General features: G+C 32.0%; 9 protein-coding genes, 3 long non-coding RNA genes, 2 other non-coding genes and 1 pseudogene across 16 annotated transcripts; 7 read left to right on the top strand and 8 right to left on the bottom strand.

The window, feature by feature from the left end:
• Positions 1 to 3947: 3947 nt before the first annotated feature.
• Positions 3948 to 6070, bottom strand: LOC112736694 (cysteine proteinase inhibitor-like; annotated as a pseudogene).
• Positions 6071 to 19762: 13692 nt separating this feature from the next.
• Positions 19763 to 22024, bottom strand: LOC112736693 (pentatricopeptide repeat-containing protein At1g71210, mitochondrial). Its single transcript, XM_072210509.1, has one exon. It carries the CDS (start codon positions 22022 to 22024, stop codon positions 19763 to 19765), a length of 2262 nt encoding a protein of 753 aa, XP_072066610.1.
• Positions 22025 to 36689: 14665 nt separating this feature from the next.
• Positions 36690 to 37402, top strand: LOC140178057 (uncharacterized). Its single transcript, XR_011870165.1, has 2 exons — positions 36690 to 36729; positions 36966 to 37402. It is a non-coding gene; the product is annotated as an uncharacterized lncRNA (long non-coding RNA).
• Positions 37403 to 40026: 2624 nt separating this feature from the next.
• LOC112735714 (uncharacterized) lies at positions 40027 to 41488 on the bottom strand. The gene is made up of 4 exons (XM_025785229.2): positions 41353 to 41488; positions 41132 to 41250; positions 40389 to 40670; positions 40027 to 40200 (listed from the first exon to the last, which is right to left on the bottom strand). Exons 1-3 carry the CDS (start codon positions 41365 to 41367, stop codon positions 40430 to 40432), a joined length of 375 nt encoding a protein of 124 aa, XP_025641014.1. The 5' UTR covers positions 41368 to 41488; the 3' UTR covers positions 40027 to 40200; positions 40389 to 40429.
• Positions 41489 to 48095: 6607 nt separating this feature from the next.
• Positions 48096 to 53183, top strand: LOC112736688 (protein CLT1, chloroplastic). Its single transcript, XM_025786247.3, has 10 exons — positions 48096 to 48991; positions 49502 to 49647; positions 49872 to 49909; positions 50212 to 50327; positions 50564 to 50663; positions 50755 to 50790; positions 51037 to 51087; positions 51203 to 51326; positions 51907 to 52032; positions 52501 to 53183. Exons 1-10 carry the CDS (start codon positions 48417 to 48419, stop codon positions 52665 to 52667), a joined length of 1479 nt encoding a protein of 492 aa, XP_025642032.1. The 5' UTR covers positions 48096 to 48416; the 3' UTR covers positions 52668 to 53183.
• A 569-nt stretch (positions 53184 to 53752) lies between these two features.
• LOC112736689 (rhodanese-like/PpiC domain-containing protein 12, chloroplastic) lies at positions 53753 to 56803 on the top strand. 2 transcript variants are annotated; one of them, XM_025786248.2, is made up of 8 exons: positions 53753 to 54443; positions 54541 to 54657; positions 54793 to 54884; positions 55391 to 55491; positions 55611 to 55721; positions 55889 to 55997; positions 56412 to 56462; positions 56584 to 56803. In XM_025786248.2, exons 1-8 carry the CDS (start codon positions 54179 to 54181, stop codon positions 56662 to 56664), a joined length of 927 nt encoding a protein of 308 aa, XP_025642033.1. In that variant the 5' UTR covers positions 53753 to 54178; the 3' UTR covers positions 56665 to 56803. The 2 variants fall into 2 exon arrangements, with proteins under 2 accessions (XP_025642033.1, XP_072069164.1); XM_072213063.1 differs by lacking the exon at positions 56412 to 56462 and having other exon boundaries at positions 53758 to 54443.
• Positions 56804 to 56898: 95 nt separating this feature from the next.
• On the bottom strand, positions 56899 to 56970 carry TRNAP-AGG (transfer RNA proline (anticodon AGG)). Its single transcript has one exon. It is a non-coding gene; the product is annotated as a tRNA-Pro (tRNA).
• Positions 56971 to 58089: 1119 nt separating this feature from the next.
• LOC112736687 (calcium-dependent protein kinase 34-like) lies at positions 58090 to 61065 on the top strand. The gene is made up of 8 exons (XM_025786246.3): positions 58090 to 59102; positions 59279 to 59422; positions 59516 to 59668; positions 59740 to 59855; positions 59962 to 60129; positions 60227 to 60354; positions 60444 to 60543; positions 60650 to 61065. The coding sequence occupies exons 1-8, from the start codon at positions 58409 to 58411 to the stop codon at positions 60749 to 60751; spliced, it is 1605 nt and encodes a 534-aa protein (XP_025642031.1). The 5' UTR covers positions 58090 to 58408; the 3' UTR covers positions 60752 to 61065.
• Positions 61066 to 61709: 644 nt separating this feature from the next.
• On the bottom strand, positions 61710 to 62616 carry LOC112736690 (splicing factor 3B subunit 6-like protein). The gene has a single exon (XM_025786249.3). The coding sequence runs from the start codon at positions 62333 to 62335 to the stop codon at positions 61961 to 61963; it is 375 nt and encodes a 124-aa protein (XP_025642034.1). The 5' UTR covers positions 62336 to 62616; the 3' UTR covers positions 61710 to 61960.
• A 3194-nt stretch (positions 62617 to 65810) lies between these two features.
• LOC112736691 (uncharacterized) lies at positions 65811 to 67425 on the top strand. The gene is made up of 3 exons (XM_025786250.3): positions 65811 to 65921; positions 66275 to 66547; positions 67124 to 67425. The coding sequence occupies exons 1-3, from the start codon at positions 65907 to 65909 to the stop codon at positions 67184 to 67186; spliced, it is 351 nt and encodes a 116-aa protein (XP_025642035.1). The 5' UTR covers positions 65811 to 65906; the 3' UTR covers positions 67187 to 67425.
• On the bottom strand, positions 67302 to 71874 carry LOC112736686 (dihydropyrimidinase). The gene is made up of 13 exons (XM_025786245.3): positions 71647 to 71874; positions 71379 to 71552; positions 70596 to 70647; positions 69873 to 70142; positions 69536 to 69747; positions 69242 to 69362; positions 69030 to 69117; positions 68871 to 68949; positions 68617 to 68704; positions 68481 to 68521; positions 68322 to 68374; positions 67909 to 68065; positions 67302 to 67680 (listed from the first exon to the last, which is right to left on the bottom strand). The coding sequence occupies exons 1-13, from the start codon at positions 71728 to 71730 to the stop codon at positions 67489 to 67491; spliced, it is 1611 nt and encodes a 536-aa protein (XP_025642030.1). The 5' UTR covers positions 71731 to 71874; the 3' UTR covers positions 67302 to 67488.
• A 28722-nt stretch (positions 71875 to 100596) lies between these two features.
• LOC112735713 (uncharacterized) lies at positions 100597 to 101503 on the bottom strand. Its single transcript, XR_003168517.3, has 2 exons — positions 101188 to 101503; positions 100597 to 101115 (listed from the first exon to the last, which is right to left on the bottom strand). It is a non-coding gene; the product is annotated as an uncharacterized lncRNA (long non-coding RNA).
• Positions 101504 to 101614: 111 nt separating this feature from the next.
• LOC112736685 (uncharacterized) lies at positions 101615 to 106461 on the top strand. The gene is made up of 9 exons (XR_003812921.2): positions 101615 to 102335; positions 102429 to 102520; positions 102636 to 102707; positions 102988 to 103094; positions 103269 to 103324; positions 103753 to 103921; positions 104753 to 104836; positions 105062 to 105352; positions 105589 to 106461. It is a non-coding gene; the product is annotated as an uncharacterized protein (transcript).
• On the bottom strand, positions 105841 to 107094 carry LOC114925052 (uncharacterized). 2 transcript variants are annotated; one of them, XR_003812923.2, is made up of 3 exons: positions 106947 to 107094; positions 106546 to 106649; positions 105841 to 106079 (listed from the first exon to the last, which is right to left on the bottom strand). It is a non-coding gene; the product is annotated as an uncharacterized lncRNA (long non-coding RNA). The 2 variants fall into 2 exon arrangements; XR_003812922.2 differs by having other exon boundaries at positions 105841 to 106074.
• Positions 107095 to 118122: 11028 nt separating this feature from the next.
• LOC112736684 (heat stress transcription factor B-4d) lies at positions 118123 to 119677 on the top strand. The gene is made up of 2 exons (XM_025786240.3): positions 118123 to 118572; positions 118891 to 119677. Exons 1-2 carry the CDS (start codon positions 118237 to 118239, stop codon positions 119530 to 119532), a joined length of 978 nt encoding a protein of 325 aa, XP_025642025.1. The 5' UTR covers positions 118123 to 118236; the 3' UTR covers positions 119533 to 119677.
• Positions 119678 to 135020: the final 15343 nt, after the last annotated feature.

Genomic DNA, 135020 nt, shown 5'->3' with positions numbered 1-135020 from the left:
AAGTTACTTCTATTATTATAGTGAGATAATTATATTAGTAAATACTAATACTAGAGTCTTCTATTTACACTTCTTTATTTTATCTTCTTTATTTATTTATTTCACAACACGTTATCAGCACGAGACTCTGATCAAATTTTAGGAAGACTCAGGTAACAAATTTTCATTATGTCGAAATTCTCTCATCTTGAATTTAATGCTCTTGATATATCTGGGAATAATTATTTATCATGGATACTAGATACTAAAATCCATCTTGATTCAATGGATCTTGGAGATACCGTTAAGACTGAAAATAATACATCTAAGAAGGATAAAGCCAAAGTCATGATTTTCCTTTGTCGTCATTTTGACGTAAGATTGAAAAATGAATATCTCACATTAAAAGATCCTGCAGATCTGTGGAAAGACCTTGAAAAAATGTACAATCATATGATACTTCCTCAAGCCTGATATGTTAGAGAAAACTTTCTCGACCTTCCATGTCTCAAATGTGCTCCTGCAGCAGCAGTATCGAGAAAAAAGATTTAAAAATATTTTGAGCTAATTTTTTACCTTCTTGTTGTTGAGCGCAACAATGAGTTACTCTTAAAAAATCATGAAGCGCGCCTAGCTGACACTGCCCCATTTTCTGAAACAAATGCGGCAAATCATAACCCCAGAAGAGGTAAATGGCAAGACTTTGGTAGCAAGAAAAATTATGGAAGGAAAATGAATTATGTTCACAAGAAAGGATCTCACTAGAAGTGGGATAAAGAAAGAAACAATGGCAAAAATAAATCAACTGAAGATAAATATTTTCGTTGTGGTGGAAAGGGCCATTGGTTGCGTACCTGTCGTACTCCAAGGCACCTAGTCGATCTTTATCAAGCATCTTTGAAAAAAGATGACAAAGGAAAGGAAACAAATTTTGTTTCAAATGATGCTGAAAATTCCACCACTCATTATGATGTATCTGATTTCTTTGAGGATCTTGAAGGAAATATTGGTCATTTGATCAATGATGAAATAGCTTAATATGTATGTTTGTTAAGTATTCATATGAATAAATAATGTAAGAAACTACTTGTTAAGTTTTATGCATTTAAATTTCAAAATTACTGAATGTGCCAAGATAATAATAATGAAATTTTTAGTATATACTATACTTCTTAGAAAAATATTTTCAACCAAGGAAATAATTTTACTGCGTAAATATTTCTACTCATTTATTATTATTTGTCTTTGAAGAGAATGACAAAGATATATAGTGAAGATGTTTGCCTTGCGGATAGTGCAAGTTCGCACATCATTCTCAAAAGTGATATATATTTTACCAATCTTGTGTCAAAAGAAGAATATGTTAATACTATTATTGGCTCGGACAATGTGATAGAAGGCTCCGGAAGAGCTATAATTTTGTTTCCTGAAGGAACAAAATTCATAATAAATAATGCACTATTATCTACCAAGTCTCTGAGAAACTTGTTGAGTTTCAAAGATATTCGCCGAAATGGATATCATATTGAAACAATGAATGAGAAAAATCATGAGTACTTGTATATCACAACCCATGATTTAAATAAAAAGGTTATATTAGAAAAGTTACCCTCACTTTCAGGTGAGTTGTATTATACTAGAATAGTGCAATTGAATCACATGCCATTGTAAACCAGAAGTTTACTAACCCAAATTAATTCATAACTTGACACGATCGATTGAGTCATCCGGGAACAACCATGATGCCGAAAATTATTGAAAACTTCCATAGACATTTACTAAAGAACCAGAAGATTCTTAAATCTAGTGAATTTTGTTGTGCTGCATGTTCTCAAGGGAAGTTAATTTTAAGGCCATCACCAGTAAAGATTAGATTTGAATCCCTGAATTCCTAGAAAGGATTCAAAGCGATATATGTGGACCTATTCATCCACCATGTGGGTCTTTTAGATATTTTATGATTCTAATAGACGCATCTTCGAGATGGTCACATGTGTGCTTATTGTCTTCTCGCAACCTGGCGTTTGCGAGGTTTTTGGCTCAAATTATTCGATTAAAAGCACAATTTTCAGAAAATCCAATCAAAGTAATTTGTCTTAATAATGCTGGTGAATTTACTTTCCAAGCATTTGATGCTTATTGTATGGCTAATGGAATAAGTGTTGAACATCCAGTAGCTTATGTTCACACACAAAATGAGTTAGCAGAATCACTTATTAAATGCCTCCAATTAATTGCTAGACCCTTACTTATGAGAACAAATCTCCCAACGTCGGCTTGGGGCATGCTATTTTACATGCCGCAGCACTTATTCGTTTGAGACCAACGAGTTATCATCAGTTCTCTCCTATGCAATTAGCTTTTGGCCAGCAGCCAAATGTTTCCCATTTAAGAATATTCGGGTGTGCGATATATGTTCCCATTGCACCACCTAATCGCACCAAAATGGGACCGCAAAGAAAATTTATGATATATGTTGGATATGATTCTCCCTCTATAGTGAAGTATCTCGAGATACAAACTGGAGATGTATTTAAAGTCCGGTTTGCGAATTGTCATTTTGATGAATCAAAATTTTCAACATTAGGGGGAGAGAATAAACTTCCTGAAAAGGAACTTAATTGGAAAGCATCATCTTTGATGCATTTAGATCATCGATCAAGGTAATGTGAACTAAAAGTTCAAAAGATTATACATTTGCAAAGAATAACAAATGAATTGCCTGATACATTTTTCGATACAAAGAGGATAACCAAATCTTATATACTAGCAGAAAATACCCCAATTCGAATTGATGTCCCAATAGAATAAGTAGCTATTGAAGCAAATTTATGCCAAAAGCGTGGCAGGCCTGTCGGTTCCAAAGACAAAAATTCTCAAAAAAGAAAAGAGATAAATACGATTTCTGTTGAAAAAGACATAGTAGAGATAGACACTTGCAGTTGTCCAAAATTCTGATATAATTTTAATGCCAGAAGACATTCAGGTACCTGAAAATTGCGAAAATGACTTTCGTAAATCTGTTTCTTAGATATGGCATAATGGTGACTTTCACGTAAAAATTCCAAATTCTGATTATTAAATCTACAATTTCTTATCTAAACACATAACTGAACTCATAAAAAATTAGAAAGATAAAATGATGATTCTAATAATTTATTAAAAAAATAATAAAAAGAATGAAGAAAAGTTTTAATTGACTACCTACCTCCATCAAGATACAGCCTCAAAAAAGATGAAGAAGAGCTTTAATTAACTACTTAACATGGAGCAGTGAAACTTGTAGCTGTCATTCACCGAATAAATAAAATACAGATCCAAAATAAAATTCACTGTTAAAAAAGAAAAAAAGACATTAAACCAAACTTTTCTATCACCACAGTTATTGCAAAATGTAAAAATATTTATAGCTTAATCCAATTATGATGATATCTTATGCACTCTATGAGCCATCTTCAAATTTGATTAAATCTGTGGCACTATTCAAAAACACAGGAGCAAGGAAGAGATCATAGGTAATGGGATATGTACTAAATAATTCACACCAATCATAATATATACCAAATAGACCTCGTTCTGCATTATATTGCAGGTATATCCTTATCTTGACTGTAGAACTATATATTATAGACAATATAATGCAGAACTAACAATATCTCCCTGCCTATGCAACAATTATTATCAGCTTATGTGCATGCATTTTTCCTTATGAGTGTCATTTCTTCTTTTTTGTTATTTTTTATTGAAACACAGTAAATAAACAATTATAATTAAACTAACATATGAAATCTGCAAAAAATAACAACTTCTATTGGAAGGATAGTTTTATTTTCTTTACACTATAGTACTTTAGTTAGCATGTTTTAAGGTCATAAAGAAACTCAAACAGAAAAATTTTCTGTTGTAAAGCATGCAATGATGCAAGTCAGCAAGTAAATGTCACCCTACTCTCAATTATAACTTCCATGTTCCATCAATAAGTAATTTTTAACTTTTTATACATTCTATTGATGATATATTAATATTACACCCATTTATAGTATTTCAGAGCATAGCTACATTTATTCCATACATATATTAGTGAAAATTAAATACATAGCTAGATAAGTGCTCTAGACACTGAAGCAGCATTATCATTTTCATTATCATCATCATCAGTAACAAGCTTGAACTCTTGCAGCTCCTTGAAGTTCAACCATGGCTTCATAAACTTGTTTCTTCTCATCACCATCTTTTGCCTCCATAGTTATTTCATATATGCTTCCAGCAACTACTTGCTCCTTTGCACTTATCACCCTCACAAGCTCCAAGCTTGAATTCTGCAGCAGAAATTAGAAATTATAAACATATTATTCAAATACAAAAATATTAATCACTTGTATTTTCTCAATTCATTCGAACTAAAAATAATACTTCAAATCATACAAGTATTAATTCTTAAATAAGAATCTCCCTTATTATTACACATAGAAAATAACCCAATTTTGAATAATAACCCCACTAACATACTAACATAAAGCACAAGACTTTAATAAAGTGACAAAAATAACCCAAATTAAAATGAATTATATATTTTATCTGAAAAAAAATTAGAAATATAGAAGTAGAAGACGAAGAAGAAGAACTGATTTTTTGTTATGTTCTTCAAGAGCAAAGTGAGCAAGGTTCTGGATCTCAATGCTGTTCTGGCTTCCTTCAACCACACGATTGCCACCTAGTGTAGCCATTTTCTCTTATCTCTGATTTCTTTTCTTTTTTCTTCACCACTTTATAATTTGTTACATGAATTGTGATCTTGGTTTGTTAAATATCTATGTCCCTTTATATATAGTTTGACACTTTGACTTGCAGGTTCAACGTTTTGAGTGGTTAATAATGGCACCCTCCAAGCATATCTAAATACTAATATCTAAATCTCATGTAATTACCCGCACGTGTTTTTATTGGTGCATAGTCTTACAATGATTTGATAGAAAGGATTAATACTTGTAATTTACAATTCCATTAACAAAAGTACTTGAAGTTAAGAGTTAACGATAATTAGAAAATCTCACGTTTATCGTTAGATAACACCAAATTTGTCCCACATCAGGTAATAAAAAAGTTTTATAAATATTTTTAATGTCTAAGAGAGTTGGTTTAGTCCGCCGAGTTGAGTAACGCCAACTTGTGACCGCGTCAGGCTGGTTTAACAGAGCAGCGAATACCTCTGGCTCCCAACAGTGGAGGGATCACAAGCTGCTGCACCACTAATCCACAATGCTGGGTGTGCCTAACCATTGAACCATCAACTTTTGTTTTATTCAATTTAACACAATTTTTTGTTATACACTGCAATCACACATTACTATATAATTTACACATACTATTCTATATCAATACTGTTACTTGTATTTTTTGTTTAATCGAGCTTTGTGATTTGTTGATTACTTTATCAGCATTTACATATGCAATTAATCCTAGGAAATAGCGCCATTATAAAAGTTGGTAATAAATTTCAGTTTTTACCTCCAGATGAATTGTACATAGCAAATGATCAATCAGGACAAAATAAAAGCAACGTATTTAACTCACTTGAAGTAAGACTGAATAAATGAATCGATTTGCTGTTTAGCTGGGAGCGTGATGATAACATAAAAAGGTGCAAATTGTGTTCTCAATTCCTGAACTCTGTATGAGAAGAATTGAATCTAACATTAAGACTCGAAAATCTCTTAATGAAATAGATAACAAAGTCCCAACTAAAGACTTGAAAACCAACAGCTCAGTTACCTGCTGAAGATCAGAGACAAGTTGTTGCAATCCCAGTAAGTCACAAAAACAAATGCTACAGACAAACCCCCACAATTGAAAATGAAGTCCTGCAAATAAGCTTCTCAAAATTAGTGGAGAGTCAGTATTTGAAATAAACGTTACTGGAGCAATAGGGACAAAATTAAGGCGAAAAGAATTTGCAGAGAAGAAAGTCGAGATGAAGTTGATAACAGAGAGGAAAATATAGAATCAAGTTAATTATTGACTTTTTTGTTTTTTCCTTTTCAATTACTAGAGAGACCTATAAACCAATATAACAGAGAATCAACAAAATGACATAGAGTGAAAGTGTTGGGAGTGATAAGAACGCCAATGTGAGTGGATGACGATGCAGTGCGATAGAAAATAATTTCAACAATGGTGAAATAAAAAATTGAAAGCAATTCTGAATTAAGCAATTCTGAAAATAATTTCAACAATGCTTAACATGGTACTAGAACGCACTATGTTAAGCATACTTAGTTCTAAAACTTAAACTCATGAATGAGAAAATAAAATACTATAATAACATTCACAAAATATAAAAAAGAATCATGATAATTTTTAAAAGAATATAAGATAAAAAAAATTAAAATTATTGATCCACGAAAATGTAAGAAAGAATAATGATAATTATTAAAAAGATACGAAATAGAATATTAAAATTATTAATGAATCTCAACATGATTAATTATTAAATATTAATCTGTGTATGATTAATTACATAATGCTTTCTTAAAATATGATTGAGAAAAAAAATGTATGCAAACTGTCACCATAATGCATTATGTTAGCATGTTTGGTCAAATGAATTCATAATTTGGCATGATTAATTGGGTCATACGGGAACAACCATGATGCGGAGAATTATTGAAAACTCCCATAAACATTCACTAAAGAACCAAAAGATTCTTAAATATAGTGAATTTCGTTGTGCTGCATGTTTTTAAGGAAAGCTAATTTTAAGGTCATCACTAGTAAAGATTGGATTTGAGTCTCCTAAATTTCTAGAAAGGATTCAAGGCGATATATGTAGACCTATTCATCCACCATGTGGATCTTTTAGATATTTTATGGTCTTAATAGACGCATCTTCAAGATGGTCACATGTGTGCTTATTGTCTTCTCGCAACCTGACGTTTGCGAGATAACTTGCTCAAATTATTCAATTAAAAGCACAATTTCCAGAAAATCCAATCAAAGCAATTCGTCTTGATAATGCTGGTGAATTTACTTCCCAAACTTTTGATGCTTATTGCATGGCTAACGGAATAAGCGTTGAACATCCAGTAGCTCATGTTCACACACAAAATGGGTTAGCAGAATCACTTATTAAACGCCTCCAATTAATTGCTAGACCATTGCTTATGAGAACAAATCTCCCAACCTTAGCTTGAGGGCATGCTATTTTACATGCCACAACACTTATTCGTTTGAGGCCAACAAGTTACCATCAGTTCTCTCCTATGCAATTAGCTTTTGGTCAGCAGCCAAATGCTTCCCATTTAAGAATATTCAGGTGTGTGATATATGTTCCCATTGCACCACCTTCTCGCACCAAAGTAGGACCCAAAAAAAAAAAAATTGGAGATATATGTTGGATATGATTCTCCCTCTATAGTGAGGTATTTTGAGATACAAACTGAAGATGTATTTAAAACCCAATTTGTGGATTGTCATTTTAATGAATCAAAATTTCTAACATTAGGGGGAGAGAATAAGCTTTCTGAAAAGGAACTTAATTGGTATGTATCATCCTTGATGCATTTAGATTCTCGATCAGGGCAATGTGAATTAGAAGTTCAAAAGATTATACATTTGCAAAGAATAGCAAATGAATTGCCTGATGCATTTTCTGATACAAAGAGGACAACCAAATCCTTACCAACTAAAAATGCTCCAATTCAAATTCATGTCCCAGTCGGACAAATAACCACCAAAACAAATTCACGCCAGAAGCGTGGCAGGCCTGTCGGTTCCAAAGACAAAAATTTTTGAAAAAGAAAAGAGGTAAATACTATTCCTGTTGAAAAAGACATAGTAAAGACACCTGCAGTTGTCCAAAATTCTGATATAATTTTAATGCCAGAAGACGTTCAGGTACCTGAAAATTGTGAAAATGACGAGATCTCTATAAATTATGTCTTTACAAGAAAGAAATGGGACCGAAATAAAATAATTGTCAATGAAATATTTACATATAATGTGGTATTAGATATCATGCATGAAAGTAAGGATCTTGAGCCAAGATCAGTTGAAGAATGTCAACAAAGAAATGATTGGCCAAAATGAGAAGAAGCTATGAAGGCTGAGTTAGACTCACTTGCAAAACATGAAGTCTTTTGACCTATAGTCCGTACACCAGAAGATGTATAACCTGTTGGATACAGATGGGTATTTGTGAGAAAATGAAATGCGAAAAATGAAGTTGTACACTACAAACCTCGACTTGTGGCACAAGATTTTTCACAAAGGCCCGGTATAGATTATGAAAAAACATATTCCCTGTAGTGGATGCAATAACATTGCGTTATTTGGTCAGTTTATCCGCATATCATAAATTACATATGCATTTAATGGATGTGGTAACAGCCTACTTATACGGCTCATTAGATCGTGATATCTATACGAAAGTCCTTGAAGGATTAAAGATATCTAAACCATCTAATGAATATTCTCAAGGATTATACTCAGTCAAATTGCAAAGATCTTTATATGGTCTAAAGCAATCTAGACGAATGTGATATAATCGTCTGACTGAGTATCTGTTCAAAAATGGATTTAAGAATGATGATATCTGCCCATGTGTTTTCATAGAGAAATCTGCATTTGGATTCATTATAATTGCTGTGCACGTTGATGATTTAAATATCATTGAAACTCCTGAAAAGATTCCAACAATTATAAAAAATTTAAAAGAAGAGTTTGAAATGAAAGATCTTGGAAAGACTAAATTTTGTCTCGGCCTGCAGATCGAGCATACAAAAAATAGGATTTTTATTCATCAAACAACATACACAAAAAAAAATCTTGAAGAGGTTTTATATGGATAAATTACATCCATTAAGTACCCCAATGATCGTAAGATCTTTGGATGTGGAAAATGATCAATTCCGTCCTTAAAGAAGAAAATGAAGATATCCTTGGTCTTGAAGTATCATATCTTAGTGCTATTGGAGCGCTAATGTATCTTGCTAATATTACACGACCTGACATATCATTTGCTGTAAATTTACTAGTAAGGTATAGTTCCTCTCCAATCAGAAGACATTGGAATAGAATCAAACAAATCTTTTGATATCTTTATGGAACGGTTGATATGGGATTGTTTTATCCCTATGAATCCAAGTCACAATTAGTTGGCTATGTAGATGCAGGATACTTATCTGATTCACACAAAGGGAGATCTCAAACAGGATACCTGTTCACATATGGTGGTACAGTTATATCATGGAGGTCCATGAAACAGACGATAGTAGCAACCTCCTCTAATCATGCTGAAATAATAGCGATACATGAAGCAAGTCGCGAGTGTTTTTAGCTCAAGAGTCTGATCCAATATATTCTATCATCATGTGGACTGATTGATCAAAAGATAACTCCAACTGTTCTGTTTGATGATAATACAACATGCATTGCTCAACTTAAAGGCAGATATATCAAAGGCGATAGAACAAAGCATATTTCTCCTAAATTCTTCTTCACTCATGATCTTCAAAATCAAGGGACAATTGATGTCCAACAGATCCGCTCAAGTGACAATATGGTAGATTTATTTACAAAGTCACTCCCAAAATCCTCCTTCGAAAGATTGGTACATGAGATTGGGATGCACCGATTTCAAGACATTAAATGATGTCAACAAGAGGGGGAGACTGTACTCTTTTTTCCTTGGTCAGATTTTTCCCATTGGATTTTTCTTGACAAGGTTTTTAACGAGGCAGTCTCCATCGCAAAGGATATTATACTCTTTTTTCTTCACTAAATTTTTTTTTCATTGGATTTTTCTTTAGTAAGATTTTAACGAGGCAATAATCCTAAATTGGCATCTAAGGAGGAATATTGTGATAAGAATGGAATAAATGCCCATTTATAAATTGGGCGGCTAATCTTTTCCATATCAAAGGAATCACTTTTCAAGACAAATTTAAAATTAATGAAAGGTTAAAAACAAAGGCTTGTTACCTATATAAATAGGAGAAGCCATGCTTGAAATAACACACAGCAATAAAATAATTCTCTCTCTCTTTATGTTACAAGTCTAAATATTCTTCTCTCTCACTCTTTATATATAATATTAGTAAATATATTAATCATCTTTATTATATTGAGATAGTAATTATGGTGAATATTGTTATCTAATTATATTTCTTTATTTATTACCTTTTCCTTGTTTATTTATTTATTTATTTATTTTACAACATATCGAAATATGTTGGTGAAGAAAATTCAAAAGCCATAATTCCACGACATTGTTATTGTAATTTTATTAACAATGTCAAAGTAGATAATTATAAAACTCGACCTAATTAATTAATTTTAAAAATTTTAAGGATTAAATTGATTAGCTAGATAATTTATTAATGTTAAGTTTAATTTTTGTTTGATTCTAAAGTATTTTTCAAAAAAATTACGGATGAAAAATATTATTTAATAGTTGTTAAAAAAAGTATTTCATCATTTAATAGTTGTGCAAAAGAAAATATACGGACGAAAAATATTTTTTAATTGTTAAAAAAAATTCAATTATCATCTGCCTCTAAAGTTTTTGTTAAAAAGAAAATTAGTTAAAAAAAAAGTGATGGTTTATGAGCAAGACATACCAGGCCATGTGGATCGAGGGTGCAACAGCCTGTTATCCCTTTGCCCTCCAGCCTACGCCCAAGTTCCGAGGCCTAACTCTCAACTTGGAGAGGACTGGACAACATATTGCAAACCTATTTAGCCCAACCAAGAATATCCAAGTACATGTTTCATCACAATAATTCCCCCACTCAGGTCACAAGCTCACGTTATCAAGTTCGGAAAACATTACACATTCTCATAAGTTTTATAAACTTGTGTGCTCTAATATATACGACCGATGGAACTTATCAAGCATAAGAAATCTGGACAGATCTGCAAGTTGGCCATTCAACTATTGGACTTCTTTTATGCAGGTCGGACTCCTCATTTCTAGGATTGCTCTACATTTGTCGGGGTTAGCCTCAACTCCCCTATCTGTGAGCATAAATCCTAAAAAATTTTTCGCCTCTACTGCAAATGTGCATTTTGCGGGATTTAGTCTCATCCCATGCCTTCTTATAGTACTGAAGACTTGTGAGAGGTCGGTCAAGAGATTTGTCTCTTCTTTGGTCTTTACCAACATGTTGTCTACGTACAATTCCATTAGGCTTCCAAGATGGGGTGCAAACATCTTGTTCATCAGCCTTTGATATGTGGTGCCTGCATTTTTTAATCCAAATGGTATGACCACATAACAGTAATTCGCTCTAGGTGTAATGAAGGATGTCTTTTCTTGATCCGACTTATACATCGGGATTTGATTGTATCCCGAGTAGGCATCCATGAATGATAGGTACTGGTATCCCGAGCTGGAGTCCACTAAAGCATCTATATTGGGAAGTGGGTAGGGGTCCTTTGGACAGGCTTTATTGAGGTCGGTGTAGTCAACACACTTTCTCCACTTTCCATTTTGCTTTTTTACTAACACTACGTTCACCAGCCATGTCGGATATTTGACTTCCCTGATGAATCTGGCCTCTAACAAAGCTTGAACTTGCTCTTCGACTACCTGAGCTCGTTCTGGTGCGAGCTTTTGCATTCTTTGTTGGACAGGTCGGAACCCGGGATAGACTGCCAGCTTATGCGTCATGAGTTCGGGGTCTATTCCAGGCGTTCCGCAGCCTTCCAAGCAAAGAGATCGGAATTCTCTTTTAGGAGTCTTATGAGTTCATTTTTTAACTTCATTCTCATATTGGCTCCTATGTTGGTATCCTTTCCGACCTCTTCTGTGATCTGGACTACCTCCGTTCTTCCTTCAGGCTGTGGCCGTAGTTCTTCTTTTACTCTGACTCCTCCGACCTCAATTGTATTGACTTCTTTGTCCTTTTCTCGTAAATTCAGGCTTTCATTGTAACATTTTCTCGCCAGCTTTTGGTCTCCCTTAATGGTGGCAACTCCATCCTTTGTTGAAAACTTCATACAGAGGTGAGGAGTAGAGACTATGACTCCCAACCAATTTAGAGTTGTCCTGCCAATTAGGGCATTGTGGGCTGAAGCTACATCCACAACAATGTAGTCCACGCTTAGGGTTCTTGACCTCAGTCCTTTCCCAAAGGTGGTATGCAGGGAAATGAACCCCAAGGATTTGATTAGAGTATCTTCTAACCCAAAAAGAGTATCCGGGTAGAATTCCAGCTCTTTTTCTTCTAGCCCCCAATTTGTCGAATGCCGGCTTGAAAAGTATGTCGGCTGAACTACCTTGGTCTACCAAGGTTCTGTGCAAGTGAGCATTGGCAAGGATCATGGTGATTACTACCAGGTCGTCGTGCTCGGGTACAATGCCCTGTCCATCTTCTTTGGTGAAAGAGATTGTCGGGAGGTCGGGTCCTTCATTCCCGACTTGGTAGACTTCTTTTAAATGTCTCTTCCGAGACGACTTAGTCAGCCCCCTCCCGCAAATCCTCCCGATATCATGTGAATGTGTCGTTCTAGAGTCTGCGGGGGCAGGCCTCTTCGGTCGACATACTCGTCGTCTCTTTTTCTTTTTCCCTGATTGTTCGACCTTTCCATGAGATATCTATCTAACCGACCTTCCCTGGCCAGTTTTTCTATCACATTTTTTTAGGTCATAACAATCATTTGTTGAGTGACCATATAGCTTGTCGTACTCACAATACTCGTTATGGCTTCCTCCCTTTTATTTTTTATTGGGCACGGTGGAGGGAGCTTCTCGGTGTGACAAATTTTCCTGTAGACGTCCACTAGAAAAACTCGTAATGGAGTATAGTTGTGGTACCTTCTTGGCTTCTCGGATTTGACTTCTTCTTTTTTTTGGGCTCCCCCTCTTTTTCTTTTAACTGATGAGGGTGCCCAAGTCGCCAATTCAGCTCTCGTAACCTGGCGTTTTCTTCCATGGTGGTGTACTTTTCAACTCGCTCTTGAACATCATTTAAAGAAGTCGGATGTCTTTTTGAGATAGATTTGGAGAAAGGTCTTTCTCGGAGGCCATTGAATAGTCCCATTATCACCGTATCAGTGGATAGGTCCTAAATTTTCAAACATGCCCTGTTAAATCTTTCTATATAGTCTCAGAGGGGTTCTTTGATCTCTTGTTTGACTCCGAGTAGGCTGGGCGCATGCTTGACCTTATCCTTTTGAATAGAAAATCGGGTAAGAAATTTGCGCGCTAGGTCATCGAAACTCATAACCGACCTAGGGGGCACGCTGTCGAACCACTTCATGGCCACTTTTGTCAAAGTCGTCGAGAAAGCTTTGCAGCGGGTAGCGTCCGAAGCATCAGCCAAATACATCCGGCTTTTGAAATTGCTAAGGAGTGCTTCGGGTTAGTTGTTCCGTCGTATAGGTTCATGTCGGGACTTTTAAAATTTCTAAGAACTCTAGCCCGCATGATATCTTTTGTGAAAGGATCTTCTCCTCCTAACGGGGTATCTTCCCTAGCTATTCGGGAGTCCCTGTTTTAAAGGTTAGATTCCAGCTTTGAGAGCTTCTTCTCTAGCTCTCGTCGCCGTTTGATCTCCTTCCTCAAGCTTCTTGTAACATCCGAAATTTTTGAAAATTAAATAATTAGTTATTTATGAGTTATTATATTATATTGAGATTTTATTTTTAAAAAAACTATTTTTAACAAAAATAATTAAATAAAATTTTATAATTATTGAAGTTTAATTTAATTATAATTTATTCTATTAGTTTGAATTATTTATTAGAAACTATTTTAACAAGTAAAATTAAATTAATTTTATTTATTTATTTATATTTATTTTATTATTATTATTATTATTATTATTATTATTATTATAATGAAAAAGTTTTCAACAAGCCATTTGAAAACAAGGGAAAAGAAATTGGCTTTTATATATCATCTGGACACTTAGTAACATATATATATACCTCTTTTTTTAATTAATCATCATCATTTGGCCGCAGCTCCGAGGGAGCAAAAGAAAGAAAATTAGAAACGTGGCTTGATGCTATATATATATATATATATATATATATATATATATATATATATACCAGATGTTCCGGAGAGGATCAAGGAGGGAAAGGGGAAGAAGGCGTGAAAATGAAAATAAAAGTCAGTATGGATGTAGCATGATATGCAAGAACAAGAAAGTAAATATGGAGTTAGATGCGGCGGTAGTCCGCACGCATATGCAGATTAGTATGGAGAGTTAGATGCGGCGGTAGTCCGCACGCATATGCAAATGCAGATGTAGGAAAAGTAAAAATGAAGAACAATAAATTGAGGAATTGGATAAAAAATTTTATTAAATGATTGAGATTGAAAAGGAAAGAAGAGGGAAGAAGAAGAGCTGAAGAGCTTACAAGGGAACTCTCAGAGCTTCTCTCTCTAACTTCTCTCTATCTTATGTAAAACTCAAGGGTGCCTCACAATGAGAACGAGGCCTCCTTTTATAGATGAAGATTCAACTGTGTCTACAGTATATATGAAGGTAACCGGTACTATTTCTACAGTACAGGTTGATAATTTTGATTTTTCTGATTACATGTATTTGGTGATTAGAGACTAATCCTCTCCAAGATCAATTCCAAAGCAGTCATCTTCATTTTGATTATAACCGCTTGAGGATTCTGCTGACGAAGTAGGATCTTCTTTGTGTTTTTCATCTTCTTCAATCATCTGCATGATATGCTGAAGATGTTTTGTCAAGGTTTCCTTTGATTGAGCTCCTGCAAGAGCTGCAGCTATTTGAGCTTTCTGATTGAGAAATGAAGCCGTTTCGGGATCTGAAATCTTTTGACTATGTGGATTGGTTTTGAACCATTCTCTGACCTTGTCTGGATAGGCCAGTGATGAATCAAATTGTGACCACCATTTTACGTAACCATGCCTTTGTAAGATTGGAAGTGATTTGCGTGGTCTGATTTTGCATATTTGTATTGCCAGAAAAATACCCATGCCAGTGAAAATATTGAGAAAAATTTTAATATTACAGGAACACATATTTTCTGACTGTTAAATTTTGATTGGAAAAGTTTATACCCTTCATCTGTTGGTGAGGGTAGAATTTCTGGGATTGGCCCAAAGAAGTCCCACCATTGGTAGAACCAATTTCGAAAAACATAATTGGTTTTTCTTTTAAAATAGATTAACCATGAATGTCTGTACTGAGTATTTTGAAACCAAAATACTTTAGTCCAGGCTTCCATGTAGTCCCAATAATTAAAACCTATTGGGTCATAATTTTGAGAAAATTTTTGGATTTTGTTTAAATTGTTCCCAAATTGCTTTGGGGACAAAATTCGGAGGATTTGGATAGTTGAATGGGTTATAAATTCAGGATTGGTTTTGTCCTTGTAATGTTTAATAGATACTGAGTCAGTATCTATTAAGATGAATTCATAAAATTGGTGGGTTTTGTTGGGTGCCAAAGGCCTAAAGTGGAATCCAGTAGGAAAAATCTTTGGGATGACTTTGTTTGACGAGCTATCCCAGAATTCAGGCTCCATATGGATAATGTTTGAGATTTTGTTTGTGGACATGTAATTGGTTTGGACTTTTTGTGTTTTGGTAGTGGTTGAGGATGTTTGGGGTGTTTGGACAATAGCCTTTTCTTTTTCTATATGTATGACTGTTTTATGATTGGCCATTTGGGATATCAGTTGAGCTAAGTCGATTTCCTCATCTGATTCACTGCAAATGTCAGCCCAAGATTTTTTGTTGAGTTTAGTGAGACCCTGGTCTTGTAAGGCTAAGAGGGTTTCGATTGGGAAGGCATAGTCTGCCTTAGTTTGTTTGGCTTGGTTGTGTGTTGGTTCAATGGATTGTTGGGTGGGTTGTTGGGTAGATGACCCAGATTGTTGAGTAGGTTGTTGGATAGATGACCCTGTTGGGGTGCTGGACCCAGATCTTCTGATTGGCCCGGGTAGGGCTAGGCGAACGCCTCTGCCTCTTACTGAGGTTAAAGTTGCCTTTTTAGGCATCGTCTCTTTGCTTGTCTCCCTGCAAATATTCACGTGTGAGAAAGTCAGGGAGAGAGTTTGAGTTGTCCTTGATGTGCTCAATATCAAAATCAAAAACGCTTAATATAGTTTGCCACCTGGCAAATACTTGTTTTCATGCAAGATTTTTAACATCATTTTGTAAAACATCTTTAGCCGATTTACAGTTAACTCGGACTAAAAATTTTTTATTGAGTAAGTCAGATTGAAATTTTGTGATGCATAAAATAATGGCTAAAATTTCTTTTTTGATGGTGGAATATTTTTGTTGAGTACTATTCCAATGTTTGGATGTAAATGCAATGATACATTCTTTATCATGCAATTTTTGTTTTAGGATACCCCCGTATCCTAAAACTGATGTATCTGTTTCCACTATTTTGAATGCATGAGGAACAGGTAAGTAAAGACAAGGAAGATTGCGGATTTTAGTTTTAAGAAATCTGATAATATCAGAATGTTTGTCTGTCCATGGTGGAGGATTTTTCTTAAGCCTATCATGGAGAGGCTTAATGAGATTGTTAAGATTTGGGATGAAATCCGAGACATAATTGAGACATCCTAGGAACCTCTGGAGTTGAGGTTTATCAAGGATATAATCCGGAAACTTTTCTACAAACAAAATTGATCTTTCAATCGGGGTTATAGTTCCTTGAAAAATCATATGACCAAGAAAACGGATTTTTGTTTGGAAGAGAACAATTTTTTATTTAGAGACAACAAGACCGTTTTTTTGAATGATGTACATAAAAGTTTTAACATGTTTGAAATGTTCATGTAAAGTTTGGGAAAATATTAAAACATCATCAATATAAACGATTGCAAAGTTTGAGTATGGGTTGAAAATATCGTTCATAATTTTTTGAAATTCAGATGGGGCATTTTTCAGACCAAAAGGCATTACATTCCATTCATATTGTCCAAATGGAACTGTAAATGCTGTTTTATATCGGTCTGATTCTGTGATTTGGATCTGCCAAAAACCGGATTTCATATCAAATTTTGAAAAAATATTTGCTGAGTTTAATCTATTAAGCAAATCCTTTTTGTTTGGGATAAGATAACGAATCCATTGCAAAGCTTGGTTCAGAGGTTTGTAATTGATGACAAGTCTAGGAGTTCCTCGTTCTATTTCAGCTTGTTTATTAACATAAAACGCAGAACAGGACCATGGACTCTTGCTAGAACGAATCAATCCCTTATCCAAAAGATCTTTAATTTTTTTTGACAATGCTGCAAAAGCTGCTCATTCATCTGAATAGGGCGGGCTTTTGTAGAAATTTTTGATTCCTTGAAATCTTTTTCATAGGGGAGATCAACAATGTGTTCTTTCCTATTTCAGAAGGCATGAGGCAAATCAGAACAGATAGAATTTTCAATTTGATTTGAAAGATTTTTGATCTTATCTTAAATCTTTGGTTGAGAAAGCTGTGATTCAAGGGTTTTAAAAGAGATTTCTTCTTTTAAAAAGCAGATCTGTTTGGTTTTGGATTCAATTAGATTTAGGGATCTCTGCTTTGGCGAGTCTAGGAACTCAAAGAAAGTTACTTGTCCTCCCACAAAAGAGGTTAGTTCAGGAAAATCTGCCAGATAAGGAAACAAAAGGATTATGAAAGGTGTCCCCAAGACTACATCATTTTTTATATCCTTTACTATAACAAATTCGGTGGGAATTCGAAGATTACCCTTTTCTACAAAAACATTAGTTAGTTTGAAATTGATACTTAGCCTTTCACCCGTTATTGAGCTAAGGCGTTCAGTAGACTTTTCGATATATTTTGTGGGGATAAGACCTTCCTTAATACAGTTTGAATCTGCACCAGAGTCAAAGAGTGCAATGGTGTCGAAAACAAAATCTTTAACGACAATTCGGATATGAACACGATGCTTCATAAAAGAGAATACATTTATTATTCTCAGGATTTCTTTTCCCTCGTTGTCGTTAGAAATCTTATTTTCTTGTTCCTTAAAACACTCAGTTTGGTTTAAAAGAGAATCAAGTTCTTCATCACCAAATTCTTCTACCAGAGTCAAAGAGTGCAATGGTGTCGAAAACAAAATCTTTAACGACAATTCGGATATGAACACGATGCTTCATAAAAGAGAATACATTTATTATTCTCAGGATTTCTTTTCCCTCGTTGTCGTTAGAAATCTTATTTTCTTGTTCCTTAAAACACTCAGTTTGGTTTAAAAGAGAATCAAGTTCTTCATCACCAAATTTTTCTTCTTGCATTAATTGCGAGAGAATGAGCTGATGATTGTCTTGATTTCTTTTGATTTTCTGGATTTCCCTTTTAAGATTGTTAACCTCAGTCTGGAGGTCCTGAATGGTTATGGGGCGAATAACTTGTTTTTCTAATTTTTTGAAAATAGGTTTGACATCATATTTATTGCTGAGGACCAAATTTTTGGGTTTTTTCTCTTTTTGTAAAGATCTTTTTAATTTCAAAAGAAAATTTTTCTTTCGTTCTGGATCACCAATAGCCTCTATAGCATCAAACAAGAGATCTTGATCTTTGGATAAGACACTAATCTGCTTGACATCGGAATCTGAGGATGATTCAACATCATCTATTTGGATATTGTTGATATCATCCGAGGATTCTCGTCCAGAGTCATCATCAGAACTTTCAATTAAAAGATTGTTAATCTGATCTTCAATCTGAGGATCAAGGTTCAGATTATTAATCTTTCTTTTTAACCTACAATATTTGCTAATATGTCCTGGTTTTTTACATGTATAGCAAATAATGGGATTTTTCTGTGGGTATTTTTGAAAATTGTTTTGAAAACTTTTCTCATTTTTGAGGTTTTGGAAACCTTTTCTGTTTTTTCTGAAATTCTTTTCAGGATTAGGTTTAAAAACTTTTCGATTGGATGGTCTTTTAGATTTCCGTGGATGACAAGCAGGAAGACCAAATTGTTCACAAAAAGTTCCCAGATCAATACGATTTTGGGTTTTCTCACGAGCAAGTTGTCTTTGGATTTTATCATCTTGATAAATCTTCAGAGCAACCTTTTGGATGAAAGAAATGAGTTGACCATAACTTAACTCATCATAGGGTATTATCCCGTCTGGGGTTAAGCTACGAATTTTGTCCCTCACTTTATCTCCCAGAGATTTGGGGAGTCCAGCAAGAAATTTTTCTTTCCAGAAAGGTTGTTGACTGTCTTCTCTGGTATAGACTCTAGTAAGAAAGGTGTCCTTATACCATCGAAAGTCAGACAAAATTTTGCACCAAAGATTGGAAAGCAGTTCAGCAGATCGGTCTTTCCAAAGAGATGAATCACCTATGAAGTGGCTTGCTATGGTAAAGATTAAGGTGTTGACAGCATCATGGATTGGTTCCCCGTCATCACCAATAATGGGTGGGTTCGTTTTGGTCATTGAGCTTTATGGCTGAAAAGATAGACTGTTTTTGGCCATCAGAAAGGTAGTTATCCCACCATCCTTTGAGTTGGCCGGAGAAACCAGAAACAATAACATTGAGGTTAAGATGCAATACATCAAACTTGCAAAAAAAAAAACAGTATCAGATAAAAATGAAGTTAAATCAAATATCACAGCTTATGTAAATCTAATGTGATAAATACAATGTGGAAACTATTTTATTTCCTATTGCTTCCACACATAAAAAGAAGTTTTTTTTTTTTTTGGGGGGGGGGGGGAATAGTCAACATAAAAGGATTGCACAGGATGAAATATTAATAAATGATAGAGAGGAAAAAAAAACTAAATCCAATGCATATCTAACGCATACTGATCAATTGTTCCTTAAATGAGCATTCTGGTTTCTCTGTTGGATAATATCCTTTTACTTTCTTGAAACCACCTCTCAGCCTCGTCTCTCATCTCATGCCTTTTGAAACCATAAACCAGGATGGTATAAGTCCACCGGTTGGGCTCAAAGCCCCTTCGACGCATCCTTTCAAACAACTCATAAGCCTGCCCCATATCACTCTTACATGCTTTTCTCAACAACAAATTGTAAGTGTAAATGTCAAGTGGAAAGCACTTTGCTATTAGTTCCTCCAAGTCCTCAACATGGCTAACTCTACGATGATCATAAAATGCACCAACAACAAAGCTAAGCATTGACCAATCAGTTTTTCCCTCCTCTTTCACTCCTCTTAAACGAACACAGGCATTGTAAACTTCCGGTGAAAACATAGATTGATAAAGAAGTACGTTACCGAGAAAAGAGGTTAATTGACGTCCCATTTTCTCATACACATTAACAAGATTCACTGCCTCATGATATCTTTTCGATGAACAAAGCTCCAGTACAAGATTCTCATAGCATTCAATGCTTGGATGAAAACCGTCTCTTAACATTTGTTGTAAGAGCAGATACGCAGGTTCAGGATTCTTGCTTTTGCAAAGAGAAACAACCAAGCAATTATATAACTTTCTAGAAGCCAATCCACGGGACCAAACATTATTAAAGAAGTTAAGAGCATCATAAGTCCTTCCACTTTCCAAATAAGCTTTCAACATAAGAATTAGAGAAGATGAAGTAGGCTGAATGCCATTCCTCTGCATCAACTCAAACACTTTCCAAGCCAACTCAGCCTGCCTGGCATGCCCAGCCGCATCAATGAAACAATCATAAATATAATGTTGACGATCATTATGGGACAGCATCTCAAACAAACTGAAAAACCGAGACCTTGAATTGTCCATCTGAAGTAAACAACAAACAACAACTCTACATAGAGCCGGTGTCACTTTATGACCCTTCTCCTTCATTTCAACGAGAAGACGAGCAGCAATATCTCCCCTATTCAACTCTTTAAAACCCTTTATCATATTTGCATAGGCCCTGCTAGAAGACGCACCTTTAAGTTCCCCATGTATCAAATAACTATCTTCCACTCTTCCCGCCCGGCACAATGCCATTATAAAGTTGTCATACGTGGAAGCATTAGGCATAATTTTCCATTCCAAGGCAAAATGGAGCAACTCTTTCATCTCATCAATCATGCACTCTCTACACAGAACATTAGCAAGCCTAGTAAAGGTCCCTGTATCTGGAATAAAACGGTGATGGATCGAGCTCTTCAACACATTGAATGCTTCCTTGGCGTTTCCGTCCCAACACAAAGCAAGTATCAAGTGCTTATAAGCCATATGATTTGGGGACAGCATAAACTCTGACCTCGACTTGAATAGATCAAGAGCGACATCCGCCATTCCCGCCTTACAAAAGAAGCACAGCACAGCATTCATGGTAGCCGTATTCGGTGGAACATCAGTCTCAGACATGTCTGTAAACAAATCATACACCTCGATGAGTCTGTTCTCCCTCAAGAGCTTGTAAATCAACACGTTGTAACTCCCCAAACCAGGTATGTATCCTTCATCTTCCTTCTTTTGTCTGTAAAACTCCAAGGCCTCATCCAACCGGCCACCCTGCACAAGGTCCATTATACAAACCTCATAAGTATGATCCAACTGCACCAGTCCCAAATTCCCAAATTCCCTAACCAACCTAACAGCATGATCTAACCTATTACTCCCACACAAAGCGGGACCACGGCGGCGGAAAGATTGGAGGAATTCGTCGAGGTCTTCCACTGATGGGGCGCGAGCGAGGATTCGGAAGATGGCGGAGAAGGTGCCGCGAGTGTGGTGGAAGTCGGGCTGGCGGCCGGCCCAATGGAAGAAGCGGAGACAGGGGTAGACGTGTGCGGCGGCGGTGCCATGGTGGAGTACGGTGAGGACGAAGGACTCATCGAGACGGGGGAGTGTTAGGGTGGAGAGAGAGGCATTGACGGCGGCGTCGTCGTTATAGGAGGAGGAGTCCGTCGAAGACAGAATCTGAAAGATTCGGGTGATGAGTGGGTCAAGCGTGTTGAACCAGTCCTTGATGGAAGATGCGACGTCGCTTTGGTTTATTTTTCTTAAGACGGTGTGGGAGTTATGAGAAGAAGAAGATGATGAAGAAGAAGGAAAGGAAGAAGGGTGGTTGTTGTGAACGAGGAAAGAAGAGAGGAGAGATCTGCGTTTGGTTATATGTTTTAGTGGCTGTAGCATTGTCGATGTTCCTTCTTCAAACCTAATCTACGCTCTTTTTTTAATTTGAAAAAGTATAAGAAGACAATGAAAATATTAAACAATGTGAATAATGAATAGTTAGATATTTAATTTAATAAGTATGTAGATGATTATATTAATTATTCTTAATTAGATTATTATTTTTTTATTTAATTTATTTATGCACAATTAATAATAGTTAGATGTTCAATTCATTAAGAGTGCAAATGGTTAAGATTTAAGAGGTAATTTAGAATGGAATATTTTTTTACTTTATTGAATTAATTTTAGAGTTTATTGGTCACCTTGTTTAGAAGAGTTATTGATTACCTAACAAAATCGCTCTAATTTTACACAAACCTAACTTAGTTCTCAATATTAAGCGTGTGTTTAGCTTAGCGTTTCGAGTATCAAATTTATGTTTAGTTTTTTATTTGAAAGTTTTACTTTTTAGTTTAATTATTTTTTCTTCTTCTAAAAGCAAACGTGATTTTACTCTCAAACCCAGGTTTATCTAGGGGTGGCAAGCAGAGGAATCCGCCCCACTCTGCCGAAAGCCTGTCCCGCTCCACTTAGTAAATTGGTCCTAAAATTCCATCCCACCCGATCTGTCACGGCCCAAAATGAGCCATGATCGGCGCTCAGGAAATAATCCCCAAGCAAGCCTAACCGACTCAAATATAAGTTGAATAAGAAAATTACAAATATTTTAAATAAATTTACAATGTCTAAAATAAATAATTACATATTTTTAACAAACAAAAAAATAAAATAAATATGGGTGGATCCTGCCTGTGACATATGGAGCAGATGACGTCTAAGAACTCAACAACGAATAGATATCCATTGCAGATCATTACTCTTGAATAGAAAGACTCACATAATCAAATATTTATTCCTGAAAAATATTTTTAGAAAAACGGAGTGAGTTTTGCAACCCAGTGACTAGACAGTACATCTATAATTCACATGAGATCATATAAATATAATTTTAGTTAGAAGATAATAATTTATATAAATAAGTGAATCAATAAGGGAGTTCTCATACAGAAATCAAATCAAAAGTCCACACTTGGGCGGCTCCACCTCTATGGGTAGCCCTTTCCTCTTATGTGTCCTAACGGAATATCAGATCTAACGTGTGGCCTACACGTTAGGCTAGCAACACCCCTGCTAGCTGGAGTCTGAGTCAGATGCATCTAAGTTAACGTCATAACTGCCGTTAACTACGGTTTTCTAATACGAGCCTCCCAAACCAATTCAAAACATATAGTTTCAAATACAATAATTCTTTAATCTCTCAAATATATAAGGTATCGAATCAAATCAATCAGATAATACTTTTTTATCAAAAATATTTTCAAATCATACTTTTTCAATCATAGAAACATATTTCATAATTTCAAAGTCAATAAGTACTAACAAATACTTCAATGCTTCAAAAGTATATATTCGAGTAAAATCAAATGTTCTAAAATAATATAAAACTTCATCAAATATATATATAGTCTCATGTAAAATTTTTAAGATATGAACTTCATAAAAATATTTTTTTCAATTATAATAAATTAATTATTTTAATCAAATCAAAGTTCTTCAACAATAGTTTTATAAATGTAATTAGAAACTCAGAATAGCATAAACCAACAAAATTAACGGTTATAAATATAAAGCCTACTCACAAATTGGTCCCAAGGGACCGAAGAAACCAAATCAGAGTGCCAAGGAAGGTTGAAGTAGAACGGAATGAAAGAGCACGAAATTTGGACCGAGGTAGTAGCAACAACTTCGATTTCTCACTGTAGCAACCTCAACAACAGCCCTAGTATCAATAACATAGAGCAACCCCAATAACAATGGTAGCGAATCTAATAGCCTACGGTGGTTTAAAACTAAGCAAAGATAAAAGGGACAACAAACATGATAGGATAGAGTCAATAATAGAGCTTTATGGCAAGACAAGGTAGAACAAGTTTAGTCTTACCAAAGGAAATAAGAGGATGGAGCATCAGCAGCTCCGGTGACCCCCCACCGGCAAGGACAGAACAGGCAGAAGCAAAGCTGAGCTAGGGCAAACTTGCAGAGGTTCCAACAGCGGCTTCCGGTGACGTCAGCGCGATCCCCGGTGACCAGAGGCACGGTGGCGCAGCTTGCGACAACGGCGGAGGCGTACTAGCTCCCCCTCCTCGCGAGACTCTCCTCTCTCTAGCCATTGTGTTTCTCTCTCTCTTCGAAGCCCCATACCTGCAGCCGCGACAGCAACAACGAAGCTCCCCTTCCAGCGGTAGGGACGGTCTCCAGGGACAGCACCTCCTCTCTCGCGCATCTTCCTTTCTCCTTCCCCCATTCCCTGTTTCGAACTCCTTCTCCCTCTCCCTACCTGATCCGCAGCAACGACGGCGACGTCCAGCCTCACCGGTGTCACCCCCTTCTCCCCCTCTTCTTCCTTTCTTCTCCCTCTCTGTTTTCTCTCGCTATTTTTCTTTCTTTCATTCTCAGCAGGGTATGTGTGTGTGTTAGGAGAGGGTTAGGGTTTAGAAAAGGGGTAAAGGGTAGTTTAGGTATTTTGATAAAATTAAAGGGTATATGTAAAATGTTTCAAAATATCTTGAGATGTTACATTCTACCCCCCTTAAAAAAAATTTTCGCCCTCGAAAATTGATACTGTATGAAAAATGTTAAATGGTTTTAGCCCTTTTTCCAAACATGAGAAAGAAGTATAATCAGGTGCAAAAATTACAGCATAGGTGTGTGTTAAAATGATGCGGTTGACATTTACGCCCTCTTGTTCTCTTGATAAGTCAAACACACATGGCGCTTTTCACTTTGTCCATCACTCCCAAAGTACATTCTAAAGTCAAACGTCAACACTAACTTTTCAACTTGTACCAAAATCTCCTTAACTTCCTCCTCGAAATACTCTTAATTCATAATCTTCTTGACGTCGCCATGTCCTAAAACTAACGTATTGCTCGCTGTATCTAGAGATTACACGTTAACCAATAGAATCTCGAGTTTACTCAAAGGAATACAAAACTTAGGAAGAGAAGAACAAGCATCTCAGATGCTGTTCGCAGGAATTCGAAAGGATGTGTAAGATCGCAATAATTAAACAAGGATGTACAGAAACAATGAAATGTGTCAAAAGAGAGTTAAGCCACATATTAACAAGGAAATTTGAATCGAGGGACTTCGATGGAAGCAATAAAAGGGAAGATGGAGTATTAGGTCGGAACAAGTTCAAAATGAATAAAAGAAGTACAAAGCTCACAAGAGATGGCCACTAAAGTCGATGACAATGTTCACAAGGATTTAAAAGAAAGATTAGAAACACAATCAAATAAGACATCCATCAACAATGAATAAAACTAAGAGAATTATTTCACATCCTCAAGGAAAAATATGAGACGAACATTTCAAAAGAAATAATAAAAGCATAAAGTTATCACGTCACACAAATTCAAGTTGAAACAAAAAGATTCAAGGTTTATGAATTTAAGATTAATAGCAATCAAGGGCAAGGGTTTTTTTTTTTTTCAAGAACCTTGGGGGATACTAGATGCACAATCAAGCGAGGATATGCATTAGTAAAAAGACAAAATCAACAACAGAGAAAGCAAGCAAAACATAAATTAAAATAAGATAACACATTCTGGAATAGACAACTTAACAGTCATAAAATAAAAAAATAGTAACTATCACAAAGTCGGCATGCTTCTTTTCCCTTTCTATAGAAATCTTCGACTAAGTACCTTTGGGATTATTAGTTTATTACCATGACTTTGGACCTTAAATAATTACATCAATATAAAATTTGATATCTCCTAACTCAAAATAGTAGAAAGTTATGTAATACATGGCAAGAAATGTAATTGATCTCCTTGTTGTTCCTTAAGCAAGAATTTACATATACATTTAGGTATTTAACTCCTTATGATCGCTGTTGGTAAAATACAGTCATGTGATTTCTTATAATCATGCAGCTAGACTTAGTATGAAGTTCTAAATAAATTCACAAATAAAATACTGATAATAATAAAACTAAACTTTGAAGTACTGCCAATTAATATACTAAAATCAGTTAAAATAACTATTTTTTTTTAAAATATAATCCAACACATAGTAAAAGAATTTTAGAAAATTGGTATGAGGTCATATTTTTTATAAAGATAAAACACCAAAAAAAAATTCACCTTCATAAATAGTCAAGTGAACTTAAAGCTCATAAACTTAGGACAAACTCAAATACATATATTAAATCTAAATATTTGAAAATATATCTCCCAAATCCTTGTCGTATCTTGGAAAATATATAAAGAAAAAAAAATTTTTTTTTTGGTATATACGGAGCCTTTCACAAATTTCCAACCCAGAAGTGAGACTAAGAAACCCAAAAATAACCATTACATACAAATCAAGAAACTCAACAGTCCAATCACCAAAGAAATTGACTTGCTTGTTACTTAGAAAATCTCAATGATCTCTATTAATATTAGTCATATAACCACATTTTGGGTTCAATCATAGTAGAAATCCATTTATCACTTTTTTCTTCATATATATTATTGTCTTGAGTGCACATGTATACAAATTGTAAGCTTGTAGCTTTCTAAGAAACATTTAGCTCATGTTATATTTTATTATCTTATTATCAAAATATAAGAAAAATCAATCAAAATTACAAAATTAATATTTAGTATACTATAATAAAATTAATGTAAAATATCAGTTAGATTATCAAAATCAAAGTACAAGATCTGGCAAGACAAACTGGAAAGGATGCAATTTCAGTGTATTAGAAAGTATAAGAGATTTATTGGCAACTCTCTACTTTAGGTCAAACGTTCTTGTATTTTCTGTCACAAGAATAGCATTTAAGTATATACACAAAATACAAAAACCAAAAAGCAACTATATCACATGAATGGCAAGAGAAATGACAAGTGTGGTACGTGTCAATGTCTTTGTTGTAAGAATTAATAAGAAGAAAAGAATTTTTTTTTTTTTTGGAAAAGATTACACCAATTAATTCATGGTGATAAAAAAAATCATAAAAAAAAGTAGCATTGTCCCATGCACTCCATTAATATAACACTTAACAATAAAACTCCCAACATATGCAACAATTCAAGGTTCAAACCAGAACATGATTAACTTGCACAAGGTAAAGTAACTTGAAGCAAAATGCTTTTTTTTTTTTTTGGATTATAAATTTAAAACAAGAAACAACTGAAAATCAGTAAACAGATTAGGAACTTGTAAGTAAAGAGTCTTCAATAAAAATCCAAACAAGCAAAGCATTGCAGAAGTGCGAGAGTAAAACTTGCATTGATTAAAAGTTTAAAACAAAGATCTATAAAGGAAGGAATCTTAAACATTCAAAGCACTTTCCCATAAAATAAATAATGTTACAGTATTCAAAAATCAAACAAATAAAATGCATAAAAAGAGAGAACTAACCAACAAGTATAAGTTCAAAACTTTTGAAAGGTATTGAACACAATGCTCAATTCGGGCGTTGAAAAACAACAAAGAATTTTAGATTTCAGAACATGATTGAAAAACAAATTTAGGAGGAAAGAAAGACCTTCTTCAAAATTCAATACAATATTCAATACACAATAAACTAAACTGGTTTGAGTTATTTTTCACAGCAAGATAAGAGTATTAATCCAAAGCAGCATCAACCAGTAGGAAAACAAAAAGAAAAAGAAAAGAAAGCACGGGTTTTAAAGAAGTAATTACTACACAGAAATTTCTATACACAAAATTCATGCCCCATAATTTGCACGCTATTTTGAGTTTTCTTACCATGAAAAATATGAAGCGTTGTCAGTATACAGAAGCAAAATGAGTCAAAGTTGAAATCCAAAAATTTTAGAATTAAAGGAATCCTAAGATTGAAAAGAGAAGAACTTGAAGGTTCCCAGAAGAAATAGTACCCTCGAAAGAAAAGCCACGTTCAAAAAACAAAACCATAGCAGAACAAATTATCAAACAAAAAGCTCAATCAAACTTTCAGATAGAAAAAGATCTTCAAATCAGCTAATACATAATAAAAAAATTTGCCACACCTAAACAGAGAAAATTATAATTCCAATCTAGCAAACAAGAATAACACTCCATATATATGTTTGTCACATAGTTCTTCTACCAGAGCAACCGAATAACAGTTTTTAAATTTATTGATTCGAAAGAAAGAATCACGAGTGGTTCAAAATTCTGTTAACTTCAAAGATCATCAACATAAGAAGAACAAACTTGTTTTATTGAAATCCAGAACAAAGCATCTAAATCAGCAGCTAAGTAAATCCACAATCCACAAATCTAAATACAATTCTATAACAGGAATAAGATAAAAATTCACAGCAAAAACATATCGAATCTTCTAGATAATGGATGAAATCTTGAAATCAAAAACCATAGAAAGCAACATGAATATGAAGAATATTAAAGCAAATATTCACAAAAACGAGGAAGATTGAAACTAGCTACAAGGCAGGAATCGTGAACCAAAACCGAAACTAAAGTCATTGCAAAAGCTAGTTCAAGAAAAGCTACCAAATAATAACTCAAGGTTGGATACAAAGAAGAGGAAAGAGGTGTCAAGAATCAACAGATGACTCATGATGACAAGAACCAAAAGCCAAGAATGACAGAAAGACAAGGATGACATTCCTATAGGCCTCTGATAGTGCCACAATTTGTACAAATAGGCGCGCTTCTATTTATACAATTGTGATCCTACCATAGGACACTTGCTCCATATTACACAGATTAAACCTAAGCTCTGATACCACTTTGTCACGGCCCAAAATGAGCCATGATCGGCGCTCAGGAAATAATCCCCAAGCAAGCCTAACCGACTCAAATATAAGTTGAATAAGAAAATTACAAATATTTTAAATAAATTTACAATGTCTAAAATAAATAATTACATATTTTTAACAAACAAAAAAATAAAATAAATATGGGTGGATCCTGCCTGTGACATATGGAGCAGATGACGTCTAAGAACTCAACAACGAATAGATACCCATTGCAGATCATTACTCTTGAATAGAAAGACTCACATAATCAAATATTTATTCCTGAAAAATATTTTTAGAAAAACGGAGTGAGTTTTACAACCCAGTGACTAGACAGTACATCTATAATTCACATGAGATCATATAAATATAATTTTAGTTAGAAGATAATAATTTATATAAATAAGTGAATCAATAAGGGAGTTCTCATACAGAAATCAAATCAAAAGTCCACACTTGGGCGGCTCCACCTCTATGGGTAGCCCTTTCCTCTTATGTGTCCTAACGGAATATCAGATCTAACGTGTGGCCTACACGTTAGGCTAGCAACACCCCTGCTAGCTGGAGTCTGAGTCAGATGCATCTAAGTTAACGTCATAACCGCCGTTAACTACGGTTTTCTAATACGAGCCTCCCAAACCAATTCAAAACATATAGTTTCAAATACAATAATTCTTTAATCTCTCAAATATATAAGGTATCGAATCAAATCAATCAGATAATACTTTTTTATCAGAAATATTTTCAAATCATACTTTTTCAATCATAGAAATATATTTCATAATTTCAAAGTCAATAAGTACTAACAAATACTTCAATGCTTCAAAAGTATATATTCGAGTAAAATCAAATGTTCTAAAATAATATAAAACTTCATCAAATATATATATAGTCTCATGTAAAATTTCTAAGATATGAACTTCATAAAAATATTTTTTTCAATTATAATAAATTAATTATTTTAATCAAATCAAAGTTCTTCAACAATAGTTTTATAAATGTAATTAGAAACTCAGAATAGCATAAACCAACAAAATTAACGGTTATAAATATAAAGCCTACTCACAAATTGGTCCCAAGGGACCGAAGAAACCAAACCAGAGTGCCAAGGAAGGTTGAAGTAGAACGGAATGAAAGAGCACGAAATTTGGACCGAGGTAGTAGCAACAACTTCGATTTCTCACTGCAGCAACCTCAACAACAGCCCTAGTATCAATAACATAGAGCAACCCCAATAATAATGGTAGCGAATCTAATAGCCTACGGTGGTTTAAAACTAAGCAAAGATAAAAGGGACAGCAAACATGATAGGATAGAGTCAATAATAGAGCTTTATGGCAAGACAAGGTAGAACAAGTTTAGTCTTACCAAAGGAAATAAGAGGATGGAGCATCAGCAGCTCCGGTGACCCCCCACCGGCAAGGACAGAACAGGCAGAAGCAAAGCTGAGCTAAGGCAAACTTGCAGAGGTTCCAACAGCGGCTTCCGGTGACGTCAGCGCGATCCCCGGTGACCAGAGGCACGGTGGCGCAGCTTGCGACAACGGCGGAGGCGTACCAGCTCCCCCTCCTCGCGAGACTCTCCTCTCTCTAGCCATTGTGTTTCTCTCTCTCTTCGAAGCCCCATACCTGCAGCCGCGACAGCAACAACGAAGCTCCCCTTCCAGCGGTAGGGACGGTCTCCAGGGACAGCACCTCCTCTCTCGCGCATCTTCCTTTCTCCTTCCCCCATTCCCTGTTTCGAACTCCTTCTCCCTCTCCCTACCTGATCCGCAGCAACGACGGCGACGTCCAGCCTCACCAGTGTCACCCCCTTCTCCCCCTCTTCTTCCTTTCTTCTCCCTCTCTGTTTTCTCTCGCTATTTTTCTTTCTTTCATTCTCAGCAGGGTATGTGTGTGTGTTAGGAGAGGGTTAGGGTTTAGAAATGGGGTAAAGGGTAGTTTAGGTATTTTGATAAAATTAAAGGGTATATGTAAAATGTTTCAAAATATCTTGAGATGTTACACGATCTAACTGCGGCCTGGCTAAACCTGCCAAATTCCTTTTTTTTTTTATGTGTTACATATACAAGTCATTTTGGTTTACAAGTCATACAAGTTGAGCGTGTCAACACGCGCTAACGCGCTTCGCGTTCCTCCTCCTTCTCTTCCTTCTTCTTCTTCTTATTCTTTGCGTTTCTCTTCTTATTCATTGTTGCTGCTGCATTTTTTTCCCTCCTTCTCTTTTTATTGATTTTGCAATATTATGTATTTTTTCTTTTTTGTTTGATCATTTCCTCCTAAGAAAAATTATGATAATATGAAATAAGAAGATGAAGAAAAATAAACAACAGAAGATGAAGAGGAGGAAGATGAAGAGTTTTGAATTATGCAGAACTTATTAGAATAAAAATACACCCAAATATCTTCATGTTACATCCAAATTTGCTGCAAATACAGAAAAAATGTTTCCTCTAATACTACATTTTTTTTCTTATTTCTTTCTTTCTTTTAATTAATTGAATATAAGTTCATCCTCTTCCAAATAATTTTGCAGTATTATGTGTTACTTCTTCATGCTTGTTTGGACGCCATTATTTTGATAAAAAAAAGATATTTTTTCAATGAAAAAAGATTTTTTTTAGCGTGTTTGGCAAATTTCTATTAGTAAAAATAAAAGCACTAGAAAAATAAAAAAATATATATCTTTTTTGAGAAGCCCTGATTTACATCTTTTTTTAAAAGATCTTTTTTCCATAAAAAAATGTTTTTCATATAATGAAATACCCAAATATAAAATTACTTTTACTTTTTCATAAGATCTTTTAAAAAAAGATAATTCAAAAAAGATCTTTTTTAGAGCTCACCCAAACAAGTCCTTATTCTTTGTTTGATTTTTTTGTTTTTATTCTTGTTAAGAGTGTAAAATAAGAAGAAACTTGAGAAGGTAAAACAAAAAGAAAAAGATGAATAAGAAAAAAAAGCAGCAAAAGATGAGAAGGATGAAGACGAAGAGTTTTGAATTATGCAGAACTTATCAGAATAAAAATACACATAAATATCTTCGTATTACACTCAAATTTGCTGTAAATACAGAAAAATATTTCCTTTAATGCTATATTTTTTACTTCTAAATTGAGCCACACCTCAGCCACTTGATTGAATTCAAAACAATAATCAATTTCATACTGGTTCAATTGACCATCTGAACCTGAATTATTTATTATCTTCAACAATGTGATAACTAATGATGGAGGAGAAAGAGAAAAAGAAAGGAAGAGAAGAAATTCCAATGAAAAAAGAATGAGAGAGAGGAAGAGAAGGAAGATGTGGTGTTAATAACGACGATAATGAAGAAGAAAAATATCGAAGAAAAATAACGAAGAAGAACGTACAGTAACAATAAGAAGAAGAACGTGTAGTAACGATACGAAGCGTTGGAGAATAATTCTTTTTTTATTAAATATTAAATAATATATATATTTTTACGATTATTTTAATAAATTTATAATTTTTAAAAGTATAAAAAAAATTATAATTTTTATATTCACAAACATTAAAGTCTTTGTAATTATAAATATCTAAGAAACATAATTATAAATCAAATTTTCATCCAAAACATAATTATAAATATTATCTCCAAAGCAAAATAAACATAATTCGAAATATAATTATAAATATTATCTCCAAAACAAAATAAACATAATAAAAAACATTCAATTTAGTAAAAAAAAAATTTAATTTTCATCTTCATTCTTTGTAAGTTGGATTGGGACAAGTTGGATTTTGACCGAAAAATTACAAAAATACCCTTCTCGTCAAAAAAACGCTAAGCCCGGAGAAGCTCGCAATTTAAGCGGTCCAAGTTAGGCAGGCTTTTGCTATTTGGTGGTCTCAATTTTCCAGCTCGTCTTTTTTTGCGGGTTATGCGGCCGAGCCGGCGGATTTATACCCGTTTGTCACCCCTAGATTTACCCAGAGCTAGAAATGATGGCTTTTACGTTCATTTTTTAGGTTAGATTAAAATTTATTTTTTATCTACCAATTTTATCATTCATTATTTATATGATTAATTTTGTTGTTTTTTTTATAATAATTTTTTTTAATACTCTTTCATCCATATTATTATTTTTTATAGAATTTTATTATTTTTTGTTTATATAAATTTTTTACCTTTAATTTTTTTTAATGGGATAATAATAGTAAAATTATAGTATACTAAAAAAGAGTATTAAAAGTACTAAAAATATCTATATAAAAATATTATAAAACTTTTTAGATTTATTTCCATCACTATCAAGGTAAATATTTTGTTTTTATTATTTTTAGTACTCTCTTTTGTAATTGTAATTCTCGTATACTATGTTTTAGTGTAATTTTTTTGTAACATAGATTATGATTCTATTAAAAAAACAAATTAAATAAAAACAAATCATAAGTAGTAATAAAATCATAAATGTTAGATTCCAAAATAATATTAAGAATAAGATTATTAAGAGTACTAGAATAAAAGTACGATTAAAAAGAATACTAAATTAACATTCTAACCTTAATACTTAAAATTTAAGAAAAATGTAATTATATATCTAAAATTTATATTTTTTAATTTTAATTAAAAATATATTTTACTAAATTTTATATGTTATTTTTTTTTGTAAATAAATATTAATTCTATTATAAAATTAATTAATAAGATCGGTTAAAATATCTAAATTAAAATGATAGGATAATATAAAAAAATTATTTAAGTCGATGTCTATTTTAGTACTTTTTTTTATCTAAAAGTGATTTTGAATTGTGTAATTCAAACAATATTTATTTTAGTATCATCCATTTTGATATAAAGATTGCTAAATATAAATCACTTTGACATAAACTTACTTCTAATCAAAATCAAATTTGCAAAATCAATTTTATACTGTAAACTTTAATCCAAACACCCACTATATCATCCCTTGATTCACTATTTAATAGGGTGTTCCATTTGCGGTTTTGGTTCGATTTTTTGGCAAAAACTCATTTGATTTAAAATTATTTTAATTATGTGGTTTGGTTTGGTTCAATTTTTTTTAGGTTTAATTACTCTATTGGTTCCTATAATTTCGCAAAATTTTCAATTATGTCCTTATACTTTTTTCCTTTTAATTGGGTCCCTATACGTTAATTTTTTTTTCAATTTAGTCCCTATTAACATTAAACGTCAAAAAAATGTTAGTGAATTGTGAAATTACTTGTATACCCTTAGGGACCTAATTGAAAAAAAAAATATAGGGACCTAATTGAAAATTCAATAAAACTATAAATATTCAATGAAAGATATTCCTATAATCCCTATTCAATGATTCTACTGCATGAAAAATATTCTCATAATTCTTTTTATTTTGTCACTATCATTCTTTTGCTTATTTATATACAAATTGTAACAAAAATACCTTTTCTTTTTTTTTTTTAAAAAAATACCTTATCTTAAGAACATAAAAAAAAGAATAGATAAAATAAAACGGAAATAGTAATAATAAGTATATATAAAATTCAGTTTCCATTATTCAATTATTCATTATCATCATGTAATATTTTACATTTGGCTTAATATAAAAGAAAGAAATGCAGCTCCAAGACCATCTCTAGCTAAGTTTGGTATAGGCTTGACAATTATATAATCTGGCTCTGACATCAATATATTTTTGTGTACTAGAACATGAAAATTCAACCGAGTCTACCATATAATAAAAGCCTTAGTTCAAAAAGAATTCATATTTATATATTATTCGACCAATTAGCAGCATTCCCAACCCTTGACATGCCAATTAATTCCTTCTTAACCTCGTCCACCTTGAAATTTGCACCACACTAAACTAAGACCATCAATGCAAGAATCAAGAATTTTACATATTTAGTATCCTGTCCTTGATTCAAAATATCAGCACCATTGCTTTGAAGAAACTGTAAAATATGTGCAACGGATCCACTATTAAACTCATACCAGAGAATTGATGCAGGGATACTAATCAGTGCAATAATGAGTTTAAAATAACTATTATGAACTTAACAAAACTAATATATAACTCAAACTAAAATATGCTGCTTCCAGTATTAAGAGTTCTTTTTTATTTGTCTTATTTATTTATTTACTTTTTATGAAAGAAGAATACATTAAATGAAGAGAAAAATAATACAAGCAATAACACACATTGCAGCCTTCCACTCTCTGAACTAGCATAGAAATTAAAAAAAAAAGTAGCCGAAGAATAATTCACATAAATATTGATGTGTTTTGTTGAACAGGCCAAAATTAGTTGAAATTTGGTCAGCTTGCTTCAAACCATTGTTTGAGATTCCTTATGGCTATGTATTTAGTATTTAATGAAAATAAAAATGATTCACAGTCAATATACCTATGTACATTTTCATAAGCTGAATGAAAAGCATCTTTACTATCGACAAAGAACAACCCTAAAATTAACATTAAATACAACCAAATCCACATTACTACATGTAAAAATATACCAGAAGAACTAAATTATGAAATAATTGCAGAGTGGACATAGCATATCAATGATATGTTTTCCAATTGATTAAGAAAATATTTTAATGTAGTTACTATCCAAATAAATTAAGTATAATCAAATTATATATCAATTCATCAAGAAGATTTTACTGTTGGAATCCATGTCTCGGCAATCACACACACATTTGGTATAATATAATCTAATGAGTAATGATAGCATAACAAACTTTACATTAATACTTAAGAGCATATTTACAGTATTTAAAATTAATCACTAAACCTTATTGTATTTGCACACCAATCGAACTTCAGAAGTCATAACTACTACTACAACAACTAGGATTGATCCAATCACTTTAAGTAAAAAATGAATGATAGTATCTAAGCAAGAATTATCCTAAAAAGTGTTACTTCAAAACAATATCTATATGAGTATCAAACACTAAAATTAGAGCAAACCAATTTTAATCATCTTTGAAAAAATTGACATATACATAAACACATTTCATCAACTTCGAAAAAATGAAAAAAAAATCAATTTTAATGTCACCTATTTTGACAGATCGAGTACAGACAGATCGAGACGCAGCGCCGGCGAGGCACGGCACAGTGAGGCGAGGCGCGAGGTGACGCGAGGCGAGGCACAGTGACGGCTTCGACGGGCAAACAACGCAGAAGACCACAGAACAGAGCAACGCAGAACATAGTAGCGCAGGGAGAAGGATGCGACAGACGACCGACCACCAAGCGTCCGCCACGAACGACGACGACTATGGATGAAGACTACGGACTGATGGAGAAGAAGCGCAGGGCACACGACCTTCAGAGAACAAGTTAGGGCTGGATAGGGGTTTTTTTTTTTTCTTTGGGATAAAATATCAGGGGTTCTTTTAGTATTTTAAGAAAATAGATGTATGTTTAACTAGCTGCTCTAATTAATTCATAAGAATATTCATTTTTTAAATAGAATATTCCGTTATCTTAAACGTTATACTCAAAGTAGGAATTTAATTGAAAAAAAATTAACGTATAAAGACCCAATTAAAAGAAAAAAAATATAGAGACCTAATTAAAAATTTTGCGAAACTACATGAACCAATAAAGTAATTAAATCTTTTTTTTATTGAGACCTTTCGAATCAAATCAAATCAATTAGATTGATTTGGTTCAATTTTTTTGGTTTTTCAATTAATGTGTTTGTTTGAGCGTTATTTAATCTATAAAAAAAAGGTTTTTAATAAAAATATATTTTTTAAAATTTTTAATATATTTGACAAATTTCTAATAGTAAAAATAAAATTACTAAAAAAAATAAGAAAGAGTATTTTTTTTAAAAAAAATTAGTATTTACATTTAAAAAAAAAACAACACTCTCTCTCTCTCCTTCAGAGTCACCAACTTTTTCACTTGGTAAAGTTTACATACCCTTTTGATTCTTTTTCGTGAATTTTGTTTGAACCTCAATACTTTTTGTGTCATGGATTGTGGAGTTAATTGCATATTTTCCTTACTTCAATAAGCATTTGTTGCCGGTAGAAAATATTAAGTAGTATGATATTATCCAATAATGTTTCGATTTTGTTTTGGTTTATTTTTTTGGGGCAAATTTATGAATTAATCCTCGAATATTTGATTTTTTCAATCAGCATAATCACAGATGATGCATTAGTTACGTGAGTGTATAGTACAATAGAATAAATGGAGAACCATCGAGTTAAAGGGATGCAATGTTGTTTCAATATACACACTGTTAGGAACAGTAGTCACAATGATGCCCACCAGATGTTTGAGAAAATGTTAAAGTGAGTAAGAAGCTCGTTTGTTTCAGATATCAAGGGTCATGGTGGAGTAAGAAGCTCGTTTGTTTCTAGGCTCTTTTCGTCTTTGAAGGAACAAACATAACACTGGTGTTGTATTTTTCATAACATGAAGCAAATAGACATAGTAGAGTTTTGAATGGAAGAAACAATATTAGGGAGTGTTTGCAATTATTATGCCATAAATTTATATGCTCTGATATATATTTATAACAATATTGTATTATGCCATTGAAAATTGTAATTATTTTTTTCTATGCCCTCAATCCCTTTACCCTATCTTCCATTTTTTTTAAATGGTGACATTTGAAAGAAATGTACACTAGAGGAAAAAAAAATATACAACATTAGAACTTAAAAAAAAATACTAATTGCACATGAAAAAAATCAGTTATCAATATTTATATATATTAATTTACATATTTCTTTTAACTAAATAATCAGCTATTAGAATAATCAAATATATCACAGTAAAATATAAAATTTATCATAGATAAAAAATCAAACTTGCTTATATCTAGTAAATGTCAAATACGTATTTCTATACGTAATAATTAATTAGCAACTGATTTTTGTGTATATTTAATATAATTTTTTTAAGTATAAGATTACAAAAGTGAATATGATGTTAAGATCTTTTAGTTAACCAATTACAGAAATAAATTAAAGAAATGTCGTATGTGTGGTTGTATCTCTTTTGTGCCAAAGAATTTTGTTACATGTGGCCATAAAAAAAAAGACTATGAAAATAGAATTGTTGATTGTATGTTGGCTAAAAATGGTTAGTTATAGGGATGTCAACGGGGAGGGAGGAAGCGCCACCCCCATATTTGCTCTCTGTTTCTGTTTTCGTTTCTCATTGTGGGGGAATATTGCTCTCCATCTCCATTCTTCATCGAGTTCTATCTTTTGTGAGGATCTCATTTCTCATCTATCTGATAGTTTTAACTAATTATTAATTTCCATATGAATAGAGTTGCAAGTATTCATCTTATACAAAAACAGCAAGATTTTGTATAAAAAGTTTAAACCATAAAATGGTGGATTCTTTTGAAATGACACTGTGGGGGGACGCAACGTCGAACCAGAGGACAGAGCAGTAGACTAAGTGAGAGACGCGGGAACAAAGATGAGAATGGACACGATGACACAGTTACAAAAAAGAACACCGCAAATAGAGAGCACGACGCAGTGAGGGTGATGGCACGCTGAGGTGTGACGATGCGGCGAGAAGAGAGAGTGGCGAGGAGGTGGCTGCAGAGGGGTTGGATGAAATATGGACAGCGTCAGGGATATTTGAATTGAAGAAGGGACTAAAGTGTTATGCAAATGAGAATTAGGATAATTCAACTATTAAGGACAATTCAATAAATTTATGAATTTTGGGATTAACGGAGACGGACGGGGATTCCCGCTCGGGTCCCGTGCTTATCTCGGAAAAATTTTGTCCCCCGTCTCCATTCCTGCAGGAAAAATTTCCCACAGTCGGATCCCCATTCGGGGCAGTCCCCGTAGGAATCTTCGGGTCTCAGATAATTTTGCCATCCCTAATTAGTTATTTAAACTTTTTAATTAGAAATTATTTCTTTTTTTTTTAATTGTTTGTTATCACAATACTCTACCTAACATGTTTTTCATTATTACAGATTTTTGAAACATTATTTTTTATGTTGTGTTCTATTGCTTCTGAGAAAATCAATCAGTGAGATAATTGTTTAAGAAATTTGAGAATACTTTATGCTTTAGAAAGAGGTTTATTAACAAGATTCGTGATCATTTGTATCAAAACTGGTTATATAGTAGTTAAGATTAGGAACAATGATCCAGAGCATAACATGTTGAACTTGAATTGAATAGTAAATCACTGAAAGAGCTATAAAAAAATTTTGGAATTAAAATAAAGAGATATGTGTAATCAGAACAAGACTACAAGCTCAATAACTTGCATGCGTTGATGTAGTTTATTTGTTGTTACTTGTTAGCAAATGGGTCAATAATATTTCTAATTTTAAAAAGAAACAATAGGTATCGTTTTAGAATAATTCTCTTTTATTTTTAGTTTTATTAACAATTTAATGTTTGTATCTGATACATTAAATTGGAAGTAAAACGTAGAGTTTAGCAAACATCGGTTAAAGTTATCAATTAAAAAAATTAATAATATAAACTTTAATTTCTAATATATTTATTTTATATTATCAAAATAAAAAATTTAAAAATTTGTATTAGTAATAATCTATATATATATAGCTAAATCCTAACGCCTAAAGTAAAAAGAATAATTATTTTGAAAAAAAAAAGATATGAAAAAGTATTTCTAGTTTTTCTTGTTGCTAATAGAGGTATGCTAATAGAAGTTGATATGAAGTTGATAATAGAGGTATGCTAATAGAGGTGATAATAGAGGTAGGCTTTTATACTACTCAATCCCCTGCTTTGATATGAAGTTTAATTAGGTCGTCTCATGTCAATGGGCCTATTCAGATTCCACTGTCTGCCATTAGCATAACGAGATCGTTGCCCTTTTTTACCATCTTATTATTTGCATGAATTTTCAGCATAAGTGAGTGGTTATTGGGATGAAGCAGCCATCTTTTTTACATAAACTCGAAAACCGCCTCTGCTTCATCAATTTTATTCAATTCGGCAAGAGACTCAATTGCAGTCAGACACGCTTCCCTTTGAGGGCAAACTTGACAAAGTTCCCAAATTCTTCTCACTTTAACTATATCACCCAATTTCGCATACCACAGACAGAAGTAAATACCTACCAACTCGAGGATTCTTTTTTAGGTCTTCCCCTTCTAGTTTCTTCTTTGGCATCTTCTTTCAACCCAACGGTTATAAAGTGTTTTAACTAAAACTGCCTTTCTTTTTGCGTAAGCACCACGAATTGATAATAGAACTTCAGCAAATTTCCATTTAGAAGGTTTTGGATAACCCTCAAAGTACATTTCTAATTCATGTAGCTCATGATTAGACAATTTAGCAATAAAACAACATAGGTAGGATGATATCTCTCCCTAAATTCACGCAGACATTTTGCTTCTACCAATTTCTCAATCTACACAAAACCAACCATAAAAAGATAAATGAGATCACACACGGTAAGACATTATTCATGTGAAAAGGAAAATCAAAAGAAAAGTATTTACAACTAGCTACAAATCAGTGGAATAAACATACAAAAAGCCAAAGTTAACATGTGAACATAGTTACAACAAATAACTGATGAGAAATTAATTTAATTACCAGCACAGCTTTACACTTAGGGTTGTAAAGGTTAAGGTTAATCATGCGCCATGCCCGTAAGATATCTTGTCTGATTTTTTCTTCCCTTTCTTCAGCAAACTTATCCATAGGCACATCAAGACATCCATCTTTCTCTGGAAACTCGAAGTATGATTCTCCCTGAAATTCGCAACCGGATGGTTTGAAGGAATCACACTACGAGATTCCAGAGAAAAAAGGACGTCTGCAATGAAACCTCCAATGAGAAGGGCTTTCTTACGACCATGAGACTCAGCAGTGACACTGCAACACAATCAAGAGCACAACTTTTAAAAGTTAAGTTAATGTTGAACTCAACAGATAAATTCACAAAACTTAAGTCACAATGAAAAAAAAATCCAATAAATTATGACATTTACATCAATTACAACTCTTGCACAGTTTAACACCTCCACATTTGGAACTCCACTATTTAGTCACCCAAAATTACTACTAAGAGTCAATCTATTAACAAAAATTATTTTGCAGCCAAAATTGAAGCAGATCCATAGAAATTGCAAATTATAGTATTAGCATATATAACACTTGCACAGAAGAGAAGCTTAAGAGAATCAAACAACTTCATTATCTATCTCTTTCTCTCTCTGTAAATTGACATGAACTGTTTCACATTAAATAATGAGCCACAGAGTCATTAAAGCAAGTTAGAAAATCATATTGGTATTTCAATCCAAATATAGGATAGACAGACATTTGTATCTAACCTGATTTGGGACATTTGTAACTCAAGTTGTTCTATCTCATCATTATTCCATCCACTTTGGTCTTCCTCAATTGTTCCTTCCTTTCTATCTTCTTCCTCTTCTCCTTGTTCCTTCTCCATCTGCATTACAAAAACAACCTGTCAAGTGTCAATCACAAATAGAAAATAATGCACCACTATACTTGCAAAACATTCTAGAAATCTTGCATCACCAACTCTTACCTCTTCAAGCTCCATATCACAGTAGTCATCCGAAACATTGTCACTTTTTCACATCTTTTTAGATTTCTTTGCTGATAATCCCATTGTCAAGCCTAACTTTCAAAAAAATAAATAGATAAATGTAAATCAAAAATAATATTTGTACACTAAAATCAGCCATTAATGTATTTGTATATAAATATATGTGTGGTTTAATTTATTTATTTATAATGTGTATTTATAATCCAGCATGTATTATACTAATGAGTAGTGACTAACTTTGGTGGCTTATTTTGATATACACGTAATATAACTCATATTAAATAGATATTTATGTTACATGTAAAATTGGATTCCAGGCACAATAACTTCATTCAATATAATTTTTTTAAAATAAATATGAAAATAATTCTTAACAAATTTTGAATTAATTATTTTTATTTTTTATAATTTTTTATTTAGTTTTCAAATTTTATTTCCGTCAAATTTAAGCAATTGAACTTACACCTAAATACTAAGGAATCTTTATGATGAAATGATTTATTAGTTTATTTATTGGTTGTTTAATTTTTTTTTTTTACGGTATCTTTTAATTCGACATGTTAAGAATTAATCTGTTATAAATTTAAGTTTTATTTAAGAATCATTCACTAGTTAATTGATGGTTGCATACACAAAACGAGATTTTTTTTTGGACAAAATAAGACGAGATTCAAACTCTAGACATTTATTTATTATTTTTGGTTTATATTTATTTATTTATTTTGACAGGATTTATTGGTTGCTTATCCTTTTTCTTCTTGATTTTGGGCTTTATTTATAATTTTGGGCTCCTTTGCTCTATTACATTCAACAAAAACTTGCATGATCTTGTTTTCTCTAAGACCCAAAACAAAATTGTCCTTTTCTCTTAAGTTTTATGGGTAAAACCAACATATACTACGTTGTATAAGAGGTTATTGTATGAGCACAATTGCACAAGTTTAATCAAATTAGTGGAACTCATAAGCATATTTTTTTAAATAATTATTTTGAATAAATTCTCCTTAAAATTTTGGTATGATATTTTATTTTCTTATTTATATGTGGTGTGGGCTAAACTATATGAAAAATATTGATATCAGAATAAACACAAATATTCTGAAACTGATTTTTGTATTTTCTTAGGAAATATCTATTTGTATATTTATAGACATAAATTCTTGCTTTTATATTTTCTTTTTAATCTTTTGAATTTTTCTTGATAAACGCATGGAAACTTTAACTTAAAAAAAATGGAAAATTGACATTTTTAAAAATGAAAACTTTGTCCTATGTCAATTATGATGTACATATAATGTATGACTCTTTGCCTTATCCAAACACCATTGAATATAGCAATTTTCTTATATTATGATCACTCAAAATATGGATTTTATATTTAGATATATTGATAAATAAAAGGTTGTCAATATCTTTCAATACTTCAATAATTGCAAATTTGCAATGCAATGCGTACAATATTCTCTTGTCATTAAGGTAAGACTAGAGCATATTTTGGAAATTAATGGATCACGGAGAAAGAAATTTTTTCACAATTTTTTTTTTTTTAATTGAGAAGGATCATCACCACTAATTCGTGAGATATTAGAACTGAATACGAATAAAAATAAACTGATGGTAGACATCAAATTTGGAGGAACAATAAAAATATATATATATATATATATATGTAAAAATTTAATTTTGATACATGAAAGTGTAAAATTCTTTTCATGAATATCCAATTAAATTTATATGTTTATATTAAATAATAAATTTTAATACGGTTATTTATCTATATAAAATTCTTTTACATTAATAAACAATAATAATAAGAAAATTTTATTCTATTAAATAGTTGATTATATAAATTAAATAATATTATTAAATTTTATCATGTATTATATCTAGACGAAAGCAAAATTCATATAATATATATTATATTTATTTTTCATTTTTTACTTTCAAAAATAATTGCGTGTAGAATCGGATGGCACTTGTCAATTTGAAATTTTCCTATATTCTCTTAATATAATTTGTAACAAATCAGTTGTAAGCATAAGAGATATACGGATCAAATATATTCAAAATATTTATCAGAATTTTTATACATAAATTTATTTATTTATTAAAAATAATTTTATATTTATATTAATTAAATATTGGCTAAAATTATTAAAATTACTAAAAATTTTTTGTTAGTCAATAAAATAATAATATTTTAATTTAAATTTAACTATTTTTTATAAATTTATTGATGTATTTTATTATAAAGCATATAAATATTATTTTATAGTAACAAACACTAAAATAAAAGACATCAAATTTGTCTTTGCTAGTTGTGGTCAACAACATCGGTCATCAAATCTGTATCCGTGGTTGGTTGACTATGGCAAGGATAACTTATATTAAGCTAAGATATAATTTGTGTTCACAAAATTTTTAAAAACTATTTTTAGTGTTTAATTTAATTATTCATATTACAAATTAAACTAAATACTAAAAATATTACATAAAAAATATATAAAAAAATTAAAAAAATATATTTTACTCTTACATAAAAATATAAACTAATAACTATTAAATAATATTTAAATTTTTATATATTAGGTAGTAACTATAATTACAAAAAAATTTGACATTACTTAAAAAATATAACAAAATTTAAGATGACTTTTTATTACTGTTTTAACTGATGAATGGCTAAAATACTAGCAAATAATTTTTTTCCTTTTATACATTAAAATGCCTTCTAAAAATAATTAAACCCTACGGTAATTACAATAATTATGATATCTTAAAAATATTATTAAAATTAAAACAATATTTTTATTATTAAATAATACATTTCAAAAAATATTATGAAAATATAAAAAATATCATTTTAATTTTTATAATATTTATATAATCACTGTGACTATTATAGAGATACTAGAACTCACCACATCATATAATTTAAGAGCATACCACAAAGAGGGGTTGTGGTAGTTGATTCCAATTTTTCATTCTCTGTTTGTTTTATTCCCCATTTTTTAAAATATTTTAATGACAGGTTGAACCAATAACGATGCGGATATGTCATGCGTTGTGTATAAAGGAGAATGATATAAACTTTTGGGAGAGCAAAAAATGAAGCTGCTTAAAAGTGCTAAAGCCGAAAGATCATAATCAAGTGTGTGTGGTCCCAGTTGAACAACCACACCATGTGATAAAAAAAAATCAAATTAAAAAAAATTAAAAAAACTATAAATTACATTGTGGTTTCATAGCCCGGCCCCTATGGTATTTTTATAATTATATTAAGTGTATATTAAAATTAGTCATCACTAAAATTAATTATTAGTATAAAATATATATTAAAATATAAAATATATATTGAAAATGAGTTAAATAATAAATATATATTTACGAATCAAAACTTTATTTAAAAATTTGTCACTAACTAATACTTTATTGCATGCATAAAGTGAGACTCAAACTCCTAACACTTATTTAAATAGACTAATAAATTAATTATTACATCAATTCAATTTAGTTCATGATAATGCTTAATTTTAGTAACTAATTTTAGTATATAAATAATATTTTTAGAGTAATTCTCCACATCCACTCAATTTTACATCTAAGTTCATCCAAGTGATTTGAGTTACGCGTTTCTTTTCTCTTTGCCTCCTTCTTCTCCTCCTCCTCCTCCTCCTCTTCCTCCTCCTTTTTTATTATTTTTCAATTTCGTTACCGTCGTCACCAACAACACCTCTTTCTCCTCTTCTTCCTCCTCCTATTGGAATTTCGCTTCCTCTTTCCTTTTCATCATTCTCCTCAATCATCATCATTATAATCATCATCGTTATCGTCATTGTCTTCTTCTAATATGTATAATGAAAAATATTTGATTCATTTAGTATTATACAATGGTTTCGTTTTGATAATATTTTTGGTTCATTTGAGATGCAGGTGTTTTTGAATTTAAATTTATATAATGGACCATTTTCAGTTCATTTGGTATTATACAATAATTTCGTTTTGATAATATTTTCAGTTCATTCGATCACTACAGAGAATCAGAATCAATAAATATGTTAACAAAATGTTGGTGTTATTAGTGATAACGATAATAATGGTGAAGAAGGAAAAATAAAAGGAACGAATGAGAAAATAAAAGAATTTCAAATAAAAAAGAAATAGGATGAAAAGGAGAAGGAGAAAGAGGAGATAGAAGAGGAAGAGATGAATGTGATAGTACGGTAATAGTGACCTTGACAATAATAAAAAAAATGAAGAAAGAAAAAAAAATAACAAAAAAAAAAGAAAAATGAGTAGAAAGAGAAAAAAGACGAAGTCCTGCAACATAAATTAAATGATTTAGTTGTTTGGTTGTATAAATTACTTAGATGTGCAAGCGAAACTCATATTTTTAATAACAATATTAAGCTTATATTTATTAAACTAAATCCAGTGTGATTGAGCTATTTGATGTAATATATACTATATCTTAACTAATATTTAATTTGTGTATAACTATTTTAACTATTAGTGGCATGGCAGCCATTAAAATATTTCAACTCTATGCAAATAATTTGTGAGTTGCATGATGACCATTCCTTTGGAATCATTGCATGTGACTCAAGCTTTATGGATTGGAAATAAATTAAATAAGGGTTTCGTGCACTTTTGGAGAAAAACCTGAGGTGAACCAAGAGGTCAATTTCAATTTGGAATTCTTTTGTTCTTAGAATATTCTCTTAAACTTGATCATATCCTTAATAAAATAATTGGCTGAGTGCCCTTTTTCACAAGAATATATAATAATAAGCAGTGTTATCAAATTAAAACACGACTTGCATTGTTATATATGCAGGTAAGGAATTTGAATTACTACACACCTTACACCGATTTGAATCTTGATATTTCAATTGTATTATTATTGTCTTTTAAATTAAGTTAAAATATATTTTTTATTAAAATTTGTCAAAAATTTTAAAAATAATTTTTAATTTTATTTTTAAAATTTTTTATTTGTATTAAATATATTCTTAGCATCTAAATTAAAAAAAAAAACTAATACAATAATAATATATGACAATTATATCTGATTTATTTATATTAAAAATTATCTTTAAAAATTTATTGCTGAATTGATTCTCAATTTTTTTAAAAAATAGATACCAAAAATATATTTAATACAATTTAAAAATCTCTAAAATTTATTTTTAAAATTTTTAACTAACTTCAAAAATAAAAAAATATACTTTATCCGTTAAACTAATATCCGAGCATTATTATAAGAAGAGTGCTAGGGGCCAACAGAATTTGTAATGTTAGCCATCAATTAGCCATCATCAATATTTTTAATGGTATGAGATAATATCTAATAGTATAGAATTAATCATTTTTTTATAATTAAATACTGGCCAAATTTCAACAAAAGTACTGCCCCTAAACTTTCTCTTATTATAATGGTCTTTCTATCTTTTGCTAACAATGACTTGAAGAAATAGAATAATGAGTTAGCACTCTAATACTATACTATATATTGTAACGATTATATGATATGATAATCTTTAAATTGTCATATTAAATAATTATTGTAGTATTCAACATAGCATTAGAATACATGTTTTTTTATTTTATTTGCTGATTTATTGTAAAAAAAAAAAAAAAAGTCAAAAGACCACTGTAATATTCAAAGTTCAATTTAAAAAATAATAATAATGCAATTAGAATCTCAATTATCAAATTAATGTAAAACGTGAATAAGAAAGACATTTTGAGAATTTAGTGGAATTTGAATACAAAACCTCATTACAATAACTCGTATTAAATCAAGGCATGTAGCACATTAACTGAATCTAAGATTGTTTGTATATGATAAATTTCATGATACATATATATAGAACAAATAAATAAGAAGATTTATTTCCAAAAGAGAATAGACAAGAAGAAATGGAAGTTGATCATTGTGTGTGTGTGGTTGATAATTTAACACAAAAATAATATACAAAGATGTGAACAAATTTGATGTCCAAATCTAAGTGGCTACTTAGTGTATGTATTTATGCAAACAAAATAGCTAATACCAAAATAAATTATGATAATTAAATATGGTAGTTAATTATATATGTCAAATTATTTAATAGTTTATATTAAATTCAATAGAAATTCAAATTTTTAATTAATATTAGTTAGTTAATTTTTTATTATTAATTTTAAATATTAAAATTTTAGATTTAAATCTTAATTTTTTAAAAAATAATTTTATAATAACACTTGACTAATATTAATTTTTGAAAAATTAGTTTTAAAAATTAAATAAATAAGTCCCTGATTTTTTAATTAAAAAATAAATAAGATCTTTGATTAATTAAAAATATAAAAATATAATTTTCTTTTAAAAATACGAAATATCTAAATTTTTCGTTCAAAATATATAAAAACAAATAAGTCTTTCAAAAAAATTTAAATATTTTGAATTTATAAAAATAAAAAATATTTTTATATTTTTAATTAGTCAATAATTTATTTATTTTTAAATTAAAAAATTTAAAAGCTTATGTATTATTTTTTTTGTCATATACTTGTTCTTTTTTATTATCATCTTAGACAATTTTTTAATTTTTAATAAAATATCCAAAATTAATTAATATCTAATTAATGACGAATTTAAATATTATTTAAAAATATGACAAATAAAATTTTGTATAACCCAAATTTGTTATAAGTTTAGAAATCTTAGTCACATACTCACATGGAATATAACCATTTTTTTCCCCACAAAATTAAATTGAAGCCAATGCTTTCACACTCATACATTAACATTACATAGACATGAATAAATCAGCTTCGGTTGTTATAATGATTAATTTACTAATTTATTTGAGTAGGGATAAAAAATTTAAATTTTATTTTGTATATATAATAATTTATTAACCATCCATAAACTCTTAAATTGAAATCTAATTTGCTATGGATTAGTTTCGTAGGCAAACAAAAAAGCATTACGTAGCGCATTCAATCATTGATCATTGATCTCACTACATTAACCTTATTTATATAAATTCATAATAATGCTTCCTTATAATTCATTCATTCATTCATTCATTTCATCATTTTCATTCTCTTTTCTCCTATTTAATTTCTTTAACAAATCCTTCAAAATTAACCGCCAAATTATGGAGCCATTTTGCCGCCGATTGTCTGGCGGCGGCGCCACGACCTCTGCCGCCGGAATTCAGCTTCCGCGACCGAGGCAGGAGCATGGGATTACCGCAGTACGCTACAATTACAATTACGATCCTCTCCGGAAGCGGAGGTCGATCACGTTGAGATTTCCAATGCGGTTGGTGGCGGCGGAGTCGGAGGTGAGGTCCACGCGCGGCGTTGGCGCGTGGGAGAGATCCGAAGAGGTAGCGGGAAGAGAGAAGGCAGCGGGTCCGTGTTCATATGCCGTGGAGGATGATACGGCGGTGGCAGCAGCAGCTGCTACATCAAGGGTGGGCTCAGAGCGGGGAACGGCGGTGGAGGTGGCGGTGGCAGTGGCGGCGACGGTGGTAACCGGAGTGGGGAACAGGGTGCTGTATAAGCTGGCGTTGGTTCCTCTGAAACAGTACCCTTTCTTCTTAGCTCAGCTTGCCACCTTTGGGTAACTTTCACTTTTTCCAAACTCATAACTAACTAATTGCATTAATCATGTAGCTAATTAGTTCTCAACTTCTCATGCATTTGTATATGAGGGAGTTTCAAGGTCATTTTTAATTTTTTTTGGCCAGTATATCTTTAACAAATAAATTTTACTAATTCATAAAATTCTAAAAAATATGAATATAAATTATATTGATTTATATATACAAATTTTGGTAAATACATGTGTAAATTATATATTTTTTATGTGTAAAATTCTTATAAATATAAGTACAAATTATTGTTTACCAAATGTTGACAAAAAATAATAATATTTATTGCCTATGTAACATTGCATTTTGTGTATAAATAACTGTGTTGTTTCATATATTTTTAATATATATTTAGTATTTCAATATGTATTCTATACATATAGTTTATTTTTTATGAATGCATAATAATATGGTTAAATCTTATTTCATTTCATATGAATCATGAAAAATAAAAAATGTGTTAATTGTTATAATTTCAGATATGTAATAGTGTATTTTAGCATAATGTATATCCGGCAACATGCTGGTATTGTTACTGAAGAGATGCTGAGTATGCCAAAAGCCCCTTATGTTCTCATTGGTATTATAGAGGCTCTTGCTGCTGCCACTGGCATGGCTGCGGCCGGTAATTTTCTACTTTCTATCCTTGGTGATAATTGAATGGATATTGTCACTTTTATTTTGATAATGCTATTCTTATATTTTTCCGTATTATGCAAAAATGTAATACAAAAAATATATATAAGGCATGAAGTGACATTATAAAAAAGTGGCAATATGCTCACTCCCATAAACAATCATTTTTCTGATTTTTATTTGCTAACTTGTGGTGTTTGTTTCTTGCACCAGCAATTCTCTCCGGAGCATCAATTCCAATTCTGTCTCAGGTAACTCACAATCTCACATATCTACTCTGTTTCTACATTAAGGTCCTTTTGGTTTAAAATAGACTCATATATTCCACAAAGTGGTATAGTCCTGTCATTTATTTTCTGTTAAGAGTGGTATAATCCTTTCTAAAAATGGATAGGAGTCGAGTTGAGTATTTACTCGAATTAAAATTGGGTGCTTAAGTACCAACTAAGTCTCTGTTAAGTTCATATCTATATACATGCTGCATAGGTTTCTTTCATGTAAATGCGGAGCTAAAGATTGTCAGTTTGCTAATTTGGCCTATATTTTGTTGCAGAGTTTTCTTGTGTGGCAAATTCTTCTGTCAATTATTTTTCTTGGGAGAAGATATAAACTCAACCAACTATTTGGATGCTTTCTTGTAACCATTGGCGTAATTATTACTGTAGCAAGGTTAGTGTGTGTTAAGTTTAGGAGGCCACATGTTAATGGAAAAGTGACAGTAAAAAGAAACAAAAGGGAGTAACTTCTAAAACAAATTCTAAATAGCACTCTTACAAGTGAAGTACTGACTATGAATATAGCTGATTATGACATTATAATTACATATGTTTGGCACAAACTAAACTGTCTAAAGCCTTGTGTTTCTATGCATATGTTTTTTATTTTTTATTTTTTTACTGTTGTAGTGGATCAAGTGCTGGGAATTCACTAAAAGAAGGTGGTGTATTTTGGAGCCTTTTGATGATAGTTTCATTCTTTCTCCAAGCAGCTGATACAGTTCTCAAGGTTATTGTCATTTATGATGTTTATCTCCTTTTCCTTGGTTTCAAACTATTAATTTCTCTATCTTAATGCTTGGAATTTTCATACTTTGTAGGAAATTATCTTTCTGGATGCAAATCGAAAACTGAAGGTTTGTATATTTGTATGAAAAATGTTGTTAACTTGTAGTCAAAATTTCATTTCAGTTTTTATCTTAAACAATATATATTAATTTGTTCTAATACTCTAAAACTTGCAATCCGTAAGATGCATGTTTTGCTAAACCGTTCAATTTACTTATTTATAACTGTCATTTTTCTTTTTTCTACTTTTTTCCCCCTCTGAAAGGTAAATATACTAATCAGCATTATCTAACATTATCTGAATTCTGAAACAGTGTGGCTCTGTGGACCTATTTGTTGTAAACTCATATGGATCTGCTTTTCAAGTAAGCACTCTGAAGTTTTCTTAGAAATTGTTTTCAGCTTTTCATTTGCAATAAAAGTGCATACAGTGCAAATATAAAATGGATGGCTAAATGCATGAAAATGTGTTTAGTGTAGGCACTATTCATATGCCTTCTCCTCCCCTTCCTTTCAAAACTATGGGGCATACCCTTCAGTCAACTACCAACCTACCTTAAAGATGGTGCAGCCTGCTTCTTGAATATTGGTACATTATCAAGTGGTAAGCTCTACTTCATTATTTTCTATCCATAGTTCATGATTTCAGTTTGGCTTTGTGATTGTTCTAGTATAGAAAATACAGAAATATTTAGAGATATAAACTTGTTCGGAGAGTTGACAAAAGATATTTCTATTAGATTTTCTTCATCTCTATTGTTTCGATGCCTCTGTATTTGTGCCATGAAACAATTACCAAACATGGATTATGAGTTAGTTTGGTGTCCACTTGTATCATGGGATGAACTTTTCAAGGATAAGCTCTATATGGAAAAAAGAATACCAATATATGAACCTTAGATGGGATATGAACCTTGCTGCTACACTCAATTCAATGGTGAATGATATGTGAGTCAGCATGTGTCACACACATCATATTTATAAATAACACAACGGGAAAAGCAAATGCTTATTGGCACTTGCAAGAGGTAGACTTCAAAAAGGTTATACCAGATTACTAGCTTCTGTAAGATTTCAAGAATTGCAATTGTCACTTCAAAGGGAGGGATAAGTCTAAAATCTTTAAAACTTTAGCTCTTATCTTTGGTAATTCTTGAGATAACGAAGGCCTTTTCTGGTTCCAGGATGTGATGGTGCCCCTCTGCTACCTATGCTGTTTATTATTGTTAACATGGGATTCAATATTGCATTGCTTCATCTCCTCAAGATCTCTTCAGCTGTTGTATCTTGTCTGGCTTCCACATTTTCAGGTCTGTCATTTGTTTCCATCAACTATATATAGCTTCAATCATGTCTCTATTGAAATCATTTCTTTCCTTAGGGTGTGACTCCCTCATAATCAAATATATAAAGGGAGAGAAATTCTTAAATAAACTTTTCATAGTGAGAAATTATTAGATGACCATGAAATGAACACTAAGCCAAAAATTGAATTGTGCTTGTATCAAATAATGGAATAATTATTTCATCATTGAGTTTGTTATGAAGTTATACTTTTATCTAAAATGTCACTTTTTTATTACATAGAGCATAATCCACCTGCTATTTCATGAACATCTAATAATTTTATTCATAGTTTTAACACTAATGTACTAAACTATGAATAAAAGAAAGGAAACCATTACCAATTTATATGAACTAATCATGCAAGGTAATGTGGGAGTTATGAGATATACATAACATAACTCATGCAATTTGCAATTTGTGTTGTGTGGCAGTTCCAATATCAATCTATGTGTTCACTCTGCCATTGCCATACCTTGGGGTTGGATCATCTCTTCCAACAGGCTTTGTAGCTGGGGCCATCATTCTAGTTTTGGGGTTACTTTTTTATGCATGGACCCCTTCAAATGCTTCCTCACCGAATGATGTATGTTGCAATTAGTTGACATTTCATTGAAGATGGTACACTACTACAAGAAACAATTCATGATCCAATTTGTTCCATGATGGATATAAGAAGAAGAAAGCAAAATATTGTTGTTGTTATATTAATTTTAGTTTCAATTTTTAGTGAATTGCAAATTTGCATTTTTTGGTGAGCTAGGCTCAAAGGGGTATAAAGAAAGAAGAAATAGAAGATGTCTCAAGTTGAATATTTTGTGTAAGGTAGGAAAACAGGATTGAAGAATAAGATTTTTTGCCATGGAAAAAAGGGGGCCAAGACTAAGATATTGAAGTGCTACAAAGAGTTCCAAGATCTTGTTCTTTTACAAAGTATGCCAGTATGGCATAGTCTAATTTATCTAGCAGCCAATCTCATTTCAGTGTGATAAGATTTTATTGAAGTGTGTGGAATGGCACACTGAACACTAAATAGGGATAGAAGTGAACTTAAGGAAATTTTCCAATTGGTCCTTTAATAGTTTAATAAATTGAGTTGATAAGTTTATGAGCCAAACTGAAATATTGGTATTTTTGTTAAAAATATTATTATTTTTTGTAATTACATGTGGGTGAATTTTATAGGTGGATTTTGAATGCATGTCATCATTTTGGTAATATACAAGATAATATTTAACTAAAATACCATCTTTATCTCTATATTAAAAATAATTTCTAATATCATGCACCATACTACTTTACTAAAATGAAAAAAATACCCTATTAAAAATATGTGTTAATGTGTCAAGCTATATCATGTGTTAAAATATGTGTAAAAAAAAATAAAACTATGCATTTATGCAATATTCTTGGAGTTTGTCCAACTTTTCAAATCAATTTTTTAAAGAATATATAAGAATTTATACAAGTATTATTTACAAAGAGACATATATAAAGAAAATTTCGCCAATGAATTACAGCTCAAATGGCATAGTCTCTTCATACTCCTCTAAGAGGTTGCGGATTCGAGTAGCTTCTAAATTTTACCTAAATCAACCAATTGATGAGTTTCAAGTTTCAACTATCTATCGTCCTAAATAGCAAAACCCTATCTTTACCTCTTTAAGTGGTTTGCTCCATAGTTAAGGGGCAACATACTTTCATTATAGACAAGTGCTACGATTAGAACAAAAGGGTTTCTTTTTCCACTTTTTTAATTTTGTTTTCCATTTTTCTTAAGAAACTTGATTAAAATCATTTTCTTAACCTATATAAATTATAAAAAATTAACCATTAGTTGTTTATATAAAATATATATTAAAAATAAATTAAATAATATACATAGAGACATATACATAACATAATATTATTGATTTAGTAATTAATTTTTTTTATTCGTATCATTTTTTGCAAAATTAAAATAATATTTTCATCCAAATATCTCTCTCTCTCTCTCTCTCTGGTATAGGCATAATCTGTAGGGGAAGACATGAAGATGAGTAATTGAGTAAGTAGTTGTCTTGTTTTTCAGTTTGAGTTTGATATTCCCAAAGGCTTAGAAATATCATAGCAATGTTGAGAGTTTCTGTGTTACGCTCTTCATTCCCAATAATACCCTTCTCTTCCTCTTCTTCTTCTTCTTCTTCTTCTTCTTCAACCTTCGCCTCTTTCTCTTCTTCCTCTCCTCCTTCTTCTTCTTCTTCTTCGTCTTCTTCTCTTACCAGAATTATCCACAGAACCTTCCATTTCCACTCTCCTTCCCTTCCCTTCACTCTCAAACACTTTCAACCTATGACAGCTCATCATCATCACCACCATCATCTTCCCAACGCTTCAGGTAACTAAAAGTTTCCTTTTTGATGCTTTGTTATGAATATGGAGGATACCCAACAAGTAAAATATTCTTTTTTTTTTCTTCATTTTTATTTTCACAGCTTCATATGGCACTGGGATTGGCCCTGAAGGTAATAGGGAGATACTGGTGCAGCATTTGTTGGTCAAAGAAAATGACCAGAAGTTGCTCTTGGATCTTCAGCAGAGAATCTCTTCAGGTTTTGAATTAGACTATGAAACAAAGTTTCAATTTGTGTATGAATATGATAGGGTGTATATGTCAGTGAATAAATTGAGTTACTTTATATGATAGACTCTGTGACTCTGTATTGATTAATTGTTGTGTGTTTCAGGTGAAGATTTGAGTGATCTTGCTGTGGAATATTCAGTGTGTCCATCCAAAGAAGAAGGAGGAATGCTTGGATGGGTCAGAAAGGGGCAAATGGTATGCTAGTTTCTGGATTCAAGCTTGTTTTGGGGGATTTTAATAAAGTATTTGTAGTATGCCTTTGCATATTGTCTACCTTTTTTACAAGGTTTTAAGGTTTCTATGAATCACTGCCTTATGTAAACGAAGCTTTCTTGCTCGGATGCAAGGTGATTTATTTACTCCTGATTCAGCTCCCTCTTGTTTGTCACCATCTCTTATATCAATTGTATCTGGATGCATTAGCCTAAAGATGTATCAAACAGTAACTGTGACCGGTGATGGATAAAAGTAAACAAATAAAGTATGTAGTTATTTCGGGTAGGTGAAATTAGGGTAAACGATAATGTGTATTGTGTTTGTTCTTGCATTTTCCTTAACTTTGATCATCTGCCATTTGATTTGTAAAGGGAAGTAGCTGAGGAGGGGATATAGTTTTTGAAATTTGAAGCAAATGTTTTTCGTTGGTTTTACTGCGATTATGTGATTGGATGATATATGTCGGACGGTGAAAAATGTGATAGGTTCCCGAGTTTGAGGAGGCTGCATTTGGTGCTCCTTTAAACAAAGTTGTAAGGTGCAAAACAAAATTTGGATGGCACCTGCTGCAAGTTTTATCTGAAAGGTATGTCAAGGATATGTTTAAAAATCGGATAATAAAGTATGCATATTTAATGAAAAATATTGGTTTCTGATAAAGCCCTATGGTGATTAATGATGCAAGTATTCGGCTGGTGTTCTTAGGGAAGAATCAATACTCCAAGACATTCAACCTCAAGATCTGCAAGTGAAAATGCAGGATCCCAACTTTCTGGAGGAGGCACAGTTAATCGATGTTCGAGAGCCTGATGAAGTGTATGCTCATGCTTTATTCAACACTAGTTAGTTAATTGAGTTCAATATTAATGCTCTTTTGAGATTTCACAGTGAGGCATATACACTTTCATTTGAATATGTGGAGTATTCATTTACTATGCTTTGTTTATCATGGTAACTCATTTCAGTTCATGCATCTTAAACAGGGCCAAAGCATCTTTGCCGGGATTTAAGGTTCTTCCCCTCCGGCAGTTTGGGGTATGGGGTCCTGAAGTAGCTACCAGTTTTGACCCTAACAAAGATACGTATGTTATGGTAAGTACGAAAGATTGGTTTACCAAACTCTTAACAGTAATCTTGTAATTTTTATATTTTGAAATTGGATCGATATGGATTATGGAAGATACATTCATGTCCTTGCCACTTCCTGCTTTTCCCTAACTAGTTTGTAAGAATGAAGCTGGAATTCTTTGAATAAGTTCCTTCATTTAGAACTCTTTAAGCTTGAATTTCCAGAGGCCTTTCTATACAGATGTTTAAAAAAGCACCGGTATGACTATATCTTAATTCTAAATGAATTTATGTTGCATTTCGACCAGCGATAGTGTAGTCAGATTGGCTGCTTAGTGATCTTATTCCTGTGATGCAAATTATGATCATATTTGGATCTGATTTCGAATGCAACGCAGTATTCAGTTCACATTAAAATAACTTGAGTTCTGAATGCAGTGTCATCATGGCATGCGATCGCTACAGGTTGCCAAGTGGTTGCAGTCACAGGTAAAATGATATATGGCCTTATACATCGTGTGCTTGCGTGTGCGTGTGCGTGTGCGTTTATATGTATATAGAAGAAACCTGGAAAAGAGTTATTAATTGTGATGATGTGTGAATGTTTCAGGGTTTTAGGAAAGTGTACAACATTTCTGGTGGAATTCATGCATATGCTGAGCAAGTTGATCCATCAGTCCCCACTTACTGATATAATCTTTTTTTGTTTGAGAGAGGATTTTAGCTGGAATTCTTTTCTTCTAATTGTTACTTTGTGAGGATATTCTGTTTTTGTGTTATACAAATACAATGTGACCTTTTACCTATTATTAGAATTGTGATTCATTTTATTTTTGTCACAAATCATAGGTAATTAAGGAAAGGGTAAAATGTAGAAGAAATGTTTCAAAAAGGAAAAAAAAAGAATAATGTGTTACAATTTTTAGGGGCATTCCGAGAATTGAACTCGGGACCTCTCGCACCCTAAGCGAGAATCATACCACTAGACCAAATGCCCTTTTTGCTTTTGTAAACCCTTATTATTTTATATTTATATATTCAAATATTGATGTAAGAATATAGTCATGTATACTATGCTCTTTTCGCTATCAAATATTCAAATCTATGTATTAGGAGTTAGAAGAAATATATACACGAACAATAAAACATTAAACGGATAAATATAAATATCACACCAACTTAACTTTTGCAAAAGAAATGTTATTTATTCTCCAATGAATAAAGAAAAAGTATATGATATAAATAAGAAAAAATACCTAACTATGTGTATAACGTAAATGAATCATTTATCTTATAACGTAGATGAATCATTTATCTTATACTTATCGTTAGAAATACGTATAATATAAAAATTTAGTTAAAACTTAAAAGCAAAAGGCTCCTTAACTATACAATGCTTTAATTGAGATTGTATTTTTGTCGAAAAGACAGTAAAATAATTAGTATTAATGATGAGTTTTTTTCTTCATCATTAATATTAATTATTTTATCAATTTTTTCCGACAAAAACCATCTCATGCGTTCCCAATATAAGATATAAGGCAAATAATCCATCCAATTATATTTATACACGTGGATGATTTTCTCTATCTATACTATAGACATTTCTAATGAACAAAAACACTAATATTGGTGTCTATTACTCTATTATATAGATTTAGGTAAAAGGAGTAATACCAACATGTATTCTTAGGATATGTGTTGAAAGACCCTAAAAATAATAATTGTTGATATTCTTTTATGCATATTTGGTACTTTACAAGTATATTAAAAATATAAACAACTTAAACTTTTTAATAAAAAATTACCCATTTTATACTTCCTTAAAATAAGTGCAACGCACTGGTAACAATTCAAGTTAAGATTATTGTTAGATCTTACAAACAGAAAACTAATATTAGTTGTTGCAAGTGAGAGTAATTAACACACTGTTAGAAACCAAGATCCTATGATATTTTTAACATACCAAACTCTAAACTTAAACTGTATTAGTTTCAATATTAAAACTGCATAAAATACCAAAAGGTATATCTGTTTAGTATTGCTATTATCCTCCGAGAATTCCTCCACACCCTTGTTATGCAAAAATTATTGCATTAGAGACATATAGTTTATTGTAACATTTTTCTTTTCTTTTTTTATTGTAACAAAAAAAGTAACAAGAATTAATCACACTGTCAATTACCTTCCTCAAATCCACTCCATCATCATTCCAATCTGTAAATCATCAAACTGTCCTCATGTTTTTTTTAGGATTATTTTTATGCCTTCTCCCTTCTTCACTACTCTTTCTTCATCATCCTATTGTTTTTTTCTCTTCTCCCAACACAAAAAATAGATATTCATTTTCATTATTCCTATTATTATTCTTATTGTTATTCTCTTTTCCTCCACCACCATCACCACCACCTTGACCTTTATATCTTCCTTGATCCATGGGGAACTGTTGCTCTAGAGGCACTGAGGCCCCAGAGGAGAATTCTAATGCTAATGCCAATGCCAATGGTGGTGTTGACAAGAGGGAAGATGGAAGGCAAGACCCTGGCAGCAAGCAAGAAGGTGGAGGAGAGGCACAATCAAGGCCAGCCGCGCCTGCTAAGCCGACGAAACAAGGGCCGGTCGGTCCTGTCCTAGGAAGGCCAATGGAAGATGTTAAATCAACATATAGCATTGGCAAGGAGCTAGGTAGAGGACAATTTGGTGTGACACATTTGTGCACTCATAAGGTCACAGGGAAGCAATATGCTTGCAAGACCATAGCCAAGAGGAAGCTATCTAACAAGGAGGATATCGAGGATGTTCGCCGAGAGGTTCAGATCATGCACCATCTCACAGGGCAGCCTAACATTGTGGAGCTCATTGGTGCCTATGAGGACAAACAGTCTGTTCACCTTGTCATGGAGTTGTGCGCCGGAGGCGAGCTCTTTGATCGGATCATTGCTAAGGGGCATTATACTGAGCGTGCCGCGGCTTCCTTGTTGAGAACCATTGTCCAAATTGTCCATACTTGCCATTCAATGGGAGTTATTCATAGAGATCTTAAGCCTGAGAATTTCCTTTTGTTGAATAAGGATGAGAATGCGCCCCTTAAGGCCACAGATTTTGGTCTCTCAGTTTTCTACAAGCAAGGTATCATTTAAGGAAAGAAGAAAATTAAGGGTGTGTTTCGTTGTTTTCAGAATTTTGTGAAGAGAAAAGAGAAAACAGAAGGCGAAAACAGAAAACATGCTTCAGATGCTACATGAAGCATGTTTTCGATAACTAGCTAATTTGTTTACTGTTGTTGTTGTTATTGTTTTTGACAGGAGAGGTATTTAAAGACATTGTTGGCAGTGCATATTACATTGCACCAGAGGTTTTGAAGAGGAAATATGGGCCAGAAGTTGATATATGGAGTGTTGGTGTAATGTTATACATTCTTCTATGTGGTGTTCCTCCATTTTGGGCAGGTTCATAATACTTTTATTTACATTATTTTATAGAGAATATATATGGCTTGTTATATCTTGAAATAACTGAAATCAATATCTGGTTTTTGTCAGAATCCGAAAATGGGATATTCAATGCCATTCTAAGAGGCCACCTTGACTTTTCAAGTGATCCATGGCCCTCAATTTCACCATCAGCAAAAGATCTTGTAAGAAAAATGTTGAATTCTGATCCCAAACAAAGGATAACAGCCTACCAAGTTCTCAGTAAGTATTTAGTTGCTTGAATTGCTTGAATTCATGTATGATAATTACTCAGATTCTCATCTTTGAAACAGACCATCCATGGATCAAGGAGGATGGAGAAGCACCGGATAAACCACTCGACAACGCTGTCCTGAATAGGCTCAAACAATTTAGAGCAATGAACCAATTCAAGAAAGTTGCTCTAAGGGTGATAATCACCTATTATTCAAGCTTATGCTTCATCTGCATGAAGCATGAAGTTGTCTAAATTTTCATGAACATGGGACTAATAAATTTTCAATATGGATATATAGGTTATTGCTGGATGCTTATCAGAGGAAGAAATCATGGGACTGAAGCAGATGTTCAAGGGGATGGACACCGACAACAGCGGAACCATTACAATTGAAGAACTCAAGCAAGGAATGGCAAAACAAGGGACTAAGTTGTCAGAACAAGAACTTCAGCAATTAATGGAAGCTGTAAGTAAAACCTTACCTTCAAAAAGCTTGTGTCCTAATCAAACTTCTATGTTATGATTACCTAAACAGATTTCCTTTCTCTTTTGCAAAATTTCAGGCAGATGCAGATGGTAATGGACTAATAGATTACGACGAGTTCATCGCGGCCACAATGCACATGAACAGAATGAACAGAGAAGAACACCTTTATACAGCATTCCAATACTTTGACAAAGATAACAGCGGGTAAGTGGGGCAAATTAACAATATTGAAGATAACTAATTTGGTGTAGTTAAAAGGGTTGTTTTAATCTCATTACTTTGGCATAAATCAGGTACATCACTGTTGAAGAACTAGAACAAGCTCTTAAAGAGTTTAACATGCATGACGGAAGAGACATCTCGGAAATCATCCAAGAAGTTGATTCTGATAATGTAAGACCTGTACTGAATGAATGAATTAACTGTTAATTTAGCAACTCATGTTTAGATGAGTCTTGATTCAAGAGGAAATAACGACGAAAATCGCATGTTTGTGCAGGACGGCCGCATTAACTATGATGAGTTTGCAGCAATGATGAGTAAGGGACACCCAGAAGCCATAATGACCCGGAAAAGGTGTTCGGTATCTTCGCTGTACTAGCTGGGGGACCCGGGAAAAATTGTTAAACCAGAATCACTTGAGCCCTGCAGGTGCTAAAACTGACATTAGAAAGATGAATATGATATATGATATGATATAGGTTGAGGAATGATGGGTCAATGTGGAAACAAGCATAATAGGTGGGGGTGGGGGGTTTACAACAAACATTTGAAAAATGTGAACATATGTATAATAGGTGATTTGATTGGGGGTGGTTTCCTATTTTTTATTTGTTTCTTTGTTTCCTCTGAAAAACTGTAACAGTTCTCTGTTGTATCAATTTAGGAATAAAGTTGAAAGTGTGTTTATTTGTATATTAATTTCTATGTATCCATAGTGTTCATGTGCCTTGTTAGCTTCATATATTTGAACCACTTCATTACTTCATTACTTCTCAATTCAGATGGTATTATAAGTACTTATTTAATGGCAGATCCTTACCTAACCAATTTCTTAGAATCAAAATTTGAACTGTTTCATTCATGCAGCAATGCTACCTCAAATCTTAAACCATCCTCTTATCCATTCCATCATCAATCAATTTGTTGAGCCTAATCAAAATCCATACCATCATAAAGAGACTCGTGTTTGAAGAATCATCAAGTTGCAAGTTGAAAAAGTAATCATTAGCAGCTTATCTTTCCAAATTTTCATAACCATAGCTAACCTCATCGTCTTCATGAAAATGCAATCTCAAATGTACATGGTTTCTCATGTAGTTCAATAATATAGATATCTCCAAATGTTCAACTTCCAAGTTTCGAGTAAATTCGAATTCTGAATTGTGATTTTGTTATAAAAAATATATATTTATGCCTCTTAAGTAGAAGCTGAAAAGAGTAGCTTCTGTTAGGAACAATCTCTTTTTAGGGTTCATGCAAGCCAACAAGGTTAAACTTAAATTTTATTTATTTTTTTACATAATCATTGGTACCCAATAGCTTTGAAAATTGACAGATAGCAAACTTAGAACTTTCGATTTCAAAATCTAAAGATGCATAGTATCACACAGGGAGTCAATTTCTCAAATTCAAGAACCCTAAAAACCCCCTTTTTTCTTGCTCTCAAAATTCAGATTATTTTTGCACAATTGACACATGCATATTGCAGATATCTCATAATTTCAATTTCTATTCCAACAACATAGTCACAATCGTATGCAATTTCCTCAACAACAACAACAACAAAAGCCCTAGAAAATTTTCTCCCCTACTTATCTTTGGTGGAGACACCGTACTTCTCCTGCATCTTCGTAATCTCATCCTCCTTCTTCTTCTGATCGAACTTCTTGCTCATCTTCGCTTGCTGGTAATACAGAACAATAAGGTACCGATTCGCAACGTTGAAACCGGAGAGGTGGTCGACGGCGGTCTTGGCGTCGTAGATATCCTCGTAGACGACGAAGGCGGTGCCGCGAGTGTCCTTGTTAGTGCCGATTCGGATCTGGCGAATGGCGCCGTATTTTCCGAAGATGTCGTACATCTCTTCGCTGGTGATGTTGAAAGGTAGGTTTCGGACGTAGAGGACGCGGTTCACTTCCGGCGGAAGACGGGTGTTACCCTTCCGGAGACTTATGGCTGCCATGGCTTTCTCAGGGTTTCTACAATTGGGGGTGTTTGGATGCTCAGAAAGTGAAGGAAAATAGAGTCTCGAATTTTCTCGGGAAAATTGCCGGTTTGGGGCAGGTGGTGGATTTATATCGTGACTTCTTTTGGGTTTTTCGTTGGTCTTGTTTTCTGGGTTGGGCTAAAAGCCTCAAAACAAAAAAAAAATTCCCCCTCCAAATAGACAATGAGTTGGGTTATGGTTAGCTCACTAGTCCGCTTAAATAAGTATCAAGATTCGAATCCAGCTTTATACATGCAACAACCCATTGGCCATCCACAAACCCTTGAATGGAGTTAAGTACCGTGACAGATTAGTGTGTGTTTGGATTACAGTTTGTAAACGGGAGTTTGCATAAAATTGATTTTGCAAACTTGATTTTGATAAAAAGTAAGTTTGTGTTAAAGTGATTTATGTTTGGTAATTTTTGTATCAAAATTGATTATAGTAAAATAAATGTTGTTTGGCTTATACCATTCAAAATCACTTTTAGATAAAAAATTACTAAAATAGACCTCAACTTAAATAATTTTTTTATATTATCCTATCATTCTAATTTAGATATTTAAATAGATCTTATTAATTAATTTTATAATAAAATTAATATTTATTTACTAAAATAAAAATAACATATAAAAATAGATAAAATATATTTTTAAATAAAATATATTTTTAAATAAAATATTCTTTTATATATATATAAAAGAATATTTAATCAAATATGTTACATTTTTTTGAAGTATTAACTAAAAATATTACTTTAGTATTTTTTTACATCATACTCTTATTCCAGCACTCTTAATCATCTTATTCTTAATATTAATTTGGAATCCAACGTTTATGATTTTATTATTATCTATGATTAATTTTTTATTTAATTTATTTTTTTAATAGAATCATAATCTATATTATAAAAAATTACACTAAAACATAGTATATGAGAATTACAATTATAATAAAGAGTACTAAAAATAATAAAAAAATTAAATATTTTCTTTATAGTAATTGAAACAAATCTAAAAATTTTTTATGATCTTTTTATATAGTATATTTTTAGTATTTTTAGTACTCTTTTTTTAGTATGTTATAATTTTTTATTATTATTATTATTTATAGTTAATTTTTTGTTTAATTTACTTTACCTAATAGAATCAATAAATTATATTATAAAAAGATAATAACAAACATAATACACAAAAATTACAATTATAAAAGTGTATAATATCAAACAAACAGTTGAAAAAATAAAAATAATAAATAATAAAAAATAGAGCTCATATAAATAGAAATAACAAGAATTTTATAAATAATATAATAACATACATGAAGGATAAAGTTGGTAAAAGATAAATAAATTGTTAGTATCTATGGCTAAAAGCTCGTTAGAAAAACGCAGAAGCTACAAATAGTTGCTTCTTGTAAACGTTGGTTTTGGTAGCAAAATCACTTCTGCGTTCATGAAAAAAATTTTGCCAAACCAAAAGTTGAAGCTTTCAAGAAGTCTAAACGTGCTTCTTCTCTTCCAACGAGTTTCCCAAACACACCCTTAGTCCTTAAAACTATTTACACTGATAATGTATCAAAATTAAATTCAATTGGGTTAGTCAAGTGGTTAATTCACTCGTTTACTTCAACTAGTGTCAGTTTGAATTTTGCCTTATACATACAATAACTTAATGGCTATTGACAACCCTTAAATAAAATTCTAAATTAGTCCTTGAATTATCAAAAAGATATTGTGAGAGCTAAAAGTAAATTATTATTAATTAATGGTGTAGTTAGATTATTTTCAAATAACAATATTATAATTTATAAGAGTGCATGCATGACAAGATTGTAATTTAGTTCAAGGATAAAGTATTAAATTAGTCATCTACGTTTGGACGTAATTCTGTTTTAGTCTTTAAAGTTTAAAGTGTCTTATTTGAATCCAAAAAAATTTTATTTAGTTTCAATTTAGTCCCACCGTGAGATCAAAGATAAATAATTAACAAAATGTCCTACATGACAGCAGTATAAGAACAAAGTCGATAATTTGGAGAATAAGTACAAGCTCCAGAGGCACAAAATCAACTGTGGATACATCAATACATGTATTTAACATTTTTTTAGTTTTATAGAAAATATTTCATTTTAATTATAGGAAAAATGATAAATAAATGTATTGATGCTTCCACGTTGATTTTGTACCTCTGGAACTTGTATTTATTCTCTAGATTATCGACCTTGTTCTTATACTGCTGTCATGTAGGATATTTCGTTAATTATTTATCTTTGACCTCCGGTGAGACTAAATTGAAGCTAAATGAAACTTTTTTAGATTCAAATAGGACACTTTAAACCTTAAAGACCAAAACAGAATTACGCTCAAATGTAAGGACCAATTTAATACTTTTTCCTTTAGTTCAATTTCAGAACTTTTCGTTTTAGATATAGAACAGATTTGTCACTATATTTGATAGTAGATATTGGATTCATATGAAACAAAATTAGTTGAATTTTACTAATTCAACTTTTTTTTATATGATACATCCTAATGTATCTCTTATTATGTTTCTGAAATTGTTGAAGTGTATGTTTCATAGTTTGATTGTTATACAATGGTATTATAAAAGAATCTTATACTCTTATAGTGAATGTTTGTGTAACTTTTTTCTTAATTAACGATGTATAAAAAATAAATAAGTAGAAGAAATCAAATCAAACCCATTCAATAATTGCAACAATGTTTACGCTTTATAATATGAGTTTAATTTTGATACACTAAATATAAATAGTCTTATTCAGATGACCAATTAGTTTAGTTTATTAAACAGGTTCATTCTTATATTTGTAATTATCAAAGGAAAAAATGAATGAACAAGATTGCAGTATCTGAGATGAACTATGATGATAGTTGAATGACAACACAAAAATTGTACAATAATTTTTTGTTTCTCTAGGAATTACAAAAGAAAGAGTCAATGATATTATAATTTTGACATCCATGTTGAATTAAAAAAGAAGTCGAACACATTCCAGAAATTAGTTTGGCAGGTAAGTTGTTTCAAGTTTTCATAAGATAAGAAAAATGAGAATTCTTTTGGTGCAAAATTAGTGTATAGATAGATATCTTGTATTCTACGGCATAGAATAGAACCACCATATCTACCTCAAATTTAGGAAGTTTTATTCTAATTTTGATACAAACCTAAGAACAGAAGGATAAAACACTTAAGTGGACAACCACAAAATTTTTTGCACTACTTTTACTCTTATCAAAGATTTCATACATCAACAAACAAATCCTTCAATCATGCTGAGCCCTCCATCATGAAGCTATGAATTTGATATAAATATGAAAAATACTTGGCATAACAAATTCAATTTTTTTTAATCCTAGTTTCCCAATAGTTCAAAACTTCAAATACACCACCCTTCCAAAACCTTCAAATTAGAGGCATAAAAAAAACTATTGATGAAGTTTCTAACACATAAACTTTTACAATTATAGTTGCAGCTCGGTCCCCCCCCCCCCCCCCTCTATTCGAAAAGGGTCTTCATTTTAGCCATGGAACGAAAGGAGGTAACCTTAAAAAAAACAAACATGATCTTTCCTGCCATGGCACGAACAAGAGGCGAAGCCTCGCCGTCTTTGAAGTTTTACAATTAGTTCCTTTTTTTATATATCTTTTCCTTTTAAAAAAAAAATTGCCCTTACTAATATTAATATGTAACATAATGGTTATAGAATGATACATTGGAAGATTTGAATTCTTGATCTTGTAATGGTTAATGTGCGTTGATCAAGGGGTGTATTAACCAACACAAGTTCAAGGTTGATCTTCCAATTAAAACAAAAACTATGCCATTATGTTGATGATGATGATAATAATGATTAGTGACTTATGATGCTATTGAATTGTGTTTGCATAGCAGAAAAAGGCTCCTTCTTCAGTGAGTTCTGTGCCTCAATTTGGAGGGTGGGATCAGAGGGATCCAGGATCTACAAACTATTCAATGGTTTTTGCTCAAGCACGTGCAAACAAGAAGAGTATGAAGAATGATTTGACTGAATCAATTAAGCGTGCAAGCCTTGGGAGTGAGGAAGAGTTTCTTAATGCTAATGCTAATGCTAATCATGCTCAAGGAAAATCTCATGCTAATGCTATTAATGTTAATCATACTCATCAAGATGAACCTCTTGGCATGGTGAGACTTTCTTTCTTATTAGTTATTAGTAGTTCTTAACTTCTTATGCAATTCTAGATCTTAATTTGGAAGTTCTTGAATCTTTGATAGTTTAATGTATTCTTAGTATGATTTGATATGCTCCACTTAGTTCTGGTCCATACACCCCTTGATCAACGCGCATGGATCATTACTAGATGGAGCTATCTAAAGCAAGTTTTAAGTCGTTCGTTATATCAATGTAGTTGATATTATAATAACAGCATTGCGACTACAATTAAGATTTTGAATTGTAATCCAAAACCACATAACATCAACCCTAATGACATGAAATGTTAGTATAATTAAAACGTCACTCTATTAAAAAGTTTTGAAAAATGACCACCCTAATTCGGCACTCTAGAGGAAATAGGACTAACCAACCAATCCTAGGGCAATGCCATAGAAGACAAATGGGTTGAGGTAAGAACTATTAAAACATACTATTAAGATTTCTGTTTCAAATAACATGGAAGATGAAGGAGAATTGACTTCAATGGAGATAGGTGAAAAACAAATTTCTAATTCCCATGTTGTGTATTATCTCATTCATTGCAGGGGAGGAGAAGGATCCCAACCTTCATAGATTGCTGTATTAGGCCACGATATGTGATAGAATAATCATAAAGCCACTCCTTGAATTTTCAAAATCAAGGGCACTCTATATTGAATCATCATAAATGGATCCATTCATAACTTCTGTGAGACTTTGTGTGTAGATGAGACAGGCTCAACAGAAACCAAGTGTTCTATACTATTGATTGAGCTATTGTACAAAGTGTAAGCAAAAATGTACATTATATCAGTGGAAAAGAAGAACATGAAGCATACATACTTATATACATGTAATGCTTTCTAAATTCATGTACAAGAACATGTAACATTTTTCTTTATTTTTAAACTGAAAAGGATAGCTGAATGTTTTAAGAGGAAGATTTGGCTCTTTTTACTGGTGCTTTAAGGGAACTTAGATATGTGGAATCTTTCTTGTCCAATCCATCAAAGAGATAGCTATAAGGTTGCATTGGTATGTATCTGCCAGTACCTGGAGTAACCTTCAGTTCATTATTTTCCCATACAACTCTCCCTCTAGATATGGTCACTTCAACTTTCCCCTGAAAAACGAAAAGTAATTGATATATGGAACAGGCAACAAAAAAGGTAAGAGAGAAAGAAATAGACCACGAACAAATTGAGTTTATGAAACAACACTTCTATAGTTGATTTTCCTCGCCATTCTTTTTCTCTGAACCGCAATGGATCTTAACACTAATGCTGCTACTGTGAATTTGATTAACTTCAATCTCATGAGGGACCGGGTTATAATTAAAAAAAAAAAGTACCTTTCCTTTCTTTCCGTCGTACACATTCGTATCAAGTCTGGAGTGGTGTGACTTTGTTGATATCTCAAAGCTTGAATTTGGATTGAGGATTATGATATCTGCATCAGATCCCGGAAGAATTGCTCCTTTCCTTGGATATATATTGAATATTCTAGCACTGAGATGATTGTAAGAATTGAAAACATTAATACTACTTGGCTTCTTTAAGAAATATCTTTTTCCAACCAAAATAAAAACAATAAAGCAAAAACTGGATGCCAGATTTTACTCTGGGATTAAGGTTATCAAACTCGAGTTAATACATTCTCAGATTGAGTTTACGAGCAGAGCTTTACAATTCAAGTTTACCTAAGCTCCATGAATGGTAAACTCTCGAGTTTGATTACCTTGCTTTAGATCAACTCAAAACATACCATTCGGTGCTTGTCACCCGGACATAGTCGGTGACTGATATTTGGCCAGATTCCTGTGATAAACAGTAAACTACAGTTAAAAAAGACATCCTCTCTTCCATATTATTGTAATTCCAACAAAAAATTTAGGGATTGCTAAGCTGGAAATTATGATCTTACCACCATAGTATCCCATACCAAATGCATCCTTTCTTCAATACCTATAATTTCAGGTTGCAATGCAAATTAATAATAAACAATAAATCAATTAGAATTCTTTGTAGATCACAAATAATCATGTGCAAGGTGTGATTACCATTGACACCATTGGGAATTTTCCGGAAGTCGTCAATTCCTAAAGCTTTTTGGGTGGAATTAAAGGCACAATGGTCAGTTCCTACCAACTGCAAATTTGCGAAAGGTAAACTATTGTTAAAAGAACATAGTGTGCTGAGGACAGACATAATATGTAGATCACAAATGATCAAAATTGGATAGGATGTATTGCATGGATGTGAGAGAATCCTAACTACTTTGATCAAACTCTTATTGCTGAAAAATTATTGAAACCTGCAAAACTCCGGTTGCAAGGGCAGCTTGAAGTGCCTTATCGTGTCCTTTACTTCTAATCGGGGGACTCATAACATATCTGAAACATGAAATGATATCACTTACATTCTCGAAACTTAAAAGGAAAAGAAAAACAAATAAACAAGTGAAGTCACTTACGATGCTGCAGTCCTAAAGTCGGGATGCCAAAGCCATGATTCATCGAGGACTAATCCAGAGACAACAGGTTCTCCGATAACCCTTTGTCCTGCAGCATCAACACAAACAAGTGACCCAACTAAAACTAAGCCATCAGAGAACCCAAAAAGAAGCTTAAAAAGGTCACATCAATGAATATTAAACATAATGGTACAGTGATCTAAATTGAAAACCTGACTTTCGGGCCTTTGCAATTTCTTCCATTGCATCAATGCTCATCACATGAACCACATATAACGGGGTGTTCACAAAATTTGCCAAGCGAATAGCGCGTCCAGTTGCTTCTCCTTCCAACTACACAGATATGCAAGTCAAAGTAGAAATAATTCATGTTCCATAAAACATGAAGAGACAGATACTTTCTAGACTGCACAAATTGTAGGATATTTGAAAAGAAAACACAATCAATCTAATAATGTTCCAATTAAATGTGGTTTGACATAACAAATAGAAATATGAGAACTTACCACTGCAGGCCTTGAAAGGGCGTGCCCCTCAGGACCAGTTATTCCAAGTTCTATCATTCTTTTTTGGCCTTCATCCACAGCATCTCCATTTTCTGCATGGACCATAGCTAAGGCGCCGAGGGACTTGCATCTCTTAAATCCTTCCAGAATAAGCTCATCATTGACCATAAGAGCTCCTTTGTATGCCATGAAAAACTTGAACGAGTTGATACCTGAAAACAGAAAACATACATGTACGAATAAGATAAATTCCTCCAAAGTTTTCTGAATTTGAAATACCTATCGCCCCATATTCAACCAGATTATCCAAATCGCAATACGGAAATAGAATTAAGACCTTTCTCCTTGACCATGATCTCCATTTCTCTTGAAACATCATCATTCCATTTGGTAATAGCCATATGGAAACCATAATCCATGCAAGCCTTCTTTGCCTTCCTTTCATAGGCTTCATAACCAGCCGTTAAACTACCATCCACTGGTATAACAAAGTCGATGTGCATAGTTGTCCCACCGGCTAACGCTGCAGCATGACCACTGAAGAAGTCGTCTATTGTTCCACTACTCATAAAACTCATATCTAGGTGTGTGTGAGGATCAATGCCTCCTGTTGGTCAACAAAAGAAGCATTTGTAGAGTCAGGTAAAAGATGAAACGAGACACCATAACTTGAATCAGATGAATCTCAGATCCAACAAGTGCGAGGGTACGAGGTAAAGGACTAACATAAAAAATGTGAAACTCGAACAATATTACAATACTAGTAGAGATTAATCTTGATACACTGTCAACCAATCAGGTGTACTCATATAGTAACTTTTGAGGTGATTATTGTGACCTACACACACTTGAATGATTATATCAAAATTTCTATCTGACTAAACAGTAAAAAATTTAATCAATAACTGTAAAAGAGGAAGATACACAGGTGAAGGTCATAACAAGTCTGGATAAAAAACATGAAAATGAACAGGCTTGGAACTCAACATGCTGGAAATTTATCAGAACTTCCACTGACACATAAAACAATCGACATCTATTGAATGTCACAAGGCCTAACCTGGAATGACATACTTCCCAGTGGCATCGATCACTTTCACATCATCCCCAACCTGCCGATGAAATCAATTAAGAAACAAATCATACAAGATACAACTTTTTCTTTTCTTTTCATCTAAACCACCAGTACTTAACACACTATATCAGAACTAATCTGATTTGAACTCATCAGCATGCTTGGAAAATCATTGGAGTAGTTCAAAATCCACTCTAGAAACCACTCCTCCCAAAAGCTTAAGCTGATAGGAGGAGACAACATGAACGGTTATATCTCTAACACTCTTCCTCAAGCAAGAGCTTCTTTTAAGTTTTGCTTGATTTTTGCATAGGCATTTTTTTCTCTTTTTATTTGCCTTATGCTATTTTTAATTTTTCACTTTTGGGATTCACCAAAGATCAAACTCTAGACCTTTCGGACATAGAGTTCTGATACCATGTCATGAAACCACTTATCCCAAAAGCTTAAGCTGATAGAAGGAGACAACATGAATGGTTATATATCTAACATGTTTGTTCAAAATCAATTTCATGATTGGATAACCATTGGTGATGTTTCTCAAGAATTGATTCTCAGAGAACCACCACAAATCTGTTACCTTCCTTCATAATCACTCGTAAAGAGACTATGAATCTTAGCTAAGAATCAATTTGATATATAATGAACCCTACCTAGAATCAATTCTGAAAGCTCAAGACAGAAGTAAAAACAATGCTAGCCCTAACCAGCAACCACAAATCTTATATCTTATATAAAAATAATTGAAGAGATAAACGCATGACATACAGTGATAGAAGGTTCGACAGCAACAATGATACCGTCTTCAACATAAACATCAGCAAGTTGCTGGTGATGAGCGTTGACCACAGTGCCTCCCTTTATTAACAACTTCGACGGTGCGGTTCCACTTCCACACGCGGTGGCGGAGCCACTCTCATATTCAAATCCAGCATCACAGTACTGAAAACCAAACACAATTTCCAATCAAAGTGATAAAGAGAATCCACAAGAACATGAATGGCAACTGAATGGAGAACGAAACACGCATAAAAACCTGGTTAGATTGAGAGAGTGAAGATTGAATGATAGAGAAGAAGATGAAGAGAGGACAAAGGAGTTCTGATACGAAGCTCGCCATCACTGATTACTCAACTCACGCTTGGGTTCAGAGCCAACGGCTGAAGCACTTCTTCAATTCTTCTTGGTTGCAGTCACGTGATCTGAACCGCTATGACCACGTGCCCGAGAATCATGTCCCCAAAAAATTTGGAAAAATCGGGATAGATCAAATAAATTATCAACTAATTTTTATATATTTTGAATGAAAAAATTTAAATGCCTCACGTTTTAAAAGGTAAAGAAAGTTTTTATATTTTCAAAAAATTTAACATTATCATTGTTCTAAACAAATAAACTATTCATTTAAAGAAGTCTAAATTTTTTTTAATGTTTAATTATTCTGTTAATTCTTATAGTTTTGCGAAATTTTTAATTAGGTTTTTATATTTTTTTTCTTTTAATAGAGTCTTTGCACCAAATTTTTTTTAATTGGATCTTTATACTTTTTTTTCTTTTAATTTGGGTCTTTGGACTAATTTTTTTTTAATTGGGTTCTTATGCTATTAAATCAATTACTGTCAAAAGAGATCTAATTAGAAAAAAAAATTGGTACAAAGATTCAATTAAAAGATAAAAAAGTATAAGGATTTAATTGAAAATTTTGCAAAATTATAGGAAATAACAAAGTAATTAAATATTTTTTTAAGTTGATTGAGTTTTACTAATTAAAATTCAACACATGTTTCGATTAAAAAAAGAAAAAAAAAAAGAACTAAAACAAAGAAAAAAATTAGTGTGTTTACTATTGCTGTTGTGCATGAGCGATGATTTTATTGTTTAGGTTAATATTGCTTTGACCATAATTTTTATTCATCCTTATATGTTTAGATTAATAATATTGATGTTGCTGTTCTTTATACTAATATTGCTGTTGCTGTTGTTTAGATTAATACTGTATGAAGCGATGATTATTATTAAGCCTTATATGCTAGTTAGAGTAAGCTAAAAGAGTGATTCCCTGGTTTATTTAGAGTCTAACAGTTTAGCTATTTATTTAAAAATGTAGTTAAAGTGAGAAACAATAATGCCTATAAAAACTGCGAGTATTGAGTTAACCGAGAAACAATAATTTTGCTATCAAATTTCCCATTGGATGAATATCAGACCTCAGGGAAACTTGTTTTATATATGAATGGTGCATTTCAACAAAAAACCTGATGTTTCTTTTTGTGATATTTTAAGTATTATGATATACATTGATCTTAAAATGGACTAACCTTCATTCTGTCTAACTTTCTTTCACAAAAAAGATATACCTGTTAGATATAGTTGTTTCTTTTTATGTTATATTATACCATTCAATTTTCAGTTTGTTGTATATTTGGATGGCCGAAATGTTTGGGTTTTCACTTTATGAGCTCAATGACAATATTTTTTATGTATAGAAATTAAGTAATGAGTTTGTTACTTTCAAATTTCCTTTTGATTCGGAAAGAGATTGTGATTTGTTTATTTGTATTTTTTTTTTTAATGCTTGGACTTGTTATAATCTGTGTTAGTTATTGTTCATACCCTGACACGCTAAGGCACAGGTCCAAACGAAAGACTCAACTCAAAGAATTGAGTCTCACCCTACACCGACCTTCCCCTAAAGAAGTCGGCTCCTGCCACGACCTGCTCTAAAGAAGTCAGGGACGAAGATTAGCTGGCAGATAAACACTCATTCAAATGAGTAACTACCCCTAAAATCTCTCACCCACTTCCAGGAGCCATATCTCAACTTCTCTAAGATAAAGGGACGGTTATCCACCTTAAAAGGTGGATCTACTTCAACGGTGGTTATTGGTTTACCACTATAAATACACTGACACCCCTCAGGTATCTCTAAGTCCCAATACTCTCTAGACCTGCTTATACCCTTGCTGACTTAGGCATCGAAGTGTCTTTGCAGGTACCACCCCCCATTCACTCGTACTCACAAGTCGGACGGAGGCCCAGAAGCGCGAATCCCTTCGAAGGCTTCCCTCCTCAGACGATTGAGCTAGCCTGACGAGTCCAACCCATTAATCTCCGGTTACCCATCGTAACATTGGCGCCATTGCCGGAGACCCGAGAGATCAACCAGTAATGGCGGACAATTCACCAGAAGATGGTTATACAGCGTCCGATTCCGAACAAGAAAACCTAGATACCGGAAACAACGACGCGGACCTAACCCTTCACTAAGGAGCCAACGACCAACATAGAGAAGGCACCTCTGGGTTAAAAAACCCAAATGTAAACTCCTCGGAGGGACGAGAATCAGGAAAGGAAGGGCCACCCCCTGCAGCCGAGCTAATGGAGTTGGTCCACGGCCACCAAGGTCGTTTAGAACAGCTGGAACAGGAATTAGAGCGACAACGAGAGGCGGAGCGAAATCTCAGGAAAGAAATAGAGCGACGAAAAGAGTTAGAAGAAAAACTCTTGAAGCTAGAATCTTTCTTTAGAAGTCGGAACCCCATGGCGACCGAGAAGAGTTGCCCCTGGGAGGAGAGGATCCATTCAGTGAGGACATAATGAGGGCAAAAGTTCCAAGAAACTTCAAAAGCCCTGATATGAACCTCTATGACGGAACCACAGACCCGAAGCATCATTTAAGCAACTTCAAAAGTCGAATGTATCTGGCTGATACTTCTGATGCAACTCGCTGCAAAGCTTTCCCGACCACCCTATCAAAGGCGGCGATGAAGTGGTTCGATAGCCTCCCTCCAAGGTCGGTTACCAGCTTTGAGGACCTCTCGAGAAAGTTCTTAATGAGGTTCTCCATCCAGAAGGATAAAGTAAAGCACGCACCGAGCCTCCTGAAAAAATAAAACAGGAGGTCGGAGAACCTTTACGGGACTATATGGAAAGGTTCAACAAAGCGTGCTTGGAGATTCAAGACCTGTCCACGGAGGCAGTCATCATGGGACTAGTAAATGGACTTAGAGAATGTCCCTTCTCGCAGTCCATATCAAAAAGGCACCCCACCTCCTTGAGCGATGTACAAGAAAGAGCAGAAAAGTACATCAACATGGAGGAGAATGCCAGACTACGAGAGCCAAGTTGGCGACCTGGGCACCCCCACTCGGTAAAAGAGAAAGAAAGGGAGCCCAAGAAAAAAGAGGAAGTCGGTCTCGACAGACCAAGGAGATATCACTCTTATACTCCTCTAAAAGTTTCCATAGTGGATGTATACAGAGAAATCTGCAATACTGAAAGACTGCCACCTCCCAGACCCATCAAAAATAAAAAAGGAGGAAGCCGCAGCGATTACTGTGAGTACCATAAGACGTATGGCCACTCAACAAATGATTGCTATGACCTCAAAAATGTGATAGAAAAGTTGGCCAGAGAAGACCGACTTGATAGATATCTCATGGAAAGGTCGGACAATCATGGGAAAAGAAAGCGGGATGACGAGGACCGAAGAGACCCACCACCACAAACCCCCGAGAGGCACATACATATGATCTCGGGAGGATTTGCGAGAGGAGGACTCACCAAGTCATCTTGCAAGAGACACCTCAAGCGAGTTTATCAGGTCGGGAGCAAAGCACCCGACCTCCCAACTATCTCATTTACAAAAGAAGATGGGCAAGGAGTAATCCATGGACATGACGATCCAGTGGTGATAACCATGATCCTGGCAAATGCCCATCTCCACAGAACTCTGGTAAACCAAGGAAGTTCAGCAGACATCCTTTTCAAGCCCGCGTTCGACAAACTAGGGTTGGATGAAAAAGAGTTAAGAGTTTACCCCGATACCCTATACGGTTTGGGAGACACGCCAATAAAACCACTGGGATTCCTGCCCCTCCATACGACTTTTGGGAAAGGGAAAAAATCCAAAACTCTGAGCATAGACTTTATAGTCGTCGACGTAGGGTCAACATATAATGCATTGATTGGCAGAACTACCCTAAATCGACTCGGAGTAGTGGTATCTACCCCCCACCTTTGCATGAAATTCCCGACATATGCGGGCATAGCAACGGTACGGGGAGACCAGAAATTGGCAAGAAAATGCTACAATAAAAGCCTGAACCTAAGAGGAAAATGCAAGGAAGTCCACACCATAGAGCTCGGCGGCACGAGAGCCAAAGAAGAGCTGCGGCCACAACCAGGGGGAAAAACTGAAGAAGTACAGGTCGGCGAAGAGGAAGGAAAAAATACCAACATAGGAGCCGACCTAGAAGAAAACCTAAAACAAAGGTTGACAAAGCTCTTAAGAGATAATTCTGACCTCTTTGCCTGGAAAGCTTCCGACATGCCAGGGATAGACCCCGAGCTCATGTCCCACAGACTCTCGGTATACCCTGGATCACGACCTGTGCAGCAGCGAAGACGCAAACTCGGCCCAGAACGAGCTCAAGCGGTGGAGGAGCAGGTACAAACACTCCTGGAAGCCGGCTTCATCAGAGAAGTTAAATATCCAACATGGCTAGCAAACGTAGTACTAGTCAAGAAGCAAAACGGCAAGTGGAGGATGTGCGTCACTATACCGACCTAAATAAGGCATGTCCCAAGGACCCATATCCACTCCCAAGCATTGATACTCTAGTGGACTCTAGCTCGGGGTATCAATACTTGTCGTTTATGGATGCCTATTCGGGATACAATCAGATCCCGATGTACAAGTCGGATCAAGAAAAAACATCATTCATCACGCCTAGAGCAAACTACTGCTACGTGGTCATGCCATTTGGACTAAAAAATGCCGGGACCACGTACCAAAGGCTGATGAATAAGGTGTTCGCCCCCCACCTCGGGAACTTAATGGAAGTCTACGTAGACGACATGCTAGTAAAAAGCAAGGAAGAAACCGACCTCTTGACAGACCCAAGGTTGTCAAACTCGCGAGTCTAGGTAAACTCGTGGAGCTGACCTAGACTCGACTCGTAGACTCGTACGAGTTTACCAGTTATACATTTAAAATATATATATATATATATATATATATATATATATATATATATATATCATGTATAATATATATATTTACTCAGATATAGACATTCAAACCTAACAATTTCAACATCAAAATACATAATAAATTAACCTAATACTAAAATTACAAGTTACAACAAGTACTTTGGATCACACATTTAAATCCTTCACAAGTATTTATCTAGTTCAACATAAAACACACAATTACACAATCAAAGGTTCATAAGACAACCAAAACACAAAAGAAAACAACAAAGCAACAATTAAATTTCTAATAAACTCTAAAACTCAAATCCTCCAATATCTTCATCTTCCATGGCATCAACATCATCATCTTCACCATCTTCACCATCTTCACCCTGTCCCTGAACCAACATTCTCAGACATTTTGTATTTTTATCCCTAAAAATCAACAACCCAAACAACAAATTCAGATTCAGATTATCCACTAACTAAATTCAGATTCAGATTATCCACTAACTAAATTCATAACTAACACTAGTTTCAGCTACACTTACAACAATAATGTTTAAAAGATGAAAAATTTTCAGCATCATAAGACTTAATCAATAATCATCACTCCAAATGCAGTACAGCAAGCAATACTTTTGTGATTCGGAATAATATACCACCAATCACCCAGTTATGAGTTAACCCAAAAGTCCATTCTCATTGTCATATGAACCCCCTTTGAGGTCATCAATATGATCAAGCACAAACAAATTAAAACAATGGCAACCAGAGTCAACCACCAATACTCCAATACTCACTTTATCACACAACAGATACATTTTCATTTAAACTAACAATTCATACTTCAGACTTTCAATTAAACTAACACAGTAAGTTAGTAACACTAACTAACAATTCAGACTTGAGAGTTTCAATTCACTAATTCAGACTTCAGAATTTCAGTAAACTAAAGACTAAACATAACTACATAACAGAAGCAGAAAACAAAAGAAAAAAAATATATAGCAGAAGCACTATCCACACATTTTAACCATGATTGAAGCATGAAGCATGAAGTACAGATTACAGAAGCAGGCAAGCAGCATCAGTTTTTTTTCACACATTAATTTTTTTTCAACAGATCAAACGCAGATCAGGGCCTTAATAAATTTGCAGAATTGAATAATTGCAACCAAAATTGTTAGCATTTGAATTAGTTTAACAAAATTACCTTGGAGATGGGCAGACTTTATCACTTGAAGCAGATCGGCAGTGCTTCGGTGAAGAAAAACAGAACAAGGCCGACGAGGGCAGAACAGGGGAGGGGAGGCAAACGGCGTGGTGGTCTGGTGGTGGGCTCTGGCACTGTGCGACTCTGCGTGGTGGTCCTTCACTAGGCTCTGCGACGCTGCGTGGGTGAGCGGTGGGGGATGAGGGATGAGGCGAGGGGAGGTGAGAAGGCGAGGGGTCCGTTTGGACTCTGGCGTCCGGCCTCTGCGTGGCGGCGCAGACAACGCCGCCGTTAGATGGTGGAGGGTGTGACGAGTGAAGCTGGCCGTGAGGGTTTGGTTGAGGGAGTCACTAGGGTTTCGAACTTTAGTTCACTCCTTCATTAGTGGTGTGGGTTTAGGTTGCGGGTTTGGGTTAGCCGCTTCTGTAAGGTTTTTTTTTCTGGGCCAAAACGATGCCGTTTTGGCGAAAATGGGCAACGAAATTAAACTCGCTGACTCGGTAGCAAACTCGTGAGTTTGCACGATTTTATCCGAGTCTAGCCGAGTCAACCCGAGTCTACCCAGAAACGAGTTTATATCCGAGTCAACTCGATCACACTACCTAAACTCGTAAACTCGTACGAGTTTACGAGTTAACTCGCGAGTTTGACAACCATGGACAGACCTCTCGCAAGTTTTCAACACTATAAGGTTGCATGGGATGATGCTAAATCTCGTAAAATGTACCTTCGCGGTAGAGGCTGGAAAATTCCTAGGATTCATGTTGACGCAAAGAGGAATTGAAGCTAATCCCGACAAATGCAAAGCCATCCTAGAGATGAAAAGCCTGACTTGCTTAAGAGAGGTTCAACAATTGAATGGTCGACTTGCAACCCTCTCCAGGTTTTTGGCGGGATCAGCATTAAGATCCCTTCCACTGTTCTCTCTACTAAGAAAGGGATGTCAGTTTGAATGGACTCCAGAGTGCGAAGAAGCATTCCAAGAGTTCAAAAGGTTCTTGAGCCAACCTCCAATCCTGACCCGACCTTTAGTTGGAGAAGAGCTCGTCCTATACTTGTCTGTAGCAGACAAAGCTGTAGCGTCTGCACTAACACGAGAAGATGAGGTCGGGCAGCATCTCATGTACTTCACCAGCAAAGTCCTACAAGACCCTAAACTAAGGTACCACAAAGTAGAGAAGTTCGCCTACTCCTTAGTAATAGCCTCACGGAGGTTACGGCCTTACTTCCAAGCCCACACAATAAGAGTCCGAACGAACCAACCCATAAAGCAAATCCTCCAAAAGACGGATGTTGCAGGGAGAATGGTTCAGTGGGCAATAGAGCTCTCCGAGTTCGACTTAAAGTATAAAACCCGGACGGTAATTAAAGCCCAATGCCTCACCGACTTGATAGCGGAGTACGCGGGAAACCAAGAGAAAAAACCAACTACATGGGAACTATACGTAGATGGATCCTCAAACAAAACAAGAAGCAGTGCAGGCATAATACTGGTTAATGAAAGGGGAACGCAAATAGAGGTTTTCCTCAAATTTGAATTCCCATCTTCTAATAATCAGGCAGAATACAAAGCCCTGATTGCAGGTTTAAAGCTGGCAGAAGAAGTCGGTGCAACAAAAGTGATGATATTCAGTGACTCTCAAGTGGTGACCTCCTAGATAAATGGAGAGTATCAGGCCAAAGACCCAAATATGAAGAGATACTTGGAAAAAACTCTGGATTACCTTGGTCGCTTTGCAGAAATCGAGATCAGGCATATAACTCGGGATCTTAATAGCAGAGCAGACGCCCTCTCCAAGTTAGCAAGTACCAAACCAGGGGGGAATAATAGAAGCTTGATCCAGAAAACTCTCCAAGAACCCTCTGTGGTGAAAGCAGATGATAAACAAGATGTCTTTGAAGTGACCGGGCTAAACCTCGGGTGGATGAATCCCTTGGTCGAATACCTAAAATTCGACATCCTCCCCAAAGAGGAAAAAGAGGCAAAAAAAATCCGGAGGGAAGCGCAATACTACACGCTGGTGAAAAATATCCTCTATAAAAGAGGAATATCAACACTATTGCTAAAGTGTGTACCGACCTCAAGGACCACTGAAGTACTAGAGGAGGTTCACAATGGGATCTGTGGAAACCACCTCGGAGCCAGGTCGCTAGCCAGAAAAGTAATCCGAGATGGGTTCTACTGGCCGACCTTGCAGAAAGATGCCACAGAATTTATGAAGAAGTGCCAACCATGCCAGATGCATGCAAATTTTCACGTGGCTCCCCCCGAGGAGCTCATCAGTATAACTTCTCCATGGCCCTTTGCAAAATGGGGGATGGATCTGTTAGGAACTTTTCCCCAGGCCCCAGGACAAGTCAAATACTTAATTGTGGGAATAGATTACTTCACAAAGTGGATAGAAGCAGAACCATTAGCCACCATCACAGCCCAGAGAAGTCGGAGATTCCTCTACAAAAATATCATCACAAGGTATGGGATACCTCATTCCATCACCACAGATAATGGAATCCAATTCACCGACTCTACCTTCAGAAGCCTAGTAGCCAGTATGAAGATCAAACACCAGTTCACCTCGGTGGAACATCCACAAGCAAATGGACAAGTCGAGGCAGCTAACAAAGTCATACTGGCAGGACTAAAGAAAAGGCTACAAGATGTAAAAGGAGCCTGGACTGAGGAGCTCCCACAAGTGTTATGGGCCTACCGGACGACGCCTCAATCTGCCACAGGGGAAACACCCTTCCGACTTGTCTATGGCATAGAAGCCATGATACCAGTAGAAATCGACGAGAAAAGTCCAAGGGTGATCTTCCATGATGAGGTCGGAAACATACAGAGGCACAAAGAGGAGCTTGAACTGCTCCCCGAAGTCCAAGAGCAAGCCCAGATAAGAGAAGCAGCATTGAAGCAAAGAATGACTACCAGATACAACAAAAAAGTCATTCGAAGAAGTTTTTCCCCAGACGACTTGGTCTTAATTAGAAACGACATTGGAGTCAACAAATCTGGGGAAGGAAAGCTGGCTGCTAATTGGAAGGGACCATACAAAATTAGTGAAGTCCTAGGAAAAGGTTATTATAAGGTGACCGACTTAAACGGCACCGAGTTACCAAGATCGCAGCATGCTTGTAATATGAAAAGGTACTATAGTTAAAAGCGAACTCTACTCCCTGATGTACTCTTTTCCCAACTTCATGATTTTTTTCCAAAAGAAAAGAGTTTTTTCTGAAGGGGAGATTTTAATGAGGTATCATAGTAGAGGCTAAGGGACCATAAAAAGTCAAAAACCCTTAGTAGCAATAAAGTACCTTTGCAAATAAATAAAGATCTTTTACAATATCTCTTATAAATTCCTTCTCGTTTTCTTTCTTTCCACGAAACGCGCCGACTTAAGCTCGACAAAGCATGAAAATCCCATGAACTGATCTAGATGGTCGTCAGGATGAAACGACGAGGTACAAGTCAGCGTAAAGAGGTTATAAAAGTAGATCGTGAAAAACTCGGAAAACACCCGACTTATAAGTCGGAATAACCGAGAAGTAAAGAAACGCATCGCAAAAGTAACCTAAGTCATAAGAACTCAATAAATCAAAATTGAGTATAAGGAATACTAAAAAGAGATCAGAAAACCTATTGAAAGCACCAAGGCAAAAGGCTGTCCCAAATTCTTAAGAAAAACTTAAAGAAAAGGGACAGTCAGCCAAGGAAAAGGTTTGTCAAGGATCAAAAAAGGTTTTTTGAAACCTAAAAACAGAAAAGCATGCACACAAAAAGACAAAGAAAAATAACCTAAACCCTTATCCAAAAAATGGTATTTTTAAATATTTTGTTTACGGCCATAAAAGGCCAAGAAAAATGTCAGCAGACAACCACCACCACATAAAAAACAAATAATTTTTTTAAAAAAAAGAGGGGGACACACAGGCCGGGCCCCCATATAACCACAACAAATTTTTTTCAGCTAGGAAGGACGTCACCACCAGAGTCAGGGAGAGCAGTCGGAGCACCACCAGAGTCAGGGAGAGTGGTCGGAGCGCCATTAGGACCAGGAAGAGAAGCGTCCATAGGAGATGGAGTGGAAGTTCCAAGAGCCTTTGAAGAACTCGGGGCATCTTTTGGTCGGGGAGGGGACTCCATTATCCTCTGCCCCCGAGTCTTTAGATCAGACTCGGTGACATAGCGAGGAGAGGGAGGAGAAATGATAGCTCCGTCGATCACAATTTTATCCGGATCCAAGGGAGAGAGATCCAGGTCGGGAGCAAGAACCCCGACCTGTTCCTTAAAGATCCTCCATGCTTCTTTAGCCCCGTCAGCAATGGAGTCCTCCAACTCTGTATAGGCCTCCCGAGCTCTCATCAAGTCCTTCTTCACCTCCACAAAGTCCTCGAACAAACTCGAATAGCTCTCCTGCGCCTTTTCCCTCAGGCCCTCCGACATGGAACACTGGGCCTGCAACTTCCTCTCCCTCTCCTAGAGGCCATTCCTCTCCTCCTTCAATTTGGCGACCTCCTCCCTCAGCACCTTCTCATGTCCTTGATATAAGCGAAGCCTCCCCTCCAGCTCCTCAACCCTCGAGGATGAACCCAAAGAGCTAAGGGGAGTCTTCTAAAAAATATCAAGGAACTTCGTGCACACCCCTGCCGCCCTGATACTCTCCTGAGCCAGAATAGTGAGGTGGTTTCGAACAGAAGCATCATCCATACCTATGCGAGTATGATGATAGATATGCTTCCGAACAAATTGAGGGGCATCCACCTTGGCCTCACCTTCAAAAGAAAATCTAGACTCTAAAGTCTTGCGCTTCTTCTTTTCTGGCTCAGGGGAAGATCGGGGAGGAGGGGACGACTGAGAAGAGGCTGAAGAAGAAATGACAATAGGTCGGGTAGGGGTCCCCAAATTGTGAGGAGGAGGGGGAGGAGAAGGAAGAGAAGGACCAGCTGCCCTGGCACCGCCGACTCTGGCGCGAGAGCTCGCCTTGGCCTCCTGAACCCTCTGGTAAGACTCCCTGAAATTCTTTTTCGCCATTTCTGTAAAAAAGCAATTAGGAAGCTAAAGTCAGTAAAACAAGTCGGAGAATACAAGTCGTGCGACCATCAGGTCGGAAAATCTGATAAACAAAAAGCTACCTAGTTGAGCCTGGACAAAGGTCGGAGACCCCAGGAGAAACTTTTTTGTATCCAGGTAAGGGGCTCTCCCCCATACTTCTCGGAAGAACCCCACAATGGCCGCCTCCACCTCATCCAAATCCTCCAAACCATATTTTTCACAAGGAGATGCCTCTAGCCAGTACAGGGGAAAACGAGGAGAAGAATTTTCATCCAGAAAAAAGGGGTGGTGACCCTCTACAGCTTGAACTTTGAAAAAGAAATTTTTGAAGTCATGGAAGGATTCATCAAAAAGAGTAAAAACTCTCCGGCCTTGTATAGCCCGGAAAGACACCATTGTTGTTTATTATTTTGCCCACTGAAGAGCTTAGTCATATGGAAGAGAAAAAAGAAAATCTTCAAAGAAGTCGGAAAGTCTAATGCATGGCTGATAAATTGGTAAATCTTCAGAAAACCCCAAGAATTAGGGTGAAGTTGGGTAGGAGCAACACGACAGTGGCATAAAATAGCTACCTCGAAGTTAGAAAAAGGAAGAAAAATACCTAAGCGGGTAATCATGCTCTCATACATATAGAAAAAATGAGGGGCTGCCTCAGAATCCCTCCCAAAACAAACCCGGTCTTCTGGACCTGGGGCAATCAGTTCATATCTCGGCTCATCCTCATCAGAAGTACAGAGCCTATGACGTATGCGAAGGTCGGTGATGTAGTCAGTATCTACCCAAGGTTCCTCCCCAAGAACCGTACCGTCGACCCATAATGAAAGAGACTCTAAGGTAGACATCTTTCTAAAGGGGGCAACGAATCTTACAAAGAAAAAAGGAAAGAAATCAAAATAAAGTCTTTGAGGGTCTGAGGCAGAAGTTTCCAAAACCAATGGAATGGCTAAAGCTACGGTCAAACACTCCTCCGAAACAAAAACATGCAAATAAAAAGTATTTTGTGATAGAGGAGAAGGACTGACCTTTACTTCTGAAGCAATGAAGAAGAGCGACAGTCAACCACGAAGCTTCCTCCAAAAACAAGAGTGCACGAATATGAAGTTTGCAGAAACGAAACAATGAAAGAGAAGGAAAGTATTTATAAACACGCTAGGGGCATAATAATAAAACGGAAGCAATAATTAATGGGTGCACCATTACCAATGCAATTAATCCCTACGTGTGGATACACGAACTCCTAACGGACGCGACGTTTGATTAGACGCGACTGTAGAAATTTAAAAAGTCACGTCGTTTCTGAAAAATCACGTCGGTTCCTCTACAGGTCGGCTACAACCCCGAGTAGAATACTCGAACCCAATTTTTGAAAGAAATTGGGCTCGAGTAGGGGTACTGTTCATACCCTGGCCCAACGCTAAGGCCCAGGTCCAAACGAAAGGCTCAACCCAAAGGATTGAGCCTCACCCTACACTGACCTTCTCCTAAAGAAGTCGGTTCCTGCCACGACCTGCTCTAAAGAAGTCAGGGACGAAGATTAGCTGGCAGATAAACACTCATTCAAATGAGTAACTGCCCCTAAAATCTCTCACCCACTTCCAGGAGCCATATCTCAACTTCCCTAAGATAAAGGGACGGTTATCCACCTTAAAAGGTGGATTTACTTCAACGGTGGTTATTGGTTCACCACTATAAATACACTGACACCCCTCAGATATCTCTAAGTCTCAATACTCTCTAGACCTGCTTATACCCTTGCTGACTTAGGCATCGGAGTGTCTTTGCAGGTACCACCCCCCATTCACTCGTACTCACAAGTCGGACGGAGGCCCAGAAGCGCGAATCCCTTCGAAGGCTTCCCTCCTCAGACGATTGGGCTAGCCTGACGAGTCCAACCCATTAATCTCCGGTTACCCATCGTAAACTTGTCCTCGTAATGTTCTCATTCTTTCAATGGTATGTGCATGGGTGACATGTACTGATAATATTTAGTTTTTTGATTAAATGATTAAATTAGTCTTTAAAAGATTATTTATTTTTTAAATTCGTCTTCGAAAAATCTTTTTAATTAAATTCGTTCTTCAAATATTTTTAGTTTGTCATTTTAGTCATTTCATCACTTCTATTCCTAAAGCGTCAAAATTTGTTGATATGACACATTAAATAACACCAAATACACAACAAATATTTCTAATTGGCAATTAACATGATAAGTTTATGAAATTAGATTAAATAAACCCTAAATTGAAGAATTCCAATGCCTTAAATTTTTTTCTCAATTAGATTTTAATTTGATCTAATTTCATAAACTTATCATGTTAATAGTTAATTAAGATTTCTATGTGTATGTTATAAACTTATAATATTACTTAACATATCACATTAACAAATTTTGGTGTTGTTAATAAAAAAATTATAAAAAGACTAATATAATTAATTTAAAATCTTTAAAAGACGAATTTAATTAAAAAAATCTTTTAAAAACCAATTTAAAAAACGAATAATCTTTTAGAGATGAATTTGATTATTTATTTTTAATTTCTTCATATGTCCCTGAATCTTAAGTAAAAATGTTGTGCTATTATGCTCTGCATTACCATTTAAATTGGAATCTTCTTGTGTTCGAAATTTATGGTACAATTCATTTAAGCATGTTGATAATGATTGTAGTAATTGTAGTTTTTTCTCCTACAGAAGAAAAAGTGAATATTTAGTATTTGTTTGAGAGTTATTAAGTTAATAAAAAATATTTTTTATTTAATTTTTTTATATATTTGATAAATTTTTAATAATAAAAATAAAATATTAAAAATAATATTTTTTTTTGAAAAGTTATTATTTATATTTTTTTAAAATATTTTTTTAAAAGATATTTTTATATAATAAATAAACAAAAAATATTTTTTAATTAGTGGATAATCAAAATTGGTCCATTATTGAAGTATATATAATTTTTTAACTATTAAGTTATAATTTTTTATGTATAATAATAATAATAATAATAATAATAATAATAATAATAATAATAATAATAAGAAGGTTAAAGTATATTTTTTATTTTTAAAATTAGGTAAAAAAATTTTAAAATATCTTTAAATTTTATTTTGTTTCAAAAGTTTTCGATTTGCATCAAATATACTGATGGCGATTAATTTTAAAAAAATTAAGGATCAATTCAACAACAATTTCTTAAGAATAACCTTCAATACAAATAAATCGAACATAATTGTCATGTATTATTGTTGGATTAATATTAAATTTTTTAAAAATTTAACTGTATAAAATATATTTAATACAAATAAAAAACTTTAAAACATAATTAAAATAAAATAAAACTTGAGAATATTTTTAAAATTTTTATCTAACTTTAACAACAAAAATTATTCATTTTTCCAATAATAATAATGTGATTTGATGCATAAAAAGTGTCAGATAAAATGTTGGTGTTAATAATAAATATATATTACAATAGTTAAAAGTTAAAACATCAATTAAAGTTTCATAATAATAATTATATCAAATTAAACATTCAAAGTTCAAAAGACAATTAAAACAAAGTTAACAACCAACACAAGATTAACAAATAATAATAATTTATAGTGTCATACCAACTAATAACAATAAAATATTAAGTAGCAAACAACTACACGAGTCGGAGCTAGGTGACCCAAGACTTGGCCCAAACCCGATTTAATAAATAACCGGGACCATCTATTAAAACTTCGAGTCTGACCGGACTATAACAAAACCGGACCAAATTAACTCTGAAGTCATCGGGTCCGGTCCGGATCTTCGGACCGGACCGGGTCTTGTGCACCCCTATTAGCCACTAGGTAGTCACTGAAGCTTTCCACCGTCTTCGCAATCTTGCCATCTCTCTCTTTCTTCAAATTATTTTCACAGCGATAATGACGAAAGGAAAACGGGTAGAAAAAAAGTCTAAAAAAGCGATGAACAAAAGAGCAAGATAAAATTCTTGAAGAATGTGTAAAGAAGTGTGGAACTAAAAATTGGAATCGCATACCAAAAATTTCAGAACTTAATCGCAATGTCAAAAGCTGTCGCTTAAGATGCATGGATCATTTTGAGCCAAACCTAAAAAAAGGCATGTTAAGTTTTGAAGAAATTTTAAAAATTATCACTCTTCACAAAACTCTTGAAAATCAATGGTTGAAAATGGCAAAACAGGTATAATAATATAATTGAAAACTTATTTATCTAATTAAATATTGTTATGTATTATTAATTCTAGTGTTGATTATTTAATTAATTAATTGAGTATGCATGTAACAATGACTGGGACGTACAGATAACGAAATAAAAAATTATTAGAATAAAAAATAAAGTTACTTTTATACCCAAAAATAAGTATTATTATTTGTTTTAACTCTCGAAAATATTTATTTATATAAAAATATTTTTATGTGAAAATATAATAACTAAAATATTACATTAGTCGATATTAAAAAAGGGTAAAAACCTTTGTCGAGGATTAAAAAATATTTTTATATAAATAAATATTTTCAAGAGTTAGAACAAATAATAATACTAATTTTTTAGGGTATAAAGATAATTCTGCTTTTTTTTTTTGTTCTAAAAACTTTTTATTTTGTTATCTATATGCGACAACAGTCACTAGGGGTGTCTGCGGATCGGATCGGATCGGATATGGCCGAAAATTCGATCCGATCCGCACAATTTTCGTCGGATCGGATATGATATCCGCATTTTTTAGTGCTGGATCGGATCGGATGTCGGATATATCCGCATAATTAAACCTTCTCTTTTTAATCATATTTTTATGTAAAAGAATTCGATAAAAATATTTCTTTCATACTTTTAAACTTATTTATTCCTAAAATATTTTTAATCAAACTCTCTCTAAATAACAAAAATAAAATAATACAATATATGAATAATAATTACTAATTAAAACATACAAACAAGTAAATATAATACCAAACATATATATTTATTTATTTTTAATTATTATAGTGCGGATCTGCGGATCCGCGGATTAGATACGCAGATGTAGAGCAGATATCCGCAATCCGATCCGTAAAGGGTGCGGATCGGATCCGATCCGATCTGATCAATTTGCAGATCAGATCGTATCCGCAATTTTCGGATCGGATGCGGATATTTACCGCAGATCTGTGGATATGATCCGATTCATGGACACCCTTAACTGTCACATGCATATTCAATTAATTAATTAAATAATTAACACTAGCATTAATAATACATAGCAATATTTGATCAAATAAATAAGTTTTCAATTATACTATACCTGTTTATCCAATAACTTCATGAAGAATGATAATTTTTACAATTTCTTCCGAACTTAATATACCTTTCTTTAGATTTGGCTCAAGATGATGGATCCACACTTCCTTGCACATTTTCCAAGAATTTTATCTTCCTCTTTTGTCCATATCTTTTTTAGACCTTTTATTACCCATTTTTTCTTTGTCATTATTGCTATGAATAATTTGAAGAGAGAGATGGCATAAACCGTGGAAAGTTGACTTAGTTTAGTGGGTTGCTCAATAAGTTTAAAAGTGAGTTGCTGAGGAAATTTAAACTAAGTTGTGTATTTATAATGAATTTTTAAACAGATTTTATTGATATAACATTGGATAAGTTAATATAACATTGGATAATCTAACAATTAATGCTGTATTAATAATAAATCCTAAAAAGATTAAATATTTACCAGGTGTCATTCTTCTGTAACATTTTATAATATATTTAATGAAAGATAAAAATATAATAAGAAGATCGACTTAGATAATTATGTCAGATAAGATCACCTGAGCTGAGGTGTCTTACAATCATGACTAAATTCTTTTTGCATTGAGGTCTTCTCTTGGTAGATTAATCGAATTGTAATACATCTTCAACCAAAAAAAGAAATACATTGAACTTAAAAAAGAAAAGAAACTTCATAAATTCATATAAGATATTCCTGGAGGTTCATAAATACGGTGTTAATAATAAAATATTGGATAAGTATTGAAATAACATACTAATCACTGAGGTGTCGGATTAGATTAATAGATTAATATATTAATAGAATTACAATAACAGATTAACAGATAAGAATTTTAACACATTAATAGAAAAGAATATAGTTTTCAATTATTTTTTTCTGTTTTGATGATTCTGTGTTTATGATTTTGATTTTAAATTCTATTTTGATGATTTTGTGTTTCAAATTCTGTTTTATTATTCTGATATTTAATTCTATTTTATGATTTTATTTCAAATTCTATAATAATTATGCAATTTGATATTAGTTCAAGTGAAAACATTAGCGACAAAAAAAAAATAGGGTCTGGTGTTACTCATCCGAATGAATCTGCAAGTATAAGATCTCCAACTGCATTATTCTAATTTCTGTTCTGGTGTTGGTGTTGTTTGAGTTAATTGCTGTTAATTATCTAAGTTAATCTTAACTTATTTATTTTTTGAGTTAATTATTGTCTTATTGTTTATTGTTATTAATTTTCTAAGTTTATTATTATCTTATTAATTAGTGTTGTATTTTCTACTTATTAATTTTAAAAGTATTGAATTTAAATATTTAAAATTATATATTAAATTTTTAAACAATTTTTTTTTAAAATTTAAATTTACCGTAAGTTAAATTCGTTAATAGTTATTAATTTAATTATTAATTAATAATATATTACCGTCAAATTTATTGAAAAAATCCAACAATGATTATATAATCAGCAAACATTTTTTAATGATAATTAATAGCGGACGAAAAAATCTAACAATAAATAATAACCAACGAAGTGGTGGATTTTTTTAAATAAATAAAATAAATATTTTATTTACTGAAATAAATTATTTGTAGCATTTTTACAAAAATGCATTGTATCTCTTATCTCGTTTACAGTGTAAACAATATAATAATACACTATCTTGTTTATACTGTAAACGAGATAAGGCACGAAATAGTAGACATGTATATTTCGTTTACAGTGTAAACGAAATGCGTGTAGTATTATTTTATTTACACTATAAATGAGATACGTGGATAATTATGACGTTTACGGTGCAAACGATATAGTATCGACAAATTTTCAGCAGCTATAAAAGGATGTGCAACATGGGGTAATATTTCACTACTTCTTTTCTATATTTTTATTTCAAAAATAAGACAAAATGTCTAGTAGTTGTGAATATTTAGTTATAAGTGTGTATCCCAATTGCCATATGAGAAATAGTGATAATGGGGTAATATTTGAGTGTGAAAATTCTATTCTGTTGCGTACTCGGCGAGTAAGTTCTTTGTCCAAGTTTAAGAGTCTGATATTGAGTAGCGTCAGTGGTAGCGGGAAACAAAAATTTTTGGTTTCATCTGTTTTAGCTCCATGGCGACGAGCATGTGCGCCTGATGTTTGACATCCACTGGATAATCATGGTGGAACAAGTGATGGAGCTTTCTGCGGAGGTCAGTGATATCGATGGCGGTGGATCTGGGCAGTTAGACTTTGTGCAGGATGACCCACCTCTCGTATCACCACTGCTACACTTGCTAGACCAATGGAAGACATGGACGTTGACGGTGAGGATTTAGACGAGGAGTATGTTACGGATAGCAATGACTGTGGTTCTTCTGAAAATGATGAGAAGGAAGAATTTGTACCGGAGACCCAGGTCGAGCCATAACGTCGGTATCTTCTGCCTGCCCTGTATCCAATTTCGGCCTTGTCATCTGTATCCAGTCACTATCATACATTGGATCTGGACGCGATACAAGAGAAAAATCCATTTTTCAATTGCAAAAATGAAGAATAGTAAAACCAAACTGAACAGTTACCTCGCATCCATAGGGTACATATAAACTTGTCACTCAGGTGGATACCCCTTAGAGAATATCTGGTATATCCAATATACCAATAGAGGAGTGCATCATGCGATGTTTATGGTGGGACGGTGTGCTGTAGAGCATAGAGAATGGTACGTCCATGCTGACACCGCAGATCCCCAAGATAGAGAACGGCACCTCTAAAAGTCATCTAGCAGTGGGAACCACCGGAGATGGACCTGATTATTAGACTTATCAATCACTAGGTAACCCCCGATCATCAACAGTATGTAGCACCTCGTGTATTGTCGGAGGGTGACTAGATCATTAGTATCGGGCATCTGTCGGACACGCTCCCGAAGCCATGTCAGCTTCAGGGAAAAAGACTCCTTCCCCTCGTACCATGTATGCAAGCCACGAAAGCACCTACCACTAACTCTCCATTAGCGCGTAATCCGAAGTGGTACGTGTAAAACCCGCAAAATTAATTATTATTCAAAGAAATTAGAAGGTTAAATTTTATAGTTTATAATGGAAGAAATAATTAAAATACGAATTTTGACACTAATTTTAATGAATTTGGCTCAAGATTGGACTAAACGAGTCAAACCGGTTGAACCGGGTCTGTATTGGACCTAAAGCCCAACCTAATTCCCACTTAAATGAAGAATACAGCCACCTCTCTTCTCCATTCAAGCACACACGCTGGTTTAGCACAAGAGGGAAGGGAAAGAAGGTTTCATGAAAAACCTAACCTTCAAAGGAGAACTTTGGCTCCGGTGATGAAATTGCGTGCCGTTTGCGGCCATGCGACCGCAGCATCGAGCTCTACAAAATCCAGTACATTAAAAGGTGAGAAACCACATTCCTAATTTCTATCCTCTCTTCTCAAATTCAAAAATTTAGTGTTTGGGGCTTTGAGATTTTGATGTTTTGATGTATTTAAGGTCAATCTAACTTGAGAAAATTATTGGGTTGTGATCCTATAATATTGGAGAAGGTAAGAACCCTAACCCTCTTGTGAAACTGTTGAGATTTTGAGTTTAGGAATGAATTATAGTGATATATGTGGATTAGATTGAATATTGTTGGTGAAAAATCAAATTAGAGGTCGAACTTGTGAAATTGGAACTCTTTTGAAGAGAATGGAAGCTTGAGATCAATTTTGAAAGCTAGGATTCATTGGTGAGGGGCTGTGGTTGATAGCTTGTGGTGCGGGAAATGCTTGAGGTGTTCCAGGTTTATCGGGGAATCAGCCAATGTATGGTTTCGGTTTCTCGTAAATAATATATAATGTCTCGTGAAAACATAGGCTAGATGACCATAAGATAGGTTGAAGTATGCATGTATGTTAAAAAGTTAGTAATCCTAATAAAAAGATTGATGATTGATGATTTTGAAGAGGATAATGAATGTGAATTGTTGAATGAGTGAATGAAGCAAATTTGGATGGTGTTGGTGTAAACTTAGTGATTGTAATTAATGCAATACGTATTTAAATTGATGAATGATGATTATGTTGAATGATGATTTTGTTGGTGTTTGATAATGATAATGTATTATGATGAATATATGTTGTTGATGAGTTGTTGAAGTTGGTTGGAAAATTGGTGTTAGAATTGATTAGAATAATGGATGGATCATATGTTGAATTGATTGAATTGGTAGAATAACTATGATATGAAAGTGGATATGTGTATGGTGGAGAATTGATGTAGTTTTGGTAAGAGTTTGGAAGGTTTGGAATGGAAAGTTTTGAAAGCTTTGAGGTTTGGAGCTTTTATGAAAATTTGATTTTTAATGAACTTCGGCGATTCATAACTTAAGCCTCGGATTTCGAATTTTAACGAAACCTATTTCAAATTAGAGATAATTTCAGGAGCTTTAAAACGATATTAAGCTTGTAAAAATTTGAATTTTGTAGAGGAAGTTATAGACGTCAGAAGTTAGGTGCAAAAATTTGTTTTCTGCAAACTTAACATTTTTCTGGAAACTGGCTTGGATGCATACGCAACGCACACACGTGACGCGAGTGTTGGCCTCTGTCCAGCACTCCCGCATATGCGGCGGCAGCGGCACAAAGCTGCATACGTGGCATGGTCCGATTTTACCTGCGTGTGTACGCACACTCTTCTGTTTTGTACCAAAACTCTGTTTTTCACGGTTTGACCTTCTTGGCAAGCCTGTGAACCTCTAAAACTATTGTTTTGGTGAAAATTCACTATTTTTGAACTATTGAACAATCCTCTGATATTCCAAACCTTTAGAAACTCTGATTTAAAATGTATTAGTATGGTTTTGAGTCACGGAGTAAGGGTTAACGAATTGAAGAAAGGGATACCTGATTTGATGAGACGAAGAAGATAATGAATGAGATAATAATGAAGGAGTTTGATTGAGTGGATGATGAATGGTTATATTTGAGATATACGTGACCAGGTAAGACGCAGTGGTGTTATCCACTTGCTCAGGATATGAATTGAGAATGAATGGATGAATGAGAATGACTTGTAATGATAATGAAAATGTGTTTCTGTATGTGACTTCGGGTAAGATGCAGTGGTGTTATTCACTTGCTCCGGATAAGAGTCAACAAGCCAAGTAAAATGCAATGGTATTATCCACTTGTTCAGGGAGATTTCGAGGCTTCGGGTAAGATGCAAGGGTTATGTTCTGTTGCCGCTTACTCTGGGTCGAGAACTGTAACACCGCCAGGGTAAGAGACAGTGGTGAGGTTGTCCCCTGCTTCGAGTACGCGGGTAAGATGCAAGGGTTGCGGCATTGTCCCACTTGCTTCGTGTTTGGTGTTCTGTCCAGGGTTAGCTACCGAACATGTCGGGTTGGCTTTATAACCGACAGATGAGACTCATTTGCCGTAGGACATGCATGCATTATGTGCATATGTTTAATTTGCTTGTTTATGCATTAATTGGGAGTGCCTATGTGAATTAGTATGCCTAATTGTTATACTTGCTACTTGCATTACTTGTACACTAAGTGTGTTTGCCTTTGTTTGTCTGTTTGTCTGTGTGGTTCCACCGGAGTTGGGAGGACTGGAAGAAGGTGAAGGATTAAGAATTTTGGTTAGAGTTTGGTTAAGTTTAAGAACCTTAGAGAACTACCCCTATTTATGGTTTCCATCCTAAGTCTTTAAGTTATATAATCTGAGTGTCGGAGTTATAAGATTGCCTCTGACATTACCGGGACCTTATATTTTATTTATGTGTACATTGTTACCATGCTGAGAACCTCTGATTCTCATACCATATATATGTTGTTGTTTTCATATGCAGGTCGAGAGACACTTCGGTAAGCGTCTGGAGTTCATTCAGCAGGCGAAGTGTTATATTTGGGACTCTGTATTTTGAGCTTATGCTTTATTTTCTGTTGTTAGATTCTCCTCTGTATGTATAACTTTATTTTGTTCCTCTTAGAGGTCGATGTGGAGAAACAGGTTATTGTTTTATCTGTTTTGGGATATTTTGGGTTATGTATATCTATGTATTTATACTTCAGCCAGCCTTAGCTTCGCAGGTTGAGTTGGAGGTTCGGTATTTTGTAACTCTTGACATTCTACTCTTTATACATATGTTTTATCCCTTTCTATTTTCTCGGTTTACGTTCACGCGAGCGATGTGCTTTTATTCTTACGACTTTTGCTTAAGCTTTCTTTCAAGGCTCCTCGAATATATATTCATCTCAACTATACTATGTATATGTATATTTTATTTTTAGAGGTCGTAATACCTCGCCACCTCTGCTTTACGACTCGAGCGTAAGGTTCTTTATGTTAGGGTGTTACAGTACGCGACGTCGTGCAGAGTGATGGTGCACTCACCCCACGACAGGTGGAAGGTGTGGGTCTCTGGACGTCAACACTCCACAAATGCCGTGATCAAGGAGTTGTCAAAGACAAAACTCTTTGAGTGGCACCTCGTCGCTAAAACCAGCCTCCCTCAGATAGGGGGACAATGGCGTCCAGTGGTGAAAGTGTGTAACTCACTCTCTTAAAAAGAAGTAGGCAAGACCTCTGGTAAACAACAAAAAACCTGAATCAGAAATGTGTAAACCTATAAAAATTTTAAAGTAAAAAATTCTACCAACAAATGTTTACATAACAAACTAATTTGAATAAGTAAACTATTTTAACAAATAACTATAAACATTTACATTATAATTTTATTTAAATAAATACATTTACTTAAATAATTAATAACTAAATTAATAAACATCTATATAATTTAATTTAAATAAAAATATTTGGTTAAATAATTAACAACTAAATTAATAAACATTTGTATAATTTAATCTAAATAAAATTATTTAATTACATAATTAATAACAACATTCATTTTCTACCTCCTTCATAAATTAGATTAAATAAAAATATTTACTTAAATAACTAACAACAAGTACATCATCAATTTAATAACTTAATTTAAGTAATAACAAATTAAAAAAAACCATTTACTTAAATATTTAGTAAATAGAAGCGTAAACACCATTGTTACTTACTTAAGTTTACTAAAAAATTTTAGTAACCCTAATTAATAAATAAAGTAAAAAAACATATGTTTAATAACTTAGATTAAACAAAAACAATCTTAAATAAATATTTAACTAACAAATCCATTTTAAAGTATGTCTAACATCATTTAAATAATTCTTAACAGTATATTTATTCGCCTAACATATACTGCATACTACTTTTATAAAAGTATTCTAAGTATGGTAACACATTTATCCCTAAACCCTAAACATAAAATGAAAAACAACACCAAACTAAAAGTCGACTGTCCCAGTAAATTACCATGTCATGTTCAGTCGGTTGATATCCACATTGTGATTATCGACGCACATCATAATCTTAAAGTAATTCGAGAATTTGATTAGAAAATAGTAAAAGTGGAACAAATGTTGAAGAAATGGATGTTGCAAGGGGTAAATAGCCGTGTAGACGAAATGTATATAAATAGACCTCCTCCAGTCTTATCTCGTTTACACTGTAAACAAAATAATATTATGCATATCCCGTTTACACTGTAAACGAGATAAAGGCATTACACACCACGTATACAAACGTGATACGACCACGTCGTCTTGTGCGTTATCTCGTTTATAGTGTAAACGAGATACATGTAGTATTATTTCGTTTGCACTGGAAACAAAACAAAAAATACAATACATTTTCATAAAAATGCTAGAAATAATTTATTTCAGTAGATAAAATATTTATTTTATTTATTTTAAAAAATCCACAAAATCGTCGATATATTACTAATTGATTTTTTAGTAAATCTGTCGAGAAATTCAATAATATCCAACTAATTTTTTATAGTGTTAATTTCTTGTTCAAATGATACACTCAACTCAATTTTTTTCCAGATATCAATTATTTACTTGCGTGAACACTCAAAATGGTATAACAGAATAATTTTCTTTTGGTATATGATTACACCAGGGATCATCGTTAAGTCTATACCTTTTTATATTAGTCACAGAACATATCCAAGAGCATGTGCCATGGTGCATGCTTTTTGCCGATGATATTATCTTTATGGGAGAGTCAAGGGAAGATCTAAATAAGAAGTTGGATTTATGGAGAGAAGCTCTAGAAGTGTATGATCTGCGTCGTAGCAAGACGAAATATATGAAATGTAAGTTCGACCGCCAAATGGAAAACCTTAATACAGAGGTGAAGATTGGAGAAGATATCCTATGAAAAGTTAAAAGTTTTAACTATCTTGGGTGCATCATACAGGATAATTGAGAGATTGAACATGATGTAAATCTTAGGATCCAAGCAGGTTGGTCAAAATGACAGAGTGCGTCTGGTTTTATACGTGACAAAAAAATTGTCTTTAAAACTTAAAGGTAAATTCTATTGCACTACTATCAGACTGGCTATCCTTTATGATACAGAGTGTTGGGTAGCCAAAAAGGAGTACGAATATAAATTAAGTGTGGCAGAGATGAAGATGTTGAGATAGATGAGTGGTCATACGTGATTGGACAGAATAAGAAACAAAAATATAAGAGAGAGAGTTGGAGTAGTATATATTGTGAAAAAGATCGATAGAGCACCCAGTTAAAATGATAGATGAAATGGAAGATGGATAAGAGATCAAAGATAAAGAAAGACTTAGGAAAATCATCTATGAAGTGGTCAAATTTACATGTAAACGATCTTTTTATATTCATAATACGTGATAAAATTTAATGATATTATTTAATCTATGTAACCGATACTACCTAATAGGATAAAACTTTTGTTGTTGTTGTTGTTATTAATTACTTACTCGCATGCTTCCTCATATCGATAATGAAGTTAATGGGATTTACACGTAAATGATTAAGCATTTTCTAAGTATCATTTACTAAAAGCAAAATTATTACTTTGTTCATATTTTGTACTAATAAACTTATAAACAGTTAAACACTTAAAGATGGTGCTACGGTACTGAAGTAAATTTTTTTTTAGTACCTGTTGAATTATGAGGTGTCAATAAGGTGAGTTGAACACGTCGTACTGTTTTACTTGCAATTACAGATAAGGAATGAAGGAGTAGCTGCGGATACAGGATTGTGTCAGTTTGTGTTAAATTAATTACTTAATAAAGTATATTAATTTAGAAGCATGAACACATGATTAAGAAAGATAATATTTTTGTATGTTTTTTGTTGTTAATGGGTATGGGCATGTCGTTTCTTTTTTAGGTGGGCTGTTGTGAGAATCTGTGGTTTTGGACAAAAAATTATTTTGGGTTGTGATAATAATAATAATAATAATAATAGAAAATTTCACTCTCATCTTTTAAGAGATGTTAAAATAATATTTTCCTCTCCTCTATTTATAAAATGTACATTATTCTCTCTTATCACTTTTAAAAAACTCCCTTTTTAATCCATTTTAAATTTTTGTGTTAAGTAACGTTAATTTTATCCATTTTTCAAGAAAAAATAAGTTATTTTTTACAAAAATACTCTTTAGCAAAAAATTTATTTTTTTGTCATTAAATTTACTTACTAAAATACCGTTTAATAAAATATTTTTTATTAATTAAATTATATTTTTATCAAAATATTTTTAAAAAATTAATAATTAAATGATTTTTTTAAGATACCTTTCAATAAATTTTAATTATTAAATAATAATTTTATCAAAATATTTGTTAAAAATTACTTTTATATTTTATTATTTTATTATTAATTTTCTGATATCAATATATATTATTTTAACATTAGATAAAAAAAAATTACCACTATTAATATATATAACAGTTAATATATATTAATATAAAAAAATAATCTTACCAAGATATATTTTTATTTATGATTATTGGATTAAATATCTGAGTATAAAGCATTTAAAGTTTAGGATCTAAAATTTAGAGTCATGTAATTAGAGTTTAGTTATTAGAATTTACATTAGATGAATTGACTAACCTTAAACCCACAACTAAGATCCTAAACACTTGACCTAAGAATTGACTTAGCAAACATTAGATGAATTTCTAATTTTCTTGGTGCAATTACGGTACCTAAATATAAATTGTATAATTTAGTAAATCGCATCCTACGCCATCAAAAAAGTTTAATTCAAATTTTATAATAATGATAACTGTAACATCCTAATTATTAAAATGTTACGTTTTCGACTGTGCCACTCTGATGATTCGAGTATTACGACGACTTTTAAAATATTTAATACTAAAATAGGAGTCTGTTTAAAACTTAAAACCGTATTTTTTCAAAGACCTTTTACTTAAAAACATAAATCCATACTCACAACCTATTTACAATAATACTTACAAAATACATATATACATATATATAATATTATTGATTTACAAACATTTCATATCAAATTCTATCCCTCTTACAAAGAATAAAAATATCTAATGTTAATCATAACAAATAAAATATTTTATTTATGATATGTACAAAATATTACAATAGATTTATTATTATTTACTATTATCATAAAGAATATAATGTTTTTAAATATATTATTTATTATCGATCTAAGTCTAATATATGCCTCCCAATTTTTTAATTCTATTTTTCGCAAACTACATCTTTAATAAAAATAAATTGTTTTTCTAAAGTAAAAATATGAAAAAAAAAAGATAAAATATAAAAAAAGTATGAAATTTTTTATTAGGTATTTTCTAACGTAAAAATATAAAAAAATAATCAATTAACTAAATTTGTTTACGTAACTATTTAAAAAAATAACTTTTAAATATCTATTATTCAATATCTTATTTCAGTTATTATTTTATATCATAAAATCTAAATTCCAAACCCTAAATTATAAATCCTACTAATCTAAAACGATAAATCCTAAAACATAATTTCTAGACCTTACACCCTCAAAGTTAAACCATAGTTGCTCAACTCTAAACTCTAAATTCTTTCTCATCAACTATAAACTCTAAATCTTGAAATTCAAATTATCAACCCTAAATTGTAAATCTAAATCCTAATTATCAACCCTAAATTGTAAATCTAAATCCTAATTTCTAAACTGTAAATCCTAATGACTAAACTCTAATTACATGACTCTAAATCCTAGATCTTAAACCTTAAATGCTTCACACTCAGATATTTAATCTGATAACCATAAATAAAAAAATCTTGGTAAGATTATTTTTCGATATGAAGATATATTAATTGTTATACATATTAATAGTGGTAATATTTTTTTATTTAATGTTAAAATAATATATATTGATATTGAAAAATTAAAAGTAAAATATAAAAGTAAATTTTAATGAAAATTTTGGTAAAATAAAAATTTAATAATTAAAAAATTATTGAAAGGTATCTTAAAAAAATAATTTAATTATTAAATTTTTTAAAAATATTTTGATAAAAATATAATTTAATTAATAAAAAATAATTTATTGAACGGTATTTTAGTAAGCAAAATTTAATAATAAAAAAATAATTTTTTTAAAAAAATGGATAAAATTAACATTAGTTAACACAAAAAATTTAAAATTGATTAAAGAAAAAACTTTTTAAAAGTTATAAGAAAGAGAATGTACATTTTATAAATAAAAAAAATACCATTTTAACATTTCTTATAAAAAAGTGGAGTGAAATTTATTATTATTATTATTATTATTATTATTATTATTATTATATTATTATTATTATTATTATTATTATTTTATTATTATTATTATTATTATTATTATTATTATTATTATTATTATTATTATTATTATTATTATTATTATTATTATTATTATTATTATTATTATTATTTTATTATTATTATTATTATTATTATTATTATTATTATTATTATTATTATTATTATTATTATTATTATTATTATTATTATTATTATTATTATTATTATTATTATTATTATTATTATTATTATCATCATCGCAACGAAAAATAGTTTTTTGTTCAAAGCTACGGATTCTCACAACAGCCTACCTTAAAAAGAAAGGTTTAATTATTTTACAGGTCCTGTAGTTTCACCGAATTTTCAATTAGGTTTCTATATTTTTTTTCTTTTCAATTGGGTTCTTGTACGTTAATTTTTTTTTCAATTAAATCCCTGTTAACGTTTAATGTCACAAAAAACGTTAGTAAATTGTGAAATGACTTAATTACCCCTATCTTCCACCTATAAACACTCTATGTTTCTGACTTATCCGAGGTTTCTCTTCTTCTCCATTTTTCATTTCCAGATTTCATCTTCCACAAACCTATAACTCAAAGTCAAAGAACCTCTCTTAATAAAAAGCTCAATTAACTATTAATTTGAATTTTTTTTATTTCAGTTTTGTACTTAAATATATTTAGTGTTTAATTTGTACAAAAAAAAAAAAAATTGCATCATCATCAACATCGTTCACCGTCCATACGCGAACCAAAACCAATCAAAGAGCAAAACCACCCAAACCATAAAAAGTTTTAAATCCACGCACCCAATTTAAAATCCACAACTTCAACCAAACACAACCATATACATCATACACCAATTGATATCCGGTTATCACTAATCCAGAAACAAAATACCTGAAACTGTTCATCACTACCTTATACCTAACAGCCATCAACCATCACTCAAACACAAACAGATCCTCAACCTTCATAAAAAAACAGGAGCAGATTGCAAAAAAAAAATTAGAACAGTTTTTTCTGTAGTAAATAAATCAATTCTTGATAAATAAAAAATGTGTTGACAAAAAAAAAAAACTTTTTCTTCGCTGAAATAGAACCTCCATCAGTGGTGTCGTCTGTCTTTCTGTTCTGATCTCTCTTTACCGAAAGCTTTTTCTGCATACAGCAGCACCACGGCCCTTCTCTCACTTTTCTATGCCGCTCCTCTGACTTCTTGCTCTTAACACCATTCACCGTTGCCATTCTTCTTCTTTTTAGCCGCTTCAACCACCATCACCATCGTCTCTTTCTCTTTCTAAAAAAAAAATAAATAATAAATAAAAGAATTTACTGAGTTTAAAAAAAAAAAGAACAAAATAAAATTTACTCTGTGACCAGAAGCTTGCATGCACAGCTGGCGTTGTCTCTGATTTCTTGTTCTTCATCTATGCTGTTTGCCAGAAACAGAGCAGAAAATATGCTTTCTTCTTCGTCACCTCTTCTTTCTTCTCACTGTCATCCTCTGGGTCGTCACTGTCACCATCACTGGCGAACTCCTCCTTACTCCTCGCCAGTGATCTGAGATTCTGCTGCCATCTCTGTCTCTTTCACCGGCGAAGTCTTCTTCTCAATCGCCAGTGACATCTCCCTTCTTCTTTGGGATAAAGTGAAAGGGGTGTTTTGGGTATTTTGAATAAATACATGTTTGTTCAGCTAACCACTCCAATCAAATAATAAGAATATTCGTGTAATAAGAATATTCGTTTTTAACCAAGAATATTCTGTTATCTTAAACGTTATACTCACAGCAGGGACTTAATTGAAAAAAAAATTAACGTATAGGGACCCAATTAAAAAAAAAAGTATAAAAACCTAATTAAAAATTTGGTAAAATTATAGAAATCTGCAGAGTAATTAAACAAAAAAGAAACGAAATGCTCATACCCATTAACAACAAAAATAGACAAAAATATTATCTTTTTTAATAATGTGTTCATGCTTCTAAATTAATCTACTTTGTTAAGTAATTAATTTAACAGAAACTGACACACTCCTACACCCACTGCTACTCCCTTAGTTCTTATCTGCAATTGCAAGTAAACAGTACCACGCGTTCAACTCACCTTATTGACACCTCACTTCAGCAGATACTGAAAAAAAAATTTTCTTCAGTAGCACAGCCCAAACAGTTAAACACAATTTATAAATATATTTTTTTGTCAATAATGGGCCAAAGTAAGGTCCAGTTAAGGCCCAAAACGGCCCGCCGCATAAGGCTCCCTAACCCGCAACTCCTTCCTCTCAGCCACCACTGCCGTTTCACTCAGCTCAGCTTCCACTCTTCTTCTTCTTCTTCTTCCAATGGAGTCAGTGTTATTTGGCTTCAGAGAAGAACCAAACCTAGAAAAAGACACCGCAAAAACATCGTCAAGTGCACTAAGATTGGTCCCCTGGTTGAGCTGGGAAGAATGGATTTTCGTCAAAAACTCTCTCTTCTCCGATTCCCCTCACTCTGTTTCCGAAGCTCTCAACAGAGTAACTAACTAACATTCTCTTCTCCGAAACTTCTTCAACCGTTTTGTAACTAACTTTTGCTATGTATCTTTCGGTGTTTGCTCTGTTTCTCAGATATCGGCGTGGCGAAGCCGCGGTTGCTTGCCAGTTGTCGTCGAAGTCACAGCTTCCATCGTTGAAATCCAGCAGAAGGATCCATACTTTAGGTAAATCCTCAGCACGTTTCCAATTTTTAATGCATTTGTTTTAGTGAAATATTTTTTTTTTTGGAAAAATTGTTACAAGACTTATTTGAAGATTGTGATTTTTTTTTTCATGTAGAGCGGATCAATCTGATGAAGCTTCTCTCTCGGAGGAGTTGCTTTCTATGCTTTATTGCATGGCAATCGTCAGGTCAGCTTCTATTTTAATTAATTTTGGAATATACAGTTACACACTAGAATTAGGGTTCAATTTAGTATTTTTCTTATTTTTATTTTTAGATATCAGTTTATCTCATAAAATGTTTTATACTGTGATGAATCAAATTGATTCATAGAATCCTTGAGGAGCTAATTTTGTATGTTTTTCAATGACTGGTTTCAGCATTTACTCTTTAATTTTGTTTCAGTGATAAATTTAAATGACAGTTTCCTATATGCTTTTTTTTTTTTTTTTAATGTATTTATATAAGGTTAGTGAATTGTGGTGTTGAGAAAACACGCAAGAAGGAATTGGTTTCAATTGCTGAGGCTGCTGAGGCAATTGGTATTCCGCGCATGCTCATTGATATTCGCCATGGTAAACAAGTATTCTTCTCTCTACATGTTGTTTATTCCTTGGTTTTTGTTTTTGTAATCATAGGATGAGTGAAACGCGGTCTTCCAAATGTGGTGTTGAACAAGCTTCAAATATTGTCTTGTTTTAATGTGGTAATGCATTTCCACTTACTTGTTGCTGTGACCGCAAATGCAGAGGGATCACATCGTGACCTTCCATCACTCAAGGTTGTTCGAAGTGCCTCTGTTAAGGTAAGGTTCATGTTAGTCTCCGTCTTGTCATTCCCTTCACTTATTGCATTATCTTTTATAGGGCACAATTCAACTAGATGGAGATATGTTCATAGGGCACAATTCAACTAGATGTTCTTTACCAAGGATTTTTGGTTTTGTTTGAAGATATTTGATTTTGGGGGTTTTGGGGGCGATGGCATGCTAATGGCACAGAAAGATTGAAAGCATTAATGGGGTTTAACTCTTTCACTGGTTGGGTTGGATGGTTGGGCCTTGACAGAATTGTTTTTTCGTTCTTTTAAAAGGGGCTCCGAGCCTTGAACTGTAGGCTGTTCTTTTATTGGTCTTGTGCACTTGACTGCCCTTACGGACTGAATATTTCCTTCACAGTTAGTATGTATAGTTCCATCCTGCAAACTTGTATGATGTTTTGCTGATAATTTCAGGCACTTGATTGGTTAAAGTCTTATTACTGGGAGCCGCAGAGCAAAGAAATTCCTTTTCAGGGTGTAGGAAATGCAAAGGTAAAAAAAGAAATCAAGTCTAAGATTCGTGAATTAGCCATCTGCCTGAAAGACAATGGGAGTTCCCATTCTAGCACTTCATTGGGAAAACGTGTGTAAGCTTTATTTGTTTTCATCATACAGCGATTTTCAATGTCTTCTACTCTTCTTTGTTCTAAGTAAAAATCTTCCTAGGATTAATCTAATTCTCTTGTATTTTTTCGTGCCTGGTGTTTTATTCATGCACAAGGAACTTGTCCTGGTAGGAAAGTATGTGATTCATTTAAAGTTGAAAGCTTAGTTTGAAACTGTGACGGTTTAAAGTTGCTTGCCCTATTATTTTATGGAGGCTGCATTTGCCTTGAATAGCAATTAGCATATGTTTGGCCTCTTTGATTTTGTTTTTCCCCCTTCATAAATTTATTCATCATGAATTCCAAAATGCTGACCCAACTTCTTCACTCATCAAGCTGGCATCAAGAATAAGAAAATGTTTTCGAAATCTAGAAACAAGTGCTGTCTATATTCCTTTGTTTTTCTTTTCCCGGGAGTTTTACATACTTTCCATATAAATGGTGATTGAATTGTACTTTTTGTTCCTCAATTATTATATGACTACATATTTTATCCAGCATGCGAAGTAGGTGTAATATACTTGACAATGCTCAATAATGTCTAATACATGATGCAGTGTCTTGTTAGGACTAATGAAGAATTGCTGCTACATAAGTATCATTCCATATTTCTGGCTCAGTATGCTTTCACCTAATTCCTAATGGAAATATTTGATTTAGTTTTGACATGTGGGAAATATTTTATCTGTAGTTTGTTGTAGTTGCCTAGTTTGGATTGAGATTTGTGTGTAATAATTAATACCTTTGTGCTGGCAAATGTTCTGTTTGGAATATTCTGAATTTCTGATAGAGTATTTTTTCTTTTAAAGGGGTGAAGCATGGTGAATTGCTTTTTGGGCGTAACAAGCATTTGGCTCTTGTGGTTGGCAAGAGCCAAAAATCACGATCTGGAGGTGGTTTAATATTCTTACTATATGATATATTGTTTACACGTTTTGTTCTGTATGCCTTTTTTATATGTTTTCATGCAAGAAGAAAACTATCTAGAGTTGGAGGCAGTACATCACAAAAAAATTGTTTCTTTAATTGAAATTAAAGTGATTTCTTATGATAGTGTAACTTCAGTTATTGTTGATGTAAAGGGTATTCAAGCACTAATCAACCTCATACTTTTTCAGGCTCAAAGAAACAGATTGCAAAGTCCTTGAAATCCATTCTTCGGCTATATTCAACCTTCTCCTCAGAGATTGTACATGTGCTGCTGGAGTATTTGTTGAAATTTTTAAGCTCCTCAGGGTTCAAAGAAAATGCAGATGATGCAACTGTTGATCTAACTGCTGAGAATATATTGTCTGATTGGAATCTTATCATAGTCAAATTGTGGAACAAGGAACCAGAATTACTCCTGAACCTTCTTAACGTTGTTCTTGATATGATTGAGACTCAGGAAGATATGAAATGTGAAGGAGGTAAGTGGCAGTTTTTTATGTACAATAATAATTGTTTAGTACTGTTGGAGATGTATTTGTTGCATGCTTTTCCCTGTAATGCGTTGCATTTAAGCATTCAATCTCTGATACTTTCTATGGCTTTTGTACTGCACTACAATGGTTTTTTCCTCCTTAAGAAAAGGTGTTTTATTTAAGCATTTTGGTTCATGATTTTATTTTCTTTGTGGCATGACTTTTATGTCCTTTGTTTGCAGTGTCTTACCAACGTCATCATCTTTCTTCTTTGTTTGCATGGCTTGTTGGAATTCTCTGCAAAACCCCTTCTGCAGCATCAAAAATGCCTAAAGGAGTTTTGGTTGAACTTCTTCGAAAATGTCTTCTAGTATCACGACTCTGCAACAAGCAGCTTATGGATTCAGCCCTTTATCTTGCAGTACTGATGGATGATACCTCTTTGTTGGATAGAGTTAGAAAGGTTTCTACTATTTGTTTGTCCAATTTAGAAATTTCTGATGATGATAACTCTTTATTGAATTCAAAGAATATATCCCAATTTGAGGAATGTATACATGAAGCAGCTAGAAAGCTAGAGTCAGTTAAACAACAGATTATGAAGAAGAAAAATCCAATGGCTATGGATTGCGAGACTAAAAAACCACAAGTGTGGACTCTGGCAAAGTCATGGAACCCATGTCCTATCGGCATGTTGCCTCGCGCTGCCGGTTCTTCTGGTTTTCTCCCTGTTCTTGACAATATTAACCAAAACCAAAATCAAAATCAAGTATCCGAAAGGGAAGACAGTTGGAAACTTATCAAACACGGTGCCAAGAGAGATGCCACTTTAGACCTTAAGCTACTTGATAACTCAACTGTTAAAAAGATGAGGGAGACCCAAGAGGAAATTGGTGAATTGAACAATGTAGTGCAAACAGAAGAGGATGAAGGGTGGCTTATGGTAGATGGAGTTTGGAAGAGAGTTATGGAAGAAGAGCTACAAGCCATTAAATCAGAAGTAAGGATTTTATTTTAACTTATGCTTCCTGTTTAGTCTTTGTCAAGCTTTAATTTATGTGATGTTATGTTATGGTCTATTATTATTATTCATTTATTTAAAGTATTCACTAAAATTTTTATTTAGAAGGGGTGGGTTATCTTTTTCCCCCTTTATAAACGAAAAAAGAAAATGGGCAATCAGGCATAGCATATTGTACCTTTTTATTTTACCTCCAATTTCATTTGTGGGAACTGCATCCACAATCAAATACACTTTGAAAACAATCCCGTAATTTGGTAGAGAAAATCCCGCAGGGGCGACCTGAGAACACATGATATGAGCAATGTAAGCTCAGATCAAACCACAGTCATGTACTCTGATGTTTTTTTTTTTTTTCTGTTACTGTCATTGTTTGGTACAATTACAAACCAATTTGTTTAAATAAAAAATATAGAAAGTGTTTCGAGTAATTTAGAAATACTGATGTTTCAATAGTTTTAGCCATTAATTTCAATCATAAAATATATACATAATCGAGATTAATGGCTAAAACCGAACTAGGAATGTACCAACTGATGACAGTCACAAGTAAAAAAGAACAAGAGAATATATGATTGCCTGTTATAATCTGAAACCCTTGAACCTCATGTGGTCTCAGGACGACCCTGTAGAACACCCCTACCTCCACATCTATTAGATACTTGTGTTTGATGAAATTGGACCATTGAATATTCATTCAATCATGTTATACCAATGTGATGATTCTATGCAACATGATTCAGTGGCTATATTTATATAGCCTCAAACTTGGTACTTCTTGGCTTATATTACATATTTACATGTACTACAACCAAGTACTTATGTGTTTAGCTTCGTGAAGTAGGGACAGGGCATGTTCCAGTTTCTGTGAGAGTACAACTTTGTACTACAGCTTCCCGTTATTATTTGTACTGCAACATGAAAATTTGGAAAAAAAAAAAAAAGAAAACCCATTAAAATCAGCAAAATGAATGTCAATGTGTTACATAATTTTTTTTTAAAAATATCCTTGTTTCTTACACAGATTTAATTGTAAAAAAAATTGTATATTAAAGAAGTATGTTTTTTTTTGGGCATGTAGTAAAGAAGTGTAGAATCGAGAATTATTCTGGGGTTGATGGGTCATGGTCATGGGTCCAATATGAGCTGTGTAACGTGAAACTTGAAATACCATAAATCGTAGCGACCCCCCCCCCCTTCTCTCTCTCCCTTCTCTCTCTCTCTCTCTCTCTCTCTCTCTCTCTCTCTTCCTTCGTTATTTTTCTTCTCTTCTCTTATATTCTAATTTAGGTCTACAAAATTAGCAAAAAAGTTTGTAGAAAAAAACTATGGGAAAATGAAGAAAAAACATATCTATCTTAGTTAACTCTACAACTCGTAAGATAGCACTTAACGAAACTATTTATTATATTTTTATGAATTTAGCTAACATATGTCTTGAAACATATTAAGATTATTATTAATAAAAAATTTTACATTTTTTATTTTAATAAATATATTAAAAATTTAAAATTAAATTTTTATAATGATTTTTAATTAATAATGAATAAACTATTATTTCTATCGATAGAAGTTGAAAACGCTAACGAATCTATCCACAGAAGAAAAAAATTACCAAATGTATCCATTAATAATGATATCTGTGTATCAAAATTATCCAATCGTTAATTTGGCGTTGACTATGTTCGTGATCCTCCCTACGTGGCACATTACAGCGTTACGTGGTTTAGGAGTCTTCATACATGAAAATTGTGATTTATTTTGTATTAAAATATAAATGGTAGTTATCTACCAAAAAAAAATATAAATGATAGTTAAAAAATTATTTAAAAAAATAAGCGCGTTTCACAAAACAAAGGTTAGAATCGTAGGAGAGACAAATTGTTCTTTTTCTTCACTCAAACATTACATCCCATCCATTTCTGTGTAGGTTAGCTGCAGACGATAATCACCTAAATCTACTAACTTCAGCTTCAATATTTCCTAATTTCATGAGCATCTTCACCTCAGCCTCAAGAACATTTTCGTGCATCTTTCTTTTTGAAAAAGCTCTCCTCAAACCCTCCTACTGATCTTCGATTTCGTCTACCTATACAAAGTAGCTGCAGTCTGAAGTCTATCAATGGCAGAAAAACTTAGATCGGAAATATATTCACTTCGAATAAAACAAAATGTACAAAGGGTATATCTTCCATTTGGGACAGCGGACAAATCACCTCCTATGATTTATTGCCATCTCCGACTGCAATAAAGTCACATCCAACCCACGGAAGCATCTCCCATTGAACTTTTTATCATGCACCAGCTTTAAAATTGAGTTTCTAGATACACTACAACTCCCATTCAAAGATGGGGTAAAGAATCTACGCCTTGATATTGGAATATCTTCGAAAAATTTTGTTAATCTAAGGCTAGGGTTCGTGTTTGAGATGAAAAAAGTTTTAAATTTAAAAAATTTTAGGATTTAGGGTTCATTATAACGGTCACACAGCTCATCAGGTCACATATGAAGACCCTCTAAGCCATGTAACGCCATAATGTGCCACGTAGGGAGAGTCATTAACGGAGTCAACGTCTGAATAACGATTGAATAGTTTCGATAAGCAGATGTTATTGTTGATGGATACATTTGATAATTTCTTTTTTCTATGGTAAATTTGTCAGCATTTTTAATTTTTATGAATAAAAATAGTAATTTACTCATTACTGATTTTATCATATATATTTGAAATATATGTTAGTTTAATTCTATTTTATTTAATACATAAAAATTATAAATGAAACAAAAATTGAGGCCTTGGTATCAAGCTAAATTCGAACAAGTGATTATTACGAGGATTAACATGCATTCTTTGCATTGCACGAGACCCAAAAGAAAAACAGTGTCAGTATATATGAGAGTAAAACCAAGTTATTAGTACTTAGTAATAGTAATAAACATAGAATAACCTATGATACGCATTCAGAGGAAAAGAGAAGCTTGTGAAGTTGCCCTTTCCTACCACCTTTAACTACACTTCCATAATTTTCTAATTCCCCTCCAACCCTTGACTTAAAATTGTTGTCTTTCCTAGGTGTAAAAAAATTAAAAATAATAATAATAATATATTATGATGCTGCCATCTCTTGTATTCTTTTGCCTTTCAAGCACTCTCTCCACTAACCATCACTTCTTTAACCTTTTAATCCTTTGAATCACACTTAGTTTTTTCAAAGAAAAGATCCAGAAAGGAACATGCACTGTGACCTACGGCTTCTGACAATTCTGTGGTCTTATTCTAAAATAATACGCACTTCCAATAAAGAACAATCATGTAAATATGCGTTATTTATTTTTTATTTTCTTTATTACATCAATAATCAATATTAGTATGATGAAAATAATAATAAAAGTAAATACCATTTTCGGTCCCTAACCATTTGTCCAATGAACTTTTCATCCCCTAAGAAATCTAAACACTCAAATCGGTTCCTATCTATTTTTATATATGTCCTTGATTAGGGACCGAAAAGGGCATTTACTCAAAGTAAATAGAGACTGGAATGTACATATATCAAAGTAAATAGGAACCGATTTGGATATTTAGATTTCTTAGGGGAAGAGAAATCTATCGAACAAATAGTTAGGGACCGAAAATGGCATTTACTCTAATAATAATTATTAGATGTATGGATGGATGAAATATTGTTTTTTCTTTTCACCTTACTCTATTCAATAAATTGAATCATAATCACAACTTTAATAGTATAAAATGGAGATAAAGTTATGTTAACTTAATATGTGTATGTAAGTAATTATTTAATTTAAAAAATGGAGATAAAGTATGTTATAAAAACTATGTATATTGATTTGGATGAATGGGACCTTTTTGACAGAAAAAGAGTGGTGAATAAGAAATCCAAGTAATAAGAAATCCATGACTTTAGGTGCAAAATGAAATTCATGATATATGTATATAGATTAAAGGTATTGTCCTTTGCATGTGAAATTTCATCATTATTTGGCTGAGATTCGGTGGTGAATTTTTCATGTATATTGATGAGACGCTCCTTAGCAGGAAGCACCTATCATTCATATTACTTTATTAAGGTAGAAACATCAAACTCACAACCCCACCAACAATTTTTCCTTTTAAATTTATTTTAAAAATAAATTAAAAAAAAAGAAAGGAATAAAACAAGGAAAAAGACTGATTTATTTCGGCTAATTTTTTTATATATGAATAATTTTAACGTAAAATACGAAAATATTTAATTATTTTAGTATTTTATAATATTATGATAACAACAGACGTTTTATAATAAAATATTTTTTAATTATGAAAAGACAAAATGTCATTAACGCTTTGTAAAAAACTCACAATAGATTATAACACATAATTGAGATTATTTTTAGAAAATTCACTCTTAATAATTTAATATTAAAAAGATTAAAGTATCGTTTTTGTCCCCAACGTTTGGAGTAAATCTTATTTGTGTCTCTAACATTTAAATCGTCCTATTTGTATCCCTAACGTTTGTAAAAGTGATTCAATATTATTCTGCCGTCAATTACACATCATGAACATTTTAGTTTGAGTTTTAAAAATTTCTTCTTGAAGTTAGAATACAAATGTCTGAGATAGAATTAATGATCTACTCCGAAAAATAGCTCATCAAATGTTGAAACTAATTCCTACAACATTTACGTAATTCACTTTTATAAGGACATAATTTAATCAAAACACAAATAGTGGATATAATATTAAAATCGAACACATCCAAGTGGGACCTAATTGAGAATGAATACATCTAAGTGAAAATAATTGAAAAATATAATCTAATTTGTTAGTATAATTGATAGTAGGATAACATTGAATCATTTTTATAAACGTTAAGGATACAAATAAGACGATTTAAACATTAGGGACACAAATAGGACTTATCCCAAATGTTGGAGATAAAAACGATACTTTACTCGTATTAAAAAAATCGTTTGTTTCATTGCCCACTAATGAGCAATTCCCTTAAAAGGATGATATATTTATTAAAATGTTGATGAATTATTGATATTAAAATATTCTCTTCAACAGATATTTACTATATGTTATCACATTATTAAAATTATTTAATTAATCAATGCATGAATTACCTAACAAATTAATTACATACGAATATTTGTTGTCTAGTTAGCAATTTAAAACAATATTGTATATACTATACATATAATAATAATAATAATCTTATATATATATGTATTGACACATACATTAGTTGTTAATTCTTAGGTTTACCATCTACCAAAAATAAATGAATAAATATTAGGTTTACCGTTGTGTTCTTTAGCAAGTTGCAAAATATCTTGTAACATGGAACATTCAGGAATAATATAGTACAACTCCTTGTCTAAAAAGAAAAAAGAATAATATAGTACAACTCAATTTCTAAGCTCTTGAAAACTATATATAGGCAATGCTTAATTAGCTCACCAATTCGTTTTTTTTTTCTCTCGCAAAAGAACAAAATATACTTAACTTGCTCAGCAAAAAAATATTTTCATCACTAAAACAAATGCTTAGTCCTTTTTAGTCCACATTAACATCTCTTTTAAAAATCCAAACTTCGTTATGTTCACTCAAAAATTGGAAAGACATCATTATTATAATTACATGTCCTTTTGAATAATAATGTCACTAACAACCTTGAACAGAAGTTTAACGGTGGGGAAAATAATTAATATTTAAATTTTGTTTATATCTCTCTTCACAATAACAACCTTTTGTTTATAAGTCTTAAAATTATTTCAAAGGATGGAAAAAGAAATCATGAAGTAAACACAAATTATCCCATTTTTTAAGTTCCTATAAAACATTAATCGATATAAAATCTAGTTTAGTAAAAATTTTTAAAGATATTTTTGTTTTTATATATTTTATTTTGTATTTAGCAAATTCAAAAGATTATATACTTATATTTTTATTTTGAGAAGTTAAAAATATTTTCAAAATTACCTATTAGTATACTTTTATAGTTTATATTTATCGAAAGTCATAATTTTTTTGATTTATTAAGTATATATATAATTTAATTTTGATACACTATCAGCGTAAAACTATTTTATATATTTTATATATGTATCTAATCATATAATACTATATTAATAAAAATAATTATTTTTTATATTAATCGTATGAATGATTATAAAAAAAAAACAGTTATGATTATATAACAGTATAAAACGTATTACACTGGCCGGCCATGTATAAAAATTAACCTCATATATATATATAATCTTTCAAACCTTCCCTTTTAGTAAATTAATCCAATAATATATAGTTTGCTTTTTGGAGGCATGCATCTTCTCTATCTCTATTTTTTTTTTCATTTTTATTTTAAAAATTTATTAAATTAGTTGACACATGGTGATGATCTTCACATGTTATGCATTTAGATTTGTGCTTTGGTAGCATAAAAGACAAAAACTTTCTCTTCTAAAAAGGAATGCATAGTGGGTCACATGGAGATGGAGATAGGTCATGTGATGCAACATATGTTGTCCATTTTAACACTGCATATATAAGCTGAAACCTGATGAAGATGCTGGTAATATTATTTTGGAATAGAATCTTCTCATTATTGAATATCTATTTGGACCCTTCTGGATTCTTAGGCACTAGTGATAATATATGATCATGTATTTGCATAGAGGATTCCCTGTAGACTTTGACCACCAAACATGATTTTTTTTTATTTTTATTTTGGTTGCTTACGGTATTTTTTAATCCGATAAGTCAAGAATTAATTTGTCGTGGATCTAAACTCTATTTAAAAGTCTGTCACTGATCAATAGGTTGCTGCATGCACAAGGCGGAATTCGAATCTCCGACACTTACTTAAATAGACGAGTGAGTTGACCACTACTCAACCAACCTAAATTAGTTACCAAACATGATTTTTGATTGTGAGATAAAAATCAAAGGCTAATTAGGTTTTGCTTGGGATGCTATATATATTTTTAGAAGACTAGAAAGCCACCATTATTGTGTGTCACTTTCCTCATAATTTTCAAAGTAAGAAAGGAAAGTAGAAAGGAAAGTGATGAATGAATGAATGATATGATTGAATGTGACTCCTTCAACAATGGAATCTAGACATAGCTAGAAGGTTTATATATTTCTGAGATGGATCATCATATATATTATTAGTTGCAAATTTTTAATAATAATAAGATAATGATTACTGTATATTTTATTTAACTTATGTTTTTGTAATAATTATTTATTTGTCATTATTATTATTATATGTTATAATGATAATTATATATTTTTTGTGGTCATCAAAAAATTTTTTATTGACAATATAATTACTGTTAAAACCTTTATTTTAACGACAAAACATAATACGGCTAATGCATGTCTTATTGTCGATAAATAAATTAACAATTATTTTAATTGTCGCTAAAAATAAAATAAACGACCGCTAAAAATATTTTTTTCTAATAATGCTATTAAAAAAATTAAAATCTCTATACTTATCTAATCAAATTACATAATAGAAATATTAGATGATCAATTTTTTTACCAATGAGTTATAGCTCAAATGACATAATCTCTCCATACTCATTTAAGAGGTCGCGGATTCGAGTCCTATCTTTGGTAAAAAAAAAAAAAAAAAACTTGTGTATTTGCACAAATTTTACATGTTTATTATGCATGATGAGCTGAGTTTTACAATTTAATTTTTTCTTTTTCGAATTCCTCATATTCACATATAGATTCTCAAATTTTATTATCTAAATTATTTATAGAGTGAATAAATATTTTTATATATTCTTTAAATAACATATATACAAAACATTTTGTGTCTTTATTTAAAGAGAATTATGAGGTATATATGTTTGAGAAATGATCACTTTAAATGTGCATAAAAAATGTCAATATATAATATTCCATCAATATATATAATTGAAAACTATAGGAGGTAAGTTGTTATTCTTCATTGAACTCTCTAGGGTCACGGGTATGCTTTGGATTGTTCAAAAAATGAATAATGGTCAGAATGTTCTACCCTATTTACTAGGTACAATTACTATAATACTTACACTTTCTTTCTGTTATGCTCTAATGATCTACACTAGGCAACATTATTGAACTACGTATATTATATATAGTAGCAATAGATGGTTAAAAAAACAAAATTCGAACCTATGAAATACGGACACTTCATTGAATTGTGGTGTCTGCGTGTCAGACACATTTTGGACACAATATTCACCGATATTGGTTCAACATGCGTATCTGTTGTGTCCAACTGTGTCTTAATAAAAAATAAAAAAATTTTCTCCAGACACACCTAGACACACCTAAATATCATCACGTGTCAGCGTGTCCAGTCTTATTCTTAACATATATTCTTAAAATAAATTTAGATATAGCATATATTATTATTTATTAAAACAAAAAATATTTTAAATACTTGATATAATTAAAATAAGATATTAAAAATAATAAAAAAATTTAATTTATATTTTAATATCAATAAAATATTAAAATATCATTACGATTTATCTAAAAAATACTTTATATTTTATATGTATGCGTGTCCCTGTGTTATATAAGATTTTAAAATTCGTGTGTCGGCGTATTCTGTGTCGTGTCGTGTCCCGTGTCCGTATCAGTATCCGTGTATCATAAATTCTAACTTAAGAGTAATTCTAATAGAATATTTGTTGAGTATCACTTTTAATTTTTATAATAATTATTGAATTAATTTAAAAAAAAGACCAACAAAATATTATCACTATATTGATTAAATTGATTAAATAAATATTGTAATATTATTAAATTAAAATAAGATTAAGTATTGAAATAATAAATTTTATATTAAGTTTTAAATTAATTTTTATAATATATAATTTTATAAATATTTATGTAATATTTTGTAGGATTTAAAATTAAATTAAATTAAAATCTAGATTGGAGGTGCTCTAAATATGGTGATCCTCGTGATGATCATCATAACCCAACAATGATCCCCCACAAAAATTCCCTAACAAATTAAAGAAGAAAAAGTAAATTCTTCTCCTCAGAAAATAAAAGAGGACGGTTTGGATATGATAGCTCAAAAAAAGAAAATAACAATAGTGTTTATCTTTTTCTGTGCGACACTTTTCTAACTTTCTTAATTATAAGCTATAAATAAAAAAGCCATGATTTATGTGATAAGGCAGAAAAAAAAAAAAACTTTCTATCCTATCAATCCTTAGTCTTTTATTAGAATATATGATTTGATTCAATTTAATTATATGAAGATTATTTTGAGGTAATAAGAATTTAAAATGAAATGTCAAATAAAAAGTAATAATATTTTACTTTACAAATTCCATCATTATCTATCACTTTAATTAGGGACACGAATTAATATTCAAATATGAAGAAAACCCAACCTTGGACAAAGTAACATATTAGTTGTGAGTTTATTCAAGGGAAAAAAGAAAATGGTGGAAATTTAAATTAAATCGATAATGCTAAAAAAACAAAAAAAATCAGATTTATCTTATTTAATATTTATTAATTATTATAATAATTAATAAATATTAAATAAAATAAATTTGACTAATTTTAACAAAATTTTTTTAGTTACTAAATATTTTTGAATTAAATTATATTTTTTAGATTTAAAGGGAAAAAAAGGAAGGGACCAACAAATTGAACAATGTCTGACAATAATGGTAATATATAGTGGGCCAAATGGATATAAATAAAAGTAAGTACTTTTTGGAGGATTATCACAACCTTCCAAGTTTCAGTTCCATTTCCATATATAAAAAGTGTGCGTCTTTGCAGGAATATGCAAATTTAAATACTATATCATTCACCTTAATTATTAGCCTAGGAAATTGCACAAGGCATGAGAAATCTTTAATTTTTATCTAATTATTAATTTTTACTCTTTTTTTTTTAAATTACTGATTTATCATTTCTGCGTATACTCTTTTATTTTTTATTTTTATTTTTTTTCATAATCTAACAACTTAGATGGAAATTATTTTGATTATGTATTCACTTTGCCAATGAACATGAACATATAATGGTGATTACATCCAAATGGTGCTGTACAGTAAGAAAATTTGGAGAATCCTATATAAAAATATATATTTTCCCTACTATTGTTTTATTTGATCTGAAAAATAAAAAAGTATAAATAAAAAATAGAAAGGAGCTCATCTCTCAAGAGGCAGCTAATAAATAGTTCATAGGATTTTAGGAAATTTTTTTTTTTAATGTTTGTTACTTTTTTAAAATATTTTTAATATTTAATTTTATTTAATTTTATTATTAATATTTTTTATTCATTTAATTTTTGTTCTTAATATTTTTTATTTGTGTTAAAATTATTTTTAAAAATTTTTAATTTTATCCTTAAAATTTTACATAAAGTTAATGTATAAGAGTAATTTTAACACAAATTAAAAATATTAGAGACAAAATTAACTATGACTAAAAGTTAAAAATATTTTTTTAAAAAATTATAAATATTAAAAACAAAAAATATACTTTATCAAAAAAAAATTTATTATAACTTATTCTAGAAATACTCAAAATTTGTTTTTACCGAACATGGTCATATATGCTTCATAAAGTTAGTAAACAACTGAGATTAAATTAAGAGAAAGAAACAAAAAGTAGTTATAAAAGTCATATTATATTGTCATTATATATGTTCTCTACCTCATAAAAGTTGTAAAACTATTAGTATATTTTCAATTAAAATAAGATGATTACAGATAAATTATTATTTATTTCGGCTATTGTACAGTACATGCATTTAAAATAGGACTAATATAACATGTTTATTTTTTATTTTTGTGAGAGACAAAATAGCTTTATAAGGTTGTGTTTGAATTTTATTTTTTAAAAATTTAAGGATATAGAGAGTAGAGACAATGAAATAAAGAGATATATAGAAACTTAGTTTTAGAAAAAAACATTAAATATAAGAATTTTTCATTTATGAGACAAAAAAATTGTGTCTACTATTTATGCTTGTGCGTCAAAGAATAGTAATAATATACAAACGCAAAAACAAATGATGAAAAATTAAATTTGTTACTTTTAAATCGTAACATATACTAGTTTATATTATGATGTATTATACAGTTGTTATAATTATAGTGGTTATAGCAACTATAAAATTTGTGTAATATTTAAAAAGTATGATTAACATTATGGTCATATCTTTTAATTTAAAAATATAATCAAATAAAATATTAATAATAATGATAACAAATATTATCTTAATTTTAACTATATATGTATTTTTTAAAAATTGTCAAAATTTTATAACCCCTAAAATAATTTTCTTAAAATTCATTATATATTATATATTGAATTTAATTTTGATATATTGTCAGTGTAAAATTGTTTTATACGTGTATTCAGTTACGTAACGTCACATTGACCACGTGAATAATCATTTAAAAGAACAAATATAATTACCCAACCTTATTTTAGTAATTTTTTATCTAAAAGTAATTTTGAGTAGTGTAATCCAAACAATATTTACTTTACTATAATCTATTTTGATATAAAGATTACCAAACATAAATCACTTTAACACAAACTTACTTTTTATCAAAATTAAGTTTGCAAAATCAATTTTATGCAAATTCTCGTTTACAAACTGAAATCCAAACACACACTTAGTTTTAGTCATAGTCAAGATTAAAGTCTTACCCTAAAATCATAATTAGTATGAGAGAGAGAGGAGGGAATTATTCATTTAAATTAAACTAGTATAGCCAGTGAGTGTGAATGTGAGTGTATGTTAGAGAGAGAGAAGAAGAAGAAGAAGAAGAATATTAGTAAGTGTTATTGATAGTAGCTTAGTTATGGCATTCACACTAGAAGAGAGGAGGAGTAGTAACATTGAAGAGGAGGAGAACATGAATAAGATGAAGGTGATGATAATGATGATGGATTCATCATCATCACAAAAGAAGTTACCATCATCATCATCAGTGCCTGCACCATTCCTGACAAAGACATACCAACTAGTTGATGATCCTATGACTGACCACATAGTGTCATGGGGTCATGATGGTCATTCCACATCATCATCATCATCATTTGTTGTTTGGAGACCTCCTGAGTTTGCCAGAGACCTTCTTCCCAACTATTTCAAACACAACAACTTCTCCAGCTTTGTTAGGCAACTCAATACCTATGTATGTCACATCATTCATCTTCTTCATCTTACTCTAGAAGAATTTCAGATATTGTAATTTTAATTATTTTAAATATATATTTTATAATTAACATCATCACCTAAAATTATTAAATATTGATATTTTTATAATACTAAAAAAAATTCATGTTTAAAATATTATATTATAGACAGAAATACTGATATTTTAATTATCTTAGTTATGTTTTCAGTCGTAAATTATATACATAACTAAAATTAACGATTAAAATTACTGAAATATTACTCGAAATTTTTTCTTATATTATATATTAATAAGCATTTTGTGTTGTTGAAGCAGGGATTCAAGAAGGTAGTTGCTGATAGATGGGAATTTGCAAATGAGTATTTCAGAAAAGGAGCAAAACATCTTCTATGTGAAATCCATAGAAGAAAAACCCCTCATCACCATCATCATCATCATCAAGAGAATAATAATGAAGCTCTATGTTGGATTGATTCTTCTACAACTCCTACTACTATTCCTTCTATTCCTACTTCATTATTACTACCTTCTCCTAAATCACCATCATGTTCTTCATTAGGAGGAGGCACTAATAGTGATCATCATCACCATCAACATAATCATATCTTAGCAGCACTTTCTGAGGATAATCAAAGGCTAAGGAGAAAGAACTTGATGCTCTTATCTGAACTAACTCACATGAAGAATCTCTACAATGATATCATCTACTTCATCCAAAACCATCTCAAACCTGCTTCTTCTCCCTCTCATCATAATCAAACATTAACTATTCCAAAGCTGGTGGAGTTGGATTCATCACCAAAGGGTAGTAGAATGATGATGAGTATTAGTGATGATGATGATGATGATGATGATTACAACAATAATAATTGTAGTTCTTCTTCAGTGAAGCTCTTTGGTGTTCCTCTTAGTGGTAAAAAGAGATTACACCCAGATAATATTTTTCAACAAGATTAATCCTTTATTATTAATTAGTTTAGGGTGTACTCTTATGATCATTAATTGTTAATTAGTTTGCTTAATGCATTTTTTTAGACTCTTTTTATGTATAGTAGAGGCTTATGTTTTTTATATAGTGAAAACTCAGGTGAAGTTGATTTCACGTGAAGGTGATACCTGAGAACCGTTAGATGAAAATTTAGTCAACTCAATCAAATCAGTCAAATTATCTAACGTTTTCAGGTGTCAACTTCACGTGACTTCACCTGAGTTTCTACCTTTTTATATTCATATTACTACAATTATTATATATTCACTTCTCCTATATTTTTTGGATTTTTTTTTCTTTTTTTTTAGGTCTAAAATAAAGTAACTTAGCTGAAAAAATTGCAATGACATGTTATTTATGAAATTAAACAATGATTATCTTCTTCATAATTTACCGTCCTTTTTTTTTTCTTTCCACTTTAATTAGAAGATATATTCTCAAGTGTGCACAACATATATTCTAATAGCATGTTAATTTATTATCTAGTTGTTATCTTCTTCTTCTTAAGTTCCATTTGTTTTATTCTTTGTTGACATAATAATCATGTGTAGTATAAACAAAAGAAATAGTTCAAAAATAAAATAAAATATGCAGGTCCAAATTAAATTATATGGATGTGTATATACACTTAAAATTCAGTGAGATGCATAAAGTTGCACGTGGGATTGCATCCATGAGCATATCAAATTAAATATTTAAATGACATAAAAAAAATCCACATTACTTTTGGCTTTTATGTTTGCCACATTATGAATTAGGTTATAGGGTTTAACAAAATGAGACTTGAAAGGAAAACATCAAATTAAAAACTATATTATTCCTTTCACATATACACCAATATAAGTTTGTTCGTCCTTATCTATTATTTTTATCTCGTCCATATTTTCTTTTATGTTGTTTTTAATTATAGGTTTAATTACTTCGTCCATTTTTATAGTTATACTAAATTTTTAATTAGATATTTATATTTTTTTAATTAAATTTCTGTAATTAAATTTTGTAATTAAGTAGGTTTTATCGTGATAAAAATATTAAAATTAACAGAATGTTTCATTAAATGAAATAGAATATTCAGTCAAGTATTTTTTTTTATGACTATTCAGTCAAGTATTAGATATATTCGTTTTGTTTAATTGAATATTTTATTAATTATAATATTTTTGTTATAGTAAAAATTTAATTACAAAAGATATTTTGGTATAGGGACTCAATTAAAAAAATATAAAAATTTAATTAAAAATTCAATAAAATTATAAAAACAAACAAAATAATTAATGTGCATATTGGTTGAAACCTCCCTCCCCTCAAAAAATCATATTAACTAATAAAATTTAGGGTAAAGTATTAAATTGGTCCTCTACGTTTGGAGATAATCCTGTTTTATTCCTTAAGGTTTAAAGTGTTCTATTTAAATCCAAAAAAAAAATATATTTAGTTTCAATGTAGTTCTACCGTGGAGTCAAAGTTAAATAATTAACGGAATGTTCTACATGACCGCGCTACAAGAACAAGGTCGATAATCTGAAGAACAAGTACAAGTTTCAGAGATACAATATCAACCGTGGATGCATCAATACATTTATTTATCATTTTTCTTACAAATTAAAGAGAATGATAAATAAATATATTGATGCATCCACCGTTAATTTTGTACCTTTGAAACTTGTACTTATTCTTTAAATTATTGATCTTGTTATTGTATTGCTGTTATGTAATTATCCACGGTTAAATTCATTTGGAAGATTATTATTGAATTCAATGAAATTATGACTTCTTCTAAATACTCTTCAATTTTTTTTCTCTTTGAAGTTATTGAAATTAATTACTATGAAGAAAAGAAAAATGAAAGGAACCAAAGCAATGATTACAAGATGACAAGTTTTGCTGCCAATTCTCCAATATGTGGTGATTTCAAAGTTACACTTTTTTGGAATAAAAAGACATGACAATATCACATTGAACAAAAGCTCCATTAAAGACACACCAATCCAACTCCAAAGCTAAATTGGGTGCAACCGTGTTCTTAGATTCTTCATGGGATATATCAATGCTTTCCACCGTTTCAAAAGGGTATACAATGGTCATCATCTTTTGAATTTTTTTTCTATTTTTACTTTTATTTTTAAGATTTAGTTTGGAATAGAAATTCTAACCTATAACGTCGTTCTCATACAATTTATTGAATCAAATATTTACTATATATTATTAGAGTTAATATTTAAAATGATTCCTAAAACTTGATGGACCTCTAATTTAATTTAGTTTTTTAACTTTTTAATTGACTCAAATTATATTATAAAATTTTAAGGCGTAACTCAAGTTGATTCTTTCGTCTATTTCTGTCATCAAAAAAATGACATGACACAGTTAGTTGAGCAGAAAATAAAAATATGTTCGTCAATGATAATTAAATGGTCAAAAGGACAAACTGTCCATGCCAACCTCTCAATGAATATAATGGCCAAAATCTTATCTCGATAATTTCAATTTTTTCTCTGAAACACCATTTTTCTCCATCCAACTACCACTCTTTCTTCATCTTCATCTTATTCTTCATTTTCATCTTTTTCCACTTTCTCATCTTTTTTCACCAACATAACCACAACCACTCTCTCCCCCTTCAACGCCTTCAATGCAATCTTCCAGAGTGCATGTCACACCACCTACCATCTCCTCCAAATTTAGGCATTCTTCACCACCGCCCTCCTCTGCAACCCCTACATTGCATGCACCCTTCTGAGCCGCACCTCACACCTATGTGACGTCGTTTATACCCTTTTGATCTTCCGTTACTTCAACAACATCTTAGACACCTTCTATGCCAATACAGTGATCCAGATTTATTCTAACAGCCACATTCCTTATTAAGCTATTGTCTTTTTCTTTCATTCTTTGTACATTTTGATTTTTTCTCGACAGCTACGTCTTCGTGCCCTTTATTAATTTTTGTGCTAAAATGGGTTGTCTTCAATTTGGGAGGAAATGTCACGGTCAAGCCCTGAAGAATAAGATTGATGGGGTACTACCTGTTCAGAACTCTTTGATTCACATGTATGGGTCTGCGATGATGATGGAGTTGGTTCTGCGGACATAATTCGCGATGGCGTTGTCGCGACAAGAGAAGGAGAACCAAGACGGCGTTGTGAGTGTGACAGTATGAGAGAGTGAGAGGGAGGCGAGACGAAGGAGAGAGGCACGACGACGGAGGTAAGAGGCGCGGGGACAATGAACCAAGATGAGAGAGTGCCAAATTGGAGATGAGGAGGAAGAAGAAGGGCCAATTGAGAGTCTGCTTAATGAACTGCATTGTTTTGTTACATTTTAGATGCCAAGTGTCAACTAAATGTGCTATGTCACTTTTTTTGTGGCGAAAATGGACGGAAGGGCCAACTTGAGTCACATCTTAAAATTTCAGGATACAATTTAGGTCAATTGAAAATTAGAGGACTAAATTAAATCAGAGGTCAAATTTCAAGAGTCATTTTAAGTGTTAACTCATATTACTAAGTCAAAACTTATAACTATAGTGTAAGTTTATTTTAAAATTAGGGTAAAGTACTAAATTGGTCCTCTACGTTTGGGTGTAATCCTGTTTTGTTCCTTAAGGCTTAAAGTATCTTATTTGAATCCAAAAAAGTTTCATTTAACTTCAATTTAGTCCCACCGTGAGGTCTAAGTTAAATAATTAACGAAATGTCCTACATGACAGCAATACAAGAACAAGATCGATAATTTGGAGAACATGTACAAGCTCCAAAGCACAAAATCAACCGTGGATACATCAATACATTTATTTATCATTCTCCTTAATTCTATAGAAAATATTTCATTTAAATTGTAAGAAAAATAATAAATAAATGTATTGATACATCCACGGTTGATTTTATGCTTTTGGAGTTTGTACTTGTTCTCCAAATTATCGATCTTATTCTTATACTATTGTCATGTTAATGTAGGACATTCTGTTAATTATTTAACTTTGACCTCACAGTGGGACTACATTGAAACTAAATAAAATTTTTTTAGATTCAAATAGGACACTTTAAACATTAACGACAAAACAGGATTATGCCTAAACATAGGGACCAATTTAATACTTTACCCTTAAAATTATATATACTAGATTTTTTTTTTATTTCCCACCGCAAAATTTAGTTTGATAAATTAATCGATTATAAATTTAAATTTTATTTAAAGATTCGTTATTAGTCAATAAATTACTATATACATAAAATAAGATTCGAATTTCCAATATTTACTTAACACGCCAATAAATTAACCATCCATATTTCAAGAATTAAAGTAATGTGCTATGCATATTTCATTCCCATAAGGTATAATATATGGTAGATTCCATTATATATAAACATATAAATTCTATAAAAAATATGGAATTATTATATATTCTTATGCATATATAAATTCTAACATTTTGAATATTCTGCTGAATAAAAATAAAAAGGAATAGTAGGCATGCATGCAGAGAAGAGAATGGAAAATAAAAAAAGAAAAAAGAAAAATAAAGACTAAAGAAGTAAAGAGTGCTTTTTGGGGATTGTGAAATCAATTTTATGATTGGTTTGACTGGCCTTTTTAGTTTTAATTCGGTCTTTTCTTTGCTCCTTTTTCTCTCATCTAGTTTATTGACTTCCAATTTATATTTCAAGGGGAAAAAGGTTAAAATAGTAATATACTCAACATTAGGTGAATAGGTGCTACAACCGAAAGGTGATGGAACACTAATAATAATTAATAAATCTCTTGCCTCTACTACATTGGTCTTTTAAATTTATATGACCAAAAACATCGATAAACATCAAAAAGGTAAATAAAGGTAGTTGGTGTTCACTTAATGATAAGTTTATATTTATTTTTTTTACGGTATCTTTTAATTTAATAAGGCAAAAATTAATTCATTGTGGATCTAAACTTCATTTTAAGAGTCTATCGCTGGCTAATAGGTTGCTACATGCATAAGACAATATTTAAATCTTCGACATTTGCTTAAGCGAGCGAGTGAGCTGATCATTCGACCAACCCAAATTGGTTATAAGCTTAGCTTTGATGATTAACTATTTTGATTTTCCACTCATACTCCTTTTGTGTTAGTTTTTTTTTTTTTTTTTTTTTGAGCCTGGGAAGTTTTTGTTAGAAATCTTTTTTTTGGTTGTATAAATTTTTGGTAATAGAAATCTTATTATCACTATGTTTTAAGTTTGCCACCAGGCCCAACATTCGACCCATCATGGTTTTCTTGGGCCCGTTTCCTTACCAATATATGAAAAGTATTGGCCTGATAGGCCTGGGCTGTATATAGTAAGATCAATTATTGCTTCATATTCCTTTTCTTCTTTTAAAAAAATAGTGGGGAGCCAACAATCACATTAAAATGAAATTGATTGATCAATAGTATCAATACCAAAAAAAAAAAAGAAAAAATAAAATAAAATAAAATTGATTGATGAACAAACATACAAGAAGAAAGAGATAAAGTTGACTGTTTTAGAATATGTCACATCCATGATTTTCACATTCACAATAAGAGAAATTAGTACTAAATGGAGCTCCGATTCGCGACGGATTAATTCTTGACTTGTCGGGTTGGAGGATACCGTGGGCAACCAAAAGAAAAATAAATTAAATATGTAAAATACGAAAATCATAACAATAATTAAATAATAAAATCGTCCATCTTAATAAATTTAATAACATTAATCAACTCATTAAAATTACAATATCAAAATTTTAAAGAGTTAACTTGAGAATCTAACCATTAAATGGCCATGAATAAATTTCCAAATTGGGTTAATTGATTGTTGATAAAAGAAAAAGAAAAGAAAGAAGAGAGAGGGGAGTATGAAGACAAATAGGTGGGGTAGGTGAGTTCAAAGTTGGTGGGGTTTTGATGGATGAGATGTTGAAACTTTAGGGGACAATCACCAAAAGATTGTATGCAATGGTGGAAATATCAAAGTGACCAAAGAGGATATGCTTAAATCATATGCTTTATATATGTTGTTCTTCTTCTTCATCATCATCCATCAACAAAACAAGGAAATGATAATAGAAAAGAAATTAAAAAAAAAAAAAAACTATGAAAACTTTTTTATTATGCCATTTATTTGCTCCATAACCCATGGAGAGGAAAAGAAGCACAAAAGCAACTTCCCTTAAAGGAGGATGTGGCCAAACATCTATCCCATAATGCCATAATGGTTAGTGACATTATATTAATTAGTATATTACTAAACCAACTTGTGTAACAAATCCATATGCAAGTGGATAAGATTCCTCCTAGCTTAGGGTACATTTTACAAATGGCAGCATCATCAACATAGATCATTGGTTTAGTTGGAGTTCAAACCCAACATTATTATGATTATTATTATTATTAGAGTAAAGTATATATTTTTGTCTCTAAAGTTTGGTAAAAATTTTAAAAATACTCATAAGTTTTATTTTATTTCAATTTTGTTTCAAAAAATTTCGATTTGCATCAAATATATCCTCAACAGCTAAATTTTCAAAAAATTTAAGACAAATCTAACAATAATGCATAAAAAGTATGCTTAATTTGTTTGTGTTAAAAGTTATTCTTATGAAATTGTTGTTGAATTGGTATTAAATTTTTTGAAAAATTAGCCATCAAAGATATATTTAATACAAATCAAAAATTTTTGAGACAAAATTAAAAAAAAATATTAAAATTTTTAAAATTTTTTTTAATCAAATTTCAACAACAACAAATTTTGCTTTACCCTCATTATTATTATTGGTATTATCACACTCACCACCAAGGGCCAATGCCATTGGCTAATTGCACTTCAAAACTTCTTCTTCTTCTTCTTCAATGCATTTGTTTAGGTAAAAGGCACTTAAATGATTGTATATATAATATGTCGAGAATGTGAGTAATATGGATTATAAAAATTCTAATACCATGTAAATAAATCACTTTACGAAAAATTTAAATTATAATTACGACAAAGATAACTAAATTAGACTTGCTTTAATTTTCAAGAACTTGAAAAAATTATATACAATCTTTAAATAATAGAGATAAAAGTATTTTCATTTTTTTAAGATTTGTTATTAACGAATGAGTTATTATATATGTTAAATCGTATTCGAACTTTTGATACTTATTTAAATAGACGAGTAAAGTAACTATTTAACCAACCCAAATTTATTAGATAAAAGTCAATATTATTTATTAGTGACGATTTATAACTGCACAAGATGTCTCTGGTACGGGTTGAGAGATGGATCGAGAACTTGCGGGTTGAGGCAGATGCCGGATCACTTGACTGGAGCAATGGGGGGAGGTACCTGCAAAGACACTCCGACGCTCAAGTCAGAATGGATCTAAGAGGTATAAGGTGTGAGGAATGAATGAATACCTGGAGGAACCTGGGTCCTCTATTTATAGACGGTAATAGTTATCTTATCTTATCTTGTGTGACTAAGATAAAAGAGGTGTTTGAATTCGAAAGTTGGTTAGAAGCTCTGAAGGGCCGGTTCTAGGCCTTTAGGTCGAAACGGGTGGTTCCCGAGTAACCGGATACGAAGACCGTTCCGTGCGCAGGATTCGTGGGTCGGATCCGTAACAATAACTAAATGACAATGCAATAAAAATGCACTAGAATAATGAAATCCATTTGAAAATATCAAAGGAACAAATGTGAAAACATGGTATGAAAATGGAAATGGAACCACTTTTGTAGTAAAGTAATTTCCAATGGTGTGCAATTATAAGTGTTCACCCCATTGTTGAGGCATTTCTTTCTCTCTCAATGCTGGTCCTTGTGCCACGTCGCCCACTTAACAAACCAAAGAAAAAGGTTGCTTTTTCAAGTTATCAATGTTTTCAGGATTCCCATATTTGTGCTACCATATGAGTGCCTTTATCCACCATTCAATTTTAACAGAAAAAGAAAAAAAAAAAAAAAACTTTACTCTATCTGTCTATCACCCCAATTATTGGTCACATTCATGGAATATAATCCATAATTATCTTATTGGATCCTATTATTAGGTCAAGATATTAAATAATTGACTTAATGATACTCTAACTCATAAGTCAAATTATATTAAAATATTTTATATAATTATTCAATTATGTTCGATTTTTAAAATAATTATCCTTCATGCGATTATTGTAAAAATAATTATTCTTATTGATGTAATTTTATATTATTAAATTTATATATAAAATTATTTTATACTGATAGTATATAAAATTAAATTATTATTATATTATTATAAAAGTTTAGAAATTATGTTTTTCTTTTCATATAATTTTTTTCATTTTCCACTTAGTTGGGGATTAGTGGGTATTTATAAGTATGATCTTATGAGCTTTGGATTCACAATTTAAGTAATTAAAACTTGTCATAACAATTATTTAAGAAATTTATTAACATAAGCTTTTCAAAACACTGGCTACCCTTGATTTGATTAATACTTAGATATTCACAAAATAAAAGTAGTTGTTGCATTTACATCACTACATTTTATTAGTAACCAATCAAAGAGTGCCACTGATTTTCATAGAGAACGATTCAACAATGCTGAGTCAGCAATTCAAAACCAATATGAAATAAATAAATAAAAAAATCAAAACAAATATTTAAGATTCAAATTATTCAACGTGTAAATTGAGCTGCAAGAGAACCCCAACAAGTAAACAATATACAATAAAAGGGAAATAATCGAATAAATAATTAAAGTGATGATAATAAAGTAGACAATAATACTCCATTGATCCAATATCTAGAGATGTCTAGGATGGTCCAGAAAATCATTGAATATCTAAAGTAAAAGAATTATTATTTAAGGCAATTCAAATGGAAAAGGAAGAGAGAGAGTGATATGTTAAGTGCTTAATGATTATGCATTGTTTAATTTAATTAATAAGGTGTGCTCATTTTGACAATGATATCTATTGAATTTGTCATATATATTATAAGATATTGTAAGTAATTAACATCAGACAATATAATCTTCATGACACTTCTCTAATCTTAATTCTTAAATTCACCTTTTGCTTTCTAGAACTAGTTTGGTCTAGTAATTATGAATGACAATTAATTTAGGAGTAAAATATTGTTTTTGTTTTTAACGTTTGGGATAAATCATAAAGTTGTTTCTAACGTTTTAAAATTGATTTAATATTATCCTGCTATTAGAGATCTATTAACAGAGTTGACGGCGGGACAAAATTAAGATGATTTTAAAACATTAGAGACTTAAATAAAATGAAAACATTGAGGAGAAAAATAATACATAGAATTAAATTTTAATTTTATCTTTCAATAATATCAATTTTTTACGGTATATAATTATTCAATTATTTTTTAATCACATCTAAATTCTCATGCTTTTTCTATACAAATTAAACACTATGTAGAATCACACCTTAAGTAACAAGATCAATGAATAATTCACTCTTTCTTTTCTTTCTGTCTCTCATTTTTTTTCTCTCTCTTGGCATACAAAAATCTAAATCTTGTTAAGCTTAGTTCATGCTGATCTCTCTCATAACTAAGTTTACAGATTCAATAATAGTCAAATAATAAGTATGAGAATCTCTAGGTATATCATTATAGAGAAAAAAAAACAACAATATCTTTTATAAGGGTAAAGTTCAAAATTTTTGTCAGATTTAAACTGATGACTTACGTCTTAGGTATCATTTGTATTATTTTATCATTGAGTTAAAAAGGTTTTATTTAATTAAATTTATTACAAAAAAGTCTTCGAGTACCATCGAATTTACCGGCAGATTTACTAAAAAAATTCGCTGGTATCTTGTTTATCGTCGAATTTAGTGGCGGAATAAATTCGACGGTATAAACTTCATCGGTAATTATTTATCGGCGGATTTTTTCGTCCACCGCTAATTACCGGCGAATTTAGCAGCGGATATAAACTTTTAGTTAGCAAAATTTTGGAATTTGTTACAGTAGGATTTTTCCCCGGTAAATTCAACGTTAAACTTAAAATTTATTTTTTTAAAAAATATTTGAAAATTCAATATATATTTTTAAATTTAATAATTTATATACTAACAAAATTCAAACTTTTACAATTTTTTATAATAATTTGTCTATAATTTTTAGTTAAAATAAAGTTTACAAACAAGTTCAAATTGAAGTGCCCTTGCTACACCTTTTTCACTGTCAAAAGAGGAAAATTGAAGTGCCCTTAAATGTGATCATGAGTTAGTGTGATGGATATTCACCTATGTACAAATATGTAGTTATCAATTCAATATTATAATCCATAGTTTATCGTCTAAATTACTATCATATTATCGGGAGGTAAAATCAAATAAGGCTAATTAAGTATAGCTCGTGGAAGGTGGAAACTCAGGTGCAGTCGATTTTACGTGAAGTTGATATTTGAGAGCCTTTAGATAAAAATTTAGTCAAATCAGTCAAATCATCTAATGACTCTGAGGTATCAACTTCACGTGAAGTCGACTTCACCTGAGTTTTCACCCTCGTAGAATCACTCTCAAGATCTTATAACAGTTTTTAATGGTATCGAAGTCTCAAATTTTAATGGCATTGAAGTCTTGTTTGAAACAAAGACAAAACATCTTATTGCTAGCTAAGATAAAAATTGTCCAATCTTTTATATGCCCTCTAAACCAAAACATCATTGCTTAACCATTTGAAAAATTAATGCCATACAAAAGATATTCTAAAATATTTTCAAAAAACAAATATTTAGTTTTCTTAATTTAAAAGCCACTCGTTTGAATTGCACGTATGATAAGAACAATGGACCCAATTCCTTTCATGAAGCCATTGGAAGAGCAAAAATTTAAAGGAAAAGTCTAGGGGCCAGCAATTTTATTGCATTTTGGCCAGCATGTAACCAGCAGAGAAAGGTGAGCCATTGAATGAAATCTTACACCAATCTCACACCATCAAATCATCATTGATGGCTAGTTGATGGCTACCAATCACAAATGTTGCTGGCCCCCTAGCATTGCTCAAATTTAAAATGTCATACGCAAGCATCAAAAGAGTGAAAACATGGTCAACTATGATAATAGCATTAAAACAAGGAAAAACCTATCAGAAGGCAATCATCTTTCTAGAATAAGCAAAACAACCAGAGTAGCATAAAGTTAACTACCCTGTTCGATGCATCATCACCTTCGTGTTATCAATTTCATCATCAAAAGCACCAACCTCTTCTCCAACATTAGAAATCAAAACATTGTTTTAATTTATAACATACAATACATCAAACTAATAGTAATTATTGAGTACCTATGGTTTCAAAAGTTACGTAATTCAAATATTAGATTGACGAAATTCACACATAACAAACAGTTTATCAACAGTGCACGGGATATGCAGGTCTATTTTCCTATATTTCTTCGTAGCATGAACATTTTACCTTCAAGCATTTTAAAATTGTCATACGTGAAAGGTTACTCCGCTAAATCTACTTAAACTAAAATCAACTAAAACTAAAGTCAACATCCTAAAGCAGTGCACACTCAAGTCCACACAGTAAGAACGAGAATTTCGCGAATTAATCAACTTTAACAGCACAAAACGCAAAAATAAGAACAAAAACCTTAGTATTCAAAGCACTGTACTCTTAACAGATCTACTACGAACCTGAATTGGAACCAGCAGCAGCAGAGCATGGAAAAGACTCATACCAGCATCACACCTGACGAAGGCAAGTGGCAGCAGCGACGAACGACGGAGGCAACAACTCGCAGGAGAGAAACAAGATCCTTCATGGCAGAAACAAGCTTCAAGTGGACGCTTTTCAACGGCGACGATGGTTGGAGTCATGTGAAGCGGTCGATGGCAGCGAAACGACAGCGAATGGTTGCAATGGAGGGCTGACGGCGAGAGAGAAAGAGAAATGGGACTATGGGAGAGAAGTGATGTTGATGATGTTGTAGAAATGGAGGGGTAGGTTTCGCAAATTCGAATTTAGGGTCAATTTTATCGGCGGATTTACCGTCAAAAAAATTTTGCCGGTGACGCACAACCTGTGGCCAAAACGACGTGTTTCATTTAATTACTTTACCGTCGGATTTTTTCACCCGTAAATCCGACGGTAATGATCGTATCAGTTTTTCTTTTTTCCTCTAATTATTACTGGCGAATTTACCGTCAGAAAATCAAATCTAATGGTAACTTTTTTACCCGACGAATTTATTGCTAAATCCGCCGATAAATCCACCGGTATGCCTGCCGCTAACTTCCAACGATAAATTCGACAATAGGTCAATACGAGTCTAATACATATATTTATTATTGAATATATTTAATATAAATAATATTAGAATGTTCCTTAAAATATAAGCACATGAATATCTATTATCTACATATCGACTTATTAAAAGACAAATAATTCGATTTATCTAATGAAAAATCATATAGCTAGCTAATAAAAAAGTTCATTAATATTAGATTTGATTTTCAATGATATAGTACATATCAATGAAATTTGAAATAAATTCAAAAGAGATTTAAAATCAAGTTATTCCCGTCTTAACGAAATTCATTGTATTAGGTATTGATAAATATATCTACCAATTTAAATAAATATTTTATTAATTTATTGCAAGATGAATTCTAATTTTCCTGTTATTGAAAAATATAATAGTTGTCGGACAAGTGTACCCTTTTCAAAGAGGCAACGGAGATTCAACTTCTTTGGAGGTAGTAGGAAAAATTGATCATGGATCGTCTAAAAATAATAAAATCGATTCATTTTTAGTGGAGGATAAATTTGTTGGTAATATAATTCAGTTTGGCGTAACAATTTACCCATTCACGATAAAAAAAAGATAACTAATTTGCCCATCCACTATCAAATGGTCGATATACTTGAATATGGGAAAAAATAAAATATGATAAATTTTTAGAAATTTTTTACGGACTATATATACATATAAAATTCAAATCTTGTTAATGGTCTAGATCTATCTTTATTAGCATCTCTAAGTATAATATAAAAATGATTAAATAAAAAAATTTAATTATTCTATTGGTCTTTATAGTTTTGTAAAATTTTTAATTAGGTTCTTATATTTTTTTCCTTTTAATTGGCTTCCTGCACCAATTTTTTTTTCAATTAAGTCCTTCTTGGTAGTAATTGGCTTAATTGTATAGGAACCTAACTAAAAAAAAATTGGTACAAAGACTCAAATAAAAGGAAAAAAAAGTGTAAGGACTCCATTAAAAAAAATTGGTGCAAGGACTCAATTAAAAGGAAAAAAAAGTATAAAGACCTAATTAAAAAATTTACGAAACTATAGATATCAACAGAGTAATTAAACCATAAAAAAATAAAAAAATTATTTATTTTATTTAATTTCTTTTGTATTGTTGGATTCATTTTTTAATCGATTTGGCAATAATGAATAAAGATATTACAAGTAATCTATGTCGATGTTTAAAGTGCATATTAATTATTATATCAATTCAATAAATATACATATTTATTTATATAATTGAATAATAATAAAAATAATGGATATATGATACTCTATCGATTCTATAATCTAAAATTGTATTCTATTTTTCTAAGATTATAGTTCAATTAGTGAGGATTATAGTTCAATTCGTGAGAGCACTGCCTTGTCAAGGCAGAAGCTGCAGATTCGAGACTCATTAATCTAGAATGAATAAAAATTCAAAAAAAGACACTAATTTAAATGTAAGAGAAAATCCTAATAATAAAAAAAATATCATTCACAAGAGGAATTTCTTTTTTTTTTTTAGAATTCTTATTTAATTTAAAATTAAAAAATAAAAAAAATTGCATTGATTGCATCAAAAATATATTTTTTGAATTTGATATAGATAAAAGATCTTTTCACTATTCTATTTTTCACAATGAATCGAATTGATAGCTTAGCATAGATATTATTATTCATAATATTATATTGGTCCTATTTGATATCATTGAGATGTGGTTTAAACTATTAAATTTATTAATGAAAGATTTATTATTTTTATAGAATTAGATCCTGGTTTTATTTATTAAAAATAAAAAAAAAAACATAGAAATTGTAGAAATAAATATTCAAGCATTTATTTCTATTGCTATTGCTGCACTGTTAATTCTAGTTTCTATAGTCTTTTTACTTATAGTTTATGTAAAGATCATATGGTAAGTCAAAGTAACTAACTTGACTTAAAAAAATAATTTTATTTTTTAATTCATGTGGATACAATAAATAAAAAGAAAAATTTATTTTTTCTTAAGATTTAAGAAATGAAATATTCAGACTAAAATCCACACATTATATAAAATTTTGATAGATAATATTATCATATTATCTCTTCTATAATTGTAGTACAAAAATTTTATTCTATAATATACATTTAAATATTTAGATTAATCTATATATATATATTGAGGGACGGATCCACTCATGTGGGTGTGGAGGCAAGCGCCCCTACTACAATTTAGAATTTTATTAAGTAGTATATAATAATAATATTTATTTGTTCCCACTAAATTATTAAATTTGACCCCACAATAATTTTTTATTTAACTTTCGACACTTGATAGCCAATTTGAAAACTTTATATTAGATGTCCATTATAATGATCAATTTTCAAATTTAAATAAGATTGGTGTTCTTTCTTAGAGTTCGACTCGAAAAAATATTATCTATCCATTTGTGTTTATTCTTTTAAAATTAGCTTTAGTTTTTTCATAATAACTACACTAATTGAATGAACTTTTTCAATTATGAATATCATCAAGAGCTAATTTGTATGAAAGTTGAATTTTAAAATGATTGTTTAACGACATATAAAAAAAAGACATTTTAATTATATGTTATTATTTAAATTACTATTTTTGTATTTTAATTTGTAATTAGATATTTTGAAACCTAATCATATTTTACAATAACAAAATATAATTATAATAACAATTATGCTACGTATACATAAAATAATCACTTGTACAGAATAAATCTTAAAATATAAATTTTGAAATACTAAATACATATTAAAAATAAGTTAAATGATATATGTATTTATATACAAATTTATAATAGATAATTTGATAGCTAATTTTTTATGTAAATATAATATTTTTATTATAAAAATTATTATAATGTTATATATATTTTGCCCCACTATTAAAATTTTCTAGATCCGTCACTCTGTATATCTCAAATTTTAATTATATTGTTAAACTATATAGTTGAGTAGTCTGAGGCGCCAGACTTAAATTTTAGTATTCGGGAGAGGGTTGAATTAAAATCTCACTTATAATGACGATTAAAAAAGTTTTGCCTTTGACATTTATTTATGTATATTTTTCTTATCCTATAATAAAAATAATAAATGTCAAATAAAGTATGAAATATAATTTTAAAATAGTTACGGTTAAGGTTTTGTTTTTGATATTTATTTATGTAATTTTTCTTATCGTATAATAAAAATAATAA

This window comes from Arachis hypogaea, chromosome 13, assembly GCF_003086295.3.
Source record: "Arachis hypogaea cultivar Tifrunner chromosome 13, arahy.Tifrunner.gnm2.J5K5, whole genome shotgun sequence".
Lineage (NCBI taxonomy): Eukaryota > Viridiplantae > Streptophyta > Magnoliopsida > Fabales > Fabaceae > Arachis > Arachis hypogaea.
Note: the sequence above shows the minus strand (reverse complement) of the source record. Positions and strands in the feature narration are given on the sequence as shown.

What these genes read in the sequence shown, in the direction of transcription:
- LOC112736693 (XM_072210509.1), bottom strand. Translation starts at nt 22,024, where the DNA reads ATGCTACAGCCACTAAAACATATAACCAAACGCAGATCTCTCCTCTCT.
- LOC112736691 (XM_025786250.3), top strand. An exon ending in AAGATGAACCTCTTGGCATG is followed by an intron (nt 66,548 to 67,123) that starts GTGAGACTTTCT and finishes CATTCATTGCAG; the next exon opens with GGGAGGAGAAGGATCCCAAC.
- LOC112736687 (XM_025786246.3), top strand. Translation starts at nt 58,409, where the DNA reads ATGGGGAACTGTTGCTCTAGAGGCACTGAGGCCCCAGAGGAGAATTCT. An exon ending in AACAGCCTACCAAGTTCTCA is followed by an intron (nt 59,669 to 59,739) that starts GTAAGTATTTAG and finishes TCTTTGAAACAG; the next exon opens with ACCATCCATGGATCAAGGAG. An exon ending in TCAAGAAAGTTGCTCTAAGG is followed by an intron (nt 59,856 to 59,961) that starts GTGATAATCACC and finishes ATGGATATATAG; the next exon opens with GTTATTGCTGGATGCTTATC.
- LOC112736689 (XM_025786248.2), top strand. Translation starts at nt 54,179, where the DNA reads ATGTTGAGAGTTTCTGTGTTACGCTCTTCATTCCCAATAATACCCTTC. An exon ending in TCAGCAGAGAATCTCTTCAG is followed by an intron (nt 54,658 to 54,792) that starts GTTTTGAATTAG and finishes TGTGTGTTTCAG; the next exon opens with GTGAAGATTTGAGTGATCTT. An exon ending in GGGTCAGAAAGGGGCAAATG is followed by an intron (nt 54,885 to 55,390) that starts GTATGCTAGTTT and finishes AAAATGTGATAG; the next exon opens with GTTCCCGAGTTTGAGGAGGC.
- LOC112736684 (XM_025786240.3), top strand. Translation starts at nt 118,237, where the DNA reads ATGGCATTCACACTAGAAGAGAGGAGGAGTAGTAACATTGAAGAGGAG. An exon ending in TTAGGCAACTCAATACCTAT is followed by an intron (nt 118,573 to 118,890) that starts GTATGTCACATC and finishes TTGTTGAAGCAG; the next exon opens with GGATTCAAGAAGGTAGTTGC.
- LOC112735714 (XM_025785229.2), bottom strand. An exon ending in TTACAAATGTCCCAAATCAG is followed by an intron (nt 40,671 to 41,131) that starts GTTAGATACAAA and finishes ATTGTGTTGCAG; the next exon opens with TGTCACTGCTGAGTCTCATG.
- LOC112736690 (XM_025786249.3), bottom strand. Translation starts at nt 62,335, where the DNA reads ATGGCAGCCATAAGTCTCCGGAAGGGTAACACCCGTCTTCCGCCGGAA.
- LOC112736686 (XM_025786245.3), bottom strand. Translation starts at nt 71,730, where the DNA reads ATGGCGAGCTTCGTATCAGAACTCCTTTGTCCTCTCTTCATCTTCTTC. An exon ending in CACTCTCTCAATCTAACCAG is followed by an intron (nt 71,553 to 71,646) that starts GTTTTTATGCGT and finishes TTTGGTTTTCAG; the next exon opens with TACTGTGATGCTGGATTTGA. An exon ending in GACTTTAGGACTGCAGCATC is followed by an intron (nt 68,950 to 69,029) that starts GTAAGTGACTTC and finishes TTCATGTTTCAG; the next exon opens with ATATGTTATGAGTCCCCCGA.
- LOC112736688 (XM_025786247.3), top strand. Translation starts at nt 48,417, where the DNA reads ATGCTTCCTTATAATTCATTCATTCATTCATTCATTTCATCATTTTCA. An exon ending in CAGCTGATACAGTTCTCAAG is followed by an intron (nt 50,664 to 50,754) that starts GTTATTGTCATT and finishes CATACTTTGTAG; the next exon opens with GAAATTATCTTTCTGGATGC. An exon ending in TATTGGTACATTATCAAGTG is followed by an intron (nt 51,327 to 51,906) that starts GTAAGCTCTACT and finishes TTCTGGTTCCAG; the next exon opens with GATGTGATGGTGCCCCTCTG.